Raw genomic sequence first — 136387 nt, 5'->3', positions numbered from 1 at the left:
CGTAATGATAGTCAGAGGGAACAAATAAGCAATCAGGATACAACATCAATATTTTAGGGCGCAAGAGAGAAAATCTGCAACGAAGACTTCAACTCCCAGAATTCCTCAGCCAGCCATGCCGAAGGAATCTCACATTCCGAATTGCCTTAGATGGCAGGGCGTTTCGGACAGTGTTTTTTTTCAACTTCGGGAATTTGCTGTTTTTAAAGAGGTATGGACTTCAAATCCCAGAGTGCTCTCCAACGAGCTTGCTGGCTGGGGAATTCTGGGAGTTGAAGTCCGCCTCTCTTTAAAAATTCCCAAGGATGTAAAACGCTGATTTATATAAAATGTTGGTCTTTGCGGATTTTACCATAGCCGTCTGCAGTAAGCCAACACGGTTTATGCGATGCAACTGGGAAGAGAAACCTGGGCAAAACCGTGTAAACCTCCGTTCAGTTCACAAATCTTAAAAGTTGCCAAGTTTGGAGAGCCCTTGCTTTAAAGACAAGAGCCACTGCGCCAGCAGATGAGGAAGCAAAGCGCCCGTGGCTAAGGGAGGCATGAAGACAAACGTTCCGCTTGACACGCCAAAAGAGCACCCAAGGAACTCTCTCATTTCAACCCTGAGCTACAAATATTCTTCTTTATTGAGACTTTTTTCTGAACGGCACTCAGCCTTCGGGCGATGCAAATGTTGATGCTTGAATAGAATAGAAATAGAAATAGAAATAGAAATAGAATAGAATAGAATAGAATAGAATAGAATAGAATTTTTTATTGGCCAAGTGTGATTGGACACACAAGGAATTTGTCTTGGTGCATATTTAGGCGTTCTCCTGGATGCACGGCTGTCTTTAGAAGACCATTTGACAGCCGTCGCCAGGGGAGCTTTTCATCAGGTTCGCCTGATTTGCCAATTGCGCCCTTTCCTGGACCAGGATGCATTATGCACGGTCACTCATGCCCTCGTCACTTCCCGTCTGGATTACTGCAATGCTCTCTACATGGGGCTCCCCTTGAGGAGCACCCGGAGGCTCCAACTGGTGCAGAATGCGGCCGCGCAGGGGATTGAGGGAGCTCCTCGTAGCTCCCTTGTAACACCTCTCCTGCGCAGGCTTCATTGGTTGCCGGTGGTCTTCCGGGTGCACTTCAAGGTGTTGGTTATCACCTTTAAAGCGCTCCATGGCATTGGACCGGGATATTTACGGGACTGCCTGCTGCCGACAGTTACCTCCCATTGTCCGATACGTGCAGTGCGCGCCCACAGGGAGGGTCTTCTTAGGGTGCTGTCGGCTAGTCAATGTTGGCTGGCGGCCCACAGGGGAAGGGCGTTCTCTGTGGGGGGCCCGGCTTTATGGAATGAGCTGCCGGTGGGACTCCGTTTCCTCCCTGATCTCTGGACCTTTAAGCGCGAGCTCAAGACTTTCTTTTTTCACCAAGTGGTGCTGGCCTGATTGATTTTAGTATGGGGGTTTTAGTGGGTTTTAATAGAGTTTTTACCAAGGTTTTAGTTTTGATGAATTTTAGCTAATATTTTAAGTTACAGCGATTGAATCAGTTTTTTAAATTTGATAGTGTATTTTAAATTTGTTGGGATTTTTGTCGTTTTATTGATTGTACACCGCCCTGAGTCTTCGGAGAAGGGCGGTATAAAAATCTGAATAAATAAATAAATAAATAAATAAATAAATAAATAAATAAATAAATAAATAAATAAATAAATATGCTCTCAGTGTACATAAAAAAAAAGATTCCTTCATCAAGGTACAACATTTACAACACAAATGATGGTCATAGGGTACAATTTAACACTTAATGATACAACACTTAATGATAAGCATAGGGTACAAATAAGCAATCAGGAACAATCAATATCAATATAAATCATAAGCACGGATGCCAAGACTTCCCAGCACGCAAGAAGTAGCATACTTAGGGCAGTGGTGAAATTCTTTTTTTTTTTACTACCTGTTCTGTGAGCATGGTATGGCTTGGTGGGCGTGGCAGGGGAAGGATACTGCAAAATCCCCATTCCCACCCCACTCCTGGGGGAAGGATCTTGCAAAATCTCCATCCCCACCCAACTCTGGGGCCAGCCAGAGGTGGTATTTGCCAGTTCTCCAAACTACTCAAAATTTCCGCTATTGGTTCTCCAGAACCTGCTGCATTTCAGCTCTGCTTAGCGGTGGAAAATAGAAGCCTAAACTAATTTAATGGATGTTCTGAGCTGTAATAGGATAAAGCAGCATGCTGGCTGTAAGAAGCTATGAGCGATTTTTTTTCCATGCGTGCTGACTTTACGCACAAGGGTTAACCAGAGACGAGAAACCTCTCATCTGACTCACTCTTTACATCAAACCCGATCAAAGCGCAGATGGAAAACGGCAACCGCCGCTCAATTGCCCACAAAGGAGCAAGAATTTGACCAGGGAAGAAACCTTCAGGGGCTTCGTGAGGGGTGACAAAGGCAGGGATGCCCCCGGATTGGGGGTACATTTGCCGGTGGGGAGGCCGGCATGTGTTTTGAAAGACTGAGGATTGTTCGAGTCACCGTGTAGCACCGTGTATATTTCTGAGAAATATACAACCTATCTGGGTGCTTTGCTTTCTTTTATTCGATTCTGATCCCGCCTTTCCAGTCCGTCACTAGGGCTTATTTTTGGGGGAGGGCATACATTTACACCCTCCCCATAAATCAGGCTTGGCCTTATTTTCAGGACATGTGGTATTTTTGGGGAAACACAGTAGAAATGCATTGGATTGGACTTTCAGAAAGTCTATAAGAGTGGATGTACCTATCCATCCGTCCATTCCTCCATCCATTACAGGGGATTGTGATAGAAAATTGCTGGCAGAAAAAGACCTAGTGGTCCATCCAGTCTGCCCTTTTGAGTTTTTAATTTATTTAATTTATATTTTTTTGTCGGATGGCGGTCATGTGTTTGTCTCAAGCATATTTAAACTCAATTATAGGTAGTCCTCAACTTACGACCACAATTGAGCCCAAAATTTCTGTTAAGTGAATTTTGACCCATTTTACAACCTTTCTTGCCTCAGTTTGGTAAGTGAATCACTGCATTTGATAAGCTAGTAATCTGGTTAAGTGAATCTGGCTTCCCCATTGACTCACCTTGTCAGAAGGATGCATGACCTTGGGACACAGCAACGGTCATAAGTATGAGCCAGTTGCCAAGCATCTTAATTTTAATCACATGATCACGAGGATGCTGCAGAGATGGTAACTTTGAAAAATGGCCATAAGTCACTTTTTCAGTAACATTATAACTTTGAATGGTCACTAAATGAACTGTTATAAGTTAAGGACTACCTGTACTTAAGATTGATTTATCACCTCTGCTGGAAGTTGTTCCAAGTTTCCACCACTCTCTGAAGCAATACCTTTTAACATCATTTTTGAGCTTCCCTCCTTCAGGTTGAAGTTACGCAGAATTCTGATAATGACAAGAAAATTCCATGAATATATTCTTAAGAACTAGTAGAGAAGATCCAGAGAGAGAAAAGACAACATTCTGTCATTCCTGAGATGTTTGCAGTTTTCATAAACAATCGGTGCTATTCTTACCCTCTTCCATTTTTAAATATATATTTTTTGCTATTAAAGGAAAATTGTGTGGAAGAGGGAACATAAAACCCTTGTTTATAGCTAGAAATTTCAGAAAGTGGAATTGGATTGGAGATAGTGAGAGCGTGTGTTGGATTGCCAACAGTGAGACCATGAGGGGGAACAAGTGTATTGTCCTCTTTCTAGAGACCTGCATAGTTTTTTCTAGTGGTATTTATGTCTAAGGTGAAAACTCCTTATCTATGATAGGAGAGATGGATATTGAATTCTGAAACTCTCCAAGCAATAAGTGGGTGTAAGTCCAGGGCCTCAAAATTCCACATTTGATGTTGAAGCTGAAACATTTTATCTACAGATCAAACAGCTGAAAGTTGTTCCATGTTCTCAACGTCCATCACTGGTATGGTCAATCCACCTACACAAGTACAAGCTGATTTCTGAAATATAGATGTGTGATTAAATTAAAAAGCCAACTGCCCACAGAGTAAAAAGTCCCTTCTTCTCTTTCCATGCCAAGGTCTATCCAAGCCTTTGCTGACAGACTTGGGAGTAAACAGGCATGGTTCAGCTTTGGCTACTTATAGTCTATCTTCTTCTCTTCATCACAATGGGAGGTAAGTCCCTAATAAAAATAGGGATATCGCCAATCTATTATTCCCACCCTCACAAACATTTCTCGACGTCAATTATATCCTAAGCTCTCCTTTATTGAAAATTACTGAGGGTCATCCAGGTCTAAAGGAATAAAGCATAAAGTCTGGGAGTTGAGCAAGCAGCAACAAAAATATGGTTGTTACTGCTGTTAGCATGATAAAATAGACGTCTTCATTAGGATCATTGGGAGAAAGTAAATCTTTAAATTCCCCCTTTCTACTAAAGATTTAATATAGCCAAGGACCCTCCCCACTTTGCTTCTAAAGAGTGAAAATGGTGGTTTTGGCTGCATTGGGGGGGAGCCCTTCGCTTCTGGCACTTCAGCCATATCTCTTCTAAGAAGCCCAATACATTCCCCAGCCAGGTGCTAATCTGTAACCAGAGGCTATCTTCATAGAATTAGGGGATCTTTTTTCTCAGACAGCTTGAGAGCAGACTAAGAAATCCTCTTTAATTTTATGATATCCTGTCAGATTTGTAATTAATGGGAATGAATTGGACAGCTGGGCTTTTCCAGCGAAGGTAACATCTAGGCACTAGGAATACTAATTAGCCCAGCTGAGCCCAACATCGATAAGGTGTTTTATAGAACAAATATTTGCAGTGATGTTTAAACCAAACATTATCTACCATTAATATTTTTTCCTTTTCAACTGTTTGTATTAGTAATATAAAGATAGCTTGATGGAGCCCTAGTGGCACAGTGGTTAAGTGCAGTACGGCAGGCAAACTCTGCTACCAGCCTGGAGTTCAGTCCCGATGGGGCTCAAAAATGACTCAGCCTTCCATCCTTCTGAAGTTGGTAAAATGAGGACCCAGATTGTTGGGGTCAATGTGAAAATCATGCTGACGTTATAAGAGAGTGCTGTGCAGCACTGTGGGGCAGCATATAAGTCTAAACGTTACTGCTATTGTTGTTGATACGGATTTCTATATCTCCACTAGAATAACCTAACTTCGTTGTAATTTAGAAACAGCAAAGTAGGAAACATGACATTATCTAAATATTGTACATGAAGAATGAATGAATGGGGGAGAAGAACCAAACCAAATGTTTAGAATGAATACATTTTAAAGAAGTTATCACCCTGTAGCTTGCTGGGTTTAAAACCCTACATGGCACAGGGCCAGGATCAGGGGTGAAATTCAGCAGGTTCTGATAGGTTCTGGAGAACCGGCAGCGGAAATTTTGAGTAGTTCGGAGAACCGGCAAATACCACCTGTGACTGGCCCCAGAGTGGGTTGGGAATGGGGATTTTGCAGTATCCTTTTCCCTGGAGTGGTGTGGGAATGGAGACTTTGCAGTATCCTTCCCCTGCCACCACTACCAAGCCACGGCCACCAGCCACACCATGGCCACCAAGCCATGCCTACAGAACTGGTAGTAAAAAAAATTTAATTCCACCACTGACCAGGGTACTTGTTGAACAGGGGTTCCTAACCATTAGTGGGCCATGAGGGGTTTGCAACAGAGCCATGACAATGGCTGGCAAGCACGCACATCTTCACTTGTGTGAGCAGCGGGTGAGTGCACGCACTCCGTTTAAGTGAGTCACGCTGCCCAAACAAATGGAGCTGTGCATGCATGCACATGTACTTGCTAGCCATTCATGCAAAACCATCTCCTCTCTCCCACATCCTCACCCCTGCTGGTCTGCAAAGCCGGAAACATTGGGGAACTTGGTTGCAGAATACAATCTTTCTGTCTTTTTCCCGGTAGATACTTTGACCTGTCGAAACTGCATGTCCGTATGGCCAATGGGTCCTTGCCTTCCTCTTAAAGACTTCTGCCTCACCTCTCAGGGAGTGTGTGGCCACCTTCAAGTCTTCGGAAGTAAGGATTCTTACTACATTCCTGTGACAGAGCTGGCTTTTCTAGGAGTAATGCAGGCAGTCCTTGACTTACAACAACCATTGCTTTTGTTGTGACCCAGGCCCAAATAGGTAGTAGGAAAACTCAGTGTAAAAACAAACAATTTTTTTTAGAACAGCTGAGAATTAACTCATTCTCAGCGTAGTTCAACTAAATTAAAGCAAATTCCTCCCAACACATTTCCTCAGTTCTATCATCAAACTTGGTCCAATTACGCAAACTGCCAAAGGCCTTTCTTGACAAAAGTTCAGAACACTACTATTCAGAAGTCTACTATTGACCTCACCCCATTCCTAAGGACTATAAGGCGCGTGCATAAGAGCACAAAAGTGCCTACAGTTCCTGTCCTATTGTTCTCTTCATTATAGTATTATATGCATACTTTTACTTATACTTTTACCTATATATACTTTTTCTCTCATGATGAATTATTGTTTATGTTGGTGATTGTATATACTGTTGTGACAAAATAAATAAATAAATAAATAAAAAAGACACCGATGCAAAAGAAATGCAACAAGACAAAGCTATCAACGTTGTTTTCCGGCAAAGAGCCCAAACACCATTGCTGGTCTTTTAAGCCTTATGGGAGGGGCCAATCATCCCTTGGCCCTACTCCTGAGTTGTCCTCTTTGCGTGAGCTGCTCTTGCCTTCTGGCAACTCTTCTCATGTGTGCATAAGGAACAGGCTCCTCCTGTTCCTCTGCCTCACTACTCTGAAGGCTCTGGAGTCCGCACATCACTCCCCGATGGCCCTGGCCCCACCTCTGCCTCCGACGCAGAGCTCTCATCCGGGCCTTCTCCAGCCTCCAGGACTGGCCTATGCTCTTCCTCAGCCTCATCGCTGTCTGACTCCGTTGCCAGCCCTGCAGGCTGCTGGTGGACCACAACAGCTTTAAAACCTTTTTTGACACGGGTAGTTAATTGAACAACTGCAGTTGTTAAGTTGGGAAGATGTTTGTTAACTGAATCTGGCTTCCCCCTTGCCTTTGCTTGTCAGAAGGTTGCAAATAGCCATGCCGTCGTAACTTCCAATGGTCACGAAATGAACTGTTGTAAGTCGAGGACTGCTTGCATTGGGACAAAGGGCTTTATAAAAATGTAAGATGCGTATTCCATGGGAAATTAGCAGGGAGGATTGAAATGTGATCCCTTTCTCTTTAAATGCAGGTATGCGTCTGGAGAAGCTTATACTAACCTGTTTGGAGAACGAACAGAATAATTGTGGGAGTTACTGGGAAGATCCAAAGACTCATTTTCGTTATAAATTGAGTTGCTGTTCTGATTATAATTCATGCAATTGGAAGCCGTTTCTACGTCCATGGTAGGCTTTTTTTTTCTAGAGTTGTATAATTAGTCCTCTTGAACGTGAACAACGATCCAAGGGTTTTTCTTACATATTTATCGCACTGCAATACGATATTAACAACTGCAGTTGTACTGCAATGCGATACGATCAATTTCCTGATCCCTCCTGTAATTTCTCGAGAATCTTGTGGACTTTTCTGCCCACAAAAAGCTGCTGCTGCAAAAGCAACCTGTACCATAAGAGTAGTCAGATCACATGATTGTTCTTTTCCCTGTTCTTTTTCTTTCTTTCTTTCTTTTAATTAGAAGCTTCCTGTTTTAAAATTCTGGCTCTGTTATTTTTTTCTGTTCACTGTTGAAGGGGAATTAATACTGAGCTGATCCTAAAGTGTTTCTTTAACAAGACGTTTCATAGAAGTTAATTTATTTCCTGAGTGAAATGAGTAGACTAATAGTTATTCATGAGTGACCATGGACGGGCTTTACAGTGAATTACCTTTTGTTCTAGATAGCGCTGTTTGCTGGAAAGGGGTCAGACAAATCAGTCTGGAAAAAGTGGCATTGCAGGACAGGTAGCCCTTGACTTATGACCACAACTGGGACCAATTGACTTATAACCACAACTGCTTCTTTATGACTTTTATTGTTTTTTTCAATGTATAAAATACAAAGAAAAATAAAAATAGGAAATGAAGGGAAGGGAAGGGAAGAAGAAAGAAAGGGGGAAAGAAAATATGAGGTACAAGGGAAGAAAGGAAAAGGCATTGAACTGCTGACTCTTTTTAGCACGGTACAAGATAACAACATTACAACCTCAACTTTTTACTTTTACACATTAGTATATAATTTACCCATTTCTATAATAACAAATCTATCTAATCAGCAAAGCCAAAGTCAAAGTTTCTTTTTTTTTCCATCGCAAGCACAAAATCCAGATGTGATATCCAAATAAAACATATATATATATATTCTCCTCTTTGAATAGCACAATCAATTTAACCCTTTCTGCTTTATCTTCCTTGCTGTTGAAATCCTATGTATTTCTATTTGCACTTAGTAATCTTTATAAACTAACACCATTTATATTAACAAAATTCACTGTATTCTTTCAGAGTCTTGAACCTTAAATGGAAAAAATACTTTTTTTCCCATCCATTTTAAAACACTAAGCTTTTTATTTTATTTTATTTTATCACAACAGTATAACATTGTCATAAAAACAACAACACATCATATAAACATATATATAGGCTAAAATATGTATAAAATATAAAATATAGCCTAAAATATGTATATATATAAGCAAAAATATTAATTTGATATAATGAAAGGGAATAGTAGGACAGGAACGGTAGGCACTTTTGTACTCTTATGCACGCCCCTGAAATGTTTTAAATGTTTTCTTTAAAAACATTTCTAAAATCAAAACATTCTAATAGATCTTTTTTTAAACTTCCTCTTACATACTTTAAAGTTCACTTTTAGATAATAAAATTCCAACTAACTCCAATTAACTCATTAAATTTAAATCACTCCCAAGTTACCCTCATAGAATATTTCTTCTTCTAGCATATAACCTTTCTAAAACTCTTATTTTTTTCTTTAAGCTAATACATCTTTTTCTTTAACTTTCTTTTAACATCAATATTTTCAAATACCCTTTTAATAATATTTTACAAAGTTTAGGAATCACTTAAGTATTATATATAAAGGAAAAAATACATTGTCAAACTAACATTCAATTACAAATACCCGACCAATGAAAATCTACCCTAATTCCAGTTGTAAGTGCAAGGATCAGTTGTAACCAGCTTTCTCAATGGTGTTGTATAGTGGTGGATTGCTACCGGTTCACACAGGATCGAGTGAACCGGTAGCGGGAGGCTCCACCCAACTGTCCGGAAGCGCCATGTGCGTGCGCTCGCAAACCAGCAGCGATGGGATTTGGAACCCGCCCCCTGGTGGTGTAATTTTGAATGGTCATTAAATGAATGGTTGTAAGTTAAGGACTACCTGTACTGCAGTGATGGGTTTCTACCAGTTCGCCCCATTTCGGGCAAACCGGTAGTGGCAACAGGAGGCTCCACCCACCCACCCAGATGTCATCATGGACGCTCTGCGCATGCAGAGAAGGTTCTGCGCATGCCCAGAAGCACCCCACACGCGCTCAGTTCCGATCTAGTAGCGAAGGTAATTGGAACCCACCCATGCTGTACTGCAACACAAACCCACCTAATTTTGTACTTGCATCATGACATTCCACGCACATCTGAAAGGGTCTGAGTTTGAAGTGCAATGTTGCAACACTTCTTTTGTCAAAGCAGTGCAAACGAAAAGCAAATTTCAGACAAGGCCGCAGCCTTGTCTGAAAAGCAAATTTCAGACAAGGCTGCGCGGGTGATAGAGGGAGCCCCTCGTGGCTCCCGCGTGACACCTATCCTGCGCAGACTGCACTGGCTACCTGTGGCCTTCCGGGTGCGCTTCAAGGTGTTGGTGACAATCTTTAAAGCGCTCCATGGCATAGGGCCGGGCTATTTACGGGACCGCCTACTGCTACCGAATACCTCTCACCGACCCGTGCGCTCTCACAGAGAGGGACTCCTCAGGGTGCCGTCAGCTAGGCAGTGTCGTCTGGCGATGCCCAGGGGAAGGGCCTTCTCTGTGGGGGCTCCCACCCTCTGGAACGAACTCCCTCCAGGACTTCGTCAACTTCCGGACCTCCGAACCTTTCGTCGCGAGCTTAAAACACACTTATTCATCTGCGCGGGACTGGATTAGATTTTAAATTTACTGGTTTTAAATGGGTTTTTATTATTTATACTGTTTTTTAATAATTCGGCTATAGAATAAGTTTTTTAATTGTCATTTTAGTGTGTATTTATATGTATTTTTTAATTGCCTGTGAACCGCCCTGAGTCCCTAGGGAGATAGGGCGGTATATAAATATGAAAAATAAATAAATAAATAAATAAATAAATAAATAAATAAATAAATAAATAAGGCCCAATAACTGGGGACGGTGAGATAGCAAACCTTCTTGATGTTTACTATTTTTTAAAACAACATTTTTTTCTTTTCTTGGCCCAGGAAATATTTCAAGAGCCCAGCAAATATTACCCCAAAGGAAAACGAGAACAATAGAAGAATATTAATGACAAAGAAACCAACTCCAAACTCAGCTGGAAGCAGTGCTACCATTTAAAATGGCTTGCCTTTGTGCTTGAAATGGCTCTAAAACATCAGCCTCCTGGTTATTAATCAAAATATTTGATTAATAATTCTCAACAGATGACTCCTGGAGCAATCAGTCAATCAAAAGAGATTGTGTTTTGCTATTCTAACTTCCATTCTTTAAGTTTTCTTATGTTTTCTTTAAAAAAAAGAGCACACAATACATAGAAAAGTCACAATGGAAGAGGGTGTAATTCTCCTCATTAAAAAAAAGGACAACTGAGCTAGACTCCTAACTTGCATGTCTAATGTACGGAAAACATCAATCAGTAGAACAATTAAGGTGTAAGAAATGAATGATTTGGTGGCTTCATTCTTTGACATTGTACATCTGCTAATTGATTCAAGAAACCGAATGCTAAATAAATAGAATCATTGTAATAGTTTATTGCTTGTGTATTTCTATATGCCCTGGATGGCCAGCAGAATAATCAGCAATAAGAAGCAATTTCAAAGTAATTAAAACAAACCAATGCCCTTGTAGCATTCCCAACAACATATGAGTAGAAAGACCAAAACAAATTGGCCTGTTTTTTGAGTGACGAACAAGTCTTCGGTGCCAATGAGACCAGGTCCATCTGAATGTTGAGGGATGTGGGGTTCCATACAGCAGGTGTGATGTCACAGAAGGCAAATTTCTTGGGTCACATTACATGATTTGTTTAACAAAAGGGATCTGGAGCATGCCTACTTTGTCCAATCTCATGGGATGAACAGAAATGATTGGTGGTAGACAGTCTCACCAATAACTGGGTCCTATGCCAAGAAGGGCTGTATAGATCTCAACTTACAACTGCTTGATTAGCAACCGTTCAAAGCAGTAGTTGGGTTTCAAATCCTGTCGCTACTGGTTCACTCGTGGGCCGGGTGAGTGGGCGGAGCCTCCCACCGCCGCTACAGGTTCGCCTGATGTGCGGAGAACCGGTAGCAACCAACCACTGGTTCACAGTTCTGATGGACCCTCAAAAAAGGACTTATGACCCAGTTTCAAATTTCTGACATCTGCCTCCCATTACATGGCTGCATTCTGGGGGCTTGGCAAACATGACTGGTAAACATGGTTACATGACTGCAAATTATGAGGGGTTTTTTTTGTCAGAAACTGGCATTTACTTCCAGGTTCTTGCAAAAAAAAATGCCCCACCATGATGTTCACTTAACAATGTAAAATTCAGTGCAGTCTTGTGGGGACCTGTTTTATGACAGTCATGATTTCTGGGTCTCACGGTCGTAATTTGAGGACTACCGATATAAGTGAAAAACAGCAACTTGAATTGCACCCAGAAGGCCTCTGAGAAGCAATGCAAGTTTCAGAGATGTTTTACACAAGCATTACCCAGATGCACCCATAACTATCTGCATTGCTTCACTCTGGAGTAGCTGTTGCTTCTGAGTGGTCTTCAAAAGACCCGCCCCACCGCTCCCCGATAGAGCACATTGCAATGGTCCAGATCAGGAGTCATCAACTGGTGGTCCCTTCTGATATTGAACTAAATCAGGGGTCCTCAAACTATGGCCCCAGGGACACATATGTGCAATGAACATTTGTGTTGCTGCAGAGAGTCTCCCCCTTCGGGGTCTTTTTGTGTGGGTCAGAAGGGGACAGAAATTCCGACTTGGGGTCTGCTTTGGCCTCCTGGTGCAGGGCTTTGGGTGAAGGCTGGAGGGAAGTGCTGCTGGTAGCAAAGAGGCGGAGGCATCTTGTCCTGGAACTGGCTGACCATCTCAGCCCGCTGAGCCTCCAGGCACCGGTACCTGGCCTTGAACTCCCACAGGTCTTTCCTCTGCTTGGAAAGCCTATGCTCAAAGTCCTCAGTGAGGTGCTTCTGCTGAGCCTCCTTCAGGGTCAGATCCAATTTAAACTGAGCTGTTTTGTCAACTCTTTCTCATGGTGGCTGCTTAGCTCTAACAACTGCTTCCTGTTGGGGACCTAAGGAGCCCGGGCAGAGAGGCGAGTGGCTAGGAGGAGAGGGGTGAATAGAGGCTGGCGAGGCGCCCCTCAAGGTGAGTGACACCGAGTTGACCATGCCCACCCAGTCACATGGCCACCTAGCCATGCCCACCTAAGTGGGCATTAGGCAGATCATATTAGTGGTCCGCGGGATTTAAAATTATGAATTTAGTGGTCCCTGAGATCTCAAAGGTTGGTGACCCCTGGTCCAGATGGAAGGTGACCAGTGTAGAAGTGAAAGTTGTGAGAAAGTGAGAATTTCCTGAAGGTCTCTATGGAGTTTCTCAATCATCCAGGTCATGGTTGTACCGAAAGTCCCAAAAAAAAAAAAAAGACAACTGGACCTTCTGATTTTTCTTTTAAAATATTTTACTTCTCATCCAAGAAGCTTCTTCAGTTCTAACTAAAAGGTGGGGAATGGAAGGGATTTACGCTCTCTGCAAGCAGCCAGCCTCTCGGACTCTGAGGACCATAGTTTATTTATTTATTTATTTTTATTTATTTTTCATATTTATATACCGCCCTATCTCCCTAAGGACTCAGGGCGGTTCACAGGCAATTAAAATACATATAAATACAAATTAAAAACGACGATTAAAAAACTTATTCTATTGCCAAATTATTAAAAACAATATAAATAGTAAAAACCCCTTAAAACCAATAACTTTAAAATCTAATCCAGTCCCGCGCAGATGAATAAGTGTGTTTTAAGCTCGCGACGGAAAGTTCGGAGGTCTGGAAGTTGACGAAGTCCTGGAGGGAGTTCGTTCCAGAGGGTGGGAGCCCCCACAGAGAAGGCCCTTCCCCTGGGTGTCGCCAGACGGCACTGCCTAGCTGACGGCACCCTGAGGAGTCCCTCTCTGTGAGAGCGCACGGGTCGGTGAGAGGTATTTGGTAGCAGTAGGCGGTCCCGTAAATAGCCCGGCCCTATGCCATGGAGCGCTTTAAAGATTGTCACCAACACCTTGAAGCGCACCCGGAAGGCCACAGGTAGCCAGTGCAGTCTGCACAGGATAGGTGTCACACGGGAGCCACGAGGGGCTCCCTCTATCACCCGCGCAGCCGCATTCTGGACTAACTGAAGCCTCCGGATGCCCCTCAAGGAGCCCCATGTGAGAGCATTGCAGTAATCCAGGCGAGGCGTCACGAGGCGTGGTGACCGTGCATAAGGCATCCCGGTCTAGAAAGGGGCGCAACTGGCGCACCAGGCGAACCTGGTGGAAAGCTCTCCTGGAGACGGTCGTCAAATGATCTTCAAAAGACAGCCGTTCATCCAGGAGAACGCCCAGATTGCGCACCCTCTCCATCGGGGCCAATGACTGCCCCAACAGTCAGCCGAGGACTCAGCTGACTGTACCGGGATGCCGCATCCACAGCCACTCTGTCTTGGAAGGATTGAGCTTGAGCCTGTTTCTCCCCATCCAGACCCGTCGGCTTCCAAACACCGGGACAGCACTTTGATAGCCGCATTGGGGTGGCCCGGTGTGGAAAAGTACAGGTGGGTGTCATCAGCGTACAGCTGGTACCTCACACCGAAGCCACTGATGATCTCACCCAGCGGCTTCATATAGATGTTGAACAGAAGGGCAGAGAATCGACCCCGCGGCACCTCACAAGTGAGGCGCCTCGGGGCCGACCTCTGCCCCCCTGTCAACACTGTCTGCGACCGATCGGAGAGATAGGAGGAGAACCACCGATAAACGGTGCCTCCCACTCCCAATCCCTCCAACCGGCGCAGCAGGATACCATGGTCGATGGTATCGAAAGCCGCTGAGAGGTCTAATAGGACCAGGACAGAGGAACAACCCCTATCCCTGGCCCTCCAGAGATCATCCACCAACGCAACCAAAGCCGTCTCCGTGCTGTAACCGGGCCGGAAACCGGACTGGAACGGGTCTAGATAGACAGTTTCATCCAGGTGCAGGGGAAACTGATATGCCACCATACTCTTTACAACCTTCGCCGTGAAGCGAAGGTTGGAGACCGGACGATAATTACCTAAGACAGCCGGGTCCAGGGAGGGCTTCTTGAGGAGGGGCCTCACCATCGCCTCTTTCAAGGCGGCCGGAAAGACTCCCTCCAACAAGGAGGCACTCGTAATCGCCTGGAGCCAGCCTCGTGTCACCTCCTGAGTGGCCAGCACCAGCCAGGAGGGGCACGGGTCCAGTAAACACGTGGTGGCATTCAGCCTACCCAACAACCTGTCCATGTCCTCGGGAGCCACAGGGTCAAACTCATCCCAGAAAATGTCACCAAGACCACCCTCAGACTCCTCATCTGAATCGCCGCAATTTTGGTCTAGACCGTCTCGAAGCTGAACGATTTTATCGTATAGATAACCGTTAAACTCCTCAGCACGTCCTGCACGGGTCATCCCGCCCCCTGGTGAAGGAGGAACGGGTCACCCAAACAGGGCGGCTGGTGGTTATCTGCCGACGCAATGAGGGAGGAGGCGAGCAACGCCGCTTCCTCAGTGCCACTAGGTAGGTCCTAGTATAGGACCTAACTAGTGTCCGATCAGCCTCTAAACGGCTAGACCTCCAGGAGCTCTCTAGGCGTTTCTCCGCGCTTCATCCTCTCAGCTCCTCGGAGAACCAAGGAGCCGGTTGGGATCTGCGCCGGGTCAGAGGTCGCAGAGGCACGACACGGTCTAAAGCCCCAGCCGCAGCCCTTGCCAGGCTGCGGCTAGTTCCTCTGCCGTGCCGTGAGCCAGACCTCAGGAAGTGGCCCAAGCTCCGTCCGAACCTCTCCGGGTCCATCAGGCGCCTGGGACGGAACCAACGTTGTGGTTCCGCCTCCCGCGGTGTTGAGTGGCGGTCAGAAAGTCCAGGCGAAGGAGAGAGTGATCTGACCATGACAAAGGTTCTATGACTACATCTCTCAAATCCAGATCCTTCAACCACTGACCAGAGATAAAAATAAGATCCAGAGTGCCACCCCCGATGTGAGTGGGGCCATCCACTACTTGAGTCAGGTCCAAGGCCGTCATGGAAGCCATGAACTCCCGAGCCACTGTCGATGACGAGCCGGCAGATGGCAAGTTAAAGTCCCCCATGACTAAAAGTCTGGGGGTCTCCACTGCCACCCCGGCAAGCACCTCCAGGAGCTCGGGCAGGGCAGCTGTCACGCAGCAAGGAGCCAGGTACGTGACCAGCAAGCCCATCTGACACCTATGACCCCATCTCACAAAGAGGGATTCACACCCGGCGATCTGAGGTACAGTGGTCTCCCTCGGCTCTAGACTCTCTTTAATGTAACTATCTAGGGGCTATTCTGTGTCCACAAAGTCACTGAATCAGAATGAAAATGAGTGCCCCCCCCCCGGGGTGGGTTCTACTTACCTTTACTACTGATTCACAAAGGGAGCGCGCACATGCGCGAGACAGAGCCTCCCACTGCTTTTACTACCGGTTCTAAAGAACCGGACAAAACCAGTGTCAGTTTTGGAAGACAATTTTCTTTTTTGCTTCTTAACTGCCACATATTTTAGCTGGGGAAGTTGGGAGGGGGTTGTTGTTGGAGCGATAGAACATTAGTCATAACAACATTCTGCATTCCGCATTCATCCTGCGTCTGATGGAGACTGCCTGGAGATTGTATCCAATGGAGTATGAAAAGTCGATTGGACAATGTGATGAACTTGTGGATGTGGGGCAGGGCTGTGAACTGTCAACTGGGTGTGGAAAACCCGGAAGCTTTCAGATTCGGGTTTTCCCTGCTGTGTCAACATGACATCTCTAATAAATTGGAACTTTGAGGAACCTCAAGCCTCAGAACTTTATTTCGTTGGGGGTGTTCCTTGGAACCCTGACAACCGGGAGCAACCCACCACTGCCACCCCCCCTAAAAAAGCACCTTTGGGCTAATTTCCCAAAGTGCTTTTCTAATAATATGCATAGGGAAGTACAGCTGATCCAAATACAGAGTAAATAAATTTACAGACTTCCAATTATAGCAGTTATGTTTTTTGCTAAATCCATTGCCTTATACCCAGGAGCAACAATGTAAAACTATTGGGCTGAAATACCAAATAGAACTGTATTTTGAGGTTCCTTTTCATGCCTTCAAGTCAATGTGGACAACTATCTAGTGGTGAAATCTGAACCTGTTTATTACCGGTTCAGTGGCTGCGCATACACACTGCGTGCCAAATGCACCCTGCGCGTATGCATCCACAGTGCGCACCACGCACCAAATGCAAGGTGCGCACACGCAGTGCACGCCAAAAGGAGGCATGGGGTAAGTAAAACAGCACATGTAGGGGGTGATCAGCACACAATCTTTTTTTTTTTTTTTACTTTTAAAAGCATTTTTTTACAACCCATTCGGCTGAATACGTTGTAAAAAAATGCTTTTTAAAGTTAAAAAAAGTCTCTGACAATCGCGCTGCTCAGCTGTGATTGTCAGAGTCTTTTTTTAAAACCTTTTAAAAGCATTTTTTACAACCTATTCCTTCCGTTCGGGCGGGAAAAGTGAGCGAGCCGGAAAGAAGCAGCAAGTGGCCAAGCGGGCGACAGGGCAATTGGGTGGGCATGGGTGGAGGGAGGGGCAGGGATTTTTACTACTGGTTCTCCAAACCACCTGCCACCATTGCTACCGGATTGGCCAATCCGGTCTGAACTGGGAGCATTTCACCCCTGCAACTATCTAGATTAGTTCCTGTATCTTTCTTGGTAAGATTTTTTGGAAGTGGTTTGCCATTGCTTGCTTCTTTAGGGCTGAGAGAGACGGAAAGGCTGAAGGTCACCCAATTGGCTTCGGGTGTAATGTAGTACTAGAATTCATGGTTTTCTGGTTTCTGGCTTGATCCCTTAACCCTTATGCCAAACTGGCTCTTTTAAAAGAACTCTTCTGAATAAAATCACTACAGGAAAGCTAGGAGGTGAAATGAGAGAGGAAAGTGAATTCCAGCTAGCTTATGCTTCTAGAAAACCTAATTGTTGTTATGTTGTTGTTAGTTGCGAAGTTGTGTCCGACCCATCGCGACCCCATGGACAACGTTCCTCCAGGCCTTCCTGTCCTCTACCATCCTCTGGAGTCCATTTAAACTCATGCCTACTGCTTCAGTGACTCCATCCAGCCACCTCGTTCTCTGTTGTCCCCTTCTTCTTTTGCCCTCAATCTTTCCCAGCATTAGGCTCTTCTCCAGTGAGTCCTTCTTTCTCATTAGGTGGCCAAAGTATTTCAGTTTCATCTTCAGGATCTGGCCTTCTACAGAAAACCTAATATGGATTGTTATTAAACTGTGTTGAAGTGTTGGAGAGGTGAAAAGTAAGCACCCACACAGAAAATTGAAATGTTGCCAGAGATAATTTAGCTAGAAAAGAATCACTAGTGGGAATTAGAAAACTGTTTTGTTTTTTTTAAAGTATGGAGTTTGTTTATGAATTGTGGGGTCCTAGATGCTCTCTGAGCACGGTTGTTTTCTTGCAGACATTTCATTACCCAACTAGATAACATCATCAGTGCTAGTGTGAAAGCTCTGATGATGTTACCTAGTTGGGTAATGAAACGTCTCCAAGAAAATAACCAAGCTCAGAGAGTACCAAGGACCCCACAGCTACAACCATGAGCTACACATATTCTCTTCTACCTTATGTATTTAATACTGAACAGGTAAACAAAGGCCACGATAATTTTTTTTTAATTTTTAAAATAAAAATATTTTTTATATATATTAATACATCTCTCCTTAATTTTATATCAGCCAGGTAGCATGAGTGCATTATCTGTCTGGAAATAGAAATGAAATCTGCATCTGCCCAGGGACCTTATGACATGAACACACAGAAAAAAGGCAAGTTCTTAACACACAACCAAAGTCAAATATCATTCTATATGTTGTTACACAGATCCCTGTTGCAGCAATCGATTTTCACATAGAAACCGTATCTGCTTCTCCTTCCTCGATTACAGTCTTCAGAATGAACAGTACAACCTGCCTTTGAGAATATCAGCCTGTTTTCTGCAAAAAGACACCAAGATAGAAAGAGAGAGGAGAGAAGATGTCATTGAGAACTGCTTGGATGTTTTCAGAATTGGTGTTAAGAACACTATGGCATCTGCAAGTGCAGAATTTATTGGAATCACGAACCAAAGAATTGTAATACAATCAAGACTATAGAAGCTATACTGTACAAGAAATCTATGCAAAAATAAGAATGCAATTAAAATAACAGAGAACACCAAAGATAGTTCTCCCTAACATGGATTGAATATACATATATTTTTAAAGTGTCTACCATAGGGATACAGATAGTCCACGACTTACAACAGATCGCTTAGTGAACTTTGAACTTGCAAATGGCACTGAAGAAAGTGACTTATGACCATTACAGCATTCCCATGCTCATGCGATTTACATTTGGACAGAGGTGGGTTTCAGCAGGTTCTGACCAGTTCTGGAGAACCGGTAGCGGAAATTTTGAGTAGTTCGGAGAACCGGTAGTAAAAATTCTGACTGGCCCTGCCCCCACATCTATTCTCTGCCTCCCGAGTCCCAGCTGATTGGGAGGAAATGGGGATTTTGCAGTATCCTTCCCCTGGATTGGGGAGGGAATGGAGATTTTAAAGGATCCTTCCCCTGCCACTCCCACCAAGCCACGCCCACCAAGCATGAACACCACAGAACCGGTAGTAAAAATTTTTAAAACCCACCACTGCATTCGGATGGCTGCTAACTGACTCACATTTGTGACAGTTGCAGTGTCCCGGGGTCATGTGACCCCCTTCTTACCAGCAGAGTTCAATGGGGAAGCCAGATTCACTTAATAACAGTGTTCCTAATTTAATAATAATAACAACAGAGTTGGAAGGGACCTTGGACGCCTTTTAGTCTAACCGCCTGCCCAGGCAGGAAACCCTACACCATTTCAGACAAATGGCTATCCAACATTTTCTTAAATTATTCTAGTGTTGGAGCATTCACAACTTCTGCAGGCAAGTCGTTCCACTTATTGATTGTTCTGTCAGGAAATTTCTCCTTAGTTCTAAGTTGCTTCTCTCCTTGATTAGTTTCCACCCATTGCTTCTTGTTCTACCCTCAGGTGCTTTGGAGAATAGTCTGACTCCCTCTTCTTTGTGGCAACCCCTGAGATATTGGAACACTGCTATCATGTCTCCCCTAGTCCTTCTTTTAACTACTGCAGTGATTCATTTGACAAATGGGGCAAGAAAAGTTGTAAAAATTTATTCTGAAATGTATTCCTCAGTTTAAAAAACAGGAATATATGAATTAGGTTCAGTATTGGGCTCAGCTTGTACTCAAGTCAAGTAGCTGGTCAAGACTGAGTAGTGCCATGGTTAGAAAAAATGGTAAAGCAACATATAGATTTAAAACCAGAAATATTTTTGTATAGATAAATAAAGGGAATACCGTATATACTCGAGTATAAGCCGAGTTTTTCAGCACGTTTTTTGTGCTGAAAAACGTCCCCTCGGCTTATACTCGAGTCTACGTCTTCGGGAACCCCGCACAGGAGGGGGTACCGAACGGACTCCCATGGGAGGACGGGAGCGGGCCCGCCGAGGTCTCGCGGGTTTTGCCGCCCCCAGGCCGCCCCCCATCCCCGTGTCTGGTGGGCGGACGGCGCAAACTTGGCGGACTGTGCATTGGCGCGGGGAAGCCCTGGTGGTGCAGTGAGAGGGCTGGGCAGGGGAGCCGCCAGCCTTCTCGGCTGAGGGAGGGAGGGTTTCCCCGACCGCGCGAGCTCGCCGCGAGAGCCACCCAAAGGCCAGAAGAAAAGGTCATTCCATCGAGTAATGGGCGGCTCCTTCCTCTCCGCCTTACCCATGCTGTGCAAGCCCGGCTGGGCTGCAACCCCGCCGCCGCTCCTTCCTCAGCCTCCGGGCTCGCTCTAGCAGCCGCCAAGCTCAGGCCGGACTCGGCAGCTCCCCATCAGCACTGCACGGCGCGATTCGGGCAGGAGGAGTCGGGCTCGCTCTGTGGCGGTGGCGCCGCTGCCGCCGCCGCCACCACCGCCACGGAGCGAGCCCGACCTCCTGCCCGAATCGCGCCGTGCAGTGCTGATGGGGAGCTGCCGAGTCCGCCTGAGCTTGGCGGCTGCTAGAGCGCGAGCCCCGGGAGGCTGAGGAAGGAGCGGCGGCGGGGTTGCAGCCCAGCCGGGCTCGCACAGCATGGGTAAGGCGGAGAGGAAGGAGCCGCCCATTACTCCGATGGAATGACCTTTCTTCTGGCCTTTGGGTGGTTTCGCGGCGGCGCAGAGCGCAGCGCCATCCCGCCCGCGACCCTCAAACTCGCCCGCTTTCTGGTAAATTGAGACGCCCGGGTGAACAAACAATGCAGCAACTCAGAGCAAGCCGGCGATTGGCCAAGCTCAACCAGTAGAAAAAGGTTCTCCCGTGTCGTCATTGTTGCTAGGCAGATGTTCAGGCGCAACGGAGAGAGAAGAGGGGGAAAACCTCCTCCCTCAGCCGAGAAGGACTGCACCGCCAGGGCTTCCCGCCAATGCATAGCCTGGCGGGAGTTACTGCAGCTCACCGGCTCCGCCCCAACTGGTGGTGTTGGGGCAGCAGCTGCCGCTTAGCAAAAGGTCGCCGCCCAAAACTCCTCGCCTTCTCCTGGGAAGGGCTGGATGGCTAGCCAGGAAGGGTTGAATAAGCAAGCCAACCTCCTCCTCCTCCCTCCTCTCCCCAAGCGAAAGAGCGTTTTCCCGTTGGAAGAGAGAGAGAGAGAAAGGAGGGCCGTTCCTCCTTCTTTCATTCTTTCTTCTCCTCCGTGCTTCAGAAGCTGGGCGTGTGTGTGCGCCTAGTCCCCTTCTGTTCCGTGGCGCTGGAAGAGAGAGAGAGAGAAAGGAGGGCCGTTCCTCCCTTCTTTCATTCTTTCTTCTCCTCCGTGCTTCACCGTGCTGGGCGACCTGGAGCAGCTGCTCTTCAGCCAGATGCTCGTGAGTCAGCCCGTCCCCTTCCTTCCGTGGGGTCTGCCTTGCTGGTGAAGGTTATTGGGGCTTTTGAGCAAGGGAGGAGGAACGCGAGCACCGCCTTCGCTGGCATTCCGGGATTTCCTTTGTTTAGAGCTGGGAATCCTCCTTCCCCTTTGCACTCCCTCCTCCTCCCTCTCTCTCTCTCTCTCACACACACACACACACACACACAGACTTCTAAAGTCGATTGGCACAATGCTAAGCAAACACAGCAGTGGGTCAAGGGTGAAGGGCTAGGAACCTGGCAGGTGAAAGGTTGAGCGACATGAAAGGCAAAGACCACAATTGTTTTAAGAAAGAAGCTTTAGCAGGAGGGGGATGGAGGGTGTTTTAAGTTTTGGCAAACAGCCAGGCCAACTGTATTGGAGAAGGTCACACAACTGGCCTTAACATTTTAGCTGCTGTCTTTTCCTCACACTTGGGTTTAATGATATTAGAGATCCTTATTGCCCTGCCAAAAAAAAAAGAGCCACCCCAACGTCTATGAAAATTAACCTTCTGCCAAGAGACACTGTGCAGGGTATTTTCACTATTGGTGTGCATACAGGCTTAGATTTGTGCTGGGTTCTTAGTGCTTAGAGCACTGACCTTCAGAGGCACCCTGGTCCCTTGGAAGCTAAAGGAGGACTCATTTTCATGCTTGCAGTTGTATTGTCAATTTCTGTGAGACAATGTTGTTGAAGTAACTCACTCACTCATTCATTCATTCATTCATTCATTCCTTGTGTGTCCAATCACACTTAGCCAATAAAAATTCTATTCTATTCTATTCTATTCATTCATTCATTCATTTTATTTTGTCAAATACATATTAAATAATTATATAAATATAAGCATGAATTGAATACATAAAAGGAATACAACTAAAGGGAACATTAGGACAGGGACGGTAGGCACGCTGGTGCTCTTATGCACGCCCCTTACAGACCTCTTAGGAATGGGGTGAGGTCAATACTAGATAGTCTTTGGTTAAGGCTTTGGGGATTTTGGGAAGAGACCAGAGTCAGGTAGCACATTCCAGGCATTAACAACTCTGTTACTGAAGTCACATTTTCTGCAATCTAGATTGGAGAGGTTCACTTTAAGTTTGAATCTATTGTGTTCTCGTATTGTTGTGGTTGAAGCTGAAGTAGTCATTGATAGGAAGTACATTGTAGCAGATAATTTTATGAGCTATGCTCAGGTCATACCAAAGGTGGCGTAGTTCTAAATTTTCTAAAGCTGGGAATCCTCCTTCCCCCTTTTGCACTTTTATTGTTTTTCGTTCAAATAAATATTCATGTTATTTTACTTGGCTCTATCTTTATTTTTTACATTGACCAGTAGCTGCCTCATTTCCCACCCTCGGCTTATACTCGAGTCAATAGTTTTTCCCAGTTTTTGTGGTAAAATTAGGTGCCTCGGCTTATATTCGGATCGGCTTATACTCGAGTATATACGGTACATATTTAATTTTACACGTGTTAACAGCGGCTAGAATTATGTTTGCACAACAGTGGAAAAATGAAGAGCTCCCTATAGATGAAAATGTAATTTAAAAAATATTAGAATGGATAGATTAGAATGCTTAATATTAAGGAGAAGGAAGAAACTGAATACTTTTTCGCATGGGATTTGTTTTATCAATGGCTAACAGAAACAGAAGGTAGAAATTTAAAAGTATAAAAGAAAAGACCAGTTATTTAAGGAAAGTTCACTATAATGGATAAACAATTATTATTAGTATGTGATCATTATTAATGTTGTGAAAATTGTCATTATCATTACATAATTTTTTTAATTTTTTTTTTATTTGCATTTATATCCCACCCTTCTCCAAAGACTCAGGGCGGCTTACACTATGTTAGCAATAGTCTTCATCCTATTTGTATATTTATATACAAAGTCAACTTATTGCCCCCAACAATCTGGGTCCTCATTTTACCTACCTTATAAAGGATGGAAGGCTGAGTCAACCTTGGGCCTGGTGGGACTAGAACCTGCAGTAATTGCAGGCAGCTGTGTTAATAACAGACTATCTTACCAGTCTGAGCCACAGAGGCCGTTAACTGTACCAAACTGTACACCATGTAAATACTGAATTTTTTAAAATTAATTTAATTATTTAAAGTTTATTTTTAAAAATTGCTTTTAAAAAAACTTACCCAAAGGCAGGCAGGTCACATGGGAGGCAGGCAGGCAGATTCAGGGAAGCTTGCAGGCAAATCAGACCCACAGCGTTGGGCCGCGCGAAACAAGGCCAGCAGGTAAGCTGGAGGCAATTTTTAAAATATTCCCTTCCACGGGGCCTGTGAGGAAGGCCATGGGGAAGGGAGTAGGGAAGGCAGGCAGGCAAGGCCGGGGACAGAGGTGGGGACAGCGCAGCGGTGGGAGCTTAGGCTGGCCCAGGAGTCAACACTCAATCATGGCTTTCCGCAGCAGCCAGTAGGTCAGCCAGCCCAGGAGTCTCTCAACAGGGGTTTTATGCGGCGGTGGCAGTGGTGGCAGGTAGGCTGGTCCAACCCGGGAGTCGACCCAGGGGATCACCTAGCTAGCTAGTCCGGTCCTGCGCACCGTGGAGCTAGCCAGGCAAGGCTGGGGATGGAGAAGGGGCACCTAGCTAGTTAGGCCATATGCTGCATGTGATGGAGATGAGGAGGCGGAGCTAGCCAGGCAAGGCCAGGGACAGGGGGGCAATGCAGTGGCAGCGGCCTAGACCGACCAGGGAGTCGGCACTCCCTGGTCAGCAGTGGCAGCAGCAGCAACAGCATCGAGGCTGGGCTGGCCCGGGAGTTGACTGGACCGGGAGTCTCACTCACCCAGGGAGATCAGGGCCACAGAGGAAGGCAGGTTAGCAATGGCGGGCAAAGGCCTGCCTGCCAGCAATGGTGGACAACGGCAGGTTAGCAATGGCGGGTAAGTGGGTGAGATGAATGACTGGGTGGGATAGACAGGAAGGGGTGGGCCAGCCGGTGGTATGATTTGCTGGTTTCTCCAAACCGTGCAAAATCATAACAACAGGTTTTCTCGAACCGGTCTGAACTGGCTGAATCCCAACCTTGGGTTCAAGTCAACTCATTTCAGTGGTTGATTCACTTTGCTGATTCATAAATCTATTTAGCCGGGTAGTCTGTTCTGATCTGCTAAAATCAACAGGACAGATTGCATCCTCACAGGTACATCTTCTCACACACACACACCACACACACACATACACACACACAGAATAATAAATATAGGTAATCCTTCACTTGCAACCACAATTGGAACCAGAATTTCTGTTGCTAAGCAAGACAGTTGTTAAGTGAATGATGCCCAATTTTATGACCTTTTTTGCCATGGTTGTTAAGTGAATTACAGCCATTAAGCGAATCCAGTTTCTCCTTATTGACTTTGCACGTCAGAAGCTTGCTGGAAAGGTCACAAATGGCGATCACGTGACTCTGAGATACCGCAACTCTCATGGATACATGCCAGTTGCCAGGTTTTGATCATGTGACTGTGGGAATGCTGCAACAGTCATAAGTGTGAGGACCAGTCAAAAGTCACTTGCTGTTGTAACTTTCAACGGTCAACAAAGGAATGGTTGTAACTTGAAGACTAAATCAAGCAGCTACCCTGCTATAATACCTCATGAAGCAAGGGCATTGTGAGTTTTAATTAGTATTTTGATACAAAGAGCCAATGTCATGCAAGCCTTGAACTCAGCTCCTGGTTAAGATGGAGACTTACTACAGGTAGTCCTCAACTTACGACAGTTTTGTTTTGCAGGCAGCTGGTAGTCAGCAGAAGTAGCCTGCAGTACTGCATTCTAACCACTGCACCATAACCATTTCAGTGCTCTTGTAATTTCAAACAATCACTAAACAAACTGTTGTAAGTCAAGGACTACCTGTACAACTGTAAATTATTCCAGTGGAGGATTGAAAAACAGCTGAGGTCAACATGGCCATGCAAAATTTTTAGTAAAGATCTCAAAACGAATAGGATACCCAGGGGAGACATTTTTAAAAACACCAGTCACCAAAGAAAGGTATGTAGAGATAAGTGATAAAAAGTCCAAAGCAAACAATAACAATGGATGCCAAGTGAAGCAAAACATTTTCAAATATGTTCTGACACACATGTATTGATTTGTACGCAAGGCACCCTTTGTAATTGTACTCGGCATCCTTGATCATTATTATTCTTTACACTATTGCAGGGGAGGGGAATGATGACCCCTTTATGACTTGGGTGGCTCAGGAATTCTGGGAGTTGAAGTCCACAAGTCATAAAAGGCGCCATAATTCTTCACCCCTGCCATATTGGAACAGGGCTCTTCTACAAGATTTCAACTTACGGTAAACAATTTGGATTGTTATGCATTGGAATTCCTTCTTTGGATAGCAGGTAGTGGCTTTCCTAAGGCAGCCTTTCCCAGGACTCTTCCGAGAACAATAGTGGCACCTCAAACTATATGCTGCAGAAGCAAAAAGACAAAACTCAGCTGGTTTGGTGATTATAAACCGTTGTGTATGAAGGTACCATGTTTTTATATATTTTAGGAATGTTATTGCCTGCATTGGCATTGGCATTGGCATGTATTATTTTTCTTGAAGAGATCTAATGGATGCAAGCAGCCATTTTTTGGTGTCCGCAAACTCTCCAGAATTACAGTTTACATCAGGAGTGTCCAAGCTTGGCAACCCTCAAGAAATGTGGATTTTCAATTCAGAATAGAGCTGGAAGGGACTTGGAAGTCTTCTAGTCCAGCCCCCTGCTCAATCAGGCGACCCTATATCCTATAAGTGGCTGTCCAGTCTCTTCTTAAAAATCTCCAGTGATGAAGTGCTCACAACTTCTGAAGGCAAGCTGTTCCACCAGTTAATTGTCCTCACTGTTAGGAAGTGTCTCCTTAACTCCAGGATGCTTCTCTCCTTAATTACCATGTGTCCCCGAAAATAAGACCCTGTCTTATATTTTTTGAACCCTGAAATAAGCGCTTGCAGGGGTGAAATGCTCCCGTTTCAGACTGGATCGCCCAATCTCGTAGTGATGGTGGTGGGTGGTTCAGAGAACTGGTAGCAAAAATCCCAGCAAAAATTCTTCGGCTGAAAAAATGCTTTTAAAAGTAAAAAAAAAGCCTCTGATGATCATGCGGCTCAGCTGCAATTATCAGAACTTTTTAAAAGCATTTTTTCTACAACCTCTTTGGCCAAAAGAAGTTGTAAAAAATGCTTTTAAAAAGTTCTGGTGATCAGGCAACTCAGCTGGGATCATCAGAACCCTTTAAAAGCATTTTTTCTACAACCTCTTCGACCGAAGAGGTTGTAAAAAAAATGCTTTTAAATGTAAAAAAAAAAAATTGGCGACGCCCACCCAGTCATATTACTCCACCACCAAACCACGCCCACAGAACCAGTAGTAACAAATTTTACATTTCACTCCTGGTACAACACTTAATGATAGTCATAGGGTACAAATAAGCAATCAGGAAACAATATCAATATAAATCATAAGGATACAAGCAACAAAGTTATAGTCATACAGTCATAAATGGAAGGAGATGGGTGATGGGAACGATAAAAAGATTAATAGTAGTGCAGACTTAGTGAATAGTTTGACAGTGTTGAGGGAATTATTGTTTAGTAGAGATGGCATTCGGGGGAAAACTGTTCTTGTGTCTAGTTGTTCTGGTGTACAGTGCTCTATAGAATCGTTTTGAGGGTAGGAGTTGAAACAGTTAATGTCCAGGATGTGAGGGGCCTGTAAATATTTTCACAGCCCTCTTTTTGACTTGTGCAGTGTACAGGTCTTCAAAGGAAGGCAGGTTGGTAGCTTTTTTTACTACCAGTTTGCCCGAACCAGTAGCTTTTATCACTACCGATTTGCCTGAACCGGTGCGAACCAGTAGCGGTTCACCGCTGCTCCAAGCTCCCTCTCAGAGTTACTGTTTTTCAGCTGCGTGTCACCTAATCTGCGATTGTACCTTTGGTTTTTCCATACGATGGAATGTGTGAATGGCCTTGGGGAAGGAGAGGAACAGATGCTGCCTAAGAAACAGTGACTATGAGTTCTACTTCCTGGCTTACATGAAATGGTTGATCCTGGGACAGTCACTCTTTCTCATTCCCAGAAAGAAGAAGAAGGCAACAATGAACTACCCTCAAAAATCCTGCCAAGAAAACTACATGAATTATACTCCTTGTACCTGCCAGGATTAAAGAAAGTCTTGAATTGAAGGCATATAATTGTAGTTTAACAGGACTTACCTATGAGTGCAAAGCCAAGGCAAATGCAGATTGTGAGATGAAGGACTCTCTGCATACCTAGATTGTCTTCTAAGGTGCCACGTAGCATTTGGCTAAGTGTTCTTCAAGCAGACAACCTGCGTACCAAGCAAAATCTGGAGGAGGAATTTAGCCTTTGGTCCTCCTCCTGGGTAGCTTATCATGACCATTAGGATCTAAATGAAATGGAATTCCTCAGAGTCTGAGTCTCTTTTGTACTAAGAACTGTAAGAAGAGGCACAGCTAACATAAAGGAAGTGCCCTTTAAAGCAGTGGTCACCAACTGGTGGTCCGTGGACCACCGGTGGTCCGCGAGAAAATTTTGGTGGCCCCCAGAAATATTATTTGCATTTTTTATATTGCACTAAACCAGGGGTCCTCAAATTACAGCCCCTGGACTGGATACGTGCAATGAACTCTTTCCACTTATGACTGTATGACTATAACTTGTTGCTGGCAATCCTTATGATTTATATTGATATATTGATCATCAATTGTGTTGTAAATGTTGTACCTTGATGAACGTATCTTTTCTTTTATGTACACTGAGAGCATATGCACCAAGACAAATTCCTTGTGTGTCCAATCACACTTGGCCAATAAAATTCTATTCTATTCTATTCTATTCTTTCTGCGCCAACTCAGTAAACTCAAACTGCCCAAGGAGCTGCTGATTCAGTTCTACAGAGGAATTATTGAGTCTGTCATTTGCACCTCTATAACTGTCTGGTTCGGTTCTGCAACCCAACAAGAAAAACACAGACTTCAGAGGATAATTAGAACTGTAAAAAAAATAATTGCTACCAACCTGCCTTCCATTGAGGACCTGTATACTGCACGAATCAAGAAGAGGGCCGTGAAAATATTTACAGATCCCTCACATCCAGGACATAAACTGTTTCAACTCCTACCCTCAAAATGACGCTATAGAGCACTGCACACCAGAACAACTAGACACAAGAACAGTTTTTCCCCCGAAGGCCATCACTCTGCTAAACAAATAATTCCCTCAACACTGTCAAACTATTTACTAAATCTGCACTACTATTAATCTTCTCATAGTTCCCATCACCAATCTCTTTCCACTTATGACTGTGTGACTGTAACTTTGTTGCTGGCAATCCTTATGATTTATATTGATATATTGACCATCATTTGTGTTGTAAATGTTGTACCTTGATGAACGTATCTTTTCTTTTATGTACACTGAGAGCATATGCACCAAGACAAATTCCTTGTGTGTCCAATCACACTTGGCCAATAAAAAAATTCTATTCTATTCTATTCTATGAAAGCTTGTGTTGCTTCAGAGAGCCTTCCCCTTCAAGGTCTTTTTGTGTGGGGCAGATGGGGGGCAGAAATTCCAACTTGGTGCGGGGCTTTGGGCGAAGGCTGGAGGGAAGTGCTGCTGCTAGCAAAGAGCTGGATGACCTTATTCCAGTGGGACTGCACCATGGCCTGGAACTGACTGGCCATCTCAGCCCGCTGAGCCTCCAGGCGCTGGGGCGAGTAGAGGCCGGTGAGGTGCCCCTCGATGTGAGTGACATCAAGTTGGTCATGCTCACCCAGTCACATGACCACCTAGCCACACAACCGGTCATTAAGCAGATCATATTAGTGGTCCACAGGATTTAAAATTATGAATTTAGTGGTCCCTGAGGTCCGAAAGATTGGGGACCCCTGTTTTAAAGCACCTATCAATAAGCAAAGACTTTTTTTAGATTAGGGTTTATTGTAATAAAAAGTACAAATGAAAATAAAGGCCAGAAAAAAGGGGAAAACAGGTGCAAGGTAAAAAAAGAAAAAAAAGCAATACTTCCAACATTTTTCAGGATACAATAGGATACAAAACACAGTTTCAACCTCAATTTTATGCTTTACATTTCTAGTACATCCAAGCCATTGCTATAGCTACAAAGTTAATCTGGTCATCAAAACTTAAAATCAAGGTTTAATATATATAAGTGTGTGTGTGTGTGTGTGTGTGTGTGTGTGTGTGTGTGTGTGTGTCTATTGAGCATAAAGTCCAGAAAAAGTTTCCACGTGAAAACCAAACTGAATAAATGCCAAACTGAACAAATGCTTCTCTTTAATTAAATCAATTAGCTTTGCCCTCTCCATCAATAAGTAAAAAGTTGAAGAGAATTTTGCTTTTGCTGGTTTTTGAATCATTCCCAAACCTTAATGTAACATGACTCTTGAGATCCCTTTCTTGCTTCTCGGATTTTGGGCAAGCAATTCAGGAATCCACCGGCTATAATTATTCTTTCCTCAACCAATACTGCAAAAAAAGAAAACATCACCAAATCTCTGAAATCTGGAATGATCTTACTGGATCAAGAATGGTTGCAGGAATTGGGTATGGCTAGTCTAGAGAAAAGAAGGACCAGGAATGACACGATAGCAGTGGTCCAATATCTAAGAAGTTGCCACAAAGAAGAGGGAGTCAACCTATTCTCCAAAGTACCTAAAGGCAGAACAAGAAACAAAAAAGGAGAGAAACTAAGCAAGGAGAGAAACAACCTGGAATTAAGGAGAAACTTCCTAACAGTTAGAACAATTAATCAGTGGAACACCTTGCCTCCAAGATCTTGTGGATGCTCCAACACTGGAAGTTTTTAAGAAGAGATTGGACAACCATTTGTCTGAAATGAAACTGGAATACTGTGAGTTCTAGCCTTGGCCATGTAAGCAATTGGGTGACCTTGGGCCAATCACTCTCTCTCAGCCCAACACCCAACTCCCCTCAGAGGATAATAGTTGTGGGGGATATAGGAGGAGGAAGGAGTATTATGTTTGCCACCTTGAGTTGTTCATAAAAATAATAAAGACGGGATATAAATGAATAAAAGGCTGTCAAACTGTGTTTGGGGTTCACTCCCACTTTGCTAAGTTTCTGACAATAAATAATTGTCTGTTTGAACATCATTGATATATATCATTTATTATTTCAAGCCTGGGCCATGAAATGTTTTTTCAGAGGTGTAAATGATACTTAAAATTGCTGATGAAGAAAGGCCTAAAATGGGCATTTTCTGCAATTACTGAGTAACCAAAACTAGCCCACACAACTGAAATCCGCAGGAAGAGTTTTTAATGTCATTAGTCAACATAGTGTCTCTCCTGAGTAGGTGGATAAAGAGAACAAAGAGTGATACAAATGTTATTTTGGGACAAATTAACAGCAGCATTAAGTCCAGATCTCAAGAAGTGATCGTCCCATTCTACTCTGCCTTGGTTGGACCCTGTTTTAAATACTGTGTCCCGTTCTGACACCTCAGTGCCATCTAAAAAGGACTTTGACAAATTCACAAACCATCGATAGTTCAAAGGAGGGCTACTACATGATGGATGGCTAAGCCAACTGGATATGTCTAGACTGCAGAAGAGAACACTGAAGGATAGCAGTCTTCAAACATTTAAAATGTTGTTAGAAGACTTGTTCTCTGCAGCTCAGCAGGACAGGCCCCCAACCAATAGGTTGAAAGTATAGAGAAGGAGATTCAAGTGAGATATTGGAAGGAGTTTCTTGGTGGTAAGAACTGTAAGCCAATGGAATAGGTAGCTTCTTGTGAGATACTTTCCAACTGTATAATTCTGTGCACGCTTGAGTTTTCCATAAGAACCATCCAGCAAACGTTCTGCTACTAATTTCTTCATTAAATATGTTGGAAGGTTATGTTGTTGTTATATTATGTTGTGTTGTGTTGTGATGTGATGTTATTGGATTTTATTATTATATCTTTGGATAGACATAAAGGGTCATAATTAAGGTTAATGACTTACACAGGAGTTGCAGGATCCAATCTGGATCGGTCACCAGGACCAGAGGTTTTGTCTTCCAAACTTCCAGACTTGTGCTGGAGCCCAACCTCACGGGAACTTCCCTCTGGCAGAGTGTGTGTTGGTGTGTCTCACCAACCCAGATTGGATCCTGCAACATTATCCTGGGACACGTATTTTTGCCTTCATAGTAGTCTTTGTGGAGCCATTTACATAATAAAAGGACAGAAGGAGGTTGTCAGTCAGTGAAGTTAAGACTATAGGTAGTCCTTGATTTACATCCATTCGTTTAGTGACCATTCAAAGTTACGACTGCACTGAAAAAAGTGACTTATGACCATTTTTCACACTTATGACTAATGCAGCACTCCCATGGTTGCATTATCAAAATTCGGACGCTTGGTAATTAAGCTCATAGTTATGACAGTTGCAGTGTCCCGGGGTCATGTAATCCCCTTTTGTGACCTTCTGACAAGCCAAGTCAATGGGGAAGATTCACTTAACAACCTTGTTACTAACTTAACAACTGACTCAGGACTGTCATTCTGCCGCACCAGCCATGTTTTGCCAGATGCCAGTCTGCCATAGGCAATGGGGGGAGAGAGCTGCGGGGAGGTTGGGATGAGGGGACTTGAAACTACCCTTTGTGCTTGGAGTCCACAGGAGTCGCTTGACATTCCAAGGTCATGGAATGGAATGTGAAACGGTCCAGCCCGCCAGGGATTGTTACCAAAACAATTTGTTTAAATGTAATTGGACACTTTGGAGATAGCCAGGGAAAAAGTGGGGAGAAGAGAAAAGTTCACTAGCTGCTTTGAGCAGGAAACCTCAGATCCAGCTTTGCTACTCTGTAACCACTTGGCTTTAGTAAAGTATACTTTCATTAACAATGGATTCGAGAGTCTTTCTTTTCTAACTGACCAAGTTGGGATGGCTGACAAACTGTATGGCTCACTTAACAGCTATGGCAAGAAAAATTATAAAATGGAGCAAAACTCACTGAACAACCGTCTTGCTTAACAACAGAGATTTGGGGCTCAATTGTAGTCGTAAGTTGAGGTCTACTTGTGTACTGCACAAAACCATGCACCTGAAGTTTCCATCACTCTTTTATTTGAGTATGATTTTTAAGCAAATCCTCTCCATTCCCATCCGCTTTCAGTTGTTCTCCGTATATCTCCTTTACTATATTTTCCTGTACACACTTCACGGTAAAGTTGCCTGAGAATTCCTTTCATTAAATTCTGGTCAGTGGTTGTTTGATCTCTTTATGCTGCACCTGGAAAAGGGGAAAAAAAAAGAAATTATTAGATCCACTAATGTGTAACTGTCAGTGATTCCACAATGTATGTACAGGAATTATTGAGTCTGTCATTTGCACCTCTATAACTGTCTGGTTCGGTTTTGCAACCCAACAAGAAAAACACAAACTTCAGAGGATAATTAGAACTGCAGAAAAAACAATTGCTACCAACCTGCCTTCCATTGAGGACCTGTATACTGTACGAATCAAGAAGAGGGCCGTGAAAATATTTGCAGATCCCTCGCATCCTGGACATAAACTGTTTCAACTCCTACCCTCAAAACGACGCTATAGAGCACTGCACACCAGAACAACTAGACACAAGAACAGTTTTTTCCCGAAGGCCATCACTCTGCTAAACAAATAATTCCATCAACACTGTCAGACTATTTACTGAATCTGCACTACTATTAATCTTCTCATAGTTCCCATCACCAATCTCTTTCCACTTATGACTGTATGACTATAACTTGTTGCTGGCAATCCTTATGATTTATATTGATATATTGACCATCAATTGTGTTGTAAATGTTGTACCTTGATGAACGTATCTTTTCTTTTATGTATACTGAGAGCATATGCACCAAGACAAATTCCTTGTGTGTCCAATCACACTTGGCCAATAAAAATTCTATTCTATTCTATTCTATTCTATTCTATTCTATTCTATTCTATTCTATTCTACAGTAGTAATGATACAAAAACACCAGAGTTCAGTGGAGTTTTCTTGTACAAATACTTTGCAGAAACATCGCCATAATATCACCCTACTTAAAATAGCACAACTGTCATGTCCATTTTCAAGCTATTCACAGTTTAATCAAATCATAATCAAAAATATTCAGATTTATAACATTCAGTGCCATAAAGCTAGGGATGATTGTTGTGGCCCACGAGCAGAGCTGGTGGCAGACTCAGATAGTGAGGAGATTGGAGAAGAACATGAGCCAGTCCTGGAGTCTGGGGAAGGCTCTGATGAGTGCTCTGCGTTGGAGGCAGAGATGGGGCCAGGGCCGTCTGACAGTTGTCAGCTGCCTCTGGAGTCAGACATCAGTGGGGCAGAAGAACAGCTGGAGCCGGTTCCCAGTGTGCGCATGCGCAGAGCTGCCAGGAGAAGGGAACAGCTAAGGAACAAGGGACGACTCGGGAGTAAAGCCACAGATGGATGGTGAATGGCCCCTCCCATAGGGAATAAAGAGGAGTGAAAGGAGAGTGGAGTTTGCAGGAGACAATTAGTTCACTTAATTGGCTTGTGACTCTCAGAGACTTCTTGCCAAGTTTTGAAGATACCGGCCTGGCAGCTCTTGAAGCCAGATAAGGTCTATAACTGTAAATGCTCCCCTTGAAAGACTTTACTGGATGTGAATGAGAGGAATTCTCAGTAACTTAATAAAAAGGAGTTTTTGTTGGGACAAGGAGTCTGCTTCATGCTCTTGGGAAGTCTAGGTCAGAACAGAAACCTGGAGACTATGAGTTCTACTCCCACCATAGCCATGGGTCAGCTGGGTAGCTTTGGGCCAGTCATTCTCTCTCAGCCCAACTCACCTCACAAGGTTGTTGTGGGGAAAATAGGAGGAGGAAGGAGTACAGGTAATCCTCAACTTACAAATGTAATGGAGCCTGCCAATTGCATTCATAACTCGAGAATTCCTGGGAGTGAATCACGTAACTGGAACATGACCACTCCCTGCTTTCACCCACGCATTCACTAATAAAATGTGTGGGACGTTAAGTGCACATGGTATCTCAGGGTGGGGAAGGCCAGGGGTGGGGGTAGTGATGGAACAGGCCCCCAAAGCCTCCCTGACTCCCTGAGATACCTCATGCTTCCCCCCCTCCCCTCCCCCCCCCCACAAGATCATTTACTCTTGGCACAAAAAGGATTTGCAAGCTGACCCAGATGCTGGGAACAAAATCATCCTGCTCTTCTCTGCCTCAAAGGCAAAGAAACCACGGCAGAGAGGAGACAGATCTTTCCAAGTAAGTGAGTCTGGCACAGCAGGATGGGAGGGAGGGAAGCAGTTGCGGGGAGCGGGAGGGGGGTGGAAATAGGGTGAATGTTGCAGTGCCTCTGTGGTCGTTCGTAAGGGCGAACGACTGCCATGGTGCTACAATATTCATAATTTCGGGACTTGGTCATAAACACTAGGGGGCGCTTATTGTATAGCTTCAAACAGTCACTACTTGAACTGTTGTAACTTGAGGTTTTACCTGTATGAGATAGGTTTTCTGCCTTGAGCTATTTGTAAAAATAATAAAGGCAGGATTAAAAAAAAATCTAAAATAAAATCCTTAAAGTGATACAACTGCCTTGTGCATTTTCAAGCCACTCAGAGTTTAAATCAAACTTTAATCAAGACATAATCCAAAATAATTTAGTGGCACAAGGCTAGTGATACATGCCAAAACACCCTCTACGCTAGAATGACCAATTCTGGGGGCCAATTGAGATCAAAGGCATCTTTGGCAAGTACATAGGATAGGAAGGGAAAATGGGTGATGTGAAGTGATTTGAGTTGACATAAGGAATGGAGTCGTAACTCACCAGTTCCTGTTGTGTTATAAACTTGGGTTTCCAAAAAAACACACTGCTCACGTGGCAAAAACTGCTTGATTTGAGGTGCCTCAGTGCTGATATGGTAGATGTTTTGTTCAGTAGCATTGTAATGTGGCCATTGAACTTCACCGGGTGTGAATTTGGAGGGATTCCTGTCAAGGAAATAAAATGATCAGATTACAGACAACAGTCAACTTGAACTACAAGATTAAAGATACAGTGACTGACATGTCAACTTCACATTCCCTCCTGATGAGCATTTTCAAGTGATATTAGTTTTGGTTATTTCTAAATCGATTATTTTCAGCAGTGGAAGTCTGTCTGTTATTAACACAGCTGCTTGCAATTACTGCAAGTTCAAGTCCCACCAGGCCCAAGGTTGACTCAGCCTTCCATCCTTTATAAGGTAGGTAAAATGAGGACCCAGATTGTTGGGGGCAATAGGTTGACTTTGTATGTAATATACAAATGGATGAAGACTATTGCCTGACATAGTGTAAGCTGCCCTGAGTCTTCGGAGAAGGGCGGGATATAAATTAAAATTAAAATAAAAAAAATAAAAAAAAAAATCACAAGGCAGATCACAGTGCCTAAAGAAACATAGAGTATATACTAGTGGTATTCAGCCAGTTCTATCCGCTCGAGTGAACCGGTAGCGGTGGCTGCAGGAGGCTCCGCCCATCTGCCCGGACGTCATCATGTCATGTTTTTGATGCTCTGGGCATGCGTGGAAGGTCCTGCACATGCGCAAAGGTGGTGCGTGCAAGTGAAGTGAATGCACGAGCACGACGCTCACATTTGTGAACCGGTAGTAAAGGTAAGTGAATACCAACCCTGGTATATACTATTCATTCCTTCAGGATTAGAAGTTGATGTGAGCCAAAACTGACTTGGGTGAAATTGTCATTTCAGCATCATAACAATAACAGAGTTGGAAGGGACCTTGGGAGTCTTCTAGTCCAATCCTCTGCTCAAGCAAGAAAACTTATACTATTTCAAACAAATGGTTGTCCAATCTCTTCTTAAAAACATCCAGTGTTGGAGAACTCATAACTTCTGGAGGTAAATTGTTCCATTAATCCATTGTTCTCACTCTCAGGAAATTTCTCCTTAGTTCTAGATTGCTTCTCTCCTTGATTAATTTCCATCCATTGCTTTTTGTCCTGCCTTCAGGTGCTTTGGAGAATAGGTTGACCCCCTCTTCTTTGTGGTGGCCCCTGAGATATTGCTAGATTGCTATCGTGTCCTCCTTTTCATTAAACTAGGCATACCCAGTTCCTCCATACTGTCTATCTAATAAAAATACCAGAACCCCAGATTCATGGAAGAAATGCCCTAGCGCTGTGCTTAAGCACATCTCACAAGTGTGTCTTACCCACTTCTGGCAAACTGGGCCCAGTAGTGCATCATCCGTTGACTTAGGACCCTGTCACCTTCTGCATCTGACTGATTGAGTCCTGGAAGTGATGAGAGGGTTCCAAAGAGGAAAGGGACCTCAACTCCATGAGCTGCACCCATCCATTCTTGCCAGACGGAAGTCGAAATTTGGTGATTGAAGGAGTAAACATACACAGAGCCCTCCGCTGCTACCATCCTTGCAGCAACTTCAATGAGTGGACACACAAAATAGTGATCTCTGCTAAAATGAGCCAAAATCTGACGGTTCAGATCTGGCGTGTGGTTCACTTCACTGTACTTAAGCACCACAGCCTTGACAATATCTTCTTCAAAATCTCTACGTAATATGAAGTCTACAGCTGATAAGGCCTGCTCCCAAGTCCTGCTTTTGTCATCATCTACATTGTCCAGAACTCGAGGTATAAAGACTGTGCCATCTTCCCTTGTAATACCTATAAGTAGTGGCTTTGCTGGAATTTTCCCCTTCTGTAGAAGTCTCTTTGGATCTTCGGGAAGGAAATCCCCATCGTAGGTGGGTACGAAAAAAGAACTGAAATTCAGAAACACATCGGCTTCCTTATTTTGGAGACAACTCATCACGGCACTGTCATTCCCTTTCCTGCAGTTCAACAGACCAATTATATTAACAGCACGTTCCTGGATCTTTTCAGGTGGCATCGAAGCCCAGGGCGCATTGGGAGCTCCACTCTGGAGCACCGCTCGGTCAAAAAGAGATTGGCTGATAGGAGAGAGGAGGTGGAAACCCACAGAGGCTGCTCCAGCACTGTGGCCAATGAGAGTTAACTTATCTGCATCTCCACCAAAGACTGCTGCATTTTTCTTCAACCAATTCAGAGCCAGGTGTTGATCCCATAAGCCCATATTCCCTGGGGCTCCCGGTGGGAAGAAGAGAAAGCCCCAGATCCCTACCCGATAGTTCATAGTCGCCACAATGACATTTTCGGTAGCAGCTAATGTTGACCCATTGTATAAGTCCGAAGACCCTGCACCAACAATAAATCCTCCACCGTGGATCCAAACAAGGATAGGGACTGATACAGAGGGCTGGGGGTGAGGCACCCAAATATTGAGGAAAAGACAGTCTTCGGAATGGGGCTTATTGGCAACCCATATTCTTGAATAAGGATAGCTAAAAAAGGTCCATTGGTGACAAGGTTTCCCAAAGCGGGTAGCCTCCAAGACATGCCTCCATGGTTGATGTGGGACAGGTTTCTGGAAGCGCAGCCTCCCTACTGGAGGCTCAGCATATGGAATTCCTAGATAGGCATTTACGGCACCAGATCGAGTTAGGACTCTCATGCCTTTAATGGATCCAGAGCTGGTGACCACCACGGTGTCATTTTCAGAGATGTCACCAGAAATCAGTTGGCAGAAACAAAGTCCCAGGAATGCAGGGAGGAGAATAGGCATGGCAGCAATCGGAATGAATAGGGCCCAGGATCAGAATTTACACCTTGGCTCTGATCTGTTGAAAGAGAAAAAGAGACCGAAACTAAATCAAAACCACCCACTGTAAAATCTAGCCCATTATCTTTAGTCGTGGGCTACAGCAGGGACGTCCAAACTTGGCCTCTTGAAGAGTGGTGGACTTCAACTCCCAGAATTCCCCAGCCAGCAACTTGTTCATATTTATAGCTCATGCTGGCTGGGGAATTCTGGGAGTTGAAGTCCACCACTCTTCAAGGGGTCAAGTTTGGACACCCCTGGGCTACAGCATATGGCAGTACCTGACCTCAGAAGACAAATAGGGTTGCAGTTGGTTAGGGAATTCTTCCAGGAATGGCAAGGCTATGGGCTTGCCTGGGAAATAGGAAAGCTATCTCCAAAGAAGGAACTGTGGAGGCCTTCCATATTTTTGCTGGGAAAACTGCAAAGATGTGCGAATGAAGTCATCAGGAATCAAGTTTGACTCAAAAGGTCCTGTCCACAATGTGGATCAGCCAAACCTGTAGACATTTGTTTGCTTGTTTATCTTTCATGTTTCTAGACCAGGGGTGTCAAACTCGATTTCATTGATGGCTGCATCAGCGTTTTGTTTGGCCTCAAGGGGCCGGAGTAGGTGTGGCCAAGGTGGGCGTGGCCAACTCGACATCACTCATGTCTCCCGAGCTCCATTTTCAGCTGCGACAGCCTCCGAAAACGGAGCTTGGGATGCCCGCCTGCGGCCCTCGCGAGCTCTGTTTTCGGCTGCAAATGCCTCCTGCAACCCTCTGCCAACGAAAATGGAACTCCGTTTTCACAGGCAGAGGCACCGTAGGCCGGTCCTTTGCCTTTTCCAGGGCGGCCCCACGGGCTGGATCCAGCCTGCGGGCCTTGAATTTGATACACCTGCAGACAATCCATCTCCCTCATATTTCTGAACATACTAAAGTTTAAAATAAACATTTGCAGCTGGGCAATAGTTAAAGCAACAAATGATTATACAACCTGAGAATCCCCAGTTGCATAATATTCAGTAAATATGCCTCATACATTAGATCTAGACCTCTGGCTGCAGTAACCATGAGACTAGTTTATGACACTTTGTGGAGAAGAATTATCCAGTTCTGGTTTTCCAGTATAGATTGTCAAACGAAGGAGAAAAGGAAATGCAATTATACAACTTAAAAAAGCTAATTTTTCGGGTGCTGTTGCTCCATGACAGCCAAAAGATTCCACTGATTTAACCAACCTTGAACTTATTTTAGCAAATAAAGCTGTAGCTGTTCAACAAAGCTGTGACCTTTGGGATTTTGCATCACATTGTTTTGCTCATTTGGAGTAAATTTTTTAAAAATCTACCTTTTGGGATACATAGTAAATAGTGAGGCCTAATGATCAACATTAATAACACATGGAAAGATTCATTCCCCTGTTCAATATTTCCTGTCAAGGAAGATTCATCTAAACACACAATTAATTTCCAAAACATTAAACAAAGGAATGGAGTGGAAGCGTATGAGGCTAAAAGAAGATTTTTATCTTCCTTTCTGGGGCCATGCCTTCTCTTTTTTTCCCCCTTAAACCACACACCTTTAAAGTACACAGATCTTCTTCCCACCACAAATTCACATCTGTTCTCCCTTGGAGACTATCTTGCTCCTCAGAGATTCCTGTGGTCAGCTGAAAAGGGGAAAAAAAGTAGGTACAAAAACAATCAGTTGGTTACAGCAGGACAATAAATGAAAGAATTAAGGTATGGTATAACCTTAAAATAGAAAAGGTACTTGAAAAAGAAAAGAAAAGGGGCTGAGTGCTAGATTCTTGTTGTACCAATCTGGAAAGAAAGAGAAACAAGGAAAATACTTGAAAAGACAAAAGCAAAATGGAGAGAGAGATTAAGGAAGAGATAAAGATGCTTTTTAGACAGCAGGGAATTGATAAGAAAAACCGGAGGCATCTAGAAAGCAGCAAACCTGTCTCAAACAGGAAAACCAAACCAAATAAAATGTAGATGAGTTAGAATACAGAACAACAGAGTTGGAAGCGACCTTGGAGGTCTTCTAGTCCAGGGGTCAGCAACCTTAAACACTCAAAGAGCCACAAAGGTCCTAACCAGAAGCCTCCTGTTCAATTCTGAAGCCGACCAGAAGTCCGGTTCCCCCCACCATAGAGTCTCCTCCTAGCGCAGCATCCTTTTTCCTCTACCTGTTTTCCTCTAACCATCATAAATATATGTCGGCTGCCAAGAATCTGAATTTTGTCACTTAACCATGGGGATGCAGAAATGGTTGTAAATGTGAAAAACAGTTGTAAGTCGTTTTTTTAGTGCCATTGTAACTTAGAATTTTCACTAAACAAATGGTCGTAAGTCAAGGACTACCTGTAGTTGGAGGCTTGACCATAGGCTTATGTAATACGAATTGAACAGGAGTTGAAATGGATTCCTCTAGACCAGGGCTGTCAAACTCATGTGCTGGCCATGCCCACCCCCGTTTTAGCAAAGCGGGGAGGGGGAGTTGCGATACACCACGTAACGACAATGTGATAACACAAGTTTAATGCCCCTGTTCTGGGCGATCCCATTAAGAGGCAGTTCCTTAAACTCAGAACCAGCCATTGTGTTAAAGCCGGAGCTACACAAACAACAACTGCAGCAGAGACTGCCTTCTACTATGTACATACCAAAGGCATTGACCGCTTGAATTCTGCTTACTCTTGAAGTGAAAACAGCGTTTCAGTTAAGAGCGCCTGCCAGAGAGACAAGATTGATGGGAAAGCGAATAAAACAAGTGCCAGAGATGGCTAGTAATATTCCTCGCTGTGAATAACAGCAGTGGAATTTTTAAGAATAAATTAAAAACCATTGCTTATGTGGAGCACTTGGCAGATTAGATAATTACCGCTAATAATAATAGTATTTCCTAGTACATGATTGTCCTGTCATGAATATTTGTTTCTAAAGAGCAATGCCAAGGCACCTACACAATCATTTCCTTCTTCTTTTTTCCTTCTCGTAATTGGAGTGTCGTAATTTTTTGGGGAAAGGGTAGGGTTATATTTATAAACATAAGCTATGAAGCAACAAGGAAGCCATAATATCAAACCAGTATAGAGAGTAAAAATAATGCATTATATAATGTCAAAGTAAAAACAGTAGACAGACTGCGGCAAGATCTAAAGTCATTATAGATTCCCTTCAACTGCCTGCAAGAATTAAAAGGTCTTCACGTCAACAAAGGTGGTTCTTTAAGACTTGTGAACTTCAATTCTGGGAATTGAAGTCCATAAGTCTTAAAGTTGCCAAGATTGGACATCCCTGTTCTAAAAGTATCATAGTAGAATTAGTCTCTGTCCCTTTTCCTCATTACTGGGACATAATGAATAATGAACTTAGAGATGTTCTGGATGGCACCCACCAACCACCCACCAACCACCAACTTTTCTTCCTTAATTGCTGATAAAAATATGGGGCAAACTTTATGAAGGCAGGAGGATAAGTATGGCAATTGCGTCGTGACTTGTGAAGAGGCTTCGTTTGGCTTGACCTGGTTTTCATCAACAGACTGGAATAAGCTTGTAACCAGGACATATTTGGGTTGAGGAGAGCAAGAACTGGGTAGCAAAGGAAATCGTTTAATTTGTCAGTGAATTCCCAGCTAATCTGCCTTCCCTGCCTGTGATTCGACCTGTGGAAACTCTTCCATCTCTTTCCAGAAGAGGCACATAACAAACCTCATATGGAGCACAAGAGTTCCTCCAATGCCAAGCCCAGTCCAGTTATGATAACTATGCATGAATAATACCACGTGCAGCGCTGTTTCCTCACCTGCTCCACCCCACCCTCCAAACATTTTCCTTTGCTTTTTCCAAAATACTCTAAAGCTCCCAACTGGCAAAAAAATCTGAAAATAAGACAGCAGCAAGTTCATCTCTTTCCATCTCTTCCTAAGGCAACATTCTTGGAGTAACCCCCATCCACCTTTGCGCTGCATCCTGTGGCAGCACCTCATAAACAATCCAGTATCCAACTTTCAGAAGAAGACAAAGGCCATTCAGCATGATCTTACCTGCTCAGCTCTGTCTCTGCAGGGCCGCCTTGTTTTTTTGATACAATCCTGAGAAGAACTGAGAGGAGTTTGCTCCCCGTTGTTGTTCCTCCTTCTGCCCTTTGGTACTGTTTGCTGCCTGCCTCTTACCTGAAATGGCCCCTAATAAGCCTCCCACCTCATGAAAACCTGGCTTCCTTTCCCTTTTTGTCTCTCATTCATTCATTCAGAATTTTCTCAAGGGGAGGGAGAAAAGAAAGGAATTGAAGTAACGGCCAGGATTGTACATTCTTGCCTTGAGAAGGGCTGAGCTGAATTTTCTCAGAAGAACTTTCTACAGGCAGTCCTTGACTTACAGTCATTCATTTAGTGACCTGTTGTGGCTCCAGGCCCCCCCCCGGGCCTGGCCCCCTGCCAGAGAGTGACTCAGAGAGTGAGGGCGAAGGGCCGTCAGGGCTCCCTTCTGCAGGGCCGGCTTCCCTGGCTCAGCTCCAGGAGCCAGAGGCAGGCCAGGTGGAAGAGGTGACGAGGCCTCTGTCTCCTGTATCTCCCCTCGCCCAGGAAATGCTTCCATACCCAGCTGGGGACAATCAGTCCTGGTTGGATCCCAGATTTCGTAGACAGGAGAGGCAGGAACAACAGAAGCAGGGGTGGGGCAGGCCTAGAAAGTGCTGACTAATGGAGCCACATCCACAGGGTATAAAAGCAGGAGGGGCTGCTATACTGCTTCGTGATGAACAAATCAAACTGCCTAGAGAGAACTTGAGCTGAAGTGCTGTTTATTCCTGACTTCCTGGTTGACATGCCGGCAACAAGAAAGATAACAGAAAAACCTTGGCAGACACTCGCTGGGTTGCTGCCAGAGCTGATAACTGCCGTGGATTCAATTGCTGGCTAATTGAGTCATTTCTCATGTCTCCCAGACTGTGGTGGGGGGACAGAACATGACCATTCAAAATAACACCAATGAAAAAAGTGACTTATGACCATTTTTCACACTCGGAACTGTTGCAACATCCCCATTGTCACTTCATCAAAATTCAGATGCTTGGCAACTGGCATGTATTTATAATCATTGCAGTGTCCTAGAACGAATCCATGCTGCTGCAGCCATCTTTTCTCAGCTTGCCACACACTATGGTGGGGAGGAGCAGGGGAGGGAGGGAGAAGCTTGGAATGTGAGACCAGACAATAACAGCAGATCATCCAGTGGTGGGATTCAGCCAGTTCACTCCACTTTGGGAGAACCGATTGTTAACTTTCTCAGCAGTTTGGTGAACTGGTTGTTGGAAGAAATCATTAGGACAGAGAACCGGTTGTTAAATTATTTGAATCCCACCACTGAGATCATCCCATGGGAACCAACGTCATCCCAACAGTGCTGGCCAGAGATGTGAAGGAATTACCAGAGAGATCCCAGAACACCTAATTTAGGGTTGTCAAACTCAAGGCCCGGGGACGGATCCAGCCCATGGACAGGGTACTTAGATCTGGCCCACGGGGCCGCCCTGGAAACAGCACGCAGTGCTTCTGCCAGCGAAAATGGGCTCCTGCAACCCTCTGCCAGCCGAAAACGGAGCTTGGGAACCTGTTTTCACTGGCAGAGTGCTCGGGCCTCTACAGGCACCCCTGACAGGAGTGACGTTGAGCTGGCCTCAGCCACCCTGGCCATGCCCCCCTGCCCCCCCCCCCGAGGTCAAGCACAACCCCGATGCAGCCGTCAACAATACCAAGTTTATTGTATCTATTGTACTTGTGAAGGTATAATAGGTTTATTAAATAAGTATATAGTTGTAGGGGCAGTAGTAATATAGTAGATACGTGATATATAAGGAACTAGGAGTTATGTAAATTTGTATATAGACTGAGGAATATATGATATAGAACTTAACGTAAATGTTAGAAACCAGAGACGTGGAGCAATGTCCATTGTTTTTGTTTGTTTTTAAAACCAATAAAAATTTTCTTAAACAAATATATATATATATATTGAGTTTGACACCCCTGGCCTAACTGAGCAATGTGACCTGTGACATGGAGGAAGGGAGAATAGCTATTTTTTAATTATACGAAAACCGCAGGAAATAAGAGTTAGTCTTGTGTTTCATATGTGCTGAAATGATGTGCTCAGTAAAGCTGTTCTTAGAAAGATCTGATCATTTGGAGTGCTGACTTGGTTGGGTTCATTAGCAGGAACCTTTTTAAAAACAGTTTATTTATATGTTTTCACAATACATACATAAGTGCTTAGTGAACAGCGTATTTTCTGGATCAATTTATTGTTATACAATAATACTTTTCCCACTCCTAATTTCTACCTCTGCTATCTAACCACGTATAAAACAAATCCCATGTTTGAAAATACACTGTATCTTCTTTTTCTTTTATTTTTAGTGTTGGTCTGTCCATTTCTGCACAATCAAAAAAAAAATTAATTACATCATCCTCTGTAGATGTTTCCTCATTTTTCCACTGTGCAAATACAATTTACCGTGCAAATACAATTCTTGCTGTGTCAAGACATATAATATTAAGTATAAGTTCCTTTCATCACACTTTTAGGTATTATTCCTAGCAAAATATTTCTGGATTAAAATCTATGTGTTGGGGGGGGAACACTGGAAGCGTCATGGCGAGACGGATGGGGAAAAGCGAGCTCTGCTGAGCTCTGCGAATCCTTGGGCCGACGAACTGCCGTTTGAGAGGTCTTCAGACTGGAGCTGTTCTATATGGACAGTGAAGAAGAAGTGGCAACTCGGATGACCAAGAGGAACCGGCAAGTTCCTTGGAGGTCGGAGGAAATCTCTTCAACTCAGTGGCGGGGAGATGGCTATGGCAGCCATCACTAAGTTGGGGCAACCAGACCAAGTTATTGAGCAGGAGTGGATGAAATATTAAAGCCAGGTGAGTGAATACCAACTCACAAAAAAGCACTCTAAACTTGACATTTGCAAAAAAAAAAATTTGGTGGTGGAATAGCAGTTAAATTAAGAAGGACTGTAAACATACTAAAATAAAAGAAACGGAAGCAGCACCCAAAGACCCGAGAGAAATTTGACTTTTAAAATTGAAGTAGAGACTCCTCAAACAAAAAAGAAAAAAGAAACCCCTAATTAAAGCCAGAAAATCTGGAAAATTTGAAAACTTTTTAAAATTGATTACAGACTACAAAAAGGGAAAAAGGAAAAAAACAGAGGATTTAAAACCGCAACGTGGTGTCTAATTTTCTTTTTCCTCTATGAATTGGAACTAAGTAAATTGGGATATGATTTTAAACGGGATTAATTGGAAAAAATAAAAAGTAAAAGTAAAACAAGGCGCGACTTTAAGTAAAGGAAACAAAATGGATACCTTCACTAATTGTGGATTAGAACTGCGGATTGGAAAGTGACACCCTCAGGCGGAAGAAAAAACTATACGGATTAACATTTATTGTGGAAAATTTTTCTATGGCAGTAGTAAGGCTGGTGAGAACCGAAAGGGAGGATTTTGTCAATCAACTGTACGACTTTGATAAAAATAAGAACTACAACTCCAAAAAAATGGCACAGGGAATAATTGAAATGATGAAAAAGATGCATATGACTTTTAAGCAAGAAATAAAAGAAATAATCACAAGACCATATGGAAAATAAGACTCGGAAGAAACAAGAGCTGCATCAGAGCTGACAGCAAACAAACAATCCATGAAGCAATAAAGGGCGTTGGAAGAGGAAGAAAAAAATACTGATGATGAACTATTAAGTGATTATGTAACTTTAAAACAGTTTAAGGGGAGAGGCAAAGGAATCTCTAGAAAGGGGGAAAACAAAAAGGGAAATAGCAGAAAGAAGCGAATGAAACTAAATGAAAAAATACTGAAAACAAGAAGGGGCGAAGAACAAGGTGGGAAGGAAGGAACAAGGGAAGAAAGTAGGGAAGGGAAAAAATACAAAGTTAACGGACTACATAGGGACTAATAGAGAGAAACAAAAAATGGGGGAAGAGGAAAAAAGGAGAGTAGATAGAAATATAGGACAAGCAAAGAGAGCAAGGAACTTTAAGAAGAAAAAAAAGAAGGGAATTGAAATGAATTAAAGGTTGAAATATTAATGAGCTGGGAAGATATAAATATTAGATTCTTGGAAATGATGGAAATGCCTGCCTGTTTTTTATTTTTTTATAAGATTATGAATAACAATTTTAAAACTGTCATTGAAATGTAAAGAGGCGATTGATGCTGATGCTATGGAGATTGTAAAGAAATTAGTAAATGTGAATAATATAGGGGTCCAACATAAACGAGAAAAGAAAAAGGGGGGGAGAAGGGATAGATTTGGTTAAAGATTAAAATTGGGGATGGAGGGTTAGATTAGAATTTTTAAGAGAAATGCAAATAGGGAAATAAAAAAGTGGGGGATAAAAGCATATAATAGGTGTTGGAAAAAATTGAATTGGATGTAAACATGTACCTGGCTGATATTTTGTTCAGAAAAGATACATTGTATGTTATTGTTTGTGTGTAAAAAATAAAAAATTTTCCAAAAAAAAATCTATGTGTTGTTTTAACATTTTCTTCAACCATGTATGTACTTTTGTCCAATATTTCTTTGCTTTTACACATGTCCACCAGTGGTGGGTTGCTACCGGTTTGCACCGGTTCGGGAGGACTGGTAGCAGTAATTTCAGCTGGTTCGGAGAACCGTTAGTAATTGCTGGCTGGCCACATCCCCAGACCGGTTCCGCTTGCTCACTCCAGCCACCCAACACTCAGTCACTCCTCACTTACACTGTGTGGGTCTTCCACACAGCTGAGCCACGCCACTCTTTCTAGAGTCTCCACATCTTTTTTTACATCATGGCAACCAAAACTGAATGCAGTATTCCAAGTGTGGCCTTACCAAGGCATTATAAAGTGGTATTAACACTTCACAGTACTTTTTCCAACTCTGAAGTTCTAATTCTAATGCATCATATTTGCTGGAAATAATAGTTTGTTTCATTTACAGATCCTTTTTGTGCAAAGCGCTATTCCTTTGGTTGTTTAGCTGACTTGCCCTTTCTTCCCAATGTTAATGAAATCATATCCACTAAGTACCAGTACATCCAGACTTTCCTTGTTTATTTTGAACTTCTTCCTTTTCTCATGTGCTTCCCAAAAAAATTCAGTTACAACTATTTACTATATTTGTTTGGGGCCTCTTCTTGATAAATAAAATTGATGTTCAGAGATGCAGATTGCTTAGTAAGTTTTTAGTCTTCCAATTATTTTCTGGTAATGTAGAAAAATAAGATGGGTGCCAAGACTAGTACATTAGTATCCATATCTGTCATGGCAGGCTATAGTTCAAATTTTCCAGTAATTTCGGTCAAATTAAGATTCCTTCAGAGAGAAAAGCGAGGAAATAACTTGACTTTCATTGCATAGAAGGCAAGGATTTGATTACCAACAAATGACCAAGGATCTTTAATTTATACAGAGATATAAGAGTAGTTAAGATGTGATAGTTAATATAATTTGTAAACATCACAGAGTCCGTGGTAAGATAATAGGCAAAACTGTGTGGGTTGATAACAGAACAGCCATTAACTAATGAGACAGAATCCGAAAAGTGCTTTTTCAAAAGGCAACTGGACTTTCTGGTTTTTCTTTGATGATGTTTCGCTTCTCAAACATCATCTTGGATGTTTCTTGGATGAGAAGCGAAACATCATCAAAGAAAAACCAAAAAGAACAGTTGCCTTTTGAAAAAGCATCTTTGGGACAACCATGACTTGGATGACTGAGAATCTCCATAAATCTTGAGAGAAATTATAGCGTGTAATGTAATGTGTTGCTATTATAATTAACAGACTACTAATAAGTCTTTTGATTTCTATATAGTTTTTAAAATATTTCACAGAAAAATAATGATATAGAGTTTCCTTTTCATTTTAGCATGCATTTTATTTGATGATAATGGTTTGAAGAATCATACATGGAAAGAGGCTAAAAGGAAAATCTGTTCCAAGAGAAGAGGGAAAAAAACCAAATACGATTGAAAAAAGATCACTATTTGTTAAGTTTGATGACAGCTCATGAATATGATGTTATCATTGGTGGCTTTGTTGATGATGGTGGTGGTGATAAGAGCAACGATGATGATGATGATAACGATGATATGAACATTATTAAGACGTAATGGAGATGATAGGAAAAATGGGATTCCCCAACTGACCTCCAGTAGAACTTTGGTGCAATGGCATTCATACTTAATGGCCCACAGTTTTAGAGCTATTAAATGTTTTGTATTAGATGTGAAGCTGACCCAAATGCACAACCCAGCCATACTTATAGATGTATTCACCCTCGCCACCTCCCATTTTTAATTGGCCTATTTCTAAGGAGACTGTATCTATTTATAGCACAGGCTTCATTCCAGGAAATGGGAACTTTGATTAACTAGGATTTCCCTTCATACAAAGAAAGAATATATGGTTTATTCCTTAAAATGCCCAAAGCCCAATGAGTATATCTCTAAAAATCAGATGAATGTACTTGCACCCATGGCTAAATATATATAGTCTATTGCCTTCCTGTTATACCACCTAAAGCAGGGGTCTGCAAACTTGGCTCTTTTAAGACTTGTAGACTAACTCCCAGAGTTCCTCAGCCAGCAAAGCAGGCTGAGGAACTCTGGGAGTTGAAGTCCACAAGTCTTAAAAGAGCCAAGTTTGCAGACCCCTGACCTAAAGGGACAGAATCAGAAGTGGAGTTGGCATTGACTGAGACACACATTACAAACTCAGCCAGTCACTCTCAACCTCTTCATAGGACTATAGTTTTTCCCATATACAGCTAAACAATGCTCATATCTTGATTCAACTTGTATTCTCGGTTCTACGTGTCATATTCTATATTCCTGGTTCAACTTCTCAATTCACGAGTCCGGGTCTTCTGGAGATTTCTCTGCTAATGGAAAAAAAGCAAGGGAAAAGGTTAAGAAACTAACTTAAAAAGAAAACGTCAGAGGACCAAATAATATTTCATGCAACAGACTAGCTTAGTTCACTGATCAAACTATGGCTTTAATTGAAATGCACTGCTAACAGGACTGGTTAACCTTTAAATTATTACCAGCTGCTCCCAGGTGCTTTTTGACTCATAGCAAAAGTATTTTTGTCTCTTATATGAAGTAAAAAGGTAAAAAAATACGGATAAGCCATCCATTTAGCAGGTTTAGTGGCCATTCCATATTCATGAAGCAGTAAGAGAGGAAATAAGATACATTGCTATTTTAATTCCTAATGATTACAGGTAGTCCTTGATTTACAATCATTCCTTTAGAGCCATGATGGCAAACCTATGGCACGCGTGCCACAGGTGACATGCAGAGCCATTTCTGCAGGCACGCGAGCCGTCGCCCTAGATCAGCTCCATCGCACATGCGTGCGTACCTCTCGCCAGCCAGCTGATTTTTGGGTCTCTGCTGTGCATGCGGGAGATGTGCGCACATGCCCATACCACCCCACCCCTCCCAGGAGTCTCCACACAGCCCGTTTTGGATGCCAGGTAAGTACAGGGCTCGCACGGAGGCTCTGGAAGGGTGAAAAATGGACCTAATGGAAGTCCAGAAACGGGCCATTTTCGGCCTCTGGAGGGCCAGGAAAGCCTCCGGAGCCTGTGGAGGCTGAAAAACAGGCCTACCAGAAGTCCAGAAATGGCCAGTTTCTAGCCTTCAGAGGCTTTAGGGAGGCCTGCTAGGCCCAAAATGGGCCACTGGGAGGTTGTGCGAGCATGCATGGGAGGTGGGGGAGCATGGGAGGGGGTCGCATGCACCTGTGAGGGGGGCAAGGCAGCGTGGGGGGGAATTGCATGCACATGTGCAGAGGGCGGTGTGTGCATGGGAGTTACTGCATTTAGGGTGTGGGCACGCACACTTTTGGCACCCGAGGTAAAAATGGTTAGCCATCGCTGCTACTCAAAGTTACAACAGCACTAAAAAAAATAGCAGGCTCTTTTAGTTATTACCATCGCACCAACCCCACGAGCGTGTGATCAAAATTTGGGCACTTAGCAACTGGCATGTATTTATGACAGTTGCAGCATCCCTAGGTCACATGATCAACATCTGCAACCTTCCCAGCTGGCTTCTGACAAGCAAAGTCAATGAAAGAAGCTGGATTCACTTAAAAACCACACGATTCACTTAAAAACTTCAGTGATTCTCTTAACAACTCTGGCAAAAAGGCAATAAAACCGGAAACAATTCAATTAACAACCACCTTGCTTAGCTCCCAAAATTCTGGTCTAATTGTGGTCGTAAGTCATGGACCATCTTTATCCTCCTACTTCACTTCTTCTTTAGGAGCTCAAGAGCATCTCTCTTCATTTCATCCTCATAACAATGATCTTGTGAATTAGGTGGAACTGGAATCTCCATGAACATCTGGAACTTGGGCATGGTCTTCCTTGGCCTCAGACAGACACTTATCCGCGACAACCTACTGATTCCTAGGAAATTTCTCTTGCCCATAATATACTATTCTAGCCATTTTTCCTACAGTATCCTCACAAACCAGATGTTCCTCCTCCTGCTCATTGCCATGCTGCTCTACAGTGAGAGAATTTATTTCCCCAAAGACCTCAACTCACACGATGGTATCTCGTTCACAGGAAGTGTAGCCAGGAAGTCACATAGTGGGGCAGGGGACAGCTTTTTGAGCTGGGGTGCTCCCGTGCTGATGTGAAAGAAATTCTGCTTTGTGGCGTCGTACAGTGGCCATTGTACCTCATTTGACTTTGGCGTTGTTGGAGTCCTACAAAGGCAATTACAAGAATTACAGGCATTGGAATCCATTGATATCAAATAATTATTTTTTAAATCTTAAGGCCTTCCTTCCTTCCTCCCTTCCCTCCAACTCTCCCTCCCTCCCTCTTCTTTCTTTCTTTCTTTCTTTCTTTCTTTCTTTCTTTCTTTCTTTCTTTCTTTCTTTCTTTCTTTCTTTCTCAATACAAGATGGTGTTCGCAAAGTGGGTACTTTTATTCCCCAAAATCATCAAATATGAGCACCATATTGCCTCGTTCTCCACAGCATTTACTCCCAGTTTTCCTTATCATTCCTCCAAACATCAGTATAAGGCAGGGGTCAGCAACCCACGGCTCTGGAGCCGCATGTGGCTCTTTCATCCCTCTGCTGTGGCTCCCTGTTGCTGGTTGGCTCCACAATTGATAAGGCTTTTGGTTAGGACAGGTAGAGGAAAAAAGACACTGTGCTAGGAGGAGACTATGATGGGGGAACCAGACTTCCAGTCAGCTACAGAACTGAATGGAGGCTTCCGGTTAGGACCTTTGTGGCTCTTTGAGTGTTTAAGGTTGCCGACCCCTGGTATAAGGGATCGCTACCTTTGCCCATGACAGGCCATTAGGAAAGAAACAGGCCAAGATCTGAGGACAATTCCCAACCAAGATGGTCAGAAGGTACCATCAGGTGCATTTCCTGATCAAGCAGAGAGCATAGTGTCCCATTGCTGAAGTCCCGGCTGGTTACTGCTGTTATCAGAACCACAGCAAAGTTGCTACCATACAATTGACAAAATAGTTATGGGAAATATAATAGTTACAAGACTCAGCTGCTGGGTGCTGCTTGAAATACTACAGTGGGGGGGAGGGAATTAATGGCACTCCATATCAGCAACAGAAAACTGCTGAGAAAACCTTTCCCTAACCATATGTTACTGTGGTGGCACAGTGGTTAGAATGCAGTACTGCAGGGCTAACACACTGCTTACTGCCAAGAGTTCAGTCCTGACCGGCTTAAAGTTGACTCAGCCTTCCATCCTTCCAAGGTGGGTAAAATGAGGACCCAGATTGTTGAGGGCAATATGCTGACTCTGTAAACCGCTTAGAGACAGCTGTAAAGCACTGCGAAGCGGTATATAAGTCTAAGCGCTATTTCTATTGCTACTGAATGGGGCCCCTGACTTTGAATTATTTTCTGCAATTGTACAGTTCATGCTATCTGGAAAATGGGAAATTGGTGAGAGGTTCATTCAGGTTAATCAGTTCCACGACTGCCCCAAATCAGGAGTCTCATACTTGAAAAGGATGAGCAAAGATTGTGTTTTATGGACTGGAGGGGTCAGTTCAGGGGTGAAATGCTACCAGTTCAGTACAGTTCAGCCAAATTGGTAGTGGTGGCGGCGCGTGGTTTGGAGAACCAGTAGTGGCGACAGCACGAGGCTCTGCCCACCCGCCCAGGTGTCGTTACTTCCTGGTTTTAACCTGTTTTTGACTCTCTGTGCATGCATAGAAGGCTTTGTGCATGTGCAGAGGGTCCAAGCATGCATGTAAACTGGTAGGGAAGGTAAGTAGATTTCACCCCTGGATCAGTTCCTTACCCGCCTCTGGCAAACTGTGCCCAGTATCTCATCGTCCGACGGCTCAACGCTTCCTCAGCCTGTGTAATAGATCGGTTTGTTGCTGACGCCATGGTTCCAAAGACATAAGGTATTTCTGCTCCATGGGGCGTCCCTACCCACTCAGGCCATCCAGAGCCAGAAGGGTGGTGACTGAAGGAGTAAACATACACCGACTTCCTAGCTTTCCTGATCTTCGCAGCAAGTTCAATCAAGGGACACACCATGAAATAATCTCGCATATACTGAGAAAACGCCAAACGGTATTGCCCATGATTAGCTTCACTGAATTTCTGGGCGACGGTGTGCGCAACTTCTTTTTTGGTCCCTCTTCGCAGAGTTATTGTCACGCCTTGGAGAAGCTGCTCCCATGTTAATCTTCCTCCATTTGTTTTTGTGCTCGGATACATAAGCAATACAAAAGCAGAGCCTTCATCATCAGTGACCCCAGTAAGAATTGGCTTTCCCTGAAGAATTGCTGTGTCCAGCAGATTTGGGACTTTGCCTGGGAGGAAATGGCCATCTGTAGTCAATGAGTTGATCAGAGTCAGAGAAGTAAAGTTCTCATGTGCAAAGTCTATGTCCTGTAGGCAGCTCACCACAGCACTCTCGTTGTCATTTGCGCACCCCACTTGTTTGCTGAGCATTATCGCATCTGTGCGGGCCTCTTGGGGGCTCTTCCAGGGCCAAATGGCGTTGGGAACGCCACTCTGAAGCACCGCACGGGCAAAAAGGGGTTGGCTCAGAGGGGAAAGGAGATGGCAACCCACCAAAGCTGCTCCTGCACTTTGCCCAACCAGAGTCAACTGAGCTGGATCGCCTCCAAAGAGAGCTATGTTCTCTTTCAGCCACTTTAGGGCCAAATGCTGGTCCCACAAGCCCACGTTTCCTGGGGCGTAGGGTGGCAAGTACAGAAAGCCTAGACCGCCCAAGCGATAATTCATGGAAACCACTATGACCTTCTCTGTAGCAGACAGCATTGCTCCGTTATAGATATCTAGTGAGGCTGGGCCAGTGATAAAGCCCATGCCTTGGATCCATACAAGGACAGGCACTGGTCTTGAGGGTCGAGGGTGAGGTGCCCAGATGTTAAGAAAGAGACAATCTTCTGAAAGAGGTGTGTTGGGGATCCATATATCTTTATCAGGAAGGCCAAGAATATTGGTCTGGGGACAAGAGTTCCCAAAACTGGTGGCCTCCAATACTCTACTCCATGGCTGATGTGGGACGGGCTTTTGAAAACGGAGTTTCTTCACTGGAGGTTCCGCGTAGGGGATTCCCAGATAGGCAGTCACAGAACCAGATCTAGTCGAAACTATTTTGCCTTTAATAGGGCCACTGCTGGTCGCTACTGGAGGGTCATTATTGGAAGCACATTTGCAAACCAATGAGAGGAAGAAGAAAAAGCTCAAACGTGACCAGAGGAAACGAAGCATAGTAGCTATATCTGTAAGAATCAGAAACACAAAATGGTTGACTGGATATAACTCCTCCTGTGTAAGGCAACCTAGTTTGAGTATATGAATGCATTAAATCCATTTAAATATATATATTGGAAAGTTTAAATTGGTTTTGATGCAGCTCAACCCAAGCCAGACTGAGCAGCTGTGGGTTTTTGGACCTGCTGGTTCAAGATACCTTCTATCTAGATGCCTTCTATCTAGGTTCTAGATGGGTGGCTTTGACTCAGAAAGACCCAGTACACAATCTGGGGGCCATGTTGGACAGAGAAGAGCAGACCAGAGGTGGGTTTCAGCAGGTTCTGACCAGTTCTGGAGAACCGGTAGTGGAAATTTTGAGTAGTTCGGAGAACCGGTAGTAAAAATTCTGACTGGCCCCACCCCCATCTATTCTCTGCCTCCCGAGTCCCAGCTGATCGGGAGGAAATGGGGATTTTGCAGTATCCTTCCCCTGGAGTGGGATGGGAATGGAGATTTTACAGTATCCTTCCTCTGCCACGCCTACCAAGCCATGCCATGCCCACCAAGACACACCCACAGAATCAGTAATAAAAAAAATTGAAACCCACCACTGGAGCAGATGGTAGCCATTGCTAGAAGGGCCTTTGCACAACTTGGGGCTATGTGTCAAGCATATCCATTCCTGGACTTGCTCACAGTCACTCATGCCCTTGTGATTTCCAGATTGGACTATTGCAACATGTTTTAACATGGGAGTTTAGGACAAGGCATGCAGGAGGAAGTAAAACCACAGGCTTGCAAATATTGCTAAACTATTACTAAAGTAGAACATAAGAATTTCCGGAATGACAGTTATATTATGAAAATTTGCGGTTAACCTATGCATACCATCAGCTATATGTGTGTACACAGAGAGATGGGTGGCAAACAAATTTAATTAACTATTTTTTTAAAAAAGTGCTGTAAGAGTCTTAGCCATAAAACAAAAAGGTGACGTCTTGGTTTTGGGTTTTGTGGTTTGGGGGTATAAAAGACTTGGCTGTAAACAATGAGGTTACACGGGTTTTTAAGGTAACCTTCCCATGTTAACAGCCATTGTGGTGCAGTAGTTAGAATGCAATATTGCAGCCTAGCTTTGCCCATAGGAACCTGACGGGCTCGAGCTTGACTCAGCCCAGGGGTGAAATCCAGCAGGTTCTGACAGGTTCTGGAGAACCGGTAGCGGAAATTTTGAGTAGTTTGGAGAACCGGCAAATACCACCTCTGGCAGAGTGGGGTGGGAATGAAGATTTTGCAATATCTTTTCCCTGGAGTGTGGTGGGAATGGATATTTTGCAGTAGCCTTCCCCTGCCACGCCCACCAAGCCACACCACACCCACCAAGCCACGCCCACAGAACCGGTAGTAAAAAAAAATGAATTTCACCACTGACTCAGACTTCCTTCCTTTTCTGCAATCTGTAAAATGAGGACTTTCGGAGGGGGGGGGGCAATATGCCGATATTGTAAACTGCCCAGAGAGTGCAGTAAAGCACAATGGAGCAGTATATAAGTCTAAGTGCTATTGCTACTGTATGTCCTCCTCCTGCGCAGAATAAAATTATGTTGTGTTACGCTTGGTGCTCTCTAAGCTTGGTGGTGTTCTTGCAGATATTTCATTACCAAAGTTGTATTGCTTCAATCTCCACCTTGGTGTGTTCAATTGGGCTTCAACTAACTGGTCAAGGACCCAGCCTTGGTCCAGGACCACAATGGCACCCACTCAAGCAATACCTTCCCCCAGAGATCATTACGCTCAGGACTGGGGTTGTGGGCATCTTCCGGTTGTATGGATGGTAGATTAGATGATGCCCACCTGCAATGTGTTTTTATTTTGGGTTTCCATGGTGTATTTTGTGTTTTTATTTATCTGATTGTAAGCCACCTAGAGTCAGATAAAGTGATATGAGGGGCTATATAAATTGAGCAAATCAGTCAATCAATAAAATTCTGAGATATTGTGAGCTTTCAACCAGAGGGAGAGAAACAGGAAAGAAGAAATTCATGGCTCAGTTTCAAAAAAACCTCAAAAGATCAGGAAGAGTGGGGAATGAAGAAAACAAAAGGTTCTTTGACAATGGAAGTGTAAAGATTAGCTTATCAAGGACACAAGAAAGTCAATTTTCCACTTGACATTTTCAACCTGTCAACATTCCATCAAGTCAATTTGTCAAATATAAACTCTGGCAAATGAAGTGATGATGATAATGATAGTATCAATTCAATTGTGTCCAACTCTTGGCAAATAAAGTATGGTTATTTAACGATCTGGGTTCTTTCTCTTATTAATTCCTGCTTCCACCTTTCTCAATCTATCCTCTTCCTCATTTCAAAACCCATTTATAGGTTGGGTCAAGGGTAAATGTCTGTCTCAATAAAATTATGCCTCCCAGGGTCACCTTGTAGGGGAGATGGGTGTCCCAAACATTTAATAAATACAATAAATAATAGGAGATTCCATTTGTGATTAAGGATCTCCGGACTGTTTCTAACACTTGGTGTTTTGTTTTCATTTACCTCTATACAAGTCTTTCCCACTTTGTATCTGATCATGGACAAGTTCAAGACCAGAGGAAAACCTCTTTCACATAACTTGCCTAAAGTTTGTTTTCTCTTCTCTTTATCTCTCCTAATCTATCCTGCTGTGTAAACTTAATGTGAGCATTCTGGAAGATCCAGATATTTCAACGATGCCAGGGGAAATAATAAAGGTGATACAGGTAGTCCTTGACTTACAGTCATTTGTTTAGTGATCGTTTGCAGTTATAACGGCACCGAAAACAGTGACCCATGTCCATTTTTCACACTTACAACCGTTGCATCATCTCTATGGTCACATGATCAGAATTCACCCGCTTGGCCACTGGCATGTATTTATGATGGTGGTAGTGTTCCAGGGTCATGTGATCACCTTTTGTGACCATCTGGCAAACAAAGTCAATAGGGACACCGGATTCACTTAACAGGCCAGGTTACTAATTTAAGAACTGTAGTGATTCACTTAACTGTGGCATAAAGGTCACAAAATGGAGCAGAGCTCACTTAACAACTGTCTTGCTTTAGCAATGGAAATTTTGGGCTCCATTGTGGTCATAAACTGAGGACTACCTGCATTCTGCTGGCTCTTCGTGCACTAATATTGCCCATTAATTTGCACCTATACGCTCAAAGAGATTGTGAGCCTTTCTGTTCTTCACCATCCAAACAAGGAAATGTTCCAGGTAAGTATTTTTCCTACCAGGTTTTCTGTTGTTTTTTTTAATAAAATGGGGTAAGTAATCAAGCCCGAAGATTAAGCAGTTTTTCTCTCTTGGTCTACCACCTCTCTTCAATGCTAGTGAAACCCTAGTGTTTAGAAGGTAGTGTCCTCTACATGAGGTAGCAAGGTTCATTAGACAGCATAACAGTTTAGAGATCATGTGGTTCACCCAAAACAAATAGCCAGATTGTTGCCATTGCTGCTTCCTACCTGGCCAGATTCTTGCTATCTGAGAAAATCGCCTACTTAATGACAAGGTGGGCCAAACACAAATCTAGAATAACACCTCTTTGCTTTCTCTGCTTTCATTTCCCAACTGCTTTCCTAATTTCAACTCCAACCTGTGAGTAATTAGAATATATTCATTGTTGTCTTATCATACCTGCTTTCTCATCGGCACTAGCTGGGACTGGATATCAGGTGATGGTCTGTTTGTCCACAACGGTAAGACTGCCTTTGGGTTTGCTCCTTGATGCTCTCCTGCCAGAGTGTGTGTCATGGAAAGAACCTGTTGCCGCCTCTTCTCCTCTTCTTTATCTTCTGCTTGCTCTCCTCCCCTTCAAGCTCTGTGTCTGTGTGTGTGTGTGTGTGTGTGTGTGTGTGTGGCAAGCCTCTCCCCTAACAAGCCAAGCTACTGATTTCCAAAGTTAGTAAGTCACCAAAACCAGATGCAGGGTGAAATACAGCCCAGTACAAAAAGATCAGTACAATCTCAACAGATACACAAAGTAGATGTGCTCTTGGAGCTACATCTTTGAGCTACATCAGTTCCAAATAGGGCGGACAGGTAGTCCTTGATTTGTGACCACAGTGGAACCAAACATTTATGCTGCTAAATGAGAAAGTTGTTAAGTGAGCTTTGCCCCCCTTCTACAACCTTTCTTAAAATAGAATAGAATAGAATAGAATAGAATAGAATAGAATAGAATAGAATAGAATAGAATAGAATAGAATAGAATAGAATAGAATTCTTTATTGGCCAAGTGTGATTGGACACACAAGGAATTTGTCTTTGGTGTATATGTTCTCAGTGTACATAAGGAGAATAAAATACATTCATCAAGAATAAAAAGATGCAACACTTAGTGATAGTCAAGGTTATTAATAAGCTATTAAATCGTACTAGGAAACAAATATAAACAATATAAATTGAAAGATACAAGCAACATGATTATAGTAATAAGTGGGAAGAGATAGAAACTAGTAAGGAAGAGAAGAATAGTAATACAGTCTTAGTGAATTATTTAACAGGGTTGTAGGAATTAGTTGTTTAGCAGAGTGATGTCATTCAGGGAAAAACTCTCCTTGTGTCTAGTTGTTCTGGTGTGCAGTGCCCTATAGTGTTGTTTTCAGGGTAGAAGTTGAAACAATTTATGTCCAGGATGTGAGGGGTCTGTAGATATTTTCACAGCCCTCTTTTTGACTCGTGCAGTATACAGGTTATCAATGGAAGGCAGGTTGGTAGCAATTATTTCTGCTGTTCTAATTATCCATTGAAGTCTGTGTTCGTCTAGTTTGTCTGGTTTAGCTGCAGTGCCAAATCAGACAGTTATGGAGGTGCGGATGACAGACTCAATAATTCCTCTGTAGAACTGGATCAGCAGCTCTTTGGGCAGTTTGAGCTTCCTGAGCTGGCACAGAAAGAACATTCTTTGTTGAGCTTTTTTGATGACGTTTTTGTTGTTAGGTGTCCATTTTAAGTCTTGAGATATGATAGAACACAGAAACCTGAAGGACTCTACTATTGATACTGTGTTGTCTAGTATTGTAAGAGGTGGTAGTATTGGAGGTTTTCTTCTAAAACCCACCACCATTTCTATGGTTTTGAGTGTATTTAGTTCAGGATTGTTCTGGTTGCACCACAAGGCTAGTTGTTCAATCACCTGTCTGTATGCAGATTCATCTTTATCTTGAATGAGACCAATCACTGTTGTATCATCTGCAAACATCAGTATTTTAATACAGGGATCTTTTGAGATGCAGTCATTGGTGTACAGGGAGAAGAGTAGTGGAGAGAGCACATAGCCCTGGGGGGTGGGGATGGCTCCTGTGCTAGTTGTGCAGGTATCTGATGTGATTTTGCCTAGCTTCACCTGCTGCTTCCTGTCTGTTAGGAAGCTTGTGATCCATTTACAAGTGTGGTTAGGTACAGCTAGCTGATTTAGTTTAGTTAGAAGCATATCTGGAATGATGGTATTGAATGCTAAGCTGAAGTCTACAAAGAGGACCCTTGCATAGGTCTTTGGAGATTCAAGATGTTGTAGGATGTGGTGCAGAGTCAGATTAACAGCATCATCTGTCAATCTATTTGATTGGTAGGCAAATTGCATGGGGTCTAACAGAGGATCTGTGATTGTTCTCAGGTGGCCGAGCCAGGGATAAAATGCTATCAGTTCACTCCGGTTCAGGAAAACCGGTAATGGTAAAAACTACCGGTTCAGGCGAATTGGTAGTAAAAAAAAAGCTACTGGTTTGGGCAAACTGGTAGTTAGCTACTAGTCTGTCGAACCGGTAGTTTAAAAAAGCTACTGATTCTTCCAAACCTGTATTTCCGACAATCAGCTGTGCCGTGCGGAAAGCAGGAAATCCTGCTTTCTAGCAAAGCTAAATCGCGCGGCACAGCTGATCCCCCCACCCCTTGCTGTTGTACTTACCTTCTCAAGCCTCCTTTTGGCACGCATGCGCAGCCAGCGAACCAGTAGCAAACTGGTTCGGATTTTACCACTGGGCCGAGCACTAGTCTTTCAAAGGTCTTCATAACTACAGATGTTAGAGCAACTGGTCTGAAGTCATTCAATTCCTTGATGGAGGGTTTCTTCAGCACTGGGATGATAGTAGAGCATTTGAAGCAAGAAGGAACATAGGACATCTCTAGTGATTTATTAAAGATGTAGGTAAAGATGGGGGCCAGTTGGTCAGCACAAATTTTTAAGCAAGAAGGAGTTATCTTGTCTGGACCTGGTGCTTTTCCTGTCTTTTGTCTGTGAAATAGGCTTTGCACCTCATTCTCTGTAATCACCAGAGGTGGTGGGTCCAATGGGATAGGGTAGGTTGTAGGAGGCTTAGCTGTTGTTGATGTGTCTAAAATGGGGATTGTGGAGATGGCTGGTAGTATTCTCTCAAACCTGCAGTAACACACATTCAGGTCATCTGCCAGTTGATTTGCTTCAGCTTGGGAAGAAGGTTTGCTGTAACCGGTAATATTTTTAAGAGTTTTCCACATGCTTGCTGGTTTATTTGTTATGAACCGATTCCTTAGCTTTTCAGAGTAGCTTCTTTTTGCTGCTCTGATTTCCCCTTGTTAATACATTTCTGGCCTGATTGTACAGCATTCTTCTGTAGGCTTCCTCTTTGGAACGACGTAGCTGCTTAAGTTTAGCTGTGAACCAAGGTTTATTGTTTGTGTATTCATAGGTTTCTGGTCAGCACACATAGGTCTTCACAGCTGCTTATACTAAATGTTAGGTCGGGCAAGGAGTTGGTTCTGAAAGATACCTTGTAGATTGTGCATAGAGATTCAGCTATAGCAGTGGCAAGTGTTTTTAAGAAGTAGGTACATAATCCATGAGGGCCAATAGGTAGAGATGGGTTTAGGTTATGTAGTGCCATTTCAACATTATCTACTGTAAAATCAATATGTAGTAAATCATTATAATTGGCTGTGGTATGACTAGGGAATGTGGGATATACTTTAGAAGAAGGTATGCAGGAGGAAGTAAAACAATAGGTTTGCAAGTATTGCTAAAGTATTACTAAAGTAGAACATAAGAATTTCCGGAATGACAGTTATATTATGAAAAATTATGGTTAACCTATGCACACCTTCAGCTATATGTGTGTACACAGAGAGATGGGTGGCAAACATATTTAACTAATTTTAAAAAAATGCTGTAAGAGTCTTAGCTGTAAAACAGAAAGGTGACATCTTGGTTGTGGGTTTTATGGTTTGGAGGTATAAAAGACTTGGCTGTAAACAATTAGATTACACAGGTTTTTAAGGAAACCTCCCCATGTTAACAGCCGTGGTGGTGCAACGGTTAGAATGCAATATTGCAGCCTAACTTTGCCCACAGGCAAGAGTTTGAACCTGACAGGCTCGAGTTTGACTCAGCCTTCGTTCCTTTTCTGCGATCAATATGCCAATATTGTAAACCACCCAAAATGTGCTGGAAAGCACAATGGAGCAGTATATAAGTCCAAGTGCTATTGCTACTGTATGTCCTCCTCCTGTGCAGAATAGAGTTGTGTTGTGCTTGGTGCTCTCTAAGCTTGGGGGTTTTCTTGCAGATGTTTCATTACCAAAGTTGTGTTGCTTCAATTTCCACCTTGGTGTGTTCAATTGGGCTTCAACTAACTGGTCAAGGACCCAGTCTTGGTCCGGGACCACAATGGCACCCACCTAAGCAATACCTTCCCCAGATCAGATGGGCCCTATTGCCTTTTGTGATACCTTGAAAACATTACACTCAAGCCTGGGATCATGAGCATCTTCTGGTTGTATGGATGATAGATTAGATGTTGCCCCATTGCCAAGCGTCCGAATTTTGATCACGTGACCATGAGAATGCTGCAAAAGTCGTAACTGTGAAAAACCGTCGCAAGTCACTTTTTTCAGTGCTGTTGTAACTTTGAACGGTCACTAAATAAATGATTGTAAGTCAAGGATTACCTGTACATTTTAATCATCCTAAAGGTGATGGTAAGATGTCTATGAGAATTCCAGCAACCAGCAAATTCAAAGACTTGGTTCTGATTTTCTTAGCACATGGTTGTAATTCTGCACATCTCTTTTTCTCTCTCTCTAAAGAATGGAATCTTGTCCTACTTTCACAATCAACCTGCTCAAATCAGATTCTGCTCTGTCCAAAAGTTTACTTTCCTTCTGTAAACATTCTCCAACCATTCCCCAGTGTGGATGTTGGCTTCTGCTGAATTCTATGTTGTTTTTAATTACGTAAAAAATCCTTTTTGTTACATAAAACATAAATTAGAAATGTGAGTGGTGCAACGGGGTTTATTGTTGCACTTCCAAGCTAAGTTTTAATGTGTCATGGCTTGGTCATTTGGATGAGGATCAAATTGCAAAACAAATATATAAAAGAGAAGTGGATGCTTTGAGAGGAAGACTTTGGTTGCATAGAATTGATGAGATTCTGAAAAAGAGAGAGTTTAAAGAGTAAAAAGCAATGGTTGAAGAAGTGGGTCCATAAGGTGGAAGCAAGAATGGTTTGCAAGGACACAAGGGAATAAAGAGACATTGGGCAGATGTGCACTTCCTGCTTGCACACTCACTAGTATAAAAGGAAGAGAGGAAAGAGCTTCTTGAAGGCAAAAACAGATGAGGTTGTCCTCCACTATGACCAGCCTACTGCACATATACCCTACATCCCATATTTTCTAGCTAAACTTTAAAAGTGTTGTTTTCCAAGCAAGACTACCTTCCGAAAATAGAACATCCTCAACCTATGACCACAATTGGGGCCAGAGATTCCATTGTTAAGCAAAAGGGTTAAGTGAGCCATGTCTTTTATGACCTTTTTTGCCATGGTTGTTAAATGAATCCCTGCACTAGTTAAATGAATCACACGGTCATTAAGTGAAGGGAAATTATTTTTTTAAAAAGTGAAGATAAGTACCCAGTAGCTGTCTGACCAACCGCACTCAACATGTAGTCCTCAAAAGAACTGCATCTGCATGGAAGGAAGTATGCAGTGGGGTACCCCAAGGCTCTGCTTTAGGCCCAGTACTCTTCAACATCATCAATGATTTGGACAAGGGGATAAAAACTTATCTAATTTACAGACAACACCAAGCTAGCAGGAACAGCCAACACTCCAGAAGATAGGCTTAAGATACAGAAGGATCTTGACAGTCTTGAACATTGGGTCCTATCTAACAAAATGAAATTCAATGTTAAAAAAAGTAAGGTTCTACATTTAGGCAAGAAAAACAAAATGCACAGGAACCGTATATGTGGTACCTCGCTCAATAGTAGTAACTGTGAGAGGGATCTTGGAGTCCTAGTGGACAATCATTTAAATATGAGCCAGCAGTGTGTTGCAGCTGCCAAAAATGCCAATGCAGTTCTAGGTTGTATAAACAGAGGGATAGAATCAAGATTACTTGAAGTGTTAATACCATTTTATAATGCCTTGGTAAGGCTACACTTGGAATATTGCACTTGGAATAAGAGTGCAGAGAAGAGCAACAAAGATGATTAGGGGACTGGAAGCTGAAACATATATGTCTAGTTTAATTAAAAGGACTAGGGGTGACATGATAGCAGTGTTCCAATATCCAATATGTGAGGAATATAGTCTATTTTTATTTAAAACATCACATGCAACTAAGTTTAGGGATTTCCCTATGTAGACAGTAAAGTCTTCTGCCACTACTGTAAAAAGATTGGGAAATGTATCAACCATCTAATAGATATTCTTAATCAAACTTTGTTTTTGAATGTGAATAAATTGTGATAATCTGATTTAGTACTTCATCATCCTTTTGTTCCTTCTTTCACTCAATTGATATATTCATGTTTCTTCTTCTGGCAGTTACTTTATCCAATTTCTGTTCTCCTCCTTAACTTTGCATGCCATTCTTTCCTTTTGTTAAAAGGCAGCTTTTTATTTGTAGGCTTATCCTGCTCATCCATTCCTCCTGCAAATCATTCATGTAGTCATTTCTATCTTTTAAAACATTGCTATGTGTGAATTGTAGCAGTATGCTCAGCCTGCTCCTTGGGCCATTCTAACACTCGTGTCTTTTATTATATTTGACAGAATCATCCATGGAATCCAGATTGGAAGCAAAAAGAATGGAGGTGGGTCTTCCCAAAATAGCTTTCAAGAGAAACATTGGGAGTTTGGGATATGGGAAGGTAACGTAGGTGGTTTCAGGAAGTAGTTGCTATGAGGAAATCTTTGAAAAACACAACTTTTAATGCTATGAACTTCTGCTGATTGGGCAACAAATGGATCTACCATTCCAAATCAGGACATGTGGATTCCAGTATCTGCTAGAACCTGCGATTGAAACTGTTTTTAGCACATGAGGAAATATCTCTAATTAAATGGCCTACATGCAAATTTAGGTATTTTGCCTAAGCTGGTTTCTCCATACTGGGATACATTAGATTAAATTGGATTACAATACACAGAGTACTAAATCTGTCCATTTATTAGATTTAAGGAGTGAAAAAGACATGTGAATCATTAGGTTATAGAAAGTTTGGCAGTTAGAATTCCTGTTTGTTTTATTTTGCTTTTCCAATCAACAGGATTGTTATCCAAAGAATTCCAACAGTATTTATTTTAAAAAGTTATTTATTAAGAGATAATATATTACTCCTAACAGTTTATTATTTTTACAGCAAAGATTATGTGAATTTTAGTTGGCTCCTTATTCTTCTTCCAAGTTCCCACCTAAAAGAACAATGGATTCTTCTGGAAGGTTCTTTAGCACAGCTTGTCATCATTTCCCTAGGTTTTTAAGAAACATCTTTGTTGGGTTTGTGTTAAGTTCTGGAAGTAACGAGGCTGGAGACCAGGGTAGTGACAACAGCTCTTTAATATATGGTGAACCCAGCAACAGGCTGGGGGAAAAACCTCTCCTTTTATACAGTTCTGCTTGAGGCTTCGACCAATCAGCAACGTGCTGATTTCCCGTTCAAATATTTAAAAGGTACAACCATGAATACATAACACTCCTCCCCTCCCAGAAAACACTTTGCCTCTATTTACATATTTATTTACATGTTATTTTTCGACGTAGTCACGCAAATAACCTGGGCGTCTCCTAGTTCTTTCTGACCTGCGCGGTTCAGTTCTGGGTGGTGTTTTGAGCTGGTCGGAGGGGCTGTTTTCTCCTCCCAGCTCTTTCTCTGGGCCAACGGGCTCCGGATTATTGGCCGCCTCTTTTTCTTGGCCATCCGGCCTTGGATTAATTTTGGAACTTTCCCTGCTGCTTCCCTCGGGGACCTGATGGCGTCGCTGGAACTCTGGGACCTCAGCTAAGTCTTGCGCCTCCCCCGGGTCATTGTCAGCTGTGGATTCAAATTGGTATTGGTCATGATCTGTTTCCTTTGGTTCGGTTTGGTCAGTTATTCGTTTCCTTAACTGATCTATGTGGCGCCCACACTCGGTTGTCTGGTAGCTCTACCACGCACGATTTTGGGCGGTTATCTTTATTATTTGTCCTGCGAACCAACTAGGCCGTCCCCATAGTTTCGGCCCACACCCGTCGCCTATGCTCATTTCCCTTGTCTTTTCTAGTTCCCCTTGTAACCCTCGGTGTGTAATGGGGTTCAAGCAGTCAAGTGGGCACCGGAGTTTCGTCCCATTAGCAATTCGGCTGGGCTTTTCGGTGGCGTGCTTGGGGTTCTGTGCTGGACGGCTAGGAAAAGTCTATTTTGTTTGCCAGTCACCTGGCTTGAGCCTGGACAATGCCTCCTTAGCGCTCGGACGGAACGCTCTGCAAGGCCATTCGACGCAGGGTGGAAAGGCGCAGAGAGGGCATGTCGGATGCCTTCCTCTGCCAGGTATTCTTCAAACTGGGCTGCCATGAATTGGGGCCCATTGTCGGACACCAGAGTGTCCGGCAACCCGTGAGTTGCGAATAGGTGGCGCAGAGTTGCGATTACTGCTTCGGCCGTAGTGGATTTCATGATTATGATCTCCAACCATTTAGAAAATGCATCCACAACCACTAGGAATGTTTGGCCGTGGAAAGGGCCAGCAAAATCAATGTGGATTCTTGACCAGGGCCCTTGGGGCTTTTCCCATTCTCTGACTGGGGCCGTTGGGGGTAGAGGTCTGGACTCTTGGCAAGCTTGGCATTTCCCTACCCTCTCAGCAATCTCTGCGTCCATGAGTGGCCACCATACATAGCTTCTAGCTAACCCTTCATCCTTACGATCCCTGGGTGACCCTCGTGGAGGAGGTCCAATACCTTTCCCCTTAGCTTATCAGGAATTATTACACGATCACCCCATAACAGGCACCCCCCTTGAGCCGAGAGCTCATCTCGTTTTTTAACAAATTCTTTGAACCGTTCGCCCGGCGCAGCGGGCCACCCTCTCTGTACCCAACCGAGTACAGTCCTTAACACAATGTCCTGGTATGATGCCCGAGCCACTTCCTTAGATGTGACTGGGCCAGAGTCCAACGAGTCAATAAGTAGGATGGGCGTCCCCGGAGTGGGGTCTTCGGTCGCCCCTGGTAGTGGGCATCGGCTTAACGCGTCTGCATGCCCCACTTCTTTTCCTGGTCGATGCTGCAGCTTGTACGAGTAAGCGGCTAAGAATATAGTCCAACGGGTCAAGCGTGGCGAAAGTGCCACAGGCGTTGGGCGGTCGCCAGCCAGTATCCCTAGTAGCGGTCTGTGGTCAGTCACGATTTCAAAATTCCGCCCAAAGACATACTCGTGGAATTTTTGACCCCTGACACAATGGCTAGTGCTTCTTTGTCTAATTGGCTGTAGTTCCTCTCTGGGAGGACATCGTTCTAGTAGAACGCTATGGGGCTTCTGTGCCGTTTGAAGTCTATGGCTGAGTACAGCCCCCACCCCATAAGGGGAGGCATCGCAAACCAGCACTAGGGGTAATGAGTCGTGATATTGGATGAGCAGGCTATCACTTGAGAGCAGGTTCTTTACTGCTTCAAAAGCCCTATTTTCTGACTTTCCCCAAGACCAAACAGTATTTTTTCCTAAGAGCCTATGCAGCGGTTCCGCAACGGTTGCTTTGTTCTTTAAAAAGACCGCGTAAAAATTAACCAATCCCAGGAATGCCTGCAGCTCTGCTTTATTTTTGGGCGCTGGAGCCTTCCTGATTGCCTTAACCTTGCTCTCAGTAGGGTGAATTCCTTTCTTGTCTATCCGGTAGCCCAAGAAATCGACGGATTCGACCCCGATCTGGCATTTGTTTGTCTTGACTTTTAATCCGGCTGTCCGGAAAATGCTCAAGACCTTTCTTAACCGCTCCCCCAATTCCTCCATGTTTTCCCCTGAAATTAGGACATCATCAGTAGGAACTACCCTGGGAGCCCCTGCAGTAGTCGTTCCATCAGGTTTTGGAACAGCCCTGGTGCCACACTGACCCCAAATTGCAATCGGTGCACTTGAAGGCCCCCTGTGCGTCAATCGTTTGGGCTTCGCTGTGCGGGCGTCTACTGGCAGTTGTTGGTAGGCTTGGGCCAAGTCTAACTTTGCAAAGACTTGCCCTTGCCCCAAAGAGTGCAATAAGTGTTGCACCACGGAACCGGTAAGCGCTTTTCTGTAAGGCTTTGTTAAGCGTCGCCTTGTAGTCAGCGCAAATTCTAATTGACCCGTCCGGTTTTATGGGGTGACGATTGGCGTCTCCCACTTTGCGTGGTCGACTGGCACCAAAATCCCTGATTAATGAGCTTATCCAGCTCCTTATCGATTTTTGGTTTTAGGGCAAAGGACTCTCCTCGCCTTAAGCCTAATGGGGCTACCTGGGGTCTAAGTTGAAGGAAATAGGGGTCCCTTGTACTTGCCCAGGCAATCCTTGAAGACATCTTGAACTCGTTAAAGAGAATGTCTTTCAGGTTACAGTCACTTCTGTAGATGCCAGTCACTCCCATGCCCAGGGCACGAAACCAGTCTAGTCCCAACAGACTGGGCAGAGTTCCTTCGGCGATCGTGATGGGCAGGGTCTTTTATGTGGACCGTACTCGACTCGGACGGAGGTGGTCCCTCGAACAGGGATGCGATTCCCTGGTAGTCGTGGCACTCGTAGCCGTTGTGCTTGCAGGTGGCGCTTGACGGACGGCAGCGACTTCGCCAAAGTGTCCCAGGACATGATGGTGATCGCTGATCCGTGTCTACTTCAAGCCGGCACCGTACTCCCTCTATTTTGGCTTGGTGAAGATCTTCTTCTCCACTTTGGTCGGCGCGCCTATGACCACAGTTGTTTGGTTGGAATCGCGCCTTTTTTGTTTGAGCCAATCGCGGGCCGCCTTGCCGATTCCGCGCTCTGATTGGCCGATTTGAATTTTCGGCGGGAAGGTTGGGCCGCTCGACAAACTTGAGCTAGGTGCCCTTTCTTCCCACACCGCCGACACGTCGCGTCTTTAAACTTGCAGCGTTGGCGCTGGTGTTGACCCCCGCAGCTTCCGCATTCGTCTCGGTCCCCTTTGTCGCGTTTCTCGGTGCGGCAGACCCCTTCCTCGTCTTCACCGTCGGATTCGGTCTGAACCTCCTCCTGGTGCACCGGAGTTGCCTTTGCGCTCGCCTTTTGTGGGACCGGCTTCTGCAGTGTCTCTGCCGCTTGGTGGACATTTCATGTGCTCTGGCCGTCCAGGCGTTGGCCAGTGTGAGGTTGCTCTTTGCTAGCAGCCGTCGCAAACGGATATCTTTGACCCCTCGGATGAGTTGCTCGAGGAGCACCTCGTCTAGGTCGCGGTATCCGCAGTCCTTGGACGCTTTTCTTAGGGCGGCCATGTAGTCACCGATGGATTCGCCCTCCATCTGCCTTCGCTCTCCGAATTCAAACCGCCGCACGTATTTGGACGGCGTTGGTGCGAAGTGATTTTTTAGCAAAGTCTGCAAAGTTGGCCATGACACCGACTGCAACGGTGTTGGCTCTGCCAGGGCTTCCGCGATGTCGATGACCTCCGGACCACAGTGGCTTAGGAAATAAGCCCTCTTTCGGTTATCTGGAACTCCGTGCAGTTCGTTGGCTTCTAGAAAGCTGTCGAAACGGGTCATATACGTTCCCCATTTCTCTTTAGCCGGGTCAAACGGTGCGGGCGGAGTGTAACTGGCCATCTCCGCTTTTCTGCCCTGGGTTTGCTGGGTTCGGGTCTATCGTGCTTCAGCTCGGTTCTGGTTCTCCTCAGCCTCGAGATCCCACCTTCGTCGCCAATGTTAAGTTCTGGAAGTAACGAGGCTGGAGACCAGGGTAGTGACAACAGCTCTTTAATATAGGGTGAACCCAGCAACAGGCTGGGGGAAAAACCTCTCCTTTTATACAGTTCTGCTTGAGGCTTCGACCAATCAGCAACGTGCTGATTTCCCGCTCAAATATTTAAAAGGTACAACCATGAATACATAACAGTTTGCGAAAAGAGGAGGCAGGAGACAAGTCATCAGTGACAACAGCTCTTTACTTTATTGAGTGAACCCAGCAACTGAAACAGGGGAACAGTCCTCCTTATATACTATTCAGGCTGAGGCACCAGCCAATCACCAACGTGCATTTTCCCTCCAAAAGTTCCCTCCAAAATTCAAATACATAACAATCTTGATTGGTTCCTGAGAGAAATAAACAAAACACATAAATGTTATTTTGAAGCCAACAAAACTAGATCAGGTCTTCAAATGGCACCTTTAAGATGTGGAAGCCATTTTCAAAGGGGTTCAACCTGTAGGATATGGGAAAATTCAAAAATAAAATAGTATGTAGGTATATAGGTTAGAAATGCATATAAGTGGAGATTCAATTTTGCTTAGGCAGAGGGTTGGACTGAATGACCCTTCCAGCTCTGTTACTCTGTTAAATTTGTTAGACATTATTCTACTTTAAGATAGTGGAGAAAAGACACGTTGAAAATGTAACAATGTTGTGTTAGAATAAATCTTCTTTGTTCGTGGCACCTTAGAAAGAGGCCCAGCTAAAGGGAAATTCCTTAATGCCAGGGCAGTAGAGATAAGGAAGAGCTATGCTTGTGAAATATCTTATGGGTAGAAATAGGGAGGTATTGGTAGGAATAGGGAGGTGTTGAAAGACATGTAATTAAAGAAAGAGATGATGTTGTCTCTGAAGCTGTAGCCGATTAGTGGGGATCGGTCACTGGGTCCGATGTAGGAGGGGTATGGGGGGCGTTGGAATAGGGAACTATAAAATGTAATTCTTTTGAAATTTCAGGTGTGGCTTCCCGGCTCAAACTCCTTGTTGAGATCTGCTGGGATACCACCCTATTTTGCAAAACTGATTTTAATAAAGTCTCTTTGTTTTATCGACCCATGCTTATTGGCTGAATTCATTTCCAACAAACCCAAGTGACAGCCCTTCATGGTAGGCCAGTTCAAGACACACACAAAGCAGAGATTCCATGCTCTCCTGTGTAGCAAAGTAGAGTAGCAGGGATTTATTGATTTATATCCTACCTTCTTATTTTACAAATAACTCAAAGCAGCAAACATATCCAACACACCTTTCTCCCGTTTTCCTCACAGCAGCAACCTTGTGAGGGTGAACTGAGCTGAGAAAAAGTGATTGGCTCAAGGTCACCCTGCTGGCTTTCATGGGTAGGGCAGGATTAGAACTCACAGCCTCCTGATGTCTAGCCTGGCGCCTTAATCTTCATCTTAATAAGTCCATCCACAGGTGTTCTCCGTGTTCCCATCATACGCTAAACAAGGTGGGATTTGTGGAATCAAAATGCAAGACCCAAAGCAAGTAATCAAGGATTGCTGCAGTGTTTACGGTTAACAGTGTGCACTGGAGGAATTCCCTCCAGAAATTCCCTCCGAAAATAGTGGGAAGAACTTTTGTAGATGCGCTCATATTTGTACATTTCAAAATAGAGGGGGAATCTCAAGTTATTTCCTGCCCTTTTGTTATCTATGGTCTTAGAAGAAATATTTGCATCTTAAAATTCAGGGTTGCCCAGGGGAATGTTTTGACAAAATTTATCACAAGCCACTATGAGCTACAAGGACACATTCCTTATGCAGAGGTACGCTTCAAAATTTTTAGCAAGGGGTTCTCTGCCCGGTTGCTGAGTGGGTGTGTCCATAGTGGGCGTGGCCTAGTTGGCCTCCTGCACCACAGCGGAGGGTGTTTTTGCCCTCCCCGGGCTCTGGAGGCTTTCCTTGAGCCTCCAGGAGGGCGAAAACAGCCTCCCCAGGCTCCGAAGGCCCCCTGGAGGCCCTCCCGAACTTCCGGTAGGCGCGTTTTTCACCCTCCCTGAGCCTTCCTGCACACGCTGCACTTACTTGCATCCAAAACAGGCCGTGTGGGGACTCCTGGGAGGGGAGGGGCCAGCCAGGAGTGGGATTTGGGCGTTCTCCAAACTGCACAGAATCTTAACTAGAGGTTCTCCCGAACCCCTGCAAACTCCCAGCAGCCCACTCCTGTCCTTATGTCTCCATTTGTCTATTAAACAATCCTCATCTGAAATGCTCATTTGCCACACAGTTTCCCTCTCCTGCTTCCTCTTCCTCAGCACTCTGTAATCTTTTCTACAAGTTATTCTTAATGGCTCATTCATTTATTCTTTATGCCTACATTTGTTTATGCTGAGAGAGATCCTCCAGGTTCTTCTTCCACAAAAGGCCATTGGCACCAGCTTGGAGAGCTTCCACTCCACACAGCGAGGCTGAGCCACAAAAGTGCCACTTGTTTGGAAAACCAATGAAAAACCATTATTTAGAAAAAAGTCTAGCCCCCTTTTGAAATGATCCAACTTTTTTTTTTTTTTTTTTGAATTTATATCCCGCCCTTCTCCGAAGACTCAGGGCGGCTTACATTGTGTAAGGCAATAGTCTCATCCTATTTGTATATTTATATACAAAGTCAACTTATTGCCCCCCCAACAATCTGGGTCCTCATTTTACCTACCTTATAAAGGATGGAAGGCTGAGTCAACCTTGGGCCTGGTGGGACTCGAGCCTGCAGTAATTGTAACTACAGGCAGCTGTGTGTTAATAACAGGCTACATTAGCCTGGTGAGCCACTTCCCAGCCCTTGATTCTGATTGACAGCTGTTAAGCATTGAATTCTTACCTCCTGTCTTCTTTCTAGCCTGATGAAACAGAATCACCTTCACACTTATCTGCAGACCAAAGAAAAATGAAATATTAAGGTGAGATGGACGTCTTATCTCTAAAGAATCTGAATCTTGAGCGGGTTCAAAAGAATCTGAATCTTGAGCAGGGGTGAAATCCAGCAGGTTCTGACAGGTTCTGGAGAACCAGTAGCGGAAATTTTGAGCAGTTTGGAGAACCAGTAGAAATTTTAAGTAGTTAGGATAACCGGCAAGTACTACCTCTGGCTGGCCCCAGAGTGGGGAGGAAATGGATATTTTGCAATATCCATTCCCCGGGAGTGGGGAGGGAATGTGGATTTTGCAGTATCCTTTCCCTGGAGTGGGGAGGGAAAGGAGATTTTGCAGTATCCTTCCCTTGCCACGCCCACCAAGCCATGCCTACAGAACCGGTAGTAAAAAAATTTGGATTTCACCACTGGGCAAATCACATGGGTTTTGTAATTTGTTAACTACCGTATATACTCGATTATAAGCCGAGTTTTTCAGCACGTTTTTTGTGCTGAAAAACGTCCCCTCGGCTTATACTCGAGTATATACGGCTTATACTCGAGTTTTTTTTTTTCTTCTTTTTTTCACATTATACCGGATGGTGCAAACTTGGCGGGCTTTTGCATTAGCGCGGGGAAGCCCTGCCGGTGCAGTGAGAGGGCGGGGCGGGGGAGCCGCCAGCCTTCTCCGCTGAGGGAGGGAGGCTTTCCCTGACCGGTAGCTGCCTCATTTCCCTCCCTCGGCTTATACTCGAGTCCCCAGTTTACCCCAGTTTTTTGGGGTAAAATTGGGGACCTCGGCTTATACTCGGATCGGCTTATATTCGAGTATATACGGTATCATAGTTACTTTGTATTTTAATCTGATTTATATTCTTTCTTGTAAAGTGATGTTCAGATTTATTAGCTTTTAACATTCCTAAACTGTTAAACAAGCTGGAGACCAGCTCCTGATAAGAAAAGTTTGTTAGTACAAATTGGTGTGTGGCTTATCTCTTCTGCTAACCCTAAACAACCTTTCTCCTTATAATTTATGCCCCTTCAGACCTCATTTCAACTTTCCTTTTTCAGATTTCTTTATTATCTTAACTATAAAAGGGGACCTAAGCTAAAGATTCCTCTTTGAATGAGGAATCTCTTTTGTCTGAATATTCTGATAAATTGTAATAAAATGATCTTCCTGCCCTGATTTGTCTCACTGGGAAATATGCACACCCGAAGCACAAGCCTGAAAAAGCCATATTTGGCCTTCAATCTAGAAGTTGGATTCTGAGGATTCCATGAATTCACAGCATAATATATATTTATTAAATATATGTCAAGCCTATTGCTCGTCACACTGTCAGCCAGATGTTTAGAATGGATTTGACATTTTTTGTCCACCTATTCAGTCCTTCCCAAAGAGCTGGGAGAAACAGATATTGTTTGATGGTGTTAAAGGTATTGTCGCAGGATATAAGCTGTTCCAAGTAAAGCTGCCTTTTGCAACTGACTGATGGGGATTTTGTCAATGCCAGTGGTGTTCAAGTAGTGATTCAGATGTTCTGGGATTTTTTTTTTTATTATTATTATTATTATTATTTATTATTATTATTATTATTATTTATTACACAAAATGACAGTATACACAGCAAACGAGATAATTATGCTGGATTTCGTATCACAGATCACTAGTCGAACATTTCCCAAGCATTTAGGACTGCGTGATGTATTGGCGAATTATGCGAGCAGATCCCAGTAAGGTGGCCTTCTGCAGCTGACCAATGTTGATCTTGTCAGCGCCAATTGCTTTTAAGTGCTTGCCTGGGTCTTTAGGCACAGCTCCCAGTGTGCCAAGTACCACTGGAACCACCTGCACTGGTTTATGCCAGAGTCTCTGCAATTCGATTCTCAAATCTTGATATCTGGTGACTTTTTCAAGTTGTTTCTCATTTTATTATTATTATTATTATTATTATTATTATTATTATTATTATTATTATTATTATTATTATTATTGCTGTTATCTTTATGTGAGCAACTAGGGCAGTGATGGCTAACCTTTTCCGGACCAAGTGCCCAAAGCGTGCACCCAAACCCCCAAAATGCAATGCACCTATGACCCCCACGCACACGCCCTGCCCCCTGTAAATGCACACGTGCCCCCCACACGTGCCCCCGCCCCCCATACATGCATGTGCGGCCCCACCATACACAACACGCCTCCCACAGATCCACAGTAGAGACCTGAAGACCAGCTGGCTGGTGGGAGACGAGGGTGCATGCGCAGGGGAGCTGAACTGGGCTGACAGCTCATGTTCCCACAGAGGACGCTGCGTGCCACCTCTGGCATGTGTGCCATAGGCTCGCCATCACAGAACTAGGGCATACAGAGGGATCTCCTGAGACATGACTAGAGACCTAACTCTTGGGATGTCGCGAAAGATTCTTGCACTACAAAATGTATCACTAGCATTATAAAATGCTAGTGCCAGTACAAAATAAAATTATGTTTTTTCAGCCCTGGAAAAATTGACTGCAAAAAGTAAAAATAACTTAAAAAGATCTTTAGAGATCGCTCTGTGAGTGAGATGGTTGGCATTTATTTATTTATTTATTTATTTAATTAATTAATTAATTAATTAATTAATTAATTAATTAATTAAATTAAATTAAATTTAATTTAATTTAATTTAATTTAATTTAATTTAATTTAATTTATATACCGCCCTTCTCCCGAAGGACTCAGGGTAGTTTACAGCCAAATAAAAACAAATATTACAAAAATTAAGAAATATTTTAAGAAGCTAATTTGATCAGGCCAAAACAGACTAAAACTATAATAAAAGCCCCGTTATAACTGCATTAAGCTAGCCCTGCGCGATGAAACAAAAAAGTCTTTAGCTTGCGTCAAAAGGTCCGGAGGTCAGGGAGTTGACGTATCCCCGGAGGCAGCTCATTCCAGAGGGCAGGAGCCCCCACAGAGAAGGCCCTCCCCTGGGGGTCACCAGTAGACATTGTTTGATTGACGGCACCCTGAGGAGACCCTCCCTATGGGAGCGCACGGGTCGATGGGAGGCTATTGGTAGCAGCAGGCGGTCCCGTAAATAACCCGGTCCTATGCCATGGAGCGCTTTAAAGGTGGTAACCAACACCTTGAATTGCACCCGGAAGACCACTGGAAGCCAGTGCAGCTTGCGCAGGAGAGGTGTTACATGGGAGCCTCGAGTTACTCCCTCTATTACCCGCGCAGCCGCATTCTGGACCAGTTGAAGCCTCCGAGTGCTCTTCAAGGGGAGCCCCATGTAGAGAGCATTACAGTAGTCCAGGCGGGAAGTGACGAGGGCGTGAGTGACCGTGCATAGGGAATCCCGGTCTAGGAAGGGATGCAACTGGTGTATCAGGCGAACCTGATAAAAAGCTCCCCTGGTGACGGCTGTCATATACTTTTCTAAAGACAGCCGTACATCCAGGAGGACGCCTAGATTGCGCACCCTCTCCATAGGGGCCAATGACTCGCCCCCAACAGTCAGCGATGGGATCAGCTGGCTGTACCGGGGTGCCGGCATCCACAACCACTCAGACTTGGAAGGGTTGAGTCAAAGCCTGTTTTTCCCCATCCAGATCACTTTAAATGTGATCTTGTAAAAAATAAATATAAAGAAGATTTTTAGAAATATCTTTTTCATCAGCCACTATTCCCATTCAAAGGCAGGACAAATAGCCAAACTTACGTGGGTCTTCAGCCTTTGAAAAATGCTTCTTTAGAAAACTGCAGTGGTGGACAGGCCCTTTCTCTGTTTCCCGGGATGACTCACTATTAAGAACGAAGAAATTCTGCTCCGTGGCATTATAGAGCGGCCACTCATCCTTGGTGGCCACCAACCCATCAGGATTCCTATGGAGGAAGAAAAGGATACGGATTTTCCAAGGAGACCCGTCTTGATCTGAGAAACTACACCCAAGAGAAACTCCCAAAGGGGACTTGAGGAAGGGGTGAGGATAGCCTTTAGTGCCCCCTGCTGGTTAGAGACTTGTCAACAGGGTTCATACAGGCTTTTAAATATAATAAGGAAGAATCCAAGTCACTAACCGGCAGGAGACCTTAAAGGGCATCCCCACCAGGTTCTGAAGAACCGGTAGCGGAAATTCTGAGTAGTTCGGAGAACCAGCAAATACCACCTCTGGCTGGCCCCAGAGTGCGGTGGGAATGGAGATTTTGCAATATCCTTCCCCCAGGAGTGGGGAGGGAATGGGGATTTTACAGTATCCTTCCCCTGCCACGCCCACCAAACCAAGCCACGCTCACCAAGCCATGCCCACAGAACCAGTAGTAAAAAAATTTAGATTTCACCAGTGATCCCCACCCTCTCCCTCAGTCCAAGACGATCCATGATCAGCTTCTGGTTATGAACAGTTTAACTTGCTACTAGCACAGAGCCCAAGAGGAAGAACTTTGCTTCACTACTTTCTTCGAACTACTCACTACATAGATCTACAACTGGTACGAGGCATATAGCAATATGAGTACAAGAAGGACAATATGGGTAGTCCTCAACTTATGACTGGTCGCTTAACAACCATTGGAAGTTGCAATGGATTTCTGTTAACAACTGAAACTCAATGGGATGGAATGTCAGTGTCTGGAGTAGTGCTTCTCAATCTCAGCAACTTTAAGATGTGTAAACATCTTGTTATAAATAATTTTTATAATTTTTATTTCCATTTTCCAACATCATATATATGTGCAAACTATTAATGATTAATGATTAATCATACTGATTCAGGCCTGCCCGATTGCCACTTCCTTGATGATTGTGAACATCAACTCCCAGAATTCCCCTAGCCAGCATGGTTATCTGGGGAATTCTGGGAGTTGAAGTCCACACAGTCAGGATTCCAAGTAACACCCCCAATGAAAGAAGACTCCAAGACTTGAAATTCCTCAAAGTTCAATTTTATTAGAGATGTCATATTGGCACACCTGGGAAAACCCGAATCTGAAAGCTTCCAGTTTTCCCCACCCAAATGAAAATCCAAATCCCTGCCCCAGCACCCACATGTCCATCACATGGCCCAATCAATACACCGTCCCAACTGGAGATGCCTCCCAGTCCCACCCCTCCAGGTGCAGGGCAGGATGTCCTTGACTCCCAGAGAAAGGGATGTTATTATGGCTCTATATCTCCCCTGCTCCATACAATCCCTCCTCCCAATTTCCAACAGCACTAAATGTGGCAGGCCTGAAGGTCCAATGCAAAAGATGGCTTCCAGGCCTGACACACATGGTTTAAAGTTGCTGAGATTATAAGCTCTGATTTGGAAGCTTCTTCATTGACTCCCACATCTATACCAACAGTTTCCTTAAAGGGACACTTCATAATACGTTTACAAACATGAACTACATTCACAAGACAGTTCGTGTTAAGGTATTTAAATTTAGTAGCTGGAGCAGTGTGGTTGTGCAGTGAGCCAGAACACACAGTTGTGGTTGATTGGTTGAAGAGTGCTGGCTCCTGCATAAGGCAATCTGTGCTGTGATTGGCTGCTGAGGGTGGGGGGAGTTTCCCTTCCCCCATCCCCCTTTTTCTTCTGTGTGTCCTGTGATTTACCTTATGGTGCTCCTGTTTGCCTGACTGTTTGCTGTATATATAGTTGTTAAATATATTTATTTATATAAAACTATGATTTTGTGTCAGTGTCTATGACCTCTCTTGGACTTCAGCTGCACAATTCCCTGACAGTTCAGAATCTGGCTTTTGATATGGCTGCTCAGACATAGCAGCCAAAGTTCAGTATATCTAGAGTTCACCAGAGACTTCATCTACTGTCCTCACAGGAGTATCAGCCCTGAAACATTTTTGGAAAACTTCAGGGCTGCCACAGCAAGGCCAGTTACAGCTGTGGGAATGCGAGGGGGGAGAAAGAAATAGCTGGGGGATGAGTAGCCAAAATAACATTCTTTCCCATGGGAGCCAAGGACACTCTACCAGGTGTTGGAGAGGCATGAACAAAAGGCAGCCGGAGGAGGATTGTGACCTGATTGGACCATGTGATGGACGTGTGGCCTGGAGAGAAAGAACTTTGGGTTTTGATTTGGGTAGGGAAAAGCTTGGGTCCTTCAGAGTTGGGTTTTCCCCAACTGTGCCAATATGGCATTCCTAATAAATTCTTATTTTGAGGAAACTCCAGGCCTCAGAGTTTTGATTTCGTAAGGTCTGTTACTTGGGACCCTGTCATAGAGTTTGTGAAGCAGGGCAGGTCTGCTGATCCAAACCCAGGCCCATACCATATAAACTTTTGAAATCTGCCAGTCCCAATCCACTCCCCCATTCTTTACACCCTGGGCACCTTCCTTCTTGTGAGTGGTTTATCTTGCCACGTTGGCTTGAGATTTGGTATCCCAGTTTTGTGTTTTGTAGGATTATTAGTATTAGTATTATTAGTATTAATAATTTGACCTGTAAACATACACAAAGGAATAGCGTGCATTACCTTATGGCTGCATTACTTTAGATATAAAGTGCATTTGTTGAATGGAAAGGCTTTCTTTGGATTTAAAATAAAAATTAGAAATAAAGTTAACTACTTACCCAGTTCTGGCAAACTCTGCCCAGTAGTGCATCATTTTACGGCTCAGACTGGCTTCAGCCTCTGTGAATGTTCGATTGATGGGAAACACTGATTCAAGGGTTCCAAAAATATAAGCAATCTCAGCATCATGATGCGGTCCAGTCCATTGAGGCCAAGCTGAGCTTGAAGGTTGATGTGCAAATAAATAGGCATATACAGGACTCCCCGTTTTCCTGATATTTCCTGCAGCTTCAATCATTGGGCATGCAATGGCCAAATCTGTAAAGAGGTTGGACAGAGCGGAGCGGTATTTTGCCGGGCCGTGATTTCCTTCACTGTACCTCAGTGCAATATTCTGAACAATATCTTCTGTGGCATTTGGCACCAACATTCTTACTCCTTTCAGAAGCTGCTCCTGATTGATGAGACTTTCGTTAATGTCAGAAAAAAGATCGTGGATAAATGTGCTCCCTTCATCAGAGACTTTTCCTATGAGGAGAGGTTTGACTTGAATTTGCCCCTCCTCCATGAGCTTTCCTGGATCACCAAGCAAAAAGTCCCCATCTATGGTTGGCCTAAAGGGAAAATTCAGAAGGCAGTCTTTGTTCAAGAACAGAGAGCCTTGTTGCTGAATAAATTCAGAAACACTTTTTGTTTGCAGACAATGCCCTATGTTGGTATTATTGCCCTCGGAGCAACCTAGCAAATGAACGAATTTCAATGATAATTTTTTGGCTTCTTCAGGAGACCTCCAAGCCCAGAAAGCATTGGCTGTTCCGCTCTGGATCACCGCTTGGGCAAAAAGGTCCTGGCTTTTTGGCGTGAGAAGATGGAAATTCACAGAAGCTCCTCCAGCACTGTGGCCAAAAATGGTCAACCGAGAAGGATCTCCCCCAAAGGCAGCTGCATTCTCTTTTATCCACTTCAGGGCCAGCTGTTGGTCCCATAAGCCTAGGTTCCCTGGAGCAGCTGGTGGCAAGTACAGAAAGCCCAGAGCTCCCAGGCGATAATTGATGGTGACCACAATGACGTTCTCAGTGGCAGCCAAAGATGACCCATTGAACAAGTTCAGAGAAGACGTGGCACCTGTATATCCACTTGAGTGTAACCAGAAAAAAACAGGGACTGGTGAAGAAGGTTGTGGGTATGGCACCCAGATGTTGAGGGAAAGGCAATCTTCTGACAGTGGTGTTTTAGGATTCCACACCATTGCTGCAGTGTCTTCGTAGTAAATAAACTGAGGGCAGGAATTGCCAAAGCTGGTGGCCTCCAGTGTTTGCTTCCATGGCTGATGTGGAAGAGGTTTCTGGAAACGCAACTTCCCCAGGGGAGGCTCAGCATAAGGAATGCCTAGATAGGCTGTCACAGATCCAAGGCCAGACAGGAACTGCTTGCCCTTAATAGGGCCACTTCTGGTTATGACCACTTTGTCTCCCTTAGACGCAGAACTGGAAGCTAATGGGAAAGGAAGGAGGAGGAGGAGGCAGCACAAGAACATTGCAACAGTATGACGAGCCGGTGGACCTGGAAAAAGTTAATAACAGTAACAGATTTGGAAGGGACCTTGGAGGTCATCTAGTCCAACTCCCTGCTCATGCAGGATACCTAGTGGTGGGATTCAGCCAGTTCACACCACTTTAGGAGAACTGGTTGTTAACTTTCTGAGCAGTTTGGTGAACTAGTTGTTGGAAGAAATAATTAGGGCACAGAACCGGTTGTTAAATTATTTCAATCCTACCACTGAGGATATCTGTATGAGGGATTCGATCCACCAAACTGCCGACCTTTCTGATCTACAAGCTCAGTGTCTTAGCCACTTGAGCCACCTAGTCAGACTTCAGTTACAACCGATATAAAATTATTCCTCTTACTGCATAAGCCCACCTAATGCCAATTCATCATTGATTTACTGGGTGGGAATCTGTTTTTGCTGAGGACACCAATGGTGATCAGGGAGTGACTTAGTCACCTTTCCCCTTCTCCATGAAGTGTCTCCAAGCTTAAAGAAGAACCGCTTAGAGCTCCTGGTTACCGATCCACTTCCTCAGCAAAATGACAGTTTTGACACAGAATCGCTAGTAGATTTTCTCTAGGGTTATCAATACAGTTTTATTATCATATTGTTTGTGTTACATCTTGTTTCTGTTACATATTTTTATCTTTTTAACTTATTCCAAAATCCCTTTCTAGAAGTCGGTGTACCAATCCCTATCTTGTGGATTATGTTAAGATACAACTGAAATAAATAACAATGTAAAATAACCCCAAATCAACATTTTTACTGCTCCAATCCTGCTTTAAATCAAAGCAGGCTGAGGAATTCTGGGAGTTAAAGTCCACGAGTCTGAAAGTTGCCAAGGTTGGTGACCCCTGATTTAAATCATTCAGATATACAGCTGAATCTCTCTCTCATACACACAGCCATTTTTCTTTGGGACAGGATTTTCCATCTGAAACCAGCCTATTTCTAGACCACCATAGTTTAAGGCAGTGCTCTTTACTTTTCAACATCTGAACAAATTTCCAGATTATTAATATTTTTTTACTGAGGCATAAAACTGAAGTTGTTCTGTTGGAAACATTCCCAAATCCCAAAACCCCATTAGCCTTTCAGAAGGCCCTGAAAATGCTTTCCCCAAAAAACATGGGGAGCCCAGGCTGAGCCTGTATAATGGTTACATTACCTTTAGGTGGATGTTTTTCTCCCACAAGGTTGCTTATATTTATTTCTTAAGCTTTTTATATTTGTTTAAATAGTTGATTGTAGAAATCATAAACAGTCACATGGGTGGCCTTATTAAATTTGTCCAATAAATATATATTTTTTTCTTTATAGAGCCATCCGTCTCACCAAAATGAACCCTGGGTGGCACACAACGATCAATAAAATTAAATAAAATAATTTTCACAGTGATTGAGAAACGAAGTTTTCTGCCACTGTAGACCTTTCATACATGAATACTCCCCGCCCTCAGAAGAAGGAAATATTTTGGGGAATATTAAAAAGGCATACTTCGCTAAATTAGAAATGGGAAAAATCTTAAGGGAGCAGAAACCAGCACCAGTCTCCCTGCCCCAAACAAAAACTAAGGAGGCCATTTTATAGAAATGAAGATTTGGTAATCCGGCATTTAGAAAGACTGGGTCCGACAGAAACTCAGATAAGCAACAAACCGAAGCTTGACAAAATTAGCTCAGACAAACTCTTAGGATTTGCATTTCCACTTTTGTTTATAGAGCCAGCCATGACCCCTACATGACCCCATAGGAATCGAGAAGGTATAAAACCGACCCACTCTCAAATCCATTTTTCCAGATGTCCCAGAATCACGCATGGTTGGTGGTTCTGCTTCATCAATAAAGGGGACCTCTCTTTCCAATCAGCCTCCATTTTATTCCCGGCATGGAACTGGACCTCGATTTTTCTTCCAATACCAATCGAGAATGAATGGATGAATAAGATGGAAGGGATTTTGGAAGTCTTCTAGTCCAGCCCACTGCTCAAGCAAGAGCACCTATCCTATACTATTTCAGATAAGTGACTGTCTAGTCTTTTCTTAAAAGCATCCAGTGATGGAGCACCCATGATTTCCAGAGACAAGGAGTTCCACTGGTTAATTGTCCTCACTGTTGGGAAGTTTCTTCTTAATTCCAAGTTGCTTCTTTTGTCTGACAGTCCCTTTTCCTGCCAGAGTAGTTCAACCAACTGAAACGTTAATCAGCTTTGGGCATTTCCAATCTTGAATTTGGTCGCAGCACACATAATCCTCGACTTATGGCCACAACTGAGCCCAACATTTCTGTTACTAAGTAAGACAGTTAAGTGAGTTTTGCTCTATTTTGTGACCTTTCTTGCCACAGTTGTTAAGAATCACTGGAGCTGTTAAGTTAGTCACACGGTTGTTAGGTGAATCAAGCTTCCCCAAAAGGTCCCAAAAACGTGATCACCATGACCCCAGGACATGCAACTGTCATAAATACATGCCAGTTGCCAAGTATCCAAATTTTGATCACTCACTGTGGGGATGCTGCAATGGTCATAAGCTGCCTGGAGTCACTGAGAGTGAGTTGGATGGACATACAGAATTTCTTAAATTAATCAATATGTTTGGCATTTTGGCTGAAGAGATTGTTGTCTATATATATCTAGCCTGGAATAGAATTAACAGGCTAGAAAAAAAAATTCCAATCCCTTTCCTAAAAACAATCTTCCAGTTCTTTGAAAAAAATGATCTTTTATAAATTCTATAGACTTACCTGCTTGTCAGATTTAACAAGACTAGTAAATATCATCCTTGGCTTATTCCAAAGAGGGAAGCAGTTTCTTAGATGATCAGACTGTATCCTGCTATCACAGAAATAATGAAAAGAGAAACTTCATATATTGCAGAGAGGTGCATTGACCAACTGGATTTTGCCCATAAAGAGGAGGAAGCAGCAAATATTGACAAAAGGTTCCAAAATCAAAGTGGTGGAAAAGCAGAGAACTTCAATGGGGTACAGAGCAGTGATGAAATCTGAACCAGTTTACTACCGGTTCACTGGCTATGCCTGTACACTGCCCGTGCGCATGTGCAGTACACACCATGCACCAAATACAAAGTGAGCGCACTGCAGTGCACACCAAAAGGAGGCATTGGGTAAGTAGAATAGTGCACGGGGGAGTGATCAGCTATGAGTGATCAGCCGAATAAGTTGTAAAAAAAATGCTTTTAAAAGTAAAAAAGAAGGCTCTGATGATCAGGCAGCTCAGCTGGTATCGTCAGACCCTTTTTTAAATCTTTTAAAAGCATTTTTTAAAAGAAGTGGCAAGCAGGGAAGCGGGCAACTGGGCATTGGATGGGCATGGGCGAGGGGACCAGGGATTTTTGCTACCGATTCTCCGAACCACCCGCCACCATCGCTACCAGGTCAGCCGATCCGGTCCAAACTGGGAGCATTTCACCCCTGGGACAGAGGAGAATCACTATCTCTGGTGTGCAACTTGCAGACTTGAAAAGAACCATTACAACATCTGGCCAGATTTCAAAGCAATTAAAGAACCAGAAAGCAAATAACAAATACCTGAGGCAATCCTAAATTGGTTCTGATCAGATTCTGATCAGATTCAGTTTTCTTGCTTCCTGCTGGGAATTGTTCCTATTGAAAAAGAAGGATGAATAACTAAGCTTGTTACTAAAGGTTAATAAAAGCCAAATGCTTTCATAGAACTTTTTCATAGAATCACAGGACTGGAAGGGACCTTGGAGGTCTTCTAGTTCAACCCCACACACAAGCAGGAGACCTAGGCTTTTGAAACCCTCCGATAATGAAGCACTCACAATTTCTGAGGTAGAAGGAACCTTTTTTTGTGAATGAAATCAATCAATATGGCCTTCAATAGAAATTTCCCAGTTTCCTGAGATTCTACAAAAGCTTTCTACCTGTTGTTGGCAGAAAGGCATTTTGCAACATAGATTCCATTTCTAGCTTAGATGATTCCTCCTTAAGGTAATCATCAGGTTCAATTGCCATTGCTGGCAGAGCCTAACTCTTAACTTGGTTGGTCCTCTGTCCTTGCCTGCCTCAGGCCTCCCCCAGCCCGAGGACATCTGAGCCTCCAATTTTTAATAAGCCTTTAGCAAAGAAATGTTGGCTCATTGGTGATGCAGTTTTGGCCCATGTGCAGCCAAGGTCTGTTGGATCTCCTGCCATGATAGCAATGTTTGCCAATAACCAGGTCAATGGCAGTACATTGATCCTTATAAACCCCTTACCTAAGCAATCTTGTGTGTTTGGCTGATTAATGTTAGATTATGTTATTCCTTGTTATGCTCTATGGAAACAATAGTTTGACTATAAAAAAAGAGGATAGGAACAGAGGCGGGTTTCAGCAGGTTCTGACCAGTTCTGGAGAACTGGTAGCGGAAATTTTGAGTAGTTCGGAGAACTGGTAGTAAAAATTCTGACTGGCCCCGCCCCCATCTATTCTCTGCCTCCTGAGTCCCAGCTGATCGGGAGGAAATGGGGATTTTTGCAGTAACCTTCTCCTGGATTGTGGAGGGAATGGAGATTTTACAGTATCTTTCCCTTGGAGTGGGGTGGGAATGGAGAATTTACAGTATCTTTCCCCTGCTACGCCCACCAAGCCATGCCACGCCCACCAAGCCATACCCACAGAACCGGTAGTAAAAATTTTGAAACCTACCACTGGATAGGAAGAATTGGCACCTTTGAACTTTGTTTTGGGGGAGACTCCTGAGAGTACCATGGACAGCCAGGAAAAGAAACAGAATAACAGAGGTGGAAGGGATTTTGGAGGACTTCAAGTCCAACCCCCCGGTTCAAGCAGGAGACCCTGTACCATTCCAAACAAGTGGCTGAAACCAATGGATTATGAAGCAAATCAGAGTTCTCACCTGAGGCCCACCTCCTCAAATTACCCTACATTGGACACACGATGCCAAGAGCCATGTCTATGGGAATCGCTCTAATGCTGGGAAGGTAGAAGGGAAGGGAAGAAAAGGATGACCAGCTACAAGTGAATGGAGTCAGCTACAGTGGTGATGAGTGTCTCCTTGGAAGACTTGAAAGAACAAGTTAGGGACAGAACCTCACGAAGGAATCTATCTATGTGGTCAGTTGAAAACAACTTAATGGCACATAATCAGTCAAATGGTATGAAGAAGAGCCGAGGTGGCGCAGTGGTTAGAGTGCAGTACTGCAGGTGACTTCAGCTGACTGCTAGCTGCAGTTCAGCAGATCGAATCTCACCGGCTCAAGGTTGACTCATCCTTCCACCCTTCCAAGGGGGGTAAAAGGAGGACCCAGATTATTGGGGGCAATAGGCTGACTCTGTAAACTGCTTAGAGAGGGCTGTAAAGCACTATGAAGCGGTGTATAAGTCTAAGTGCTATTGCTATTGCTAATAGGCATGCAATACTAAACCATTATTTTGACTGCTAGTAAATTGTTACAGAGAGCCAATTTGGTGTAGTGGTCAAGGCACCACAGTAAAAACCATGAAAGCATGTTCTACTCCTACCTTTCAGAAATGATACTACATAACTATACAACTATATCCTGCTATCACACAAATAACGATCATGAAAAGAGAAACTTGATATATTGCAGGGATTTGCATTGAGCAACTGGATTTTGCCAATAAAGGGGGAGGAAGCTGCAAATATTGGCAAGAGGGTCCCAGAGTCCTGGGCAGTGGAGGGCAAGTGCCCAGCTCAGCCCTTGAACTCCTGGGGCTCCAGGACCCCACAGCCCAGCCCAGTCGTGCTTCCTGAAGAGGGGCGGCGGCTGCATTTACCTCCTCTGCAAGGCTGCTACTGCTGTGCTTGCTCTCCTTGGCCAGGTTACTCATGGTTGGTGCCTGGAGGTCCCCGCACCAGTCTTAAGCCAATGCTGGCCTCCAGCCCATCCCTGGCCTTTAGAGTGGGTGCAGAGCCAAGGGAGCAGCAGTAGGAAGTAAAATACATAGGTCAGAGGGAGGCATATTCCTTCTCATGCGAGGAGACCTAGCTTTGTAAACAAAGAAGCCTCAGCATAGGATGGGAGACCACCAAGAGAGACCAGGAAGAGGGAGCAAGGGGATGGCAAAGGAGCAGCAGGGCTGCTGGTGGCCAAATGCTAAGGCGGGACTTCCCTCCCTCTCATCCCTCTCTCCCTCCTTCCTTCCCTGCCCTCCTTCTCATTCCCATCTCTTTCCTTCCTTCCTCCCTTCCTCCCTCTCTCCCTCCCAGCTCCCATGTGCTCACCACCTAATCTGTACACATCCAGGGGCTGGGGCTGGCAGAGGGGGCAGCCCCGGGGATCTAAAGCTGATTGCATTCCAGCTTGGATGGCCACCATTAAGTAATAGATCAGTAGCCAGCCGGCCGGGGTTGAGGTGCTGGGGGCCAGTCCTTCGCCATCTTCAGAGAAGGCCAGTGGGCCAGATCTCACCACATTGCTGGACGAATCTGGCCCGTTCTGCTTTCTCCCTGTGGCCTGTTACCTTCTTGCCATCTGCTCCCATAAGCGGACTTGTCCATTCCTTGACTTTCATCTTCTTCCGTATATAAATTTGAAATAAGACTTTAATTACCAAGAATTCATTCCTTGGGAAAATGTAATGTTTGAATTTTATGACCACTAGAGGAATTAAAGATTTCACTTAATGAAGAAAAGCACATTTCTATCTTTTTTAAACATTGCTACATGTAACTTCTCTGTCCCATTGGAGCAGTATATTCAGCCTGCTCCTTGGACCTTTATAACAATTGGGTCTTTTATTATGATTGACATTATTATCAATGGAATCCAGATTGAAGAGTAGTGATGGGTCTTCCCAAATGTTTCAGGAGAAACATTGGGAGTTTGGGGTGGGGGAAGGTGGTGAAGGTGGATTCAGGAAGTGGTTACTATGGGGAAATCTTTGAAAAGTCCAACTCTTAGTCCAACTTTCCAAATCAGAGGATGTGGATCGGGGTGAAATCCAGCAGGTCCTGATAGGTTCTGGAGAAGCAGTAGCGGAAATTTTGAGTAGTTCGGAGAACCGGCAAATGCCACCTCTGGCTGGCCCAAGGCCCAAGGGTGGGGTGGGAATGGAGATTTTGCAATATCCTTCCCCTGGAGTGGGGGATTTTGCAGTATCCTTCCCCTGCCATGCCCACCAAGCCACACCATGCCCACCAAGCCACGCCCACAGAACCAGTAGTAAAAAAATTTGGATTTCACTGATGTGGATCCCAGTAACTGCTAGAATCTGAGACCAAGTCTGTTTTTATAGCACACAAAAAACATCTCTAATTAAATGGCTCACATGCTAATTTAGGCATCCTGCCTAAACTGGTTTCTCCATATTAAAATTTATTAAAATAAATCAGATTGCACTATCCAGAGTATCAAATCTGCCCATTTATTAAAGAGTCAGCCCTATGAAAAAAAAGACATTTGAGGCATTAAGTTGGGAAGTTAGCACCCACCCATCTCCTAGGAGAATGAAATATTCTAGGAAATATTAAAAAGGCAGACTATATTTCCCTAAAGGAAAAACATGCTCTTGGAAAGCAGCCCCCACCTTTGCAGGACTGGACCAACCTATCTACAGGACAAAAGGCTGGGCCAGCTTATCTACAACACAAAATACATGGCCCTCAGGACATGATAGGATTAACCCTCTACCCATCTGGCAGCAAGGCTCACTCCATTGCGAAATCACCCAAACTTGAATCATGACCCATGATCCCACATGGCCCTGGGAGTCTGACAACCAATCAGAATACAAGCTCAAATTCAAAACCCAAGAGGGTATAATATATATATATATATATCTCAGCCATGTGCTTTTTTTGAGCAGGACCAAACCATGTGGTCCTGCTATACCAATAAACCTTCTTTCCAAATAGCCTCCATGTTTCCAGTGTCTTTCTGTTCACTTGGAACTGAACCGATCGCTTAATTTTATTTTTTCACACTGCATCAATTTCTTAATTGTGAGGATTTTTATCTGAAGAATTCAGACAATATTTATTAAGAGGTTATTTATTAAAAAGATAACAAATTACTTCTAGTTGTGTTTTTTTTCACAGCAAAGATTATGTCAGTTTTAGTTGGCTCCATATTCATCTTTCAAGATCTCCTCAGTCTGTGAAAGGACAATGGATCCTTCTGGAAGGTTCTCTGGCACAGCTTGTCATCATTTCACAAGTCTTTTAAGAAAACTCTTGATTGGTTCCTGAGAGAAATAAACAAACAAATGAATGCTATTCTGTAGCCAACAAAATTGTAGCTGGAGCAAGTCTTCAAATAGTGCCTTTAAGATTGGAAGAATTGGATGAGAAGTGAAACATCTTCAAAGAAAAACAAGAACGTCCAGTTGCCTCCTGAAAAAGCACCTTTGGAACAACCATGATCTGGATGACTGAGAATCTCCATCGACATTTAGCTATGCCTTTTGGATAAACAGCCTTCGAATGGTGCGGGAGTATGAATGGATTTCCAGAAAACACTGCAAACTCATCCCCAACAGCCTACGCCTGTCTTCAACAGTGAAGGGACCCAGGGCAGAAAACATCCTGCAGCCAAGAAGGCTCCATGCCCATTTGCACTACTCGGGTAACCCTGAGGACACAGATAAACTTCCAAGTGCCTCAAGGACTCTCTAAAAGAATGCAAATGACCAGCTTCTGCAAGGAATATAAATCTTCCCATTTCCCTCCATCCAGAAGAAGCTTCTTGGATGAGAGGCGATAATGAGAAGCACCTCTGAAGCATCTTCAAAGAAAACAAGAAAGTCCAGTTGCGTCCTGAAAATGCACATTTGGGACAAGCAACGTGGAGATTCCAGGATGCTCTTCTCTGTAGTAAGGTAAAATAACAGGTTTTATTTGTTCGTTTGTTTGTTTAGTATTTGTATCCTGCCTTTATTATTTTTACAAATAATTCAAGGAGGAGAACATATCCAACACAATATTATTCTCCTGTTTTCCCAACAACAGTCTTGGGAAGTGAGTTTGGTTGAGGGAGAATGACCAGTCCAAAGTCACCCATCTCAGTTTCATGGTTAAGGCAGGACTACAACTCACAGTTTCTTAATATCTAACCTGGTGACTTAATCTTGGATGGGGAGGAACAGGCTCCAGCTCAACCCCTCCAAGACAGAGTGGCTGTGGGTTCTGGCGTCCCGGTACAGTCAGCTTACGCCTTTGCTGACTGTTGGGGGTGAAGTATTGGCCCCCAGGGGGAGGGTGCACAACTTGGGCGTTCTCCTGGACGACCGGCTGTCTTTAGAAGAACATTTGACGGCCATCGCCAGGGGAGCATTTTATCAGGTTCACCTGATTCGCCAGTTGCGCCCTTTCCTTGACCGGGACTCCTTACGCACGGTCACTCACGCCCTCATCACTTCCCGCCTGGACTATTGCAATGCTCTCTACATGGGGTTCCCCTTGAAGAGCACCAGGAGGCTCCAGCTAGTGCAGAATGCGGCTGCACAGGTGATAGAGGGAGCACCGCGTTGCTCCCATATAACACCTATCCTGCGCGGCCTGCACTGGCTGCCGGTAGCCTTCCGGGTGCACTTTTTTTTTTTATTTACATTTATATCCCGCCCTTCTCCGAAGACTCAGGGCGGCTTACAGTGTATACGGCAATAGTCTCATTCTATTTGTATATTTACAAAGTCAACTTATTGCCCCCCCAACAATCTGGGTCCTCATTTTACCTACCTTATAAAGGATGGAAGGCTGAGTCAACCTTGGGCCGGGCTTGAACCTGCAGTAATTGCAGGCTGCTGTGTTTTAATAACAGGCTTCTTACAGCCTGAGCTACCACGGCCCTCTAACTTCAAGGTGTTAGTGACCACCTTTAAAGCGCTCCATGGCTTAGGACCGGGATATTTACGAGACCACCTTCTGCCACCTATAGCCTCCCAAAGACCTGTGTGCTCCCACAGAGTGGGCCTTCTCAGGGTGCCGTCGACCAAACAATGTCAGTTGGCGGCCCCCAGGGGGAGAGCCTTCTCTGTGGCAGCACCGGCCCTTTGGAATGAGTTGCCTCCGGGTCTACGCCAACTTCCCGACCTCCGGACCTTCAAGCGGGAATTGAAGACTTTATTATTTCATCGGGCGGGACTAGCCTAAGTGTATTTTAAGTATATTTTAATTGTAATTTTAAGGGGTTTTAAGTCGGTTAAGGGGTTTTAAGACCGTTTTAGTTGATTGCCTTGTTAAATATTTGTTTTTAAATTCTTTTTAAATTTGTTATTTATGTATTTTAAGATGGCTGTACACCGCCCTGAGTCCTTCGGGAGAAGGGCGGTATAAAAATTAAATTATAAATAAATAAATAAAAATAAAATCTTAAACTTAAAAATCCATCTTTGTTATCTAGAGGTGATAGATATTGTTTGATGGTGTTAAAGGTATTGTTGCAGGATATAAACTATTCCAAGTAAAGCTGCCTTTTGCAATTGACTGACGGGGATTTTGTCAATGCTGATGGTGTTCAAGTGGTGATGCAGTTGTTCTAGGACTGATTATTATTATTATTATTATTATTGCTGTTATCTTAATTTGTGAGCAACCAAGGCTTACATAGAGACCTCCTAAGACACAGCTAGAAATCTAACTCTTGGGATGTCATGAAGGATTCTTGCACTACAAAATGTATCACTAGCATTACAAAATTTCACAGTACAAATTGAAATTATGCTTCCTCAGTCCCTGTAAAAACTGGCCCCAAAAATTAAAAAAAACATTTTAGTGATCGCTCTGTGAGTGAGATAGTTGGTCTTTAAATTTGATCTGTCAAAAATAAATAAAAATAGAAATATATTTTTCATCAGCCACTATTCCCATTCAAAGGCAAGACAAATAGCCAAACTTACATGGGTCATCAGACTTTGAAAAATGCTTCTTTAGAAAATGGCAATGGTGAACAGGTTCTTTCTCCATTTCCCGGGATGACTCACTATTAAGAACGAAGAAATTCTGCTCCGTGGCATTATAGAGCGACCACTCATCCTTGGTGGCCACCAACCCAGCAGGATTCCTATGGAGAAAGAAAAGGATAGAGACCAGTCTTGATCTGAGAAACTATACCCAAGAGAAACTCCCAAAGGAGACTTTGAGGGAGGGATAGAGGGCCCTTTAGTGCCCCCTGCTGGTTAGAGACTTGGAAGCAGGGCTCATGAAGGCTTTTAAATATAATAAGAAAAGATCCAAGTCTCCAGCCAGCAGGAGGCTCTAAAGGGCATCCCCCACCCACTCCCTCAGTCCAACACAATCCGTGACCAACTTCTGGTTATGAAAAGTTTAACTTTGCTACTTGCACAGAGCCAAAGATGAAGAAGAACTTTACTTCCCTACTTTCATTAAACTAATTACTACACATATCTACAACCGGTATGAGGTACATAGTAACATAGCTACAAGGACAATATGGGTAGTCCTCAACTTACAACTGATTGCTTAACGACCATTGGAAGTTACAATGGAGTTTCCCCAGAGCTACTTACAACTCATTTTCGGAGTTATGATAGCCACACACCCCTACACCCATCCCCCACACACACTATGTGAACACATGATCATATTTTTGTTGTTTGACAATGACTCACCATGGACTGGGATGCCTTATGCACAGTCACTCATGCTCTCGTTACCTCTCGCCTGGACTACTGCAATGCTCTCTACATGGGGCTCCCCTTGAAGAGCACCCGGAGACTTCAGCTAGTTCAGAATGCGGCTGCGCGGGTTATTGAGGGAGCGGTTCGGAGCTCCCACATAACACCTATCCTGCGCAGACTGCACTGGCTACCTGTTGTTTTCTGGGTGCGCTTCAAGGTATTGGTTACCACCTTTAAAGCGCTCCATGGCTTAGGACCGGGCTATCTACGGGACCGTCTACTGCCGGCTTCTATCTCCCATCGTCCGGTGCGCTCCACAGAGAGGGACTCCTCAGGGTGCCGTCAGTCAAACAGTGTCGACTGGCGGCCCCCAGGGGGAGGGCCTTTTCTGTGGGGGCTCTGACCTTGTGGAACGAACTTCTCAACCTGTGGGTCACGACCCCGTTGGGGGTCGAATGACGATTTGCCAGGGGTCACCTAAGACATCCCCATTTTTTATCAATTCGTAATTTTGAATAATTAAATACATTCTTTCTGTATAATCCTGTATAAAGTTACGAATCCATTCTTCTGAAAGAACCTTCATGGCGAAGTTCTTATGGAGAATCCCCTTATGAAATACTTAAACAAACTAATATAATCCAACAGTCCACAGTCCAACACAATAATATAAAATCTCCATTCACTTTCACTTTCTCAGCAAATAAACGCCTTTTTTCCTTTAAGTATAGGAGAGCTCAATTCGTTACAATCCACAAATAGTGTTTCTCAGCTTCTTAATTATGCAGCTTGCTCCTTTTTGCTTTACTTTACTTCCCTTTACTTTCACTGCCTCTCAAACGCCATTTTAAACAGTCAGTTAAAGCAAGGGGGGAAAAAAGTTTCTCTTTTTAAAAGGTGGAAGTCAGGAAATCAAAAATACTTGCAATCCAATAATTGTTCACTCGTGCTTCTTCCGTCTGCATATAGGAATCCACAAAAAGAAATCATATGAGCAGAGGTGGACACCTTCCTCTTTTCCTACTTTTGCAGGAGCGCACTGAAGACCGGAGATAGCAGGATTTCAATGGAATTCAAACCCTTCGGGACTCTGCATAAGAAAAACAAAGCCCCTAGGGGAATCTACCACTCCCCCCTGCAGCTCTATTCTCTCTCTTTCACCCAGAGAGAGAAATCGAAGCCGGGAACAGCTGTTTTTCGCTGTTTTCACCGGCTTTTACGATAGCCAGTGCGGAGTGCCTTAAGTTAGGCACCCAGCAAGAAAGGTGGGGCCAACCGGAAGTCCAATTGCAATTTTAAATAGAGGACTTCCTCTATTAACGTGACCTATAAACATACTCAAAAGAATTAGCGTGCATTACTTTATGGTTGCAGTACTTTAGATATAAAGTACATTTTTTGAATGGAAGGGCTTCCTTTGGATTTAGAATACAAATTTATAGAAATAAAGTGAACTACTTACCCAGTTCTGGCAAACTCTGCCCAGTAGTGCATCATTTTATGGCTCAGTCTGGCTTCAGACTCTGTGTACGTTTGATTGACAGGAAACACTGATTCAAGGGTTCCGAAAATATAAGGAATCTCAGCACCATGGTGTGCCTCAGTCCATTCAGGCCAAGCTGACCATGAAGGGCGATGTGTGAATAAATAGGCATATACAGGACTCCCAGTTTTCCTGATATTTCCCGCAGCTTCAATCAATGGGCATGCAATAACCCAATGTGCAAAAAAGTGCGACAGAGCAGAGCGATATTGTGCTGGACCATGATTTCCTTCACTATGCCTCAGTGCAAAAGTCTGAACAAAATCTTCAGTTGCATTTGGCACCAACAGTTGTATCCCTTTCAGAAGTTGCTCCTGATTGATGAGATTTTCGTTGATGTCAGAGAAAATATAGTGGACAATTGAGCCACCTTCGTCAGAGTTCTTACCTATGAGGACTGGTTTGACCTGAATTTGCCCCTCTTCCATTAGCTTTTCTGGATCACCAAGCAAAAAATCCCCATCTATGGTTGGCTTGAAAGGAAAATTCAGAAAGAAGCCAAGTTTGCGGAACAGAGATATTTCATGCTGAATAAATTCAGAAATATTTTTTGTTTGCAGACAATGCAGTATGCTGGTATTATTGCCCTCGGAGCAACCTAGCAGATGAACAAATTCCTGCGATAACCGTTTGGCTTCCTGAGAAGGCCTCCAAGCCCAGAAGGCATTGGCTGTTCCACTCTGGATCACCGCTTGGGCAAAAAAGTCCTGGCTTTTTGGTGCGAGAAGATGGAAATTCACAGAAGCTCCTCCAGCACTGTGGCCAAAAATGGTCACCCGAGAAGGATCTCCCCCAAAGGCAGCTGCATTCTCTTTTATCCACTTCAGGGCCAGCTGTTGGTCCCATAAACCTAGGTTCCCTGGAGCAGCTGGTGGCAAGTACAGAAAGCCCAGGGCTCCCAAGCGATAATTGATGGTGACCACAATGACGTTCTCAGTGGCAGCCAAAGATGACCCATTGAACACATCCACAGAAGAGGTACCTCCTAAATATCCCCCTCCGTGTATCCAGACCAAAACAGGGACTGGTGAAGAAGGTTGTGGGTGTGGCACCCAGATGTTGAGGGAAAGGCAATCTTCTGACAGTGGTGTTTTAGGAGACCATATCTCTGTTTCAAGTTCATCCAGGAAAAGAAATTGAGGGCAGGAATTGCCAAAGCTGGTGGCCTCCAGTGTTTGCTTCCATGGCTGATGTGGAAGAGGTTTCTGGAAACGCAACTTCCCCAGGGGAGGCTCAGCATAAGGAATGCCTAGATAGGCTGTCACAGATCCAAGGTCAGCCAGGAACTGCTTGCCCTTAATAGGACCACTGCTGGTTATGACCACTGTGTCCCCATTAGAAGCAGAACTGGAGGCTAATGGAAAGGGGAGGAGGAGAAGGAGGCAGCACAAGAGAGACGGGCATAGCAGACAAGGCATTGCAACTGTAGGAAGAGTCAGTGGACCTGGAAAAAATTACAACCAATATGAGATGATTCCACTTACTGTATAAGCCCACCTAATGACAATTCATAATTGATTTACTGTGACAGTTGGACTCTGTTTTTGCATAGGACACCAATGGTGAGCAGGGAGTGACTTAGTCTACTTTCCTTTTCTCCATGATGTGTCTCCAAGGTTCCAGAAGAACCGCTTAGAGCTCCTGGTTACCAATCCCCTTGCTCAGCAAACGGACAGAATTTCTACTAGATTTTCTCCAGGGTTCCCAACACAATTTTGTTATATATTGTTTATGTTACTTATATGTTAAGATATTTAAATTTATTAGCTAGAACAGTGGAGTTGTGCAATGAACACAGAGTTAAAGCTGATTGGTTGGAGCGAGCTCACTCCTGCATGTGGTAATCTATGCTGCGATTGGTTGCTGCGGGCAAAAGGGGGAGTTTCCTTATTTCCTGCCTTTTTCTCCTGTGTGCCCTGTTATTTGATGTTCCTGCTGTGTTGATTTAGGTGCCGATGCACCTGTTTGCCTAACAATCTTATTTGCTGTAAATATATTTATTTATAAGGTATAAAACTACAAGTTTGTCTCAGAATCTCTGACTTCATTTGGATACCTGCTGTGCAATTCCCTGACAGTCTATTATATCTTTCTAACTTATTCCAAAATGCTATTATGGAACATGGTATACCAATCCCTATCCTGTGAATTATGGTTAAGAAATAACTGTAATAAATAATAACGTAAAATGACCCCAAATCAAGATTTTTACTGCTCCGATCCTGCTTTAAATCATCCAGATATACAGTTGAATCCAGTGGTGAAATCCAAAAATTTTTTACTACCAGTTTTGTGGGCTTGGTGGGTGTGGCAGGAGGATACTGCAAAATCCCCATTCCCTCCCCATTCCTGGGGGAAGGATATTGCAAAATCTCCATTCCCACCCCACTCTGGGGCCAGGCAGAGGTGGTATTTGCTGGTTCTCCGAATTGCTCAAAATTTCTGCTACCGGTTCTCCAGAACCTGTCAGAACCTGCAGGATTTCACCCCTGGTTGAATCTCTCCCTCTCTCACACACACACCCAAACACACATCCATTTTTCTTAGTTCAGTATGAGACAAGTCTACCAAAGGGAGTGCTCTTTACTTTTCAACAACTGAATAAATTTCCAGCTTTTTTTTTTTTTTTTTACTGAGGCATAAAACCGAATTTCTGTTGGAAACATTCCCACATCCCAAAACCCCATTAGCCTTTCAGAAGGCCCTGAAAATGGTTTCCCCAAAAACCATGGGGAGCCCAGGCTGGACTCTTGTAATGGTTACATTATCTTTAGGTGGATGTTTTTCTCTCACAAGGTTGCTTATATTTATTTCTTAAACTTTTTATATTTGTGATATTGTTTAAATAGTTGATTGTACAGATCATAATCAGTCTGATAGGTCGCCTTATAAATTTGTCCAATAAATATTTATTTTTTTAAAAAAAAATTCTTTATATAGCCATCCATCTGAGAAAAAAAACCCTGGGTGGCACACAACACAAAAATAAATTTAAACAAAATATTTTCCACAGTGGAGAAAGTCATTGAAAAACTGAGCATTCTACCACTGTAGACCTTTATTTATTTATTTATTTATTCACATTTTATTTATTTTATTACTAATCTAGATTTCTAGATTTCTCTGACATTCCCTTTTCCTTCCAGAGTTGTTCAACCAACTAAAACGTTAATCAGCTTTGGGCATTTCCAATCTTGAATTTGGTTGTAGTGCACATAATCCTCAATTTATGACCACAACTAAGCAAGACAGCTAAGTGAGTTTTGCTCTATTTTGCGACCTTTCTTGCCACAGTTGTTAAGAATCACTGGAGCTGTTTAGTCACACAGTTGTTAAGTGAATCAAGTTTCCCCATTGACTTTGCTCGTCAGAAGGTCCCAAAAACATGATCACATGACCCCAGGACATGCAACTGTCATAAATACATGCCAATTGCCAAGTATCCACATTTTGATGACATGACTGTGTGGATGCTGCAATGATCATAAGCTGCCTGGAGTCACTGAGAGAGAGTTGGATGGACATGCAGAATTTCTTAAATTAATAAGTTTGGTATTTTGGCTGAAGAGATTGTTGTCTCTTTACATATATCTAGTCTGAAATAGGATTAACAGGCTAGGAAAAAAAACAAAAAATTCTAGTCCCTTTCCTAAAAATAATTTTCTAATTCTCTGGGGAAAAAATGATCTTTTTAAAAATTCTACAGACTTACCTGCTTGTCAGATTTAATAGGGCTACTTGTAAATATCACTCTTGGCTTATTCCAAAGAGGGAAGCAGTTTCTTAGATGACCAGACTGTATCCTGATATCGCACAAATAATGATCAAGAGAAACTTTATATATTACTGGGAAGTGCAATGACCAGCTGGATTTTTGTCCATAAATAGAGAGGAATCAGCAAATATTGGCAAAAGGTTCCAAAATCAAAGCGGTGGAAAAGCAGAGAAGTTCAATCAAATGGAGTACAGAGGAGAGTCATTATCTCTGGTGTGCAACCTGCAGCCTTGAAAAGAGCCATTACAACATCTGCCCAGATTTCAAAGCAATTAAAGAACCAGAAAGCAAATAGCAAATACCTGAGGCAATCCTAAACTGGTTCTGATCAGATTCTGATCAGATTCAGTTTGCTTGCTTCCTGCTGGGAATTGTTCCTATTGAAAAAGAAGGATGAATAACTAAGCTTGTTACTAAAGGTTAATAAAAGCCATATACTTTCATAGAACTTTTTCATAGAATCAAATTTGCAGATGATACTAAGCTGGCAGGAATAGCCAACACCTTAGATGATGAGCTCAAGATCCAGATGGATATTAACAGACTTAAATACTGGGTCCTATATAACAAAATGAAATTCAATGTAGAGAAAAATAAAGTTTTAACTCTTAGGTAAGAAAAACCAAAAGTACACATATAGACTGGGTGAAACCAGGCTTAATAGCAGTAACTATGAGAGGGATTTTGGAGTCTTATTGGACAACCAGTTGAATATGAGTCAAGTGTGCAGCGGCAGCCAAAAAAGCCAATGCAATCCTAAATTGCATTAACAAGAGTGATACAATCAAGATCAAGAGAGGTACTAATACCACTCAATAAAGCTTTAGTAAGACCACACCTAGAATACTGCATCCAGTTTTGGTCACCACACTATAAAAAAGATGTTGAGACTCCAGAAAGAGTGCAGAGAAGAACAACCAAGATGATTAGGGGATTGGAGGCTAAAACATATGATGAACATTTGCAGGAACCAGGCATGGCTAGTCTAGTGAAGAGAAGGACCAGGGGAGACATGATAGCAGTGTTCAAATATTTGAAGGGCTGCCACAGAGAGGAAGGGGTCAAGCTATTTTTCAAAGCCAGGCAAGGAATAATGGATGGAAACTGAACAAGGAGAGATTCAACCTGAAAATAAGGAGAAATTTTCTGACAGTGAGAGCAATCCTTATGATTTATATTGATATATTGACCATCAATTGTGTTGTAAATGTTGTAACTTGATGAATGTATCTTTTTTTTTTTATGTACACTGAGAGCATATGCACCAAGACAAATTCCTTGTGTGTCCAATCACACTTGGCCAATAAAAATTCTATTCTATTCTATTCAATCAACCAATGGAACAGCTTGCCTTCAGAAGTTGTGGGAGCTTCATCACTGGAAAGTTTCAATAAGAGACTGGACTGCCATCTGTCAGAAATGGTGTAGGGTCTTCTGCTTGGGCGGGGGGTTGGACTAGATGACCTACAAGGTCCCTTCCAACTCTGTTAATCAGTATCAGTATCAGTATTCTGTAATTAATACGTATCAGATATACTAGCACCCTCAACCATTTGTCATATGATTTAGACTCTTTACTATTGTTTAGATTCTCAATTATTGATTTAGAATCTTTATTATTGTTATTGCTCTTCTCTGCATACTTTGCAGGATCTCAACATCTTTTTTACATCATGACCAGAACTGGACACAGTATTCCAAGTGTGGTCTCCTGTAAAAGAATACTATAACTTCTCATTGTCTTGATACCATCCCTCTGTTGATGCAGCCTAGGACTGCATTGGCTCTTTAGCAGTTGCAGCACACACTCCCTCATGGTTGTCCACTACTACACCTAGATCCCTCTCACCATTTCAGCTATTGAGCCAGGTACCACCTATTCTATACCTATGCATTTGGTTTTTCCTGCCTAAGTGTATAACTTTATTTTTCTCACTATTGAATTTCATTTTGTTGGATAGGGCCAATTGTTCAAGTCTGTCAAGATCTTTCTGGATCTTCAGCCTATCTTTTAAAGCATTGGCTATTCCTGCCAGCTTGGTGTTGTCTGCAAATTTGATGAGTTTTATGAGTTTATTTGATGAGGGACATTCTATCCCTGTGTCTAGATCACAGGTGTCAAACTCATGGCGTCATGTCATCACATGATGTATTGTGACTTTTTCCCCTTCACTAAATCAGGGGTTGGGGTGGCCAGTGTATGATGCATCTGGCTCGTGGGCCACAAGTTTGAAACCTCTGGTCTAGATCATTTATGAAGATATTACAGAGTACTGGACCTAAGATAGGACTGTGTGGTTCCCTTACTGAAGTCCAAGTATACTATGTCCACAACATCTCATTCATCCACTAATTAAGCTACTTTATCCAAAAAAAGAAAATTTGGGGAGGAGGGAGGTGTAGACTCTATTTTGGCTTGCTGCAATTTTAATGTCAGGTCCCTGTCAGAACTGCCATTCTGAGGGGGAGGGCAGGCAGGGAGGAGGTTTCCTGGGTGGATTGTTTTGCATACTTTCACTTTTGCTGTAACTGCTTGGGAGTTTGAGGGGGGAGACTCTGCCATCTGCACAGGCTCCCCCTCAGCGGGTTCCAGCCAGGTGTTCAAGGTCGCCGGCTTCCAAGGATGACCTCTTCTCACCATCCCAGCTGGGAGTTTCAAAACATCTTTGTGGCATTTTATTGGCTACAGATGGACATGGGGCATTGGGGGGTGGGGGTTGAAGGGGAAAGTTAGCCTAACGCTTCCCAAGCAAATTGCAGACTCCACCTGACTTCTCTGTGATCACTATCTCTCAATAAAAGTTCGTTTTGAAATGCAAACCGCTTCAAGAGTTTTAGTTTCTTGAGAAGGTAGTTGAGGTAGGTCCTTGCAAGTAGTCTATTAACTTTAGCCTTGGAGGTTGTATTTCCCCCTCTGATCCTACTTAATAGCCATAGGAGGTATGGCTGGAATAGGTGGTGTTGAAAATTTTATATCTTTTCTGGGCTCAAGGTGGCATTAAATATAATATTGGTGCTTTAGCAAAGGCTTATGGTATCCATGCCACTCCCTAACTTCACCTATGTTACATGGACCCATAGTTCAGGGAGATTAGGTTTTAAGCCTCTAAAAAGGTTTTTGCAAACAATCTTCTCTCTTCCTAAGGACAATTTTGTTTGTTAATTTATAGAACCCGATGAACCTGCCCTTTGGCTTTCTGACTCAAATAAGTGTTTTGTTGTGAATAAATTTGAAGTTACATTTTCAGTAAGCATTGCATAATCTATTTCAACACAGCGCTTTTTGTTAGGGAAGTCAAACCCACAACTCTGCAGAAGTCGATCTGACATGTTTCGTGACTAAGAAGATGCCTTTATCTCTAAAGTTACCACAGTATATCAGCACAGTATGGACCATTGTGAAATAAATACCTTTTTAAAAAATGTAAAACATTTCTGAGAGGCTGACCTTTCTTCTAATTTAGAAAAATGCTTAGATCATTTGAAATTCCCCTTTTAAAACCAAATTACCCCACAATATTTTTTTCCTGTAATTTGCTTTGCTTAGCAATGGAAATTTTGGTCCCAATTGTGGTCAAAAGTCAAGGTCTGCCTGTAACATAAACCTAAGCCCAGAGGTAGGTTTCAGCAGGTTCTGACCAGTTCCGGAGAACCGGTAGTGGAAATTTTGAGTAGTTCGGAGAACCGGTAAATACCACCTCTGACTGGCCCCGCCCCCATTTATTCTCTGCCTCCCGAGTCCCAGCTGATCTGGAAGAAATAGAGATTTTGCAGTAACCTTCTCCTGGAGTCAGTGGTGAAATGTAAAATTTGTTACTACAGGTTCTGTGGGCGTCACTTGGTGGTGGTGGGTAATGTGACTGGGTGGGTGTGGCCAACTGTTTTTTTTTTTTACTTTTAAAAGCATTTTTTCTACAACATCTTTGGCCAAGGTTTTTAAAAGCCTCTGATGATCAGGCAACTCAGCGGGGATCATCAGAGGAGCCTTTTAAAAGCATTTATTTACAACCTCTTCAGCCGAAGAGATTGTAGAAAAAATGCTTAGATCATTTGAAATTCCCCTTTTAAAACCAAATTACCCCACAATATTTTTTTCCTGTAATTTGCTTTGCTTAGCAATGGAAATTTTGGTCCCAATTGTGGTCAAAAGTTAAGGTCTGCCTGTAACATAAACCTAAGCCCAGAGGTAGGTTTCAGCAGGTTCTGACCAGTTCCGGAGAACCGGTAATGGAAATTTTGAGTAGTTCGGAGAACCGGTAAATACCACCTCTGACTGGCCCTGCCCCCATTTATTCTCTGCCTCCCGAGTCCCAGCTGATCGGGAAGAAATAGAGATTTTGCAGTAACCTTCTCCTGGAGTCAGTGGTGAAATGTAAAATTTGTTACTACAGGTTCTGTGGGCATCGCTTGGTGGTGGTGGGTAATGTGACTGGGTGGGTGTGGCCAACTGGTTTTTTTTTTACTTTTAAAAGCATTTTTTCTACAACCTCTTTGGCCAAGGTTTTTAAAAGCCTCTGATGATCAGGCAACTCAGCGGGGATCATCAGAGGAGCCTTTTAAAAGCATTTATTTACAACCTCTTCAGCCGAAGAGGTTGTAGAAAAAATGCTTTTAAAAGCCTCTGACAATCCCAGCTGAGCTGCGCGATCATCAGAGGCTTTTTTTTTACTTTTAAAAGCATTTTTTCAGCCAAAGAAAAAATACTTTTAAAAGTTTAAAAAAAACAAACTGATGATCGCGTGGCTCAGCTGGGCATGGGGGGGCAGGGATTTTTGCTACCAGTTCTCCGAACCACCTGCCACCATCGCTACTGCATCAGGCGATCCGGTCCGAACAGGGAGCATTTCACCCTTGCCTGGAGTAGGGAGGGAATGGAGATTTTACAGTATCCTTCCCCAGCCACGCTCACCAAACCACGTTATACCCACCAAGCCATGCCCACAGAACCAGTAGTAAAAAAATTTGAATCCCACCACTGCCTAAGCCACTTACAGAGGAAGAAATGACAGATTGAAGACAGCACCGCAAAAAGCAAAACCAATGACCATGGCAAAGAACCAGTGAGTAGATCGGCTCTATGAACTTCTATAGATAAAGGAGAGAACCAGAGATGTTCCAGACAGTTGTTCTTCACAACAACACTACAATATACTGTAGAGATTCCAGTGGATTTTGAGCACTGGGATACAAAGGAGTACCACCTTTTTCAAGCCATAGTCAATGCCTTTAAAAGGACACTAAGTTTACACACTTCCTTTTCTAATAACTTTTGGAAATTGCTTATTAACCATATTTCAGCTGTTATAAACTTTTGAAGAAACAAGTCTGAAAACACTAGGTGAGTCTTCCTTCAATCCTTCAACCTGCCTTCCATTGAGGACCTGTATACTGCACGAATCAAGAGAGGGCCGTGAAAATATTTACAGATCCCTCACATCCAGGACATAAACTGTTTCAACTCCTACCCTCAAAACGACGCTATAGAGCACTGCACACCAGAACAACTAGACACAAGAACAGTTTTTTCCCGAAGGCCATCACTCTGCTAAACAATTAATTCCCTCAACACTGTCAAACTATTTACTAAATCTGCATTACTATTAATCTTCTCATAGTTCCCATCACCAATCTCTTTCCACTTATGACTGTATGACTGTAACTTTGTTGCTGGCAATCCTTATGATTTATATTGATATATTGACCATCAATTGTGTTGTAAATGTTGTACCTTGATGAACGTATCTTTTCTTTTATGTACACTGAGAGCATATGCACCAAGACAAATTCCTTGTGTGTCCAACCACACTTGGCCAATAAAAATTCTATTCTATTCTATTCTATTCTTAATGACAGAAAAATTTAACTAGATTAATAATGAACAGCAAAAGGTAGTTTAAAACTTTGATTTTAGAAATTCACAAATGAACTAGGGATCCAGGTGGATTTAAAATAAGATTTTGGAGTTAGTTATAAACAAAATTCTTCCCCTGGGAAAATGTAATGTTTTGAATTTTTAAAAAAATTGTAAGATAAGATTTTTAAAATCGGGCCCTAGAGGGAACTAATGATTACAATTAATGAAGAAAAATGCAACAGTTGCAGAATGGCACCAAATATTCTTAACACTAGATTGAAGGACCCACTATTGGAGGATATTTTTGAAAAATGGTCAGAAATTAATTGTAAGGTCCCAAAATATACTTGAGTCACCAGAATGCCAAAAAGAGAGACTCAAGACGAGGGTTCCAAAAAGAAGCAGATTTTATTTATGGCCAAAAACAAAATACTGGGTGGGACTATATCTAGAACATACAGATACAATGCATGTGAGGAGATAGCTGCACCTTGGGGAAGATATGGCGTCCTTTTTATACCCTCAGAGACATCAGCTTAGTTCCCAATTCTGGCCTCCTAGTTTAGGTTTTTGTGTATTACTTGTTGCCCTGCAAAGGAATAGAAGCCTCCCAATTAGCATTATCTCTTCCTTGAGCATTCCTTTGTTCTCCCAATTGCTCATTTGGCCCCCTGATTCTGCAAGGAATGAGTTTACACAGATCAAAGGTGAAGGGTAAATTATCCCGGAATGATGTCTGCAGTTTCAACTGAGATACGTACCATGCTCTTAGACAGCACAAGAAAAACAGGAAGAAGATTGATATGGGTTCAGATCAAATGGCAGGGACATATGTTTGACAAATACCAGATACATTACAGAGGCCTAATAACAGAATATGTTTGTTACAGGAGATACAAATATAAAGGCATAATATATGTGATGCAAATACAAAGGCATATTTGTGTTACAGATACAAAGGCACAATACATGTGTGTTATACAAATACAAAGGCTATATATGTGTTACAGGAACCTAATGGGTACAGAATAACAAGTTTCTACTAATTCTAGTATACCTGTATGTTACATTCTAGTATTATTTATTATAGCCTTATTACTGTTTCCCTTCATTAACATTAACAATGATAATGATAAGTGCAGAGGTGGGCTGCTGCCAGTTTGGACTGGAGAACTGGCAAATCGGACCACTGGCTGACCAAAAAAAAGCCCCCAAAAAGGCCTGAAAATGGCCAAAAATGGGCTGTTTTGGGGCCGTTTTCAGGCCATTTTTGGACCAAAAATGGCCCAAAAAACAGCCTGATAATGGCCCAAAAAAGCTGGTTGTGAAAGGAAGAGAAGCTGGTTGAGCTGGACCCAGACGTGTCCCAGGTCCCCTGGTCCCAGAAGCAGCAATCTCGCACTCTTTCCCTTTCTGCTACCCCCCTTCTTCGCACAGGATCGTCCAGCAACGGAGATGGAGAGGGAGAAGGAAGTGGTGTTTCTGTATGCTCCCATTTCTACACGGCACTCTCCCCTCAATGCTAGTGTTTTCAAACCCACTGCGCACACGCAGAGCGAACCGGTTGTTACATCGGTTGAATCCCACCACTGGCTCCAGCATGAATCCAAAAGCTTGGAAAACTAAAACTCTGGTCTCGGTGACCAAGTCAGATTGGATCCTGCAGAGCCCAAACTCTTGACTTTGCCTTCAGCAAAGAACTGTTGGCTTACTGGTGAGAGAAACTGGTACCTGATCAATGTAGCTTTGGCATGTCTTCAGACAAGATATATATACTCAGTTGGATCTCCTCCTGTGATATTAATATTTAGCATCAGCCAGGTCAACAGCAGATACATTGATTTTTATAAACTCTTTACATAAGTTATCTTGTGTGTTTAGGTTTGGGACTTTTGGGACGACCATGACCTGGATGACTGAGAATCTCTACAGACTTTTAGCTATCCATTTTGGGATGAACACCCTTGAATGGTGTGGGAGTACGAATGGATTTCCAGAGGGGAAAAAACTGCAGACTACAGGAACCATTTGCACTTACTCAGGTGACCCTGAGGACACAGATAAACCTCCAAGTGCTTCAACAACCCTCTAAAACAGTGGTTCTCAAACTTTATAGTGCTGCGACCCCTTTAATACAATTCCCCACGATGTGGCGACCCCAACCGTAAAATTATTTTTTTTAGGCAGCGATCTCAGCGCGCCTCAGCAGCCGCAGAAGGGGGGGAAAGCAGCAAACTGGTTTTTTTAATTTATCGCGCCTGAAGCCGTATTGGCTAGCGATCTGAACTGCTTGTGATTGCCTTGAGGATGGAGGCATTAAAGCGGAGACTCCTCCCCTATTAAGTTTATGGCGCCTGAAGCCAGATTAGGCTAGCGATTGGGAGTGATTGCAGCTGGCTTGAAAGGGAGATATCAGAGCAAAGATTTCTCTCTTTTTTAATTCATCACGCCTGAAGCCGAATTCTTTGACTTGCAAGTATACTTCCCATATTTCCGATGGTCTTAGGCAACCCCTGGCAAATCGTCATTCGACCCCCAACGGGGTCGCGACCCACAGGTTGAGAACCGCTGCTCTAAAAGGATGCAGATGTCCAGCTGTCTGCAAGGAATATAAATCCCATTCCCCACCATCCAGTCAGAGCCGAAGAAGCTTCTTGGATGAGAAGTGAAATGTCTTCAAAAGAAAAAACAAGAAAGTCCAGCTGTCTCCTGAAAAAGCACCTTTGGGATAACCATGATCTGGATGACGGAATCTCTACAGACCATTAATCACTTGAACAGAAAGAGGAAGCTTGAGAGTTCACAAGGTTGATACTATATGGAACAAAACAGGTCGTGAAGAGGATGTGTAGCATCCCAGATAATCCTTCAGACTCTGCTCAAGCATCGCTTTTATGCTACATCCTGGATGATGTTCATCCATCATGTTCGAAGAGGACCTTGACATCTAACAAGTTATGGGGCTGTCCACGATGTGTCCACAGGTGACTGGTAAGGCCTATACGGGCACGAAATGTTCTGCCACATGTCAGGTAGACATATGTGGGTATCATTGTTGCAGCATTTGAAGTTCTGGCTTTGTGGAGTGCTCGCTTCTCTATCTACCAATGATCTTTTCTGCCATCCTCACCGCTCTCAGCCACCGCCTTCCTCTCCGAAGCAGTAGCTCTTCCAAACCAGACAGGACAAACTCTGTCATTTGCACCTCTATAACTGTCTGGTTCGGTTCTGCAACCCAGCAAGAAAAACACAGACTTCAGAGGATAATTAGAACTGCAGAAAAAATAATTGCTACCAACTTGCCTTCCATTGAGGACCTGTATACTGCACGAATCAAGAAGAGGGCCGTGAAAATATTTGCAGATCCCTCGCATCCTGGACATAAATTGTTTCAACTCCTACCCTCAAAACGACGCTATAGAGCACTGCACACCAGAACAACTAGACACAAGAACAGTTTTTTCCCGAAGGCCATCACTCTGCTAAACAAATAATTCCCTCAACACTGTCAGACTATTTACTGAATCTGCACTACTATTAATTGTTTCATAGTTCCCATCACCAATCTCTTTCCACTTATGACTGTATGGCTATAACTTGTTGCTGGCAATCCTTATGATTTATATTGATATATTGACCATCAATTGTGTTGTAAATGTTGTACCTTGATGAACGTATCTTTTCTTTTATGTACACTGAGCGCATATGCACCAAGACAAATTCCTTGTGTGTCCAATCACACTTGGCCAATAAAATTCTATTCTATTCTATTCTATTCTAAACCTTGTTTAAGAAATCTGGAGGGACTTCTCCCGATTGTCACCAGGCGTCAACGCTGACTAAAAGGCACCCTCGCACGAGTCAGATTTTTTTATTTATTTGTCAAACATATATAAGATAACAGGTAAAAGTATAAACATAATTTGGATACCTGAAAAGAGTAAATCAAAAGAAATATTAGGACAGGGATGGTAGGCTTGCAGGTGCACTTATGCACCCCACTTACAGACCTCTTAGGAATGGGGTGAGGTCAATAGTAGACAGTTTAAGTTTAAAGTTTTGGGGGTTTGCGGAAGAAACCACAAGAATCAGGTAGTGCATTCCAGGCATTTCTGAAGTCCAATCTGTTACTGAAGTCATATTTTCTGCAATCGAGTTTGGAGCGCTTTACCTTGAGTTTGTATCTATTATTTGCTCTTGTATTGTTGTGGTTGAAGCTGAAATAGTCATTAATTAATTAATGCATTCGAGTTTCTTAATTCGTGCGGAAGAGGGCGCTGTGCCCTGCAAAATTCAGAGCCGAAACAGAAAGATCCGAGGGATTTTTGTTTTGCTTTGTTTTTTTAATCGATTCCCTTTTCTGGCCTTTTGCGTTAAGTTAGCGGAACACGTTTTCCCTACAAGGAAAACTACGGGGCATGCGCAACTACGCCGGTACCCAAAGCCCTTTTTTCGTTTCGAGCCCGAACGCTTACCTGCCTGTTGTAGTTCAATTCAATGGAATGAAAAAAGGCACTACATTTCCCAGAAGCCTTTGTGCCACGAAGCCGGGAAAGAAAAATGCACTGCGGTTAGCTTCGTTTTGCTAAGAGCGACGGACTCGGAGAGGCTCTTTGCGCGGAATTAGGAAGCCGGTTTTACTGTGTTTTAATCAGTGCAATCGCGGCGCCTGAGCTTCAGCCGAGAAGGGTAAAGGCGGATGTGGGTCATCAAAGGCTAAGCCCAAGAAAAGAATATTAATAGTAGCCTTGAATCCTGTCGGCTTTCTTTATATATTTTATGGAGTATGCAGGTTTCCTTAATAGGGTTTTGCTTTGTTTTGTTTCTGTAACTAATCAGGCTCCTTTCTCTTTCCACCATCAAGAGTTCATCCTCTGCCTACTAAAAGAGTGCACTTGAGCAAGAAAAAAGAAGAAGGAAGCTAGTCTCCAGATCACACAGGTGAGTGAATGGAAATGGAATGGTCGTGAATTCGTAGCCTTTTGCTACCCATGAAATTGCACCTTACATATGGGATGGATGAAAATATAGATAAGAAGGGTCAAAACAGTATTGTGAAAAAAAGTCTACAGGTGGGCGCCAAAATGTTCTTGCACATCTAAGATCCTTTAGATAGGTCTCAACCTTGGTGCCTTTAAGACTTGTGGACTTCAACTCCCAGAGTTCCTCAGCCAGCTTTGCTGGCTGAGGGACTCTGGGAGTTGAAGTCCACAAGTCTTAAAGGGACCAAGGTTGGAGACCCCTGCTTTAGGAGATCCCTTTGTAGCAACATCTCTATTTTATTTTATCTTTATCCTGCTATCTCCCTCCAAAATTAATGGAATTAATGGATTGTAACAATTTGTTGGGGGGGGGCAATGTAGCATCCTTTAATTTTCCTATTCCAAATCTAGGGAAGGGGGAAGTGAGAGAAACAAAGCGATGTGATTTTTCTCATGCTGGCTGGAGCAATTGTGGGAGTTGAAATCCACACATCTTAAAGTCGGTGATGTTGGGTGAGTGAGTCACTCATGTTTCTGACATGTATAACATTGCTGGAGGTGTTGCACTTGTTAGAAATACCTTTCAAAGTGCAGTTTGAAGTGCTAGTGCTACCTTTAAAGCTCTACATCAGGGGTCCCCAACCCACCTGGGCCACAGCCTAGAACCAGGTCCCAGCCTGGTAGGAACTGGCCTGCACAAGTGGCTGGCAAGCAGGCAAAGCTACATTTGCACAAATGGAGCTTCGTGCACGCCACTTGCACAGAATCATCTCTCTCCCCCTACCCCACCCCACTGCTGCCACCCCTGTTGCCACCACTACCACTAGTGCATAGAGCTGGAAAGGTTGGGATCACTGCCGTGCATGGTACCAAAAGGCTAAGATTTTTCCAAACAGATTTATCAATCAATCATAGAATCATAGGGCTGGAAGGGACCTTGGCGGTCTTCTAGTCCAACCCTCTTCCCCCAAGGCAGGAGTCTCACACAACACCCACAACTCCAGGAGGCAAGCTATGCCACTAATTATTCTCATTGTCAGGAAATTTCTCCTTAGTTCCAAGTTGGATCTCTCTCTGACAAGCTTCTACCCATTGCCTTTTGTCCTGTCCTTGGATGCTTTGGAGAATAAATCGACCCCGTCTTCCCTGTGAACAGTGCTTCAAGTATTGAAAGACGGCTATCATATTACCCCTAAGCCTTCTTTTCATTAAGCTAAACATACCATGTTCCTCAGGTGTGTGCTTCATACGGTTTAGCCTCCATTGTCATCCTTGCTGCTCTTCTCTGCGTTCTTTCTAGGGCCTTAGCATCTTTTTTGCATTGTGGTAACCAGAATTGGATGCAATGTGGCCACATTAGTGCAGAATAAAGCGTTAGTATCACTGCTTGTGATCTTGATGCTATCCTTCTTTTGATGCAGCCCTAGGACTGCATTGGCTCTTTTGATAGCTGCAGGACACTAGTGGTTCATATTTTAGAGATGGTCCACCAGGGCAGCTAGATCCTTTTCGCAGGCACTATTGTTGAGTCATGCATTGCCTATTCTATTCCTGTGCATTTGGTTTTTCCTGCCTAAGTGCAGGGACTTCTTTTTCTCACCACTGAACTGCATCTTGTTGGATGGGGTCCAATGCTGAAGTCTGGCAAGATACTTCTGAATTTTGAATGTATCTTCCAGAGTGTTAACAATTCCTTCCAGCTTTGTGTCATCCACAAACCTGATGAGTTGCTCTTCTATCCTGTCATCTAGATCTTTTATGAAAATGTTGAAGAGCACTGGGTGTCTGTATCTGTCTGTCTGTCTGTCTGTCTGTCTGTCTATCTATCTATCTATCTATCTATCTATCTATCTATCTATCTATCTATCTATCTATCTATCGGGCTCCCCTCCTAAAGGAGAGTTTGAGACAAGACTGACCCCTTCTCTTATGGAAGCTAGTAAAATTTGGACTTATCTCAAAGGACTTTGTGATCAATGACACCAAAATGAATTACTATAATGTGTATTATTAATATAATTTTGTATTTGTTACTATTGCCTTATTTGTATTATATTCTGTAATTGCATAGAGTCTGTTAAGGATTAAAATGGGGATAAATCTCAGAAATAAAATCGCCAAATCCAGATAGCCACATGGCAGCATTTAGAAAGCTTTGAAATGTTTGGCACTTGGAATCCTTTGACCACTTAATGGTTATCTGAAGTTTTATTATATCAGAAAAATCAGGGCCTCTGATATTATGATATCCCTCGAACTCTAAGAATCCAATCCATATAAGCAAAACTTTTTTAAAAAAAATTACTGTTGTTCATAGCCCTTTTTTTGCATGCTGTCAGTTGTTTTGTCACTTAAATAATTTAAGATATCTTTATCACTTCATTGTTTAACCAGCATGATAAAGGACAAAGAAGCCTTTCAGAGACTGAATTTCCTCTATCAGGTGAGAAAAATTTCCCGGCATAGGAATTAATTTCACTAGGCTGTTTAAAATGGGGGTTTTAATGGGAAATGACCCTTAGCTATGCCTCAGTTTCCAATTTGCTCACAAATGCATGTGAAATTCATGTTTTTCCCTTGGGTACAGTCAGAAAGACAAGTCCTTTAAAAGCAATGCAGAAATAGCATGCACAGCACGGTTTCTGGAATTTTTTTCAACCCCTTTCCCAACAGCTCCTATATAGGAGGCATCTATTTTTTTCCTGTATTGCTTATGTATATGTGCATATCCATGTTCCTACTCTTGGAACATGGTACATTTACATGTCTTTGTACTGTATGTGTGCATATTCTCCCCAGAGTTAAATCAGGGCATGTAACTAATTGTGCATTGGTTGCTTGGGTCTTTATGTGTTCCTGCTGAATGCTATATATGTGAATTAGGAACCACAGAGTGGGCTGAATATATATCAGGCTTGGTCACATGACCAAGAGGGAGGAGGGGTTAAGAATGGAGGAGTTGGCAGAATTCTACAGGATTGTAGTGGGATTTTTCTTCTTCTGGATTCTTCACAATCCTAAATTTGTTTTTCAACTTGTCCCTTCTCCCATCCCATGACAAATTTGATCCTGTTTTCACATAATGATCCTTGAAGATGTGTGGACTTCCAACTCCCAGAATTTTTCAGCCAATAAACCAGGGCATTCTTGTAAGATCCAGATTAGCCCTATAAGCAATCACCAAAAGGAAGTACCTCATCCTGACTTACTTTGGAAAGCAATCAACTAGGGGGCTCATTTGACTTTCAAGGAAGATTGCCCACAATCCAAAAGTTATAATGGGGAAATAATGAATGTCACCCTTCCCAAAGTGGGAATCACCAAGGATGATCCTCATGCCCAAGTAGTGAGAATCAATGAAGAATTTCTCACAAAGACACCATCTTTCAGGATCTGGCCAATCAATGTCTTGTACTAAAATAAGACACCTACTTTAGTGATCACATTATGCTACTCGAGCTCTGACATGTGACCCAAGAAAATTGATGTACCATAATTTTTGGAGTATAAGACATACCTTTTTCCCCCAAAAAAGAGGCTGAATATTTGGGTGCGTCTTATACTCCGAATGTAGCCCCACCCAGCTTCTCAAATGGAGGTTTCAGAGGCTGAAAGAAGCTTCAGAAAAGAAGCCCCCAAACAGAGCTTCAGAGGCTTTTTTTCTGAAGTTGTTTTGGAGGCTTTCAGAGGCAGAAAAAAGTTTTTTCTGAAATGGAGTTTCAGAGGCAGAAAAAAAAGCAAGGCACAGAGCTCACAACCAAGGAACCTGTTGCTAAAATTCACCTCTGGGAACATCTGGGAGTATTCCGGGAGGCCGATCCACCTGCCAATCAGCTTTTTTCTTATTTTCCTCCCCAAAAACTAAGGTGCGTCTTATACTCGGAAAAATGCTTTTATGCTTTTAAGATGCGCTACGATTCTTTATATGTTTTACAACCAAGGCCTTAATAGGATCAAGATGATTCTCTGTAAGATCCCTTTGTTATGAGGCAACTGGACTGCGTAGGATGCCTTTAACCTGAATATCTGGGAGGTGATAAGAATGTTTCTCTTTCTTAAACAGGCAGCGCATTGTGTGCTCGCCCAAAACCCAAATAATCAAGAGTTGGCTCGTTTCTACTGTCACACCCAAAACAACATCAGCCGGCGGCTCGTCTTGAGACAGTGAGTAGCCATCATTTGTGGGAGGCGATTACAAGCAGGGTATAAATTCTAGGGTAAAGATACTGTTTCCAGTCCAGCAATAAATGTAACATTTTTTTCTTCCCATTTTTAAACCTATTTTCTCCCTGTTGCCCATTTTTTTTTCTTAAAAATCTACTTGTAATCTGACATGGATTATTAATGCTTTATTTATTCTCGTGTTCTTTATGGGGAATAATTTTGTAATTGTTAACAGTGCATCCATATTTAGGAGTGAGACTGGAGTTGATGAGACTTCAATAAATAGAGCTAAGGTTTGTTTGAACTTCATAATTCCCAACCAAAAAAATGCCAGTTTTACTACTATCATACAGATTAATTCATGGCTGCCTTGAGATTTCAATGAACTTTTGGCATCTGATACAGTTTTTGCTCTTAACTGCTCCAATATAGAAATCACATCACTTTCTCCTAATTAACCTTTTCTAAATTCCTCTTCTTTTGACTCTCTTCTTTTACTGTTTTCTAAATTTGGCATTATGGGTCAAAACTGAAATTGATCAGACTGAGCTTGGTATTTCCCAACCTGGCAACTTTAGGGTGTTTGGACTTCAACTCCCAGAGTTCCCTAGCCTGCAGAGTTAAGAGATATGAACTCCATATCTCTTAAAATTGATGAGGTTGGCAAACAATGGTTTAGAAGAGCTGGGTGGTTTTTGGTTGCTATCTCACTTTGGCCATGAACTCAGCGATTCTGTTCATACCTCTCATTATAGCACAACTTTGCTAATCAAGATGTTACATTTGGCTAGGTTCATGTATTGCACCGAGTCACGAGGATACTCACATATCCCATTAAGGCAAAAACTAGATTCTTCCCTAACCAAAACCACATTATATCTTAGTTTGTTATGAACACCCTGTCAGTGTGTGGTTGGCTATAAATAGTATAGCTCAGGGGTCTCCAACCTTGGCAACTTGAAAACTTGTGGACTTCAATTCCCAGAATTCCTCAACCAGCAAAGCTGGTATAGATAATGAACAAGGGTAGTTGAGTGCTGCAAATTCATTGATCACCTGATTTTGTGTGCAGGGACCCTTCCGTAAAAAGAACCATCTGCAAATCCTGCTTCTCTCTTCTCATTCCTGGAGTCAGCTCAACTGTTCGTCAAAGAAGTCAGTATTACATTCTTCTCCTCCTCTTTTGCAGTGCTGCCTGGATGTTATTCTTGTTCTAGAATCTGATATGTTTTCGCCCCTTCCTCTTGGGGTAAATGGATGCTAGGGTTGAGGTGCAGAAGAGGGACTCTGGGGATGGGGGGAGGAACGACCTGCATTTCCCAGTTCGATTTCTTTCTTTTCACCCAGTGGCCACAAAGCCACGTCTTCTCCTGTGGCCCTCGCATTTCAACATGGCAGTGTTATAATGCTGACAAAGGTGGTGGCTGGAAAACCTTCCCATTTTTGCATGTCTTGAAAGCATCTTTTTTATTTCCTTAGCTTTTCTCATTTTTACAGCCCTTACTTGATACCTGCAATAAATTGTTCACATTCTGTTTCTAAGCCACGCGTGTCCAACCTTTCAGCTTGTCTGTGTTGTGACCCTGGCCAAGTAGGTAGTAGGAAACTCAGTCAGTGTAAAAAACAAACGAGCTTTATTAGAACAGCTGAGAATTAACTCATTCTCAGCGTAGTCCAACTAAATTAAAGCAAATTCCTCCCAACGCAATTCCTCAATTTTATCACCAATCTTGGTCCAATTAGGCAAACTGCCGAAGGCCTTTCTTGGCAAAAGTTCGGAAGACACCAGTACAAAACAAATGCAACAAGACAAAGCTATCAATGTTGTTTTCCGGCAAAGAGCCCAAACGCCATTGCTGGTCTTTTAAGCCTTATGGGAGGGGCTAATGATCTCTTGGCCCTATTCCTGAGTTGTCCTCTTTGCTTGAGCTGCTCTTCTGTTCTGGCAGCTCTTCTCATGTGTGCATTAGGAACAGGCTCCTGTTCCTCTGCCTCACTACTGTCAGTCTCTGGAGTCCGCACCTCACTCCCCGATGGCCCTGGCCCCACTTCAGCCTCTGATGCAGAGCCCTCATCCGGGCCTTCCGCAGCCTCCAGGACTGGCCCATGTTCTTCCTCAGCCTCATCGCTGTTTGATTCCATTGCCAGCTCTGCAGGCTGCTAGCAGACCACAACAGTCTGAGCCTCATTGAGGCATGAGGGATTGTCTTGGGCTGCATATAAAATATATTATATACTTAATGTTTATAAATTACATATAATGTTAAAAGTTTACGATCTTATGGGGGTCACTGTATTTGCTACCCAGGGCCGCTTGGGGCCCATAGGCTGCGGATTGTACGTGCCTGTTCTAACGGTCTTTTTGATGTAGAATCCATGAAATGAAGTTGCCAAGGAAAGTTAGGGAGCTTGGCTAGTTATTTAGTTGCAGGTACTCCTTGACTTACGACTACAAATGAGCCCAAAATTTCTCTTGCTAAGGCAGTTGTGAGTTTTGCCCCATTTTATGACCTTTCTTCCCACAGTTGTTAAGTGATTCACTTCAATAGTTAAATTAGTAACACGATTGTTAAATGAATCTGGCTTCCCCAAAGATTTTGCTCGTCAGACGGTCACAAAAGGGGATCACATGACCCTGGGAGACTTATTGCCCAGTAGCCAAATTTTGATCATGTTACCGTGGGGCTCCTGCAATGATTGTAAGCATGAAAATGTCGCTCTTTTCAGTCCTGTTATAACTTTGAACAGTCACTAAATGAATGGTTATAAGTTGAAGGCTACCTGCCCTCCCTCTGAAATGCTGAAATTACTGCAGTTATTAGTGCTCTGTATGGAGATCCGGGCAAGAAGAGTCTGAGGCTAGGCTGAGTAAACACAATATGTTTATTGCTAACCAACAATAGCTAACAGAACAAGGCAACTTTGCTAAATCAATAGGGGGGCTGTGATTTCCCGCAGTTTGGCTGCTCGCGTCTTAGCCAATCAGCGGCGACCAGCAACGGCAGGCTTGGACTGAGTCGTAATCATGAGCAGGGGTCTCCAACCTTGGCAACTTTAAGCCTGGAGGACTTCAACTCCCAGAAGCTTTGCTGGCTGGGGGATTCTGGGAGTTGAAGTCCTCCAGGCTTAAAGTTGCCAAGGTTGGAGACCTCTGCTCATGAGGATTTAAGAGTTAGTTAACAGGATTGTTCAGTGAATCTGGCTCCCCCATTGACTGGTTGGCAGACGGCACAAGGTGATCACATAACCCTGGGACCCACGTCAAAAAATACATGCCAGTTGCCAAATGTCTGAATTTTGATCACATGACCATGGGGTCACTCCAATGGTCGTAAGTGTGAAAAATGGTCATAAGGCACTTTTTTCAGTGCCGTGGTAACTTCGAACGGTCACTAAGTGGGAAGGGAGGACAGAGTCTTCTGTTCCAGGCCCCTTTTACATGATTCGTTCTTCCATGTTTCCAACCAGAGCGCCGTCATCAACGTGGGACTGTTGTGCAGTGCCTGAACTGTGTCCTAAGCAAGCGTTTCCTCAGTATCCCTGACTACAAGTTGTGGTCGGAGCAGCCTGAGGCATTGCTGGAGAACCAAACGCCAGCCGGTGCAGGCACCAAAGGTAAACCAATGCTGGGAAGTCTCTGAGAGAGAAGAGCTGCTAGGAACGGAGGAAAAGGTCACATTTGCTTTGTGCCTGAAGGTCCCTCTTGAGCAGGGGTGTCAAACTCAAGGCCCATGGGCTAGATCCAGCTGCAGGTGCTTAAATCTGGCCCACAGGGCCGGCCGGGAAATAGCAAAGGACCAGCTTGTGGTGCCTCTGGCAGCCAAAATGCCAGCAGAATGCTGCAGGAGGCCGTCCAGGCCGAAAATGGGGCACGGGGGGTGGGGGGGCACATGAGCCCCTCCCAGTGCTCTTTTTTGGCCAGCAGTGTGCTGCAGAAAGCGTCTAGCCCATCTCACCCCCCCAGCTGGCCCGTGGAAGAGAACTGCAATGCTGATTTGTCCCTCGAAAAGAACCCAGTTTGACACCCCTGCTTTTGAGCAACCTTAGTTGCCTCACAGCTAAACCAGGGGTGAAATGCTCCCAGTTTGGACCGGATCACCTGATCCGGTAGCGATGGTGGCGGGTGGTTCGGAGAACTGGTAGCAAAAATCCCTGCCTCCCCGCCCCAGCTGAGCCGCCTGATCATCAGTGGGTTTTTGTTTTTTTTTACTTTTAAAAGCATTTTTTCTTCGGCCGAAAAAATGCTTTTAAAAGTTTTTTTAAAAGGCCTCTGATGATTGCGTGGCTCAGCTGGGATCGTCAGAACCCTTTAAAAGCCTTTTTTCTACAACCTCTTCAGCCAAAGAGGTTGTAAAAAAAAAGCTTTTAAAAGGCTCCTCTGGCGATCCCAGCTGAGTTGCCTCCACCCACCAAGCCATGCCCAATGAACCAGTAGTAACAAATTTTACATTTCACCCCTGAGCTAAACCCACCATATTGTTGCAACAGCAAGGGTTGTGGTGACCACAAATTTGAGGCAAATTTGATAGAGGGAAGGCCTTTTTAAAATTTATCCTATATTTGGTGGAGCATCAGAGTGTTCCTCTCTTTGTGGGAAATTTATTTTAGGACCTATTTATTTTCCTTGTTGATTTTCAGCAACTAGGCCTGGAAGGGGAGGGGAAAAACAGTTTGGTATCGTGGTTAAGGCACATTAAGGGGGGAAACTCTGATCTCCAGTCCGGTCTTAGGCCCAAAGCCAGCAGGATGTCCTTGGGCCGGTCATTCTCTCAGCCCTTGGAAGAAGAAGAAAACAAGGGGAAACTACTTCTGAAAAAACCTTGTCAGGAGAGAACTGCAAGATCTTGTCTGGTCGCAATGAGTCAGCAGTGACTCACACAAAAAAGTGTGGAAGGAATTCAGAAAATAAGTTTAGGGAGGACATGCAGCTTGATCTTAAGGGGCCCATTCCTACTGTCGATTAAGATTACGCTGTTCTCTGTCAACTATGTTTGCTAACTATATTGAATTTTATTTGCTGAAGGGTAGAAATGGAGAAAGAGAGCCAGTTTACTATACAGTACAGATAGTCCTCGACTTACAACCACCATTGAGCCCAAAATTTCTGTTGTTAAGTGAGTTTTGCCCCATTTTAAGACTTTTCTTGGCCCAGTTTCTAAGTGAATCACTGCACTTCGTAAGTTAGTAACCTGGTTGTTAAATGAATCTAGTTTCCCCATTGACTTTGCTTGTCACAAGGTTGCAAAAGGGGATCACATGACCCCGGGACACTGCAACCGTCATAAAGATGAACCAGTTGCTATGTGTCCACATTTTGATCACATGAACAAGGGGATGCTGCAAAGGTCGTAATTATGAAAAACGGCCATAAGTCACATTTTTATTTTAAACATAAAAACGAAAACTCATCAAATCAATTTCATTACAACTTGCTGCATGGGTGTTAACATATCTTCCTGTGCATTCACAGAATAAACATCTCTTTCATACATATATCTTATATTTATCTTTTTTAACATATCTTTCCATCTAACCACTTGTAAAACAAATCCCATATTTTATAATATTGCTTATCTTCTTGCTCTCTAATTTCAAATGTTAACTTACTCATCTCTGCACATTCCATCATTTTTCTAATTATTTCATCTTGCGAAGGTAACTTCTCATTTTTCCAATTTTTAGCAAACACAATCCTAGCTGCTGTAGTAATGTTCACAATCAAATATTTTATATCTTTAGTATATATCTCAGGCATAAGTCACATTTTTCAGTGCCATTGTAAATTTGAATGGTCACTAAATGAGCTGTTGTGAGCCAAAGTAATAGGCTTAGACAAGAATGGGGGATATCTAGTCCCACTTTAGGCATGGAAACCACCTGGGTGATTTTGGGCCAGACCTTCCCTCTCTCTCTCAGCCCCAGGAAGAAGGTACTTGGCAAAAACGTTGCCAAGAAAAAAGGGTCCACGCAACCACAGTTGGTTTGAAGGACCATAACAACAATAAACGCACGATAGCTGAGGTGATTGTGTGGCTAATTATGAACATTCAGGAACACTGATATTTGTAAGAGACAGCATTAGAAGATCTTGAAACTGGATTATAGGAAAACGGCCAAGAGATGTGATGATGTGATGTTTGAACCTCTAGAGCAGGGGTGGGGAACCATGGCCCTTCTATGACTTGTGGACTTCAACTCCCAGAATTCCTAAGCCAGCAAGTCCTAAAAAGGCCACGGTTCTCCACCCTGCTCTAGAGATAGAGACCATTGTCCGTGAAGTGAAGTGGCGGCTCCTTAAGTGGCTCAGTGGCTAAGACGCTGAGCTTGTCAATCAGAAAGGTTGGCGGTTCGAACCCCTAGTATAGGTCTGTGTGAGCAGGGGGTTGGACTAGATGACCTCCAAGGTCCCTCCCAACTCTGTTACTGTTACTTCGAGATAAATTGGCCTAAGTACTTTTCCCCACATCTGTCCTATCTCCCTCCTCCTTCCCTCTCTCTCTCTTGCTAGTTTGATTTTGAATCCCAAATACTCAGAACAGCGTTGAACTTGGTTGAGTAGCTAAGCAAAGAATAAAGTTCTGGGTCGATTAAAATAAAACATGTGAAGACTGGCTAAAAGGGATGAAACTAAGGACAAAGTGTGGGTGCTTCCAGATGAGAGAGGTTGAGCCACAGAAAAGAAAATGAGATGAGGAACCAGAATTGCTATTCCTGCATCACAGTTGTAATATTTCTAGTCAGCATAAATGCCATTCAGCCATCCTGTATTATCCATAAAGTCCTGTCAAAAGAACGTAATTTTGCCGTAAACAAGTCCTAGATGGATCCAGGATCTGTGGTTCCTTGTTCTAGATTAGCCAGGAAATCATTAGAGTTGGAACTGGGAGGAAGGAGATAGAGAAGGGACAATTTGCATAGCATTAGGGCAGGAGAAGGGCAGGTAGCCATTTAGCAACTGGCATCCACAGACTTATCGTGAAACCTTCTCCTTGTGTCCCATGTTTAGGCCAGACCTCCAGTGCAGCACAAGAGCCACACAAAGCCTCCCAAATGGGAAAGGCAACAGTCCCGAGTTCCAGTCCGTGCAACTGTCTTGCCTCTATCACAGCTGGCACCCAGTCAATAGGAGCAAAGAGTGGGAAGTGACATCTGCCTTGGGATTGTTTCATTTTTGTAACCCAGGAGTGAATCACCTGCCTTGGATGGAAGAAGCCAGCAAGATGACATTCAGGACAAGAGAAAGTCGAGGAATTATACTTTCCAAAAGTTCAACTTGCTACTTGAAGAACTTCAATGAGTTGGTGGTCTTAATTTTAGGATAAACTTGGCATCTTTGCTGATCTAATCCCTTGGGTGTTTTATGCGGGTTTTTTTTTAAGTTTTAATATGACTATTTTTGACACGTTAAGTCTTTCATATTTTTTGCTGTCCAATGCTGAAGTCATTTCTGGTGAGATGGGCAGCCATACATAATTTAATAAAGAAATATATATGCTGTACAACTAGAGCAGGGGTGTCAAACTCAAGGCTGGGGGGGCCAGATCCGGCCCAAGGGGTGCTTAGATCTGGCCTGCGGGGCTGCCCTGGAAACAGTGAAGGACTGGCCTGCGGTGCCTCTGCCAGCAAAAATGGAGCTCGGGAGGGCCTCATTCGGGTCCTTCCGAGCCCCTTTTTGGCGGGCAGAGGGCTGCAGGAAGCTGTCGCAGCTGAAAACAGAGCTCAGGAGCCCATTTTCTCTGGCAGAGCACTCAGGCCCCCCCACAGGTGCCCCCGACACGAGTGAGGTCGAGTTGGCCACGCCTACCTTGGCTATGCCCACTCAAACACAACCCTGATGCAGCCCTCAATGAAATTGAGTTTGATACCCCGGAACTAAAGAAACAGAGGAACAGCCCACCCCCACGCTCTGGTCCTGAAAGTTGCTTCAGTGTAGCTTATTTGTGTTTTTTTTATTTGTTTGTTAAATGTATTTGACACGTATTTCACTATTCTACCACTGCTGTCTAAGAATGTGCCCCTTTTCCACTTCTGTGACCAGAGAATGCCTCTTTTCCAATGCTGCCAGTCCTGACTTCAGTTTCTGCCACTCTTTTATCTAGGTGCACCTCAGATCTGAAGCACCGCTGATGTTCCTGTCAGAAGAACTTAGTGAAAAGGTGACAAAAGAAAGTTTCAGCCTCATGTCACTTTTGTGTACCAGATAAATTACCAGAAACTGGAAGTAAATTTGTTTTAAAACACGTGTACAGTACTTGCATTGTGCTTTCTAACAAGTGAGCTCAATTTATCTTTCTTTTCTGCTTAGGGGAAGTACTAAAGGTGTATATATAAAAGTGTATCTCATAGTTTAAAACTATGAGACTGTGAATCCTTCAAGGTCAGGAAAAAAAAACAATTATTGGAATTCTACTTTTGTCAGGTATTTGAACGCCTGCCAGTTTCCCTTTGCAGCCTCTTCTTCTGCCATACAGAACCAATGTGGGATTATTCTTTTATTTCTCTCCTTTCCCACGGCTGAGGTGTCGCATATTTTGATTTGCTAAAGGTTTTTGTACGGTGTTCCTTTGTCAATGTTATTTCTGCCATAGAAACTTGGAACAATTTTATTCACTTGAAGGGGATAGATAAGGATATCCAGGAAGAATATGGGATCACAAGCTTCCTAACAAACAGGAAGCAGCAGGTGAAGCTAAGCAAGATCACATCAAATATCTGTACAATTAGCACAGGGGCCCCCCAAGGCTGTGTGCTCTCCCCACTTCTCTTCTCTCTGTATACCAATGACTGCATCTCCAACGATCCATCTGTTAAGCTACTGAAGTTCGCAGATGACACAACAGGGATTGGTCTCATTCGAGACAATGACGAATCCGCATATAGACGAGAGGTCGAATGACTAGCCTTGTGGTGCAACCAAAACAATCTGGAACTGAACACATTCAAAACCGTAGAAATGGTGGTAGACTTTAGGAGAAACCCTTCCATACTTCCACCTCTCACAATACTAGACAACACAGTATCAACAGTAGAAACCTTTAAATTTCTAGGTTCTATCATATCGCAAGATCTAAAATGGACAGCTAACATCAAAAACATCATCAAAAAAGGACAACAAAGAATGTTCTTTCTGCGCCAACTCAGTAAGCTCAAACTGCCCAAGGAGCTGCTGATTCAGTTCTACAGAGGAATTATTGAGTATCATTTGCACCTCTATAACTGTCTGGTTCGGTTCTGCAACCCAACAAGAAAGACACAGACTTCAGAGGATAATTAGAACTGCAGAAAAAATAATTGCTACCAACCTGCCTTCCATTGAGGACCTGTATACTGCACGAATCAAGAAGAGGGCCATGAAAATATTTACAGACCCACGCATCCTGGACATAAACTGTTTCAACTACTACCCTCAAAACGACGCTATAGAGCACTGCACACCAGAACAACTAGACACAAGAACAGTTTTTTCCCGAAGGCCATCACTCTGCTAAACAAATAATTCCTTCAACACTGTCAAACTATTTACTAAATCTGCACTACTATTAATCTTCTCATCATTTCCATCACCAATCTCTTTCCACTTATGACCGTATGACTGTTGTAGAATAGATTTTTTTTTATAGAATAGAATTTTTTATTGGCCAAGTGTGATTGGACACACAAGGAATTTGTCTTGGTGCATATGGTCTCAGTGTACATAAAAGAAAAGATACATTCATCAAGAATCAATAAGGTACAACAATTAATGGTAGTCATAGGGTACAAATAAGCAATCAGGAACAATCAATATCAGTATAAATTGTAAGGATACAAGCAATAAAATTACAGTCATAAGTGGAAGGAGATGGGTGATGGGAAGGATGAGAAGATTAATAGTAGTGCAGATTTAGTAAATAGTTTGACAATGTTGAGGGAATTATTTGTTTAGCAGAATGATGGCATTCAGGAAAAAAATGTTCTTGTGTCTAGTTGTTCTGATGTGCAGTGCTCTATAGCGTCATTTTGAGGGTAGGAGTTGAAACAGTTTATGTCCAGGATGTGAGGGATCTGTAAATATTTTCACAGCCCTCTTTTTGACCTGTGGAGTATACAGGTCCTCAATGGAAGGCAGGTTTGTAGCCATTGTTTTTTCTGCATTCTTTCTTTGGACTTCTTTCTTTGGATAGGAAGCCAATAAATGAAATGTGATTGGCCAGGGTGTTGGGATAAGTCAGGTAATGTTGAAGTTTCTCAATTCCATCTTGGTTCTGTCTTCCTTTATATATAGCACAGCATATAATGTTGCTATATGTACCTCCACAGCCTTTGATGGAAAGTTATTTTCCTTTCTGGATTTATTTGGCGTCAACATGGCCTCATGTCTTTTCAAACACATATGTCCAACTGAGCCAGTTCTTCTTTCCTCCTTCCCCTCTGATACTTCTCTCCAGCCGTTCCCTTTTGTGGCTGTTCCTCCTCTCAGACTGTCTAGTTTGGGTAAGTTCTCCTTTCAGGCTGGCTGCGCCTTGCAACATGTTTCACCTTGGCTTCATGACATGTATTATTTCACTTTTTCTGGCTCTACTAGTAGTAGCCTTCTGCTCTTCCCCAGCAGCATATTGGTTACCTTCCAACCAGAGGGGCTCAACTGCCGGCATCATATCTTTTTACCTTTTGGCACCGTCCATGGGGTTTTCATGGGAAAGATACTGGAGTGGGTTGCCATTTCCTTCTCCAGTCCAGCGGTCACCAACTGATGGTCCGTGGACCACTGCTGGTCCGCCAGAAAATTTTGGTGGTCCGCAGAAAATTATTCGCATTTTTAATATTGCACTAAACCAAGAGTCCTCAAACTATGGCCCTGGGCCAGATATGTGCAATGAACATTCGTGTTGCTGCAGAGAGTTTCCCTCTTTGGGGTCTTTTTGTGTGGGGGCAGAAATTCCGACTAGGGGTCTGCCTCGGCCTCCTGGTGCGGGGCTTTGGGCGAAGGCTGGAGGGAAGTGCCGCTGGTGGCGAAGAGCCGGAGGCCCTTGTTCCAGTGGGACTGCCTCATGGCCTGGAACTCAGCCCGCTGAGCCTCTAGGTGCCTGTATCTGGTCTTGCACTCCCACAAGTCGTTCCTCTGCTTGGAAAGCCTAGGCTCGTAGTCCTCAGTGAAGTGCTTCTGCTGCGTCTTCTTCTCGGGTCAGTTCCAATTTGAACTGAGCTGTTTTGTCAACTTTCTCGTGGTGGCTGCTTAGCTCCAACAACTGCTTCCTATTGGGGCCCTAAGGAGCCCGGGTGGGGAGGGGAGGAGGGGCTGGGAGGGGAGGGGCAAGTAGAGGCCGGTGAGGCGCCCCTCAATGTGAGTGACATTGAGTTGGTCACACCCACCCAGTCACATGACCACCTAGCCACACCCACCCACCCAGTCATTAGGCAGATCATATTAGTGGTCTGCGGGATTTAAAATTATGAATTTAGTGGTCCCTGAGGTCCGAAATGTTGGGGACCCCTGCTCCAGTGGATCACGTTTTGTCAGAGCTCTCTGCTATGACCTGTCCATCTTGGTGGCCCTCGTGGCATAGCTCATAATTTCATTGAGCTACCCAAGCCCCTTCACCACCACAAGGCAGTAATCCATGAAGGGGAGGTATTATATAATTATTTGTTATTACGGCTGTTAATTACTATACCTTCTATAATATTTTAACTTATCACATTTTGGAATACAGCACTTTGTTGATGTTTGCACCTTTTAAGTGTGAAAAAGGATCTCATATGCAATACAAGGAAAAAAAGTACATTTGTTGGTTGAACAAGTAATCCATTCGTGTACAAAAGTTCTTATTTTGTCCCTTTTTCTACTTTAATCAGAGTTATTACTGCTAAATATGTAACATCCTATATATACTGGTACTTCTTCACTTACGACACAATTGAGCCAAACATTTCTGTTGCTAAGTGAGACAAATGATTTTTGCCCCATTTTATGGCCTTTCTTGCCACAGTCGTTGAGTGAATCACTGCAGTTGTTATGTTGGTAACATGGTTGTTAAGTGACTCTGGCTTCCCCATTGACTTTGCTTCCCAGAAAGCTGCCAAAGGTGATCACATGATCGTGGGACGCTGTAACCGTCATAAATATGAGTCAGTTACCAAACCTCTGAATTTTGATCACATGACCTTGAGGATGCCGCAATGGTGGTAAGTGTAAAAAATGAGTCATAAGTCACTTTTTTCAGTGCCTTTGTAACTTGAACAGTCACAAACTGTTGTAAGTTGAGGACTACCTGTAGTTTGTTGAGTCACGGCTCTTGAGGTAAATAGAGCCAGTTTTTACTCCATTTCTAGGTAAACAGGAAGCAAGCTGACTTGCTGAGAATTGTAAAAACTCATCTGAAAAAAGAGTTGAGTCAGATAACCAAGAGGAAGGATCCATTCCAGAAAATTCATAATAATGTGGGGAATTTTTTTTTTCATCGGGCAAATACAATCCTGACCATAAAAGGGCATTTATTTTGTTTGGACTCTGGGAGTCATCTATTTTCTGGGTTAGCAAAACGTTCAATCCCAAAACTGCAAACAAATCTAAACAGAACCTCCTTGTCTCTAAACTTAACTGAGTGAGCGAGAAGTTGATAAAGCAAATTTGTCTTGGTATTCAGTTCTTGCAGCTTGTAGAGTTACTGAAAAGGAAAATACAACTAGAATTCCAAGCTGCACCAAGGGGAAGAAGTGAGAATTTACAATTTGGGAAGTCATACTAGACACAGAATGAAATTCAGGGTAAAGTCAATGCTGTGGTGAAATATAATTGTACGTAGGAACTAGATAGACTTTCGTATCACCAAGAGTACTCTTATATTTAATGGATTTACAAATATGCTTTGATTAATCCGATTTTCATTAGACCTCATTGCAGAGATCAGGATGATGACAAACAGGGACCAAAGTCGTATCTCCAAAATCAAGCTTTGAAACTCAAAATATTTTATCACCATAATTTACAATAGACATGAAACCAATTTCCCCCCAGCTGTGTTTTCGTTGTGCTGTCTCTTGTCGATTCAGCCTTCCCTCCTATTGCCTTTTGGTTGTATTTAGTTTAAGCTTCCATAATTCCCAGCCAATGTAAGTCATTTATTAGATCTGTAGTCTAACATCTGGAGGACACGGGGTTGAGGAAGGTTGCCTCTGTACTAATTGTAAGTTTAGTTTCTCAAGGCTATATATCCTGCTACTTCTTGGAACTCTTTTCATAAACTCAGAATTGTAGGCTTGGAAAACATCACGAAAGTTTCTCTGAAATTCTCTGCATCCCAAAAGGATTTTCTAAAAGGCAACTGGATTTCAAGCTTCTTGGATGAGAAGCAAAAGATTGTCAAAGGAAAAAAAATTCAGTTGCCATTTGGAAAAGCACCTTTGAGAACAACCATGACCTAGATGACTGAGAATCTCCGTAGATGAGACATCACAAAGATCATCAGTTCCAGCCTTCTGCAATTTGCAAAAAAACCCCAATCATTTGTGAGAAGTGGTTGTCCAATCTATATACTACTAAGCAAGGGTGAAATATAAAATTTGTTACTACCGGTTCTGTAGGCATGGCTTGGTGGTGGTGGTGGGGGTAATGTGACTGGGTGGGCGTGGCCAACTTTTTATTTTATTTTTAAAAGCATTTTTTCTATAACCTCTTCAGCTGAAGAGGTTGTAAAAAGATGCTTTTAAAAGCCTGTGATGATCAAGCAATTCAGTTGGGATCGCCAGAGGAAAAAAAAACTTTTAAAGGGTTCTGATGATCCCAGCTGAGCCGCGCGATTATCACAGGCTTTTTTTTTTTTTTACTTTTAAAAGCATTTTTTCGGGCGAAGAAAAAATGCTTTTAAAAGTAAAGAAAAACAAACCTCTGATGATCGTGCAACTCAGCTGGGACAGGGGGGCAGGGATTTTTGCTACCACTTCTCCAAACCACCCGCCGCCATCGCTACCGGATCGGGCAATCCGGTCGGAACCGGGAGCATTTCACCCCTCTACTAAGACTCTCATATCTAACTTTTCTAACTTTTAACTGGATGAAACAATATATCATAGAACAAAAGCTTTTAAACCAAGGTACCTCAAATGGGTTAACTTGTGGGATATGTCCAATATCTGGGACCTATGCAGTGGTGAGATTCGGCCGGTTCAGGCCAGTTAGGGTGAACTGGTTGTTAAATTGTAGGCTGGCCCCGCCCCGCCCCTTCCAGGAGTCCTGATGCATCCCATTTTTGCTCCCAGGAGGCTGCAGGGAGGCCTACTAGCCCAAAATGGGGCACAGGGGGTACGGCAGCCCCCCCCCCAGCAGCCCGTTTTTGCTCCCAGGAGGCTTCAAGGAGGCCTACTAGGCCCAAAACGGGGCACGGGAGGGCCGTGCATCCCTCCCCCCATGAGCAGTTTTTGCTCCCTTGAGGGTTCAGGAGGCTGAGTGCTGCCTGTCACACACCCAGCCACTCTGCTGCTAGGGCAGAGAACCAGTTGTTAAATTATTTGAATGCCACCACTGGACCCATGACTCTTGTGGAATTGAAATTTGGCAAATTTGATACCGTAAAACTCTTTATAATATAGAAATGATCATAAAGCATATGTGAATAATACAAAATGTTGTAAAGCATTTCTTGTGATCCATTTCCGAAGTCTGACTAGTATACATACAGTTCAGCATGGATTACTTTCAAGGCAGATACATCTCTGAAAATATCCCTGATTATTTTTTTTTTTCAAGTACATTGGAAGCCCTGCTATCCTTGAAGGCACTGAATCTGGTAAGGAAATATCTCTGGAGGGAAGGATGATGCAAAGGGTCACAGGTTGTCTAATCTCTTGTAAAAAATCTCTGGAGATGGGGAAATCCACAACGCCTGTAGGCGAACAAACACATCATCAGGAAGGTTTTTTTTTTCTATATTTAAACAAAATCTACATAGCTGAAACTTAACATCTCTTATTTCTGGTCTGAGTGTCTGTAACTATGTAGTTTCTTTATAATTTCCCTTTGTGTACTTGAACTAATTGTCTCCCCAAAGTGACAGGAATTTCCCACCTTATTTACAGTGAATTAATTAAGGAAATGTCTCTTGGTATGATTTTTAACATTTTTTTCCCCTGGGGTTTCTGCCACCTGAGCTAATATGGCATTTATGACAAAAGACAGGATAAGACGATGATGATGATGGCAACTCACTTTTTATTTCTTGATTGTTGAAATCTTTCTTCCCTTCATTTCTTGGCTTCCCCATTATCTCTCCAATGCAGTGAGCTGAATGATATCAGTCTGACTGATAAAATCTGGTTTCAAGTAGAATTAGTCACCTGTGCACTAATACTTGACTAGTATTAGTCAAATCTGGTTTCAAGTAGTATTAGTCACTTGTGCAAGTGGGAAATTGTGCAATTGTTGTCACCTTTCCGCCTGGCACAACTCTCAGTGTACTGTAGATTCTCCAGTCTTTCTGGGGAAATCTGCTTGCTCAACAGCAAATTCTCAAATTCTCTTGTGTAGATACTTTACAGAAAGACCTCAAGTTATGACTATCATGGAGCCTGCCATTACGTGATCAGTCTGATTTGACAACATTTCCGTGGTATTGTTAAGTGAATGCTGCGGTCATTAAATGAAAGCCACGGTTATTAAGCAATGGTTTGCTACGTATGCGGTTTGGCCAAAAACCAGAAGTAACTGCCGGTTTCCAGCAAAACCGTTGTAAAATACAGTCAGGTGACCACGGGATGCTGCAAAAGGCCATAAATGCATCTGTGTTGCTGAGCACCTGATATGCGGGTCAGGTGACTGTGGGAGGGCACTGGAACTTTGGATCTCAGCCGTAAATCCTCTTTTTGGGGTCCATCCAGTGATGGGATTCAAATAATTTAACAACCTGCCCTAATGACCAGCTGGGTTGGCATGGCACGGTGGTCATGTATGGGCGTGGCCAACTCAACATCACTCATATTATAACTCCTTAGCTGTTACAATGTAATAAGGGTTAACCAGAGAGACAGTTTCTGTAAGCAGGGCAATAAAGACTAAGCTAGAAACAACAGCAGAATGTTTCCTTCCTACCTGGGAAGGGTTAGCCTGTAAAGTGGGAAAAAACTAAGATTTCTTCCAACAACTGGTTCTCCGAACTGCTTAGAAAGTTAACAACCGGTTCATCTGAATAGGTGCAAACTGGCTGAATCCCACCACTGGGTCCATCATATCTTCAAACAGTTGCTAAGAGACCAGTCGTAAGTTGAGAACTACCTGTATTGCAGGCAAGAAAGAATCGAGCTGCCACAGAAGATACATCTATTGCAGAACACAGCAGTAACCACCTCTGTCTGTGCCTATGTGTGTTATCTGTGAGTGAGAGAAAGAGGGTGAATGTTTCAGGATTTAAGTCTTTCTTGACCTTTCTTTGGGTCATTTTCTTCAAGGACAGAGAAGGCAGCTGGAATTTATTGACATAATAATTCTCAACAGTCTGGGAAATACTGCTCCTTGTTCCATCAGCCTCACTTCTGTCAGTCTCTGGAGTCCGCACCTCACTCCCCGATGGCCCTGGCCCCACTTCAGCCTCTGATGCAGAGCCCTCATCCGGGCCTTCCCCAGCCTCCAGGACTGGCCCATGTTCTTCCTCAGCCTCATCGCTGTTTGACTCCGTTGCCAGCTCCGCAGGCTGCTAGCAGACCACAACAGTCTGAGCCTCATTGAGGCATGAGGGATTGTCTTGGGCTGCATATAAAATATATAATATACTTAATGTTTATAAATTACATATAATGTTAAAAGTTTACGATCTTATGGGGGTCACTGTATTTGCTACCCAGGGCCGCTTGGGGCCCATAGGCTGCGGATTGTACGTGCCTGTTCTAACGGTCTTTTTGATGTAGAATCCATGAAATGAAGTTGCCAAGGAAAGGTAGGGAGCTTGGCTAGTTATTTAGTTGCAGGTACTCCTTGACTTACGACTACAAATGAGCCCAAAATTTCTCTTGCTAAGGCAGTTGTGAGTTTTGCCCCATTTTATGACCTTTCTTCCCACAGTTGTTAAGTGATTCACTTCAATTGTTAAATTAGTAGCACGATTGTTAAATGAATCTGGCTTCCCAAAGATTTTGCTCGTCAGACGGTCACAAAAGGGGATCACATGACCCTGGGAGACTTATTGCCCAGTAGCCAAATTTTGATCATGTTACCGTGGGGCTCCTGCAATGATTGTAAGCATGAAAATGTCGCTCTTTTCAGTCCTGTTATAACTTTGAACAGTCACTAAATGAATGGTTATAAGTTGAAGGCTACCTGCCCTCCCTCTGAAATGCTGAAATTACTGCAGTTATTAGTGCTCTGTATGGAGATCCGGGCAAGAAGAGTCTGAGGCTAGGCTGAGTAAACACAATATGTTTATTGCTAACCAACAATAGCTAACAGAACAAGGCAACTTTGCTAAATCAATAGGGGGGCTGTGATTTCCCGCAGTTTGGCTGCTCGCGTCTTAGCCAATCAGCGGCGACCAGCAACGGCAGGCTTGGACTGAGTCGTAATCATGAGCAGGGGTCTCCAACCTTGGCAACTTTAAGCCTGGAGGACTTCAACTCCCAGAAGCTTTGCTGGCTGGGGATTCTGGGAGTTGAAGTCCTCCAGGCTTAAAGTTGCCAAGGTTGGAGACCTCTGCTCATGAGGATTTAAGAGTTAGTTAACAGGATTGTTCAGTGAATCTGGCTCCCCCATTGACTGCTTGTCAGACGGCACAAGGTGATCACATAACCCTGCAACCCACGTCAAAAAATACATGCCAGTTGCCAAATGTCTGAATTTTGATCACATGACCATGGGGTCACTCCAATGGTCGTAAGTGTGAAAAATGGTCATAAGGCACTTTTTTCAGTGCCGTGGTAACTTCGAACGGTCACTAAGTGGGAAGGGAGGACAGAGTCTTCTGTTCCAGGCCCCTTTTACATGATTCGTTCTTCCATGTTTCCAACCAGAGCGCCGTCATCAACGTTGGACTGTTGTGCAGTGCCTGAACTGTGGCCTAAGCAAGCGTTTCCTCAGTAACCCTGACTACAAGTTGTGGTCGGAGCAGCCTGAGGCATTGCTGGAGAACCAAACGCCAGCCGGTGCAGGCACCAAAGGTAAACCAATGCTGGGAAGTCTCTGAGAGAGAAGAGCTGCTAGGAACGGAGGAAAAAGGTCACATTTGCTTTGTGCCTGAAGGTCCCTCTTGAGCAGGGGTGTCAAACTCAAGGCCCATGGGCTAGATCCAGCTTGCGAGGTGCTTAAATCTGGCCCACAGGGCCGGCCGGGAAATAGCAAAGGACCAGCCCGCGGTGCCTCTGGCAGCCAAAATGCCAGCAGAATGCTGCAGGAGGCCGTCCAGGCCGAAAATGGGGCACGGGGGGTGGGGGGGCACATGAGCCCCTCCCAGTGCTCTTTTTTGGCCAGCAGTGTGCTGCAGAAAGCGTCTAGCCCATCTCACCCCCCCAGCTGGCCCGTGGAAGAGAACTGCAATGCTGATTTGTCCCTCGAAAAGAACCCAGTTTGACACCCCTGCTTTTGAGCAACCTTAGTTGCCTCACAGCTAAACCAGGGGTGAAATGCTCCCAGTTTGGACCGGATCACCTGATCCGGTAGCGATGGTGGCGGGTGGTTCGGAGAACTGGTAGCAAAAATCCCTGCCTCCCCGCCCCAGCTGAGCCGCCTGATCATCAGTGGGTTTTTGTTTTTTTTTACTTTTAAAAGCATTTTTTCTTCGGCCGAAAAAATGCTTTTAAAAGTTTTTTTAAAAGCCTCTGATGATTGCGCGGCTCAGCTGGGATCGTCAGAACCCTTTAAAAGCATTTTTCTACAACCTCTTCGGCCGAAGAGGTTGTAAAAAAAAAAAAAAGCTTTTAAAAGGCTCCTCTGGCGATCCCAGCTGAGTTGCCTCCACCCACCAAGCCATGCCCAATGAACCAGTAGTAACAAATTTTACATTTCACCCCTGAGCTAAACCCACCATATTGTTGCAACAGCAAGGGTTGTGGTGACCACAAATTTGAGGCAAATTTGATAGAGGGAAGGCCTTTTTAAAATTTATCCTATATTTGGTGGAGCATCAGAGTGTTCCTCTCTTTGTGGGAAATTTATTTTAGGACCTATTTATTTTCCTTGTTGATTTTCAGCAACTAGGCCTGGAAGGGGAGGGGAAAAACAGTTTGGTATCGTGGTTAAGGCACATTAAGGGGGAAAACTCTGATCTCGAGTCCGGTCTTAGGCCCAAAGCCAGCAGGATGTCCTTGGGCCGGTCATTCTCTCAGCCCTTGGAAGAAGAAGAAAACAAGGGGAAACTACTTCTGAAAAAACCTTGTCAGGAGAGAACTGCAAGATCTTGTCTGGTCGCAATGAGTCAGCAGTGACTCACACAAAAAAGTGTGGAAGGAATTCAGAAAATAAGTTTAGGGAGGACATGCAGCTTGATCTTAAGGGGCCCATTCCTACTGTCGATTAAGATTACGCTGTTCTCTGTCAACTATGTTTGCTAACTATATTGAATTTTATTTGCTGAAGGGTAGAAATGGAGAAAGAGAGCCAGTTTACTATACAGTACAGATAGTCCTCGACTTACAACCACCATTGAGCCCAAAATTTCTGTTGTTAAGTGAGTTTTGCCCCATTTTAAGACTTTTCTTGGCCCAGTTTCTAAGTGAATCACTGCACTTCGTAAGTTAGTAACCTGGTTGTTAAATGAATCTAGTTTCCCCATTGACTTTGCTTGTCACAAGGTTGCAAAAGGGGATCACATGACCCCGGGACACTGCAACCGTCATAAAGATGAACCAGTTGCTATGTGTCCACATTTTGATCACATGAACAAGGGGATGCTGCAAAGGTCGTAATTATGAAAAACGGCCATAAGTCACTTTTTTTTTATTTTAAACATAAAAAAGAAAACTCATCAAATCAATTTCATTACAATGTGCTGCATGCATGTTAACATATCTTCCTGTGCTTTCACAGAATAAATATCTCTTTCATACATATATCTTATATTTATCTTTTCTAACATATCTTTCCATCTAACCACTTATAAAACAAATCCCATATTTTATAATATTGCTTATCTTCTTGCTCTCTGATTTCAAATGTTAACTTACTCATCTGCACATTCCATCATTTTTCTAATTATTTCATCTTGCGAAGGTAATTTCTCATTTTTCCAATTTTTAGCAAACACAATCCTAGCTGCTGTAATAATGTTCACGATCAAATATTTTATGTCTCTGGTATATATCTCAGCATAAGTCACATTTTTCAGTGCCATTGTAAATTTGAATGGTCACTAAATGAGCTGTTGTGAGCCAAAGTAATAGGCTTAGACAAGAATGGGGGATATCTAGTCCCACTTTAGGCATGGAAACCACCTGGGTGATTTTGGGCCAGACCTTCCCTCTCTCTCTCAGCCCCAGGAAGAAGGTACTTGGCAAAAACGTTGCCAAGAAAAAAGGGTCCACGCAACCACAGTTGGTTTGAAGGACCATAACAACAATAAACGCACGATAGCTGAGGTGACTGTGTGGCTAATTATGAACATTCAGAAGCACTGATATTTGTAAGAGACAGCATTAGAAGATCTTGAAACTGGATTATAGGAAAACGGCCAAGAGATGTGATGATGTGATGTTTGAACCTCTAGAGCAGGGGTGGGGAACCATGGCCCTTCTATGACTTGTGGACTTCAACTCCCAGAATTCCTAAGCCAGCAAGTCCTAAAAAGGCCACGGTACCCCACCCAGCTCTAGAGATAGAGACCATTGTCCGTGAAGTGAAGTGGCGGCTCCTTAAGTGGCTCAGTGGCTAAGACGCTGAGCTTGTCAATCAGAAAGGTTGGCGGTTCGAACCCCTAGTATAGGTCTGTGTGAGCAGGGGGTTGGACTAGATGACCTCCAAGGTCCCTCCCAACTCTGTTACTGTTACTTCGAGATAAATTGGCCTAAGTACTTTTCCCCACATCTGTCCTATCTCCCTCCTCCTTCCCTCTCTCTCTCTTGCTAGTTTGATTTTGAATCCCAAATACTCAGAACAGCGTTGAACTTGGTTGAGTAGCTAAGCAAAGAATAAAGTTCTGGGTCGATTAAAATAAAACATGTGAAGACTGGCTAAAAGGGATGAAACTAAGGACAAAGTGTGGGTGCTTCCAGATGAGAGAGGTTGAGCCACAGAAAAGAAAATGAGATGAGGAACCAGAATTGCTATTCCTGCATCACAGTTGTAATATTTCTAGTCAGCATAAATGCCATTCAGCCATCCTGTATTATCCATAAAGTCCTGTCAAAAGAACGTAATTTTGCCGTAAACAAGTCCTAGATGGATCCAGGATCTGTGGTTCCTTGTTCTAGATTAGCCAGGGAAATCGTTAGAGTTGGAACTGGGAGGAAGGAGATAGAGAGAAGGGACAATTTGCATAGCATTAGGGCAGGAGAAGGGCAGGTAGCCATTTAGCAACTGGCATCCACAGACTTATCGTGAAACCTTCTCCTTGTGTCCCATTTTTAGGCCAGACCTCCAGTGCAGCACAAGAGCCACACAAAGCCTCCCAAATGGGAAAGGCAACAGTCCCGAGTTCCAGTCCGTGCAGCCGTCTTGCCTCTGAGGAGATCACAGCTGGCACCCAGTCAATAGGAGCAAAGAATGGGAAGTGACATCTGCCTTGGGATTGTTTCATTTTTGTAACCCAGGAGTGAATCACCTGCCTTGGATGGAAGAAGCCAGCAAGATGACATTCAGGACAAGAGAAAGTCGAGGAATTATACTTTCCAAAAGTTCAACTTGCTACTTGAAGAACTTCAATGAGTTGGTGGTCTTAATTTTAGGATAAACTTGGCATCTTTGCTGATCTAATCCCTTGGGTGTTTTATGCGTTTTTTTTTAAGCTTTAATATGACTATTTTTGACATGTTAAGTCTTTCCTATTTTTTGCTGTCCAATGCTGAAGTCATTTCTGGTGAGATGGGCAGCCATACATAATTTAATAAAGAAATATATATGCTGTACAACTAGAGCAGGGGTGTCAAACTCAAGGCTGGGGGGCCAGATCCGGCCCAAGGGGTGCTTAGATCTGGCCTGCGGGGCTGCCCTGGAAACAGTGAAGGACTGGCCTGCGGTGCCTCTGCCAGCAAAAATGGAGCTCGGGAGGGCCTCATTCGGGTCCTTCCGAGCTCCTTTTTTGCTGGCAGAGGGCTGCAGGAAGCTGTCGCAGCTGAAAACAGAGCTCAGGAGCCCATTTTCTCTGGCAGAGCACTCAGGCCCCCCCACAGGTGCCCCCGACACAAGTGAGGTCGAGTTGGCCACGCCTACCTTGGCTATGCCCACTCAAACACAACCCTGATGCAGCCCTCAATGAAATTGAGTTTGATACCCCGGAACTAAAGAAACAGAGGAACAGCCCACCCCCACGCTCTGGTCCTGAAAGTTGCTTCAGTGTAGCTTATTTGTGTTTTTTTTATTTGTTTGTTAAATGTATTTGACACGTATTTCACTATTCTACCACTGCTGTCTAAGAATGTGCCCCCTTTTCCACTTCTGTGACCGGAGAAATGCTTCTTTTCCAATGCTGCCAGTCCTGACTTCAGTTTCTGCCACTCTTTTATCTAGGTGCACCTCAGATCTGAAGCACCGCTGATGTTCCTGTCAGAAGAACTTAGTGAAAAGGTGACAAAAGAAAGTTTCAGCCTCATGTCACTTTTGTGTACCAGATAAATTACCAGAAACTGGAAGTAAATTTGTTTTTAAAACACGTGTACAGTACTTGCATTGTGCTTTCTAACAAGTGAGCTCAATTTATCTTTCTTTTCTGCTTAGGGGAAGTACTAAAGGTGTATATATAAAAGTGTATCTCATAGTTTAAAACTATGAGACTGTGAATCCTTCAAGGTCAGGAAAAAAAAACAATTATTGGAATTCTACTTTTGTCAGGTATTTGAACGCCTGCCAGTTTCCCTTTGCAGCCTCTTCTTCTGCCATACAGAACCAATGTGGGATTATTCTTTTATTTCTCTCCTTTCCCACGGCTGAGGTGTCGCATATTTTGATTTGCTAAAGGTTTTTGTACGGTGTTCCTTTGTCAATGTTATTTCTGCCATAGAAACTTGGAACAATTTTATTCACTTGAAGGGGATAGATAAGGATATCCAGGAAGAATATGGGATCACAAGCTTCCTAACAAACAGGAAGCAGCAGGTGAAGCTAAGCAAGATCACATCAAATATCTGTACAATTAGCACAGGGGCCCCCCAAGGCTGTGTGCTCTCCCCACTTCTCTTCTCTCTGTATACCAATGACTGCATCTCCAACGATCCATCTGTTAAGCTACTGAAGTTCGCAGATGACACAACAGGGATTGGTCTCATTCGAGACAATGACGAATCCGCATATAGACGAGAGGTCGAACGACTAGCCTTGTGGTGCAACCAAAACAATCTGGAACTGAACACATTCAAAACCGTAGAAATGGTGGTAGACTTTAGGAGAAACCCTTCCATACTTCCACCTCTCACAATACTAGACAACACAGTATCAACAGTAGAAACCTTTAAATTTCTAGGTTCTATCATATCGCAAGATCTAAAATGGACAGCTAACATCAAAAACATCATCAAAAAAGGACAACAAAGAATGTTCTTTCTGCGCCAACTCAGTAAGCTCAAACTGCCCAAGGAGCTGCTGATTCAGTTCTACAGAGGAATTATTGAGTATCATTTGCACCTCTATAACTGTCTGGTTCGGTTCTGCAACCCAACAAGAAAGACACAGACTTCAGAGGATAATTAGAACTGCAGAAAAAATAATTGCTACCAACCTGCCTTCCATTGAGGACCTGTATACTGCACGAATCAAGAAGAGGGCCATGAAAATATTTACAGACCCCTCGCATCCTGGACATAAACTGTTTCAACTACTACCCTCAAAACGACGCTATAGAGCACTGCACACCAGAACAACTAGACACAAGAACAGTTTTTTCCCGAAGGCCATCACTCTGCTAAACAAATAATTCCTTCAACACTGTCAAACTATTTACTAAATCTGCACTACTATTAATCTTCTCATCATTTCCATCACCAATCTCTTTCCACTTATGACCGTATGACTGTTGTAGAATAGATTTTTTTTTATAGAATAGAATTTTTTATTGGCCAAGTGTGATTGGACACACAAGGAATTTGTCTTGGTGCATATGGTCTCAGTGTACATAAAAGAAAAGATACATTC

At 43.4% G+C, this 136387-nt stretch overlaps 5 protein-coding genes across 13 annotated transcripts; 1 reads left to right on the top strand and 4 right to left on the bottom strand.

Annotated features, from left to right (window-relative positions):
- Positions 1 to 29231: 29231 nt before the first annotated feature.
- LOC131191198 (acetylcholinesterase-like) lies at positions 29232 to 43968 on the bottom strand. Of its 3 annotated transcripts, none has more exons than XM_058169080.1 (5): positions 42327 to 43968; positions 39850 to 39939; positions 36794 to 38302; positions 35407 to 35570; positions 29232 to 32837 (listed from the first exon to the last, which is right to left on the bottom strand). In XM_058169080.1, the coding sequence occupies exons 3-5, from the start codon at positions 38245 to 38247 to the stop codon at positions 32827 to 32829; spliced, it is 1629 nt and encodes a 542-aa protein (XP_058025063.1). In that variant the 5' UTR covers positions 38248 to 38302; positions 39850 to 39939; positions 42327 to 43968; the 3' UTR covers positions 29232 to 32826. The 3 variants fall into 3 exon arrangements, with proteins under 3 accessions (XP_058025063.1, XP_058025061.1, XP_058025062.1); XM_058169078.1 differs by having other exon boundaries at positions 36798 to 38302; XM_058169079.1 differs by lacking the exon at positions 42327 to 43968 and having other exon boundaries at positions 36798 to 38302; positions 39850 to 41600.
- RPP21 (ribonuclease P/MRP subunit p21) lies at positions 34713 to 134923 on the top strand. Of its 6 annotated transcripts, XM_058169118.1 has the most exons (9): positions 34713 to 34841; positions 36331 to 36480; positions 64184 to 64224; positions 107874 to 107950; positions 110386 to 110434; positions 112055 to 112155; positions 113228 to 113310; positions 130126 to 130272; positions 133673 to 134923. In XM_058169118.1, the coding sequence occupies exons 5-9, from the start codon at positions 110387 to 110389 to the stop codon at positions 133816 to 133818; spliced, it is 525 nt and encodes a 174-aa protein (XP_058025101.1). In that variant the 5' UTR covers positions 34713 to 34841; positions 36331 to 36480; positions 64184 to 64224; positions 107874 to 107950; position 110386; the 3' UTR covers positions 133819 to 134923. The 6 variants fall into 6 exon arrangements, with proteins under 6 accessions (XP_058025101.1, XP_058025102.1, XP_058025104.1 ...); XM_058169119.1 differs by lacking the exons at positions 34713 to 34841; positions 36331 to 36480 and adding an exon at positions 72172 to 72232 and having other exon boundaries at positions 64189 to 64224; XM_058169121.1 differs by lacking the exons at positions 34713 to 34841; positions 36331 to 36480; positions 64184 to 64224 and adding exons at positions 107565 to 107698; positions 108403 to 108504.
- On the bottom strand, positions 48206 to 57942 carry LOC131191199 (cholinesterase-like). Of its 2 annotated transcripts, none has more exons than XM_058169081.1 (4): positions 57784 to 57942; positions 52666 to 54130; positions 50920 to 51083; positions 48206 to 49236 (listed from the first exon to the last, which is right to left on the bottom strand). In XM_058169081.1, exons 2-4 carry the CDS (start codon positions 54117 to 54119, stop codon positions 49205 to 49207), a joined length of 1650 nt encoding a protein of 549 aa, XP_058025064.1. In that variant the 5' UTR covers positions 54120 to 54130; positions 57784 to 57942; the 3' UTR covers positions 48206 to 49204. The 2 variants fall into 2 exon arrangements, with proteins under 2 accessions (XP_058025064.1, XP_058025065.1); XM_058169082.1 differs by having other exon boundaries at positions 48206 to 49233.
- On the bottom strand, positions 71231 to 86089 carry LOC131190402 (cholinesterase-like). Its single transcript, XM_058167723.1, has 6 exons — positions 86036 to 86089; positions 81749 to 81752; positions 78756 to 80259; positions 75897 to 76060; positions 72154 to 72202; positions 71231 to 71765 (listed from the first exon to the last, which is right to left on the bottom strand). Exons 1-5 carry the CDS (start codon positions 86087 to 86089, stop codon positions 72168 to 72170), a joined length of 1761 nt encoding a protein of 586 aa, XP_058023706.1. The 3' UTR covers positions 71231 to 71765; positions 72154 to 72167.
- On the bottom strand, positions 88299 to 97427 carry LOC131191197 (cholinesterase-like). The gene is made up of 4 exons (XM_058169077.1): positions 97093 to 97427; positions 93300 to 94824; positions 91097 to 91260; positions 88299 to 88444 (listed from the first exon to the last, which is right to left on the bottom strand). Coding segments are annotated over exons 2-4 (1665 nt in total). The 5' UTR covers positions 94799 to 94824; positions 97093 to 97427; the 3' UTR covers positions 88299 to 88442.
- Positions 134924 to 136387: the final 1464 nt, after the last annotated feature.

Source organism: Ahaetulla prasina, chromosome 2 (assembly GCF_028640845.1).
Source record: "Ahaetulla prasina isolate Xishuangbanna chromosome 2, ASM2864084v1, whole genome shotgun sequence".
Lineage (NCBI taxonomy): Eukaryota > Metazoa > Chordata > Lepidosauria > Squamata > Colubridae > Ahaetulla > Ahaetulla prasina.
The sequence above is the reverse complement of the archived record's forward strand: the minus strand, read 5'-3'. Positions and strand labels throughout refer to the sequence as shown.

Bases quoted from the DNA above. Each gene is read 5' to 3' on its own strand.
- LOC131191198 (XM_058169078.1), bottom strand. From the start codon at position 38,247: ATGCCTATTCTCCTCCCTGCATTCCTGGGACTTTGTTTCTGCCAACTG. The intron at 35,571-36,797 runs GTGGGTAAGACA...TTTCCTTGACAG, and splicing joins CTGGGCCCAGTTTGCCAGAA to GAATCCCTCCAAATTCACAC. The intron at 32,838-35,406 runs GTGAGTTACGAC...CCCCTTTTCCAG, and splicing joins TTATAACACAACAGGAACTG to GTGCAGCATAAAGAGATCAA.
- LOC131190402 (XM_058167723.1), bottom strand. From the start codon at position 86,089: ATGAGTAACCTGGCCAAGGAGAGCAAGCACAGCAGTAGCAGCCTTGCA. The intron at 76,061-78,755 runs GTAAGTAGTTAA...CTTCCTCCATAG, and splicing joins GCAGAGTTTGCCAGAACTGG to GAATCCTGATGGGTTGGTGG. The intron at 72,203-75,896 runs GTAAGTTTGGCT...TTTGGTCTGCAG, and splicing joins TTCAAAGGCTGAAGACCCAC to ATAAGTGTGAAGGTGATTCT.
- LOC131191199 (XM_058169081.1), bottom strand. From the start codon at position 54,119: ATGCTTCGTTTCCTCTGGTCACGTTTGAGCTTTTTCTTCTTCCTCTCA. The intron at 51,084-52,665 runs GTAAGGAACTGA...TTGCCTTTGTAG, and splicing joins GCACAGTTTGCCAGAGGCGG to GACTCCAACAACGCCAAAGT. The intron at 49,237-50,919 runs GTGAGTTGAGGT...TTTTTCCATTAG, and splicing joins TGTGAACGAGATACCATCGT to CAGAGAAATCTCCAGAAGAC.
- LOC131191197 (XM_058169077.1), bottom strand. From the start codon at position 94,798: ATGCCTTGTCTGCTATGCCCGTCTCTCTTGTGCTGCCTCCTTCTCCTC. The intron at 91,261-93,299 runs GTAAGTAGTTCA...CTTTCTCCATAG, and splicing joins GCAGAGTTTGCCAGAACTGG to GAATCCTGCTGGGTTGGTGG.
- RPP21 (XM_058169118.1), top strand. From the start codon at position 110,387: ATGATAAAGGACAAAGAAGCCTTTCAGAGACTGAATTTCCTCTATCAG. The intron at 113,311-130,125 runs GTCAGTATTACA...GTTTCCAACCAG, and splicing joins CTCAACTGTTCGTCAAAGAA to AGCGCCGTCATCAACGTTGG. The intron at 130,273-133,672 runs GTAAACCAATGC...TCCCATTTTTAG, and splicing joins AGCCGGTGCAGGCACCAAAG to GCCAGACCTCCAGTGCAGCA.